The following is a 144,179-nucleotide window of genomic DNA, read 5'->3' as shown; positions in this document are numbered from 1 at the left end:
TTAGCCATTCTGACAGGAGTGAGATGGTATCTCAGAGTTGCTTTGATTTGCATTTCCCGGATGGCTAAGGATGTTGAGCACTTTCTCAAGTGCCTCTCAGCCATTTTAGACTCCTCTATTGAAAACTCTCTATTTAGTTCTGCAGCCCACTTCTTAATTGGGTCCTTTGCTGTTTTGGAGACTTGCTTCTTGAGTTCTTTGTAAATTTTGGAGATCAACCCTCTGTCAGATGTGGGATTAGTGAATATTTTTTCCCATTCTGTGGGCTGCCTTTTTGTCTTGCTGACTGTGTCCTTTGCCTTACAGAAGCTTCTCAGTTTCAGTAGGTCCCATTTATTAATTGTTGATCTCACTGTCTGTGCTACTGGTGTTATGTTCAGGAAGCTGTCTCCTGTACCAATTCTTTCAAGGGTACCACCCACTTTCTCTTCTAAGAGGTTCAGTGTGGCTGGATTTATGTTGAGGTCTTTGATCCATTTGGACTTAAGTTTTGTGCATGGCGATAAACATGGATCGATCCGCATTTTTCTACATGCCAGTCTCCAATTATGCCAGCACCATTTGTTGAAGATGCTTTCTTTATTCCATTGTATATTTTTAGCTTCTTTGTCAAAGATCAGATGTTCGTACGTGTGTGGGTTAATACCCGGATTTTCAATTCGATTCCATTGGTCTGCCTGTCTATTTTTGTGCCAATACCAAGCTGTTTTCAGGACTATAGCTCTATAATAGAGCTTGAGGTCAGGGATAGTGATGCCTCCGGACGTTGCCTTGTTGAACAGGGTTGTTTTGGCTATCCTGGGTCTTTTGTTTTTCCATACAAAATTGATTATTGTTCTTTCAAGGTCTGTGAAGAATTGTGCTGGGATTTTAATGGGGATAGCATTGAATCTGTAGATTGCTTTTGGCAGGATTGCCATTTTTACTACATTGATCCTACCTATCCAAGAGCATGGGAGATCTTTCCATTTTCTGAGGGCTTCTTTAATTTCTTTCTTTAAAGATTCAAAGTTCTTACGATACAGGTCTTTCACTTGTTTGGTTAGCGTTACCCCAAGGTATTTTATATTGTTTGTGGCAATTGTAAAGGGTGATGTTTCTCTGATTTCTCTTTCAGCCCTTTTATCATCTGTATATAGTAGGGCTACTGACTTTCTTGAGTTGATCTTGTAACCTGCCACTTTGCTGAAGGTGTTAATCAGCTGTAAGAGTTCCCTGGTAGAGTTCTTTGGGTCATTGATGTAAACTATCATATCGTCTGCAAACAGTGAAAGTTTGACTTCTTCCTTCCCAATTTGTATCCCCTTGATCCCCCTTTGTTGTCGTATGGCTATAGCTAGAACTTCAAGTACCATGTTGAAAAGGTATGGAGAGAGTGGACAGCCTTGTTTTGTTCCTGATTTTAGAGGAATTGCGTCCCCAGACCAGGAAGGGGCTCTTTCTGCACCCACTAAAGGAAGAGATGGGAAAGAGACAATACAAAAACACAGTCAGCAACAGAAAAACAAATATGACACCGCCAGATTCTAGAGACTCCACACCAGCAAGACCCCAATATTCCAACGCGAAGGAAGCAGAAGAGAACGATCTTAAAAGCACTTTCATGAAAATGATAGAGGCCCTAAAAGAGGATATTGGAAAATCCCTCAAAGAAATGGAAGAAAAAACAAACCAAAAAATGCAAGAAATGGAAGAAAAAACAAACCAAAAAATGCAAGAATTGGAAGAAAAAACAAACCAAAAACGGCACGAAATGGAAGAAGAAATGAAGCAAAAAATGCAAGAAATGGAAGAAAAAGCAAAGCAAAAAATGCAAGAATTAGAAGAAGAAACATACCAAATAAGGCAGGAAATGGAAGAAGAAACAAAGCAAAAAATGCAAGAAATGGTAGAAAAAACAAAGCAAAAAATGAAAAAAATGGAGGAAGAAACAAACCAAAAAAGGCAGGAAATGGAAGAAGAAACAAAGCACAAAATCCAAGAAATGGAACAAAAAGCAAACCAAAAAATGCAAGAAATGGAAGAAAGAACAAACCAAAAAATTCATAAAAGGCAACAAACGGACGAACAGATAAACAGAAAATTGCAAGAAGCAATGCAAACGCTGCAAGGGTTGAAAACTGAAATAGAGACACTAAAAAAAACACAATCTGAAGAAAGGCAGAAAATAGAAAAGCTGGACAAACAGTCAGGCACTACCAATACAAGCATTACCAACAGAATAGAAGAGATGGAAGAGAGAATCTCAAGTGTTGAAGATACATTAGGAGAAATGGATTTATCAACCAAAGAAAACCTTAAATCCAACAAATCCTTAACACAAAACATCCAGGAATTATGGGACACCATGAAAAGACCAAACGTAAGAATAATAGGTATAGAAGAAGGAGAAGAAATCCACCTCAAAGGGGCAGAAGGCATATTCAACAAAATCATAGAAGAAAACTTTCCCAACCTTAAGAAAGACATGCCAATGAAGGTACAAGAAGCCTACAGAACACCAAATAGAGTGGACCACAAAAAAAATCCCCTCGCCACATAATAATCAAGACCCCAAACATACAGAATAAAGAAAGAATATTAAGAGCAGCTAAGGAAAAAGGTCAAGTAACATATAAAGGCAGACCTATCAGAATTACATCTGATTTCTCCATGGAAACTCTGAAAGCCAGAAGGTCCTGGATAGATATTCTACCTACACTAAGAGACCATGGATGCCAGCCCAGACTACTATACCCGGCAAAGCTCTCAATCACTATAGACGGAGAAAACAAGATATTCCATGACAAAACTAGATTCAACCAATATGTGTCCACTAACCCAGCCCTACAGAAAATTTTGGAAGGAAAACTCCAACCCAAGGAAGCTAACTACAACCAGAAAAACATAAGCATTAGAGAATCCCTCTCTACCAACAGCCAAAAGAACAAAGGGGCGAAATTCCACCCATAATTCCACCAACAACAACCATCACAAATCGAAGAAGGATGAGCAATCAATGGTCATTAATATCCCTCAATATTAACGGCCTTAACTCACCCATAAAAAGACACAGACTAGCAGAATGGATTCGAAGACAGAACCCTTCCTTCTGCTGCATACAAGAAACACACCTCACCCTCAAAGACAGACATTACTTGAGAGTTAAAGGTTGGGAAAAAATTTTTCAATCAAATGGACCCAAGAAACAAGCAGGGGTAGCAATCCTAATATCTAACAAACTAGACTTTAAAATAAAATCAATCAAAAGAGATGAAGGAGGTCATTACATACTCATCACAGGTGAAACCCACCAAGACGAAGTGTCTATCCTGAACATCTATGCCCCCAATACAAAGGCATCTACATTCGTTAAAGAAACATTATTAGAACTTAAATCTCATCTAAAGCCCCACACAGTTATAGTGGGAGATTTCAACACACCACTCTCACCACTAGACAAGAATACCAGACAGGAACTCAACAAAGAAGCAAAGGGTCTAATAGAAGTAATGACCCAACTGGGATTAACAGATATCTATAGAACATTTCATCCACATAAAAAAGAATATACCTTCTTCTCACCACCACATGGAACCTTCTCAAAAATCGACCACATACTTGGCAACATATCAAACCTCAGCAGCTACAAAAAAATTGGAATAACTCCATGCATCTTATCAGACCACCATGCCTTAAAATTAGAATTCAACAACAACACAAATTGCAGAAAACCTACAAACTCATGGAAATTGAATAATGCTCAACTGCACCATCCCTGGGTCAAAGAGGAAATAAAAAAGAAATTAAAGACTTCCTCGAATTCAATGAGAATGAAGACACAACATACCCAAACCTATGGGACACTTTGAAAGCAGTGCTACGGGGAAGTTCATAGCACTAAGTGCTCACATGAAGAAACAGGAAAACAGTTATACCAGAGAATTAACATCACAGCTAAAAGCTCTAGAACACAAAGAAGCAAACTCCCCCAGGAGGAGTAGACGCCAGGAAATAATCAAATTGAGGCTGAAATCAACAAAGTAGAAACCAGGAAAACAATACAAAGAATCAATGCAACGAAGAGTTGGTTCTTTGAGAAAATCAACAAGATAGACAAACCTTTGTCCAAACTTACCAAACAGCAGAGAGTGAACACGCAAATTAACAAAATCAGAAATGAAAAGGGGGACATAACAACAGACTCTGAGGAAATCCAGAGAATCATTAGGTCATACTTTGAAAACCTGTACTCCACAAAATTCGAAAATTTAAAGGAAATGGATGACTTCCTGGACAGCTATCATTTGCCAAAACTAAATCAAGAACAGATAAGCAATTTAAATAGACCTATAACCCCTATGGAAATAGAAGCTGTCATCAAAAGTCTCCCAACCAAAAAAAGTCCAGGTCCAGATGGCCTCAGTGCAGAATTCTACCACAAATTCAAAGAACAGCTTATACCAATTCTTCTCAAAGTGTTCCACACAATAGAAGCAGAAGGGTCTTTGCCAAACTCTTTCTATGAGGCTTCAATAACCTTGATCCCCAAGCCACACAAAGATACAACCAAGAAAGAGAACTTCAGACCAATATCCCTCATGAACATTGATGCAAAAATACTCAATAAAATACTGGCAAATCGGATCCAAGAACACATCAAAACAATCATTCACCACGATCAAGTAGGTTTCATCCCAGGGATGCAGGGATGGTTCAACATACGAAAATCCATCAACGTAATCCACCATATAAACAAGCTGAAAAACAAAAATCACATGATCATCTCACTAGATGCTGAAAAAGCCTTTGACAAAATCCAACACCCCTTCATGATAAAGGTCTTGGAGAGATCTGGGATAACAGGGACATACTTAAACATAATAAAAGCCATATACAGTAAACCAACAGCCAACATTGCACCAGATTTCTATCTGATCATGAAATACCCCCTTTTACATTTTGTTTTGTTTATTTATTTATTTATTTATTTTTAGAGACAGGGTTTTTCTGTGTGACAGACCTGGCTGTCCTGGAACTCTCTGTGTAGATCAGGCTGTCCTCAAACTCACAAAAATCCACCTGTGTCTACCTCAAGCTTTAATACCTGCTGGAATTAAATGTGTGTCCAACTAGTCAGTTCTTAAAAGGGAGTATATTTTCACATCGTTTCTCTCCATGTTCCCGCCAAACCATTGGCACAGCTGAATACTAATGATTGGCATCTTTGTGACCAGCATTACAAATGAGAATTTTAGCTTCTCTAGTAACGCATTTTGAAATTAGAAGGCAATTACATTCATGAAACAGGGTGAAACACTGAATTTCTTTAAATGAGATATTTCAAAGTATAATATTCAAGTCAAAATGTTCTATCACTTTCACAGAAGTTGATAGGGAACTCTGTTGTCAGGTGTCCTTTCATGTGGTATGGGGGTGGGAGGTTAATTTTCTGACTGAGATTTTTTTTCTGTGCTCTATATATTGTGTTCAACAGTAATTCTGTTTCCTCTATCACTTTATTTCCCAAGTGTATCCAGAATTTCTAGCAGAATATGTACCTTACTATAGCTGGAAAATATTGATAATAGATTCAAAGATTCATTGTTGTTTCAATGAAAAATGAAAGAAAGAGTGAAGGAGAATATATATTATAGATATTTGTATACCTACACACACACACACACACACACACACACACACACACACACACACACACACGGGGGAGTTGAACACCATTACAAGGGAAGTCACAACTATGTGTGCTGCTTTTCATGGTTGATTAATACAGATTAAGATGAGCTAAGTGAATGATTTTTAATATATAAGAATTCTGTTTGCTCTTGCACTTTGAACTCTTGATCAGCTGCTCTGTAGCTCCTACTAAGCTTCACTAGAGACAAAGATGTCACTAGTGTGAACATTATCTCCCTGCTACACTAACTGGCATATTCATTTTTATACTTAATCATATTATGTAGTAATAGATATTAAGGATTTAACCAAATAGTTAATTTATAATATTGAAGAAGTAAAGGAACTAAAATGATTATTGAAAAACTGCAACACTATATAGAATGGGCATCATTTACGTCGATTAATTAGTATGATTAAATTCCTCATCTATATTTCCTGAGCATCTTTCTGTCTAGCACATGGATAGGAATAGTTCTGTTTGGATCTTCCCATGCCTCTAATCATCTCATGGATAATAACCACCTGAGCTCCTTGAGAGCCCTGAATCCATCTTGCTGCTCCAATAAAACCTCATTCTAATTGTGAGGATATTCAACTTTGTAACAAGAAAAGTTAATATTCTTCTAACAATGGCAAGAAAGTTCATTTGATCAAAAAATATTTAATGAATTCCTTCAAGAAGTGGGATATTAGGGCAAAAAGGAAAAAGAAAGCAAAGAGAGATAAAAAGAAAAGGATAGGCTTTTTTCTTGTGGAAAAAAGGAAGCTTGTGAACAAATACAAGCAATAATTCTAAATGATAAGCAAAACAGATATATTGCAAAAGGTTGATAGAAGTTGGGAGCCCATTCCACATGGAGAGATGCTGTCTCAGCCTGGACACAACAGGGAGGGCCTAGGCCTTGGGCTGGGATTGACATGTCAAGCAAGCTTGTTTCTAATTTAAAATAAAAAAAAATGGAAAAAAGAAAAGACAAACACAATGAAAATGAGAGAGAACATATAAAGTATGATAAATTCCATATATTACAATCAATGAATCTTAAATATTTGCGAAAGGCCCTCAGAGTCAGGACAGAACATACACTGCATTCCCAGCACAAGGAAAATTATATTACCCAGATGGGGAGGAGGGGGTCTGAATCAGGCAAAAGCAGCTGCAGGTATTTCTGCAGGACTTATTTAAATGGGGAAGTCTGTTCTAGGATGGGTTGGCAAGTCCTGGTGAGACATACTAGTCAGTATAACCAAATAAGAGTTTTGATTGTTGAACCTTGGTGTTTTGTCTTAGCAATGAATTAGGTTTGAGCAAGTCGTCAAGCAAGGCCATCTTTAGCAATTTAATATAATGATTTAGCAAGAGGAAACTAGGAAAGAGAGAGGAGGACAGGGCAAGATCTGCCACAGCCATGTTTATCATGATTAGCCTAGCAGAGCCCTCAGTTTAAATAAGGAGTAACGAGATGACTCAGCAATGAAAGGCACTTACCTACAGAACAGATGAACTTAGTCTATTCCCTAGGTTCATAAACCAACTCCCTCAAATTTTCCATTCATGCTTGCCAGACTGTTCACTCTCATATGCAGGTAAAATAAATGTAATGATATTTGAGCATAGCATTGAGAAAAATGACAGACAAAACAGGGTGAATATTTGGATATAAGCCTATACATTTCAGAGGGCTTGAATTGTGAGTGTGAATGCATAATTCAAAGAATTTTGAGGATTCCATTCTTGTTGCAATAAAAGGCACCTTTATGAATACATCTAGGAAATAAATTCAGAAAAAAATGCTAGTGGTAAAATATTTTCCGACCTTCTAGAGAATATTAAGTACATTGAAGTCCAGTGTAAGTAGGTGACCATTTGAAAAATATTATTTAAAGGATAGCAATGACTGTGAAAAGTGGAATAATAAAATTTCTCATTAGAGAGAGAGCTAATAATTTAGGGAGGAATATTTGTTTATTTGTTTGTTTATTGGTTTTAGTATGTTCTGCTTTTACCACAGTTTATTTCACCAATGGCTTTGCATTCCTTCTTTTGCCCCATGAAATCTCTTACTGTTTTCAACTGATATTTCCCACCAACACAGCAAGATGTAGAAACTTAACCAGAAGAGTATGTTGTTTTCAAAATTAATTTTTCATTATTACACAGTCTTTCACCTGGCTTCCAAGCTTTCCATCACTCTACTTTCTCTTTCCAGAGAAAATTTTCCAATTATTTTAAACTTAAGTTTTCATTTGGAGATAGGAAGTTTATAAGATAATTCATAGTCAGTGGCGTTGATATTTTCTCCACTTGTGCATTAATACCTCATCCATTTTCCTAGCAAACATTCCTTTCTCATAGTTTAACATTATATTAGACTTATGTCTCCTTATTCTTAGTATTCCTTTAAAGTCAAAGAAGTAAATGAACTAAAGTGATTACCAAAAGACTGCAATACTTTGCTCAAAACTTTCATTTGGAGACTGTCAAAAATATTAATGGTCAAAGTTTTAATTAAGCTTTATTGATTCCATTGATCACAATCTACACTATACAAAGAGAAAATTGATGTGGGAATACATCCTACCACATCTATGCCTTCTTTCCTAGGTCTAAATTACAGAGTAGAAGTGGCTGAATGATTTTTTTCTGTTTATCTTTCAAAATATCATCACCTGTCAAAATATTTATTCAATAATAAAATGCTAAAATAACATTCCCTGAAATTGTGAGAGACAGGGTTTCATGAATAAATAGCAGCTGGCATATTTACCTTGTCTGGAAGAGATGTAACAGAAGCTCTTTGTGTCAATCAATATGAAAATGTAATTTAATACAATGAGACAAAAATCAATTTTCTCTTTTTGAAGTTTCAAAGTAGTTAAATATCACCTATTCTCCTTAATTAGTTTTTGATATTTGTATAAACTCACCTTTAAACTTCATAACAATACAGCCTTTTGTTTGAACTTCAGATTCCCAATCTCTGTTCTAATTGAATTCTGTTTCAACTCTTAAAGAGAGGAAGTTGAAATCTTTTCTAAGAGAAAAGCCATGTTGTTTTAATGATGGTGAATCAGACAGATACACTCCAATGGTCAGAACAGCCTTTGCTTTTACTCAACTTCTGAGGTCAGATGGAGAACTGTGTCTTTACTATTTACTGCAAAGCCAATGTGTGTTTTAAGGAACATTAAGGCTAAATAGAATGATTTTTATATGGATGTTTGTAAAAGCAAGTAGGAAATAGACTAATTATGCAACTGGCAATAATTAAGAAATGTAAGACTTAAAAAGTATTATGAAATGTCCTCATATGACACATACATGTTCTGTTTCTGGATCCTTCAGTTATAATAACATATAATAACTAATATGAATCAGCAAAACATAAGGAGATAAACTTATATATTATTATGTACAGCATAAAGTATAAATATATATAATATAACAATCACAAAACTGTACATATGATGTTTTACAGTATGATATATACATATGACTTTGGTATAAAATACACTATGGTTTATAAAACCTAAAAATATAGCTTGAAATTGTACTACAGTTAGTTTTTAATTTCATCTGTGATCTGCAATCTAGAATTCCCTTTAAGTTAGAATGTACTGGCCTAGCTGATATTCTGGTGTCTGATGACAACCTTTAGATTGCTCAAGCTACATCCCTATCGAATAGGCTTTTTGTATGACTAAAGAAGAATGGCAAAGTGGTAACTGTGGAAGGGAGGTCAACTAGCCATTCCTACATATCACAGAACTATCTCCAGTCTTCTAAGACATGCTTAAGGCTGCTTTTCTAGCCTTTCTAACACCCTTTCTTTTTTATACACAGATGCTGGTTAAATGGTTTTTCCAAATAAATATCTGAATACTAAACATGACACCCACCTCCCAGAATCTCTCCTTTGGCACCACTCTGCGCCAGGACCACAAGGCAGGCCACTAGGAATCACTGGTTCTTGGAAGCCATCCATACTGCTTTTAACATGAAACTTTGTTACACAGTCAATAAGACTTAACTGTCTTGAAGATAAGCTTCTAGATATATTCTTATTCTTCTTAATTGCAAATGCTTTCTAATTTATAACTGATATGAAGATATGAAGTCTATTGCAGAGCTGTTGTTAAATTTCATTATTTATTAAATCAGTTTTGGGTGTTAATAGAGAAACAAAGCATGGATACTATGAAAATGAGGTTTCATCTAAATTTGATTTTGTGCAAGAAATGGTTTTGTCTTTTGATAATGAGTCCTTGATAAGTTGTTAACCTGGGTATACTGCTGATAAAATAGTGATACAAGGAAATAAGAAAATGATTATTCTATAAATGGTTATTAATTAACAAAGTTTATATATTTTATGACTCCTAAAAAATCCCCAGTATATACTATATATAATTTCTGATAAAAGGAGATAGCCTAAAATAAAAATCTATTAGTATTCATCCCATTTGGTTACAAACAGGAGTTTTATCATTTAGAACACATGTATCTACCTGAATATAAAATAATAAATATCAGCTCTGTTTGAAGAAAGAAACAAAGATTAAGGACACTTAAATCTTCTGCCTGAGTTTTAAAAACTCCAAATTGGTATTTTAAAGATTCTTTAAAGTGACTGAGACTTGTAAGCATGTGTGTGTGTGTGTGTGTGTGTGTGTGTGAGTGTGTGTATGTTATATAGGTATTTTACTTACTTCTAAAGGTTTACTTATGTCGCTATTAATCAGTGCTGTAATTTCAAAATTATCATCAGTAGAGTGATCTAATTTTAGAGAAATCCATTGATTTTTTATGGCATGGGACAGGCTTAGTGTATTTATTGGAGAACAAAGTTCTAGGACCTCAGTTAGGCATGCTGTGTGTGGGGGGGCTTCATTTAAACAATATGGGTATTACTTTCTGTAGGGACTGTAGGTAGTCAGTTTCTGTCTAGTCCGCTGTTTCAATAGGTGGTCTCTCTTAACATACATGTTCTGAATGTTCCTTGTTGGGCCCAAATTCTGAACCCTAAAATCACCAAGAGGCCCATTTCGATGCAAAAGCAAAGAGTCTTTTATTGTAGAAGTTTAACGAGCTAACCCCATTAGCTCGGGCCCTTCACTCCACCACCATGGAGAATAGCTGGAGAAAAACCCCAAGCAACCTCTAGGCAGGGATCTTAACAGGTAGCATAAGGGGAGTTTCTAGGGGTGATCCTTCCTGTGTTGATTGGTCAACTGTTTGTTATGGCCCATAGGCCATCCCAGGGTGGTTGCTATGTTCTGCATGTCACTGTTGTGCACTGTCTATAAAGCACAGCCCCGCCAGCTAAATTCTGATTGGTTCCTTGCAACAAGGAGGGCATCTGACTTTAGTGACCAGAACAGGAGCAGCAAGGTCATGCAATCACATGTTAGCCTGTAATGGCTGTTAAAATGGGGACTGGTCACTACATCCTGATATTTACTATAGCCTCCTGTGACTCAACCTGTCATTACTATGCTCTTTGGGCTGCCAGCCTCCAATAATGTTAGGCATATATGCCTCTTTACTCTACAACATTAGCTTGCCATGTGTATGTCTTGTTGTAATGAAAACTAGACCAATAAAAGCAGAAATTGGCAAGGGTGTCCTACTTGCTAATCTCAGCAAGAGCTGATGGCATAAAATTCGTGAAAAAAATAGGTATTGCAATTAATAGGTGTTGGGCCCCAGCCCCACAGGGTCTCTGTGAGTTGCTGGTCAGACTACAAGTGCAATTTGTTTCCCAGTCCAAGGGCTTCCTGTTTTCTAGTCCTGGCTTACTGCCCTGGCCTTGACCCTCTGACATCAACATCTAGTAGAGGAAAACAGGCTCTCTACTTCCTGGGTTTTTCCACTGTGCTATTAGCCTGTATATAAAGCTGCTCCCTCCTACAAGAGGGAGACCTCTTAGCACGTGCAATAAAGACACACACACTCTCTCTCTCTCTCTCTCTCTCTCTTCTCTCTCTCTCTCTCTCTCTCTCTCTCTCTCTCTCTCTCTCTCTCTCTCTCTCTCTCTCTCTCTCTCTCTCTCTCTCTCTCTCCTGGCAATAAAGGCAGCACATACCTTCTCTTAGTACAAGCAGCTAGACATCTTGTCTTTCTTTTCCTGGTAACTTGGACTTGCTTGTGGCACGTGTGGTGCAAATAGGTTTTTGTGCATTTAACGGGTGGTGCAAATAGGTATTTGTGCATTTAGTTGAGCATAGTGCTCTCCTGTCTCCCCCATAGCCTTTGATTTTTTTGAAACTTTTGTTCATAGTCTGGCTCCTACGTTCTCCTCTTCTGTGAGAGAGAATTTGGAATAAGTGTCCCATCTTATTCCAGACACTTTGTACAATGCTGATAATTCTCTGCATTACCCAGTGCTATCTGTCACTGTTGAGAGCAGTTGTAGCCTATGACTATAGGCATAATTTTTTAGAATATACCTTGACATTCTGACCATGTAGCAAAGTGGTATTATATGCACACTATGCAGTTTTTATCTTCATTCACCATTATATTAAGAGGGTATTTTTATCACAGATAAAGTTTCCCTAAAATACAAGTTGTATTAATTTTACAAACGTGATATATTGCAAATGAACACTAATCTCTATGCAACACTAAACGTTTAATCCATTTTATCACCTGTGGTGGTAATGAACTATACTAATACCTTACACTTTGAATATCAAAATGAAAAAATATTTGTCATATTGCTTTAGGTAGAAGGTGAAATCCTAAATTTGAACATCATTGCTAGGCCTGTGGTATGAAAGGCTTCATTATACAGCAATTTTGTTCAAAATTAACTCCTGAAGTTTGCTTTAGTGTATGAAAATAAGAAGTATGAGACATTGACAGATTATTGAAGATGTAAAATGCTTTAATGTGGAAAATGGTTGCCTTGGTCAAAAACCAATTGTAAAAAGGCTTATGGACCCTAATGCTAGATGGTCCTCTTGCTAAGGTGCATAAATGACTAGGTCTATTTCCTCAGACTGGAACTGCTCTCAGCATTGATAAGAGAAGCTTCTTATTTGCAGCAAATTGTGGTTAACACAGAGAATATTCAACACTGGGCACAGTGACTGAGGAGTTAGTCATATAGTAGATGGGGCAACTCTAACAACCTCTCTTGCTCCAAAACCTAGCAAGCATGAAAGAAAAAAAATGTAAGAGCCAGACTGTGAAGAAATATGTAAAAAACAAACCCTGTCTTCTGTATATGGCATCGTCATTGCACACATGAACACATAGAATCTGTCATTACCTGTATATGACCTAAGCAAGAACAAGCAATTTAAAAGTCCATCTTGAATGGATATCCTAGTACTTTTTTGTTTTGTAATTTCTTTACAAAATAATGATGACAGCAAAGGAAAAAAACCCAATTGATTAGCAATTTAAGCCTGTGATCCCCAAATTCTTTTAAATTTTTTAAAAGATTCAATAAATAATTCCTTATATGTAGCAGTTTTGCTTTTTATGTAGAAATGACCCATTTAATTTTACAATTATTGGGAGCCCATTCCAAATAGAGGGATGCTCTCTCAGCCTGGACACATGGGGAAGGGCCTAGATCCTGCCCTGAATGAAATGACATAATTTAAAGATTCCCCTAAGGAGGGCCTCACCCTCGCTGGGGAATGATGTGGGGATTGGGTGGGGGGCTGGTGGGCAGGTGGAGGGACAAGGGAGGAGGGGTGGGAGAGGGAACTGGAATTGATATGTGAAGCATTCATGTTTCTAATTTAAATAGAAACATAACAAAAATTTAATTATAGTTTTACTTAACTGATTAACAAATTGGTATCTGAAAGTATCAATACTAAAATTACTCCAAATGTGACACTAAATAATTGACATTACATCATGTTTCATTTTTGGTTATATTAATCATTAATAATAAACCCACACAGAAACCTGAAAATGTTCAGCATATAAAATGTAAAATATCAGAAAGACATTGGATATTATTTATTCATGAAATATTATTTAATATATAAAATATTAACATTATTTTGGAATGCTTTAGATATATCTGTATTTGCATATATAAATATTTCTATGTATCTGTTCAAATAGAGACTGGTAGGAAGAACACATAAAAATACACACAGGATGTATGTGTGTGTGTGTGTATTTATATTTATATAAATAATCCTTACAAATGTTTTAATTTATGCTAAGTTTTGGTTATAGCAGCTTATCATGAACTCAGCCTTTACTCTCATATTTCATTTTTAGCAGTATTGAGCAATTCTTTATTACATCTCAAGCTGGCTGTAGTCATATACATCTTATGTCACACACTGTTATGAATTGCACACAAGAAGGAGTTAGATCATCTGAAGCAGACTTTGTTCTCTGGATAACAGTCATGCCAGATACTTAGAAACAATTCAAGCTTACAATGAAGGTTACACTATGGAAACAATGGGAGTTATCACCCTATTTTATCCTACTTCTTATTTTGAAAAGTGTTGTGTAATTCCTGCCATCTTGGAGATTTCCTGCTGTAATGGAAGTTGAACCTTTGAATGACCCACTTTTAGCAGTAGCTAGGGTTTCTCTGTGTAGTCCTGGCTGTCCTGGAAAGTGCTTTGTACACCAGGCTCGCCTCAAAGGCATACAGATCTCCTTGCCTTTGACTTTTGAGTGCTGTTATTAAAGGCATGTTCCACCACACCTGGTTCTTGTGATGCTAGGTTATCTTCAAAATCTTTGTAGAAGATTCTATACTTAGCATGAGACTACTCCCCCCCCCAAAATATCTCTGTCCCTCCAATACTAAAAGTTCTTTTATGTTGTTAAAAGACTACTGAGAAATTAATTTAACAGCTTTGACCATAAGACCTACACTCTTCTAATGTCCCATGTTACTTAGCAACACATTTTCAATGAATTGAATATGTGCAGTGTTAATGCATTTAATAGGGCACTTAATAAAGAGGTTATATCTACAGAATGTATTGCATTGTTTTAGTCATTTATAGAGTTCTAGAGCTTGCAAAAATTGACTTAAGCCTCTAATCATCTCAGTTTTCATTTCTGAATAGCTATAACATGAAAATATTATTTAGATAGCTTAAAATAATTTGAATTCACTCTGTGATTATTATTTCCAAGCCAGGCATGGTTACCCATTCCCTTAATCCCAGGATTTGTGAGGCAGAGGCAGTCAGACCTCTACAAGTTTGAGACCAGCCTGGTCCACAAAGTGAGTTTCAGGGCATGTAGAGCTGTTACGCATAGAAACCAAAAAAAAAAAAAAGAAAGAAAAGAAAAGAGAGAGAGGGAGTTGTTATTACAATTTTTGGTAGAGCTACTATTACTGGCAGAAGATTAGTGTTTATTTTAAAGAATAAACCTATTCAAATTAAGATAATCCTTTAAAAGTTCCTAATATTTTCTATGAAAATATATTTCAAAAAATCTTCTAAGTAATTTATGTAAACTTGTAAACCTTGTTCATATAAGTTTCACAAGTCTAATGTTTTTATTTTGTATAAGAAATCTGTATCCAATAAATGGGAGGATTTAACTACATTTTACTGAAATAGGAAATTACTTTTATTGATGTATGAATATATATGCTTTTAAATCTGATGTACACAGAATTTCAAATTTCACATTGTTAATAAACTACTGAAATCATGAGCTTCGATCTATGACAATTGATTTAGGATTTTAATAATATCTTCTTATGAAGATATAATTAAAATCTAGTTTGGATTTCTACATTCTTTTTGCCAAGTTTCTGAGTCCTTTGTGTAACATATGTGAATCATATTGCAAGTGTTGTAGGAATTACTGTAACTGATTAAAATGGGTTTTCTGACTTTATTGGCCCTTATAGATAAGAGTCAAAATATGTCTTTTGGAGAGGTCAGAAGAGGATATCTTCACCATGATGGACCCAGAGTTCTGAGAAGTGAGCTGAGGGTCAGTGATGACAGCAAAGCCAGTTCAACAGAGGCCAGGGAAGAGGTGAAGAGGCAAAAATAGAATCAATTGAGGCCAGCAAGTACCCAACACGAGCCAAAAGTATTTCTGAGCTCATATGGTACCCTCTTTGAGAACTCTTTTAGTTATGCATTGGGTAATTATCCATGGTAATTAATCTTGAAATTCTCTATTGGTTTTTGCTCATGTTGTAATGCCACCAATCATAGTTATCCATGTATTGTAAAGAACTTCAGATGGTTTCCACAACAATATATTATTCAAACTTTATTCTATTCTGTTCACCCCAAATATCAGAACATAATTGTTTTTAATATGAAATAGAAAGGGTGGAGAGAAAGAACAAAAGGAAACTGTAAACAATAGACTTGGTAAACATTTATGAGGCAAGTACAGACCAATGTGGAACTTATGAATTTTCATTTCCTTAGTGACTTTCTAAGCTATCAGAAACATTACACACAATGAGTCCAAAGTTAATAATAAATATTCCTCTCATAACAGTTTTAAGCTACCAAAATGAAAAAAATAACTATATGCAATATTATAAATGCTATGTTTTATTTTTGAAGACATGAAAGATGATTGGTTATAGGACTTATGAATGATAAGATTATGACTATAAGGAGTAACACCGTTTAGAGTTTATTTTACAGATCATTTAGCGTATGAATAATTAACCATTATGTATAGCTTCTTGGATGCAATTATTTAAATTTATTCTTTGTACCAGAAAGAGGCATTTTTCTTCTTCCTCCCTGCAGTCAGTGATTACAATCACTACCTTACATGCTTATCCAAACATCGCTTAGGTACATTTTATCAAATAAATATTAGGGCAGGTGTATTTAACAAAATATCATTTTTATGTACCATGTACATAAAGTGTAGGTTAGCTAAAATAAAATGTACTTACACCTTGATTTATTATTTAAATCAAACTTCAAGAGTTTTGAGATTAATAAATAATTTCAGGATTAAACTAAAGGATTTAAATATAGATACTGTTTTTTGTGGGATGTTTGTTAATGCAGCCTCATGGTGTTGTTTTGTTTCCAAGATTTTTTATTTCTGGGTGTTTGTATTGAAGCATGCTGACTAAAAGGGGCTTGGAGATTTTAAGGGTCTGGAATGAAATAGTAGCTATTCATGAGTTCACCCTTGTTATTTTTCTGTGCTTCACCCATTTACTATGATTGTTGTTTTACCTATAACCTCTCTATGCTACCCAGGATCCCCTAGTTTTTCAAAAGTCTGAGTTAGGCATATAGCGTAATAAAGTGCAATATTCACCTCTAAGGACCCCTTTATTATCAGCATCAACAGTCCAGAAATAGATATGGTATCAGTGTGTGCCTAAGGTTTCTTACTTGTCTTTTAATTTCAGGATGCGTGCATTCTTCCTTGAACATTATCTGCAACACAAGATATGGTTTGTCCTCAGATAATGACAGAACAACCTCACAATAGGTGCTTTATCCCTTGCCACAACTGTATAACATATCCTTATGACAAAACCTACATTATATCCAGGCAAGCATTACAAGAGTTTTACCTGTATGAATTAAATCCTGGTGAATTAGAAATTAATATGAATCCACAAATATTTACATACATTAAAATTCAGTGATAACATATTCATTTATTTTCTGTAAATAACTCCAAATTTAATTATTTAATTTATTTCAAGTAAAAATATTGGAATATATTTACCTAGAGATACTTTAGAGCTGAAATATAAATTAATGATGCATAACACTGTAGTCAAATGTCAGATGTAAAAGTGCATGAAATTAACTTTTCTGTGATTACCTTGTTCCAGGACCAGTTCCAACATGTTTACATACAAATTTCATTAGTATTAAATGTGTAAATTGCCTTGGACTTGTGTGGAGATACGTTTTAAATTGATTCTTTGAGAAATAACATCTTCAGAAACAACTGGACTGACAAACACGGGCTAGTGAACACATACTGCAACAGCACACAAGATCTACACAAGTTAAAACCTTATAAAATCCCAGGACTGAGAAGGGAAGGTGGACCCAAAGTCCCTCCCCTACCCAAGAAGCTATTTGCAATTAATAGCTTCTTGGAAAGGCAAAATCAGCTTTCTTTAAGGGTGTGTCATTGGGTATGTCAACCAAGTCTGAGCCGGGTACCATGTCCGTGGCATTTGGACAACATAAAACTGACCTTATGATTTTTTGGGGAAAATTCTGTTTCATTTCTTTTCATCCTATTGTTTTATTATTGTTCATTTTTTTCTCTAATTTTTTTTCATTTTTTTTCTCTGAGAGATAGAACTTGAGGTTGGGTGGGTAAGGAAGTTAGGAGGACCTGGGAAAAGAGAAAGAAAAAGAAAAAAAGGAAGAAAAAGAGAATACTATTAGGTTGATTTCATAAGTTCTTTAAAGACAATAACTTTAATGACTCTAATACAAATGCCTTTTAATATTTGTTTGCTCTCTTTGAGCATGGAGAGAAGTGAGGAGACAGACTGTCAAAGTTGATCAGATTTGAAAAAAATAGATTAAATAACTAAAGATACAAATATATCAGTAATTTAAGCAATTATATTTTCATCTTACTACCAAATACTAAATTCCCAACAATTTACATTTTTCTTGTATATATATATATGAAAAGCTGAAAGAATTAGTTGTCTTTATTTTACCATTTTAAAGAATATGTTTTATAATCGGTGTACCTGTAGAAATATAGCAAATTACTAGAAAAAAAACATGAAGAGAAGTCCGTAGTTATAGAAACAAGTTTCAAAAACTAAAAATAAGTATTTATCATTTCACTCTAAGTGGAAACTTTAGTCTTTAAATGATAATTAGAGTATGTGGGAGGAAAATGTTCCTGCTAGGTTGTAATAATGGCAATTTTTAAGAGAAGCAAAATAATTTGCATTTATTCAAGCTTTGCAAGAAAATCACAAACCAGTGATATAACGACACTGCCAAATTAAGAAAGAAATAAGGACAGAGTTCAGTAGTGCTCAAATAAACACAAAGCATAGAGAAGACTCATTCTTCAGTCTTTCTTTGTATATAGGGAAGGCAAGAATCCAATTTCCCTCAGTGTTGTCTTCCAATTTTACTTCTCTCTCTCTCATATTTTTTTAAATCCTTGATTTCCTTCTTGTACAGAAGTGTAAAGAATTCCCAGTCATTCCCATCCCTCCATGGCACCATTGTTCATATTTCCCTTGGAAGTACTAAATATGCAAATAAAGACGTTTCCCTGTTCTAGGGCTTCCAGAAAGACACAGTAATCACTGTTTTGGGTGTAATGATATGTTGCCCTCACATTTATATGAGTTGAAAATGTATTGCCTTGGCAAGGGATTCTCAGACAATGAAGGTGTCTTGTTAAGGGCAGTTGACCATTATCATGGCAATCACATCTTCCACAACCTTTTGAAGAAGTGTGTATTGTAACACTTGGAAAGGGATGGTGGGATTACAAGGGGAAAACTCATAAATCTGGTCTTCAGGAGCTTGGCTTATCTTTCATGATACACAAGCAGCAGCAAGTGGTATGTATCCAATAGTTGTATACTGTTCAGACATAAGTGTTATCACTCTTAAGCGTAACTAGTGCTACAGTCCTCATATGGGCCTTGTATATCCTGACACTTAGCCACAGCCTGTGTCACAGTCATTTACCTGTGTTCTCAGCCCTTCAACCCTGAAGATCTGACCACTCTCCTTAAGACATTGGTGGATAGGAACTTCATGTTCTCTTACCTAAGTCTGAACACTTTCATGGTTCTCAGTAATTCATTCTCCTCTTCTATTCCATTTCGTTCTGTCTTGGCTGCTGTTGGTCTGTTCATCTCTTGCTTCAACTGTTAAACATCATACACAACTTGTTTTCAGGGATCGCTGGACTTTTTTCCCTATCTCAGCTTCAGTGAGGGCATCAAAAAGTATATAATCTCAGTATCCAAAGATAGATGTGGCCATAACCATTACTGCTGGCATGTTCACTCAGGCACAGTACTACCAGTACTGCCAAACCTGCTGCTTCTGATCCACTCTAGCTGTCAAGCTGCTTTTGCACATTTCTCATTGTCTTACTCAGGTTTTGTATTGCTGTGAAGAGACGCCATGACATAACAACCTTTATAAAGGAAAACTTTTAATCGTGGTGGCTTGCTCATAGTTCAGAGGTTCAGTCCATTATCATCATGGCCAAACATGTGGGCAGACATGGTACTGGAGAGGTAGCTGAGGGTTATGCAACTTGCTTAGGAAACAGGACTTAGTCCTCCTTTCATTAAGGCTTACACATTTCATTACTTCACAGACTTGCATTTTAGGAAAAACTTTTATTTGGGTCCTGGAGAGATGGCTGCAATGTTAAGTGCAGAGGAGTCTTATTTGTTTCCCAGCATCCACATCATTCCTCAGCACCTTTTAAACCTCCAGCTTGATACCCAAACATACATGCAAAGAAAACACACATACAGATACCAGAATTAAAACATTTAAAAAGGAAGAAATAAATTCTTATTTATTCATGAGTGACATTACAGGTGACCAGAAAATGGAGGTCAGAAGACAACTTTGGAAGCCACTTCCCATCTTCTATCCTGATTTCCAATAACTAAACTCAAGTCCTCATCAGTCTTGCTCTATAGGTGCTTTTTTTTCACTGTACTATCTCAGGGTCATACTGCCTTGTTTTTTTAACACGGGGTACAGCAGTTCCTCTGCTTTACTATCAAGGGAAATGCTTCCCTCTGGCTATGAAGGAATGACTGAGGGACTGAGAGTCAGAAGGCAGAAGTCAGCGATAAGCTGGTTGAGGCTGTGTCTTTAAGAGCCAGGACAATCAGTTGAAATCTTTGTTCTGTGGTCTCAAAGTATCCAGAGTTTTCAAAATGATAGTGATAGCTTATGTGCAGTCATGCTAGTCCTTAGATTTATAACCCTGTTTCCTAGGGCAGCAAGGGAAAATACAACCACTAATTAGGAAGTCAGATTGTTCATCTGCAGCATCTGCTTATTTATAGGAAAATGAACTTCACACAGAAAGCTTCCAATATAATCCTAAAGATCTTAACATCAACATCCAAAGTAATTATAACAGTTCCTTAGTGTTGAACAGCCTACTCCCTCAAGAGGACGTGTCCCCTCATTTGTCTCGCTAACTCAAAGCCAAGACTACTTGCTAAAATGTGGTGGCCTGAATATAAACCTCATTAAAAGTGTGGTTTTTTTTTTTTTGGTTTTTCGAGACAGGGTTTCTCTGTATTGTTTTGGAAGCTGTCAGTCCAGCCTGGCCTCGAACTCACAGAGATCCTCCTGCCTCTGCTTCCCAAGTGCTGGGATTAAAGGCATGTGCCATACTGCCTGGCAAAAGTGTATTTTTAATACAAGTAAATTAAAGACGGGGTGATTGTTAGAAAAAGAGTATTTCACAATACCGGAAGTTTTCACCATGATAATCAATGAGAGATCCTGTTCAGTTTCTTAGTTTCACACTAACTACTCCAGTGAAAGTTGAACACAGACTCTACTTAGTGAACTTCTCTCTCCCTTAACATGATAAGGAATCCTAATAACATACTAGTGTCTTCACCGATGTCAAAAAAAATCTTTATATTTAACATATTTCCTATCATGACATGAGAATTCTGTCACAGTAGGCATTTCAAAATAGCCTAATCTGGCACTAAGGGAAGAACTTTGCTGTTAACACTTACAATTTTTTTCTTTCATTTCTCATACATTTTTTTTAGTTCTGGAGTACATTTTTTATGGTGCCACACTAAGTGTGATCAGTGACAACAACATCATTCTGAAGCAACACACATAATTTCAAGAATTACTAAACTATAGTATGAGATATCACTGGCCAAACAAGTGAAGGTCACTAGGATGTGAGGCAAGCAGATATTTTGCAGATTTCTTTTCAAAGTGATATGTAGCAGGTGAGATTTGTATTTCTATAAAGGTGTTCTTCTGTTTCAATTCCAACAGTCTTACCTTAGATCCTACAAACTGATATAGACTAGGCATAACAAATATTCCTAACCCCTACAAAGACCTTACCTGCAGATTCATATGAAGCCAAGTCTATATTACATTGAATGCAATTTATTTTCTCTGTTTCTCTGTATTTCTTAAACTCATTAGAGAAAACAGATTTCACCTTCAGGTGAAATTCATTTCTGTCTTAGGAGACAGCATATAATTGTCTTTCACTTTCCCTTCGATTGCCTCTTATTTTAGCATTTAATCCTTCACCCATTAAAATAACTACTTGGAGATGGCATTTCTTTGGGGAAAAGTTATAGATATGCTAAGTGGCGTGTGACAAATGAATTCTATAATTTGAAAATCTAGTAGCTATCAGGTGGTGAGCAATGGCTCTTGCCAATTTTATTGACTATTAAAGGGACATTTTACAGCCCATGCTGCTTCAGATATTTATTCTCAAGTTAAGCCTGATGTGCTCTATTCCACAGTGGAATTGCTGTGATCATCATACTAGAACTGTGCCTTATATATGTTGGTAAAGTATATTTAACCCCTGAAACTGTTGCTAAATTAGTTGAAAATAAATGCCGCATTTGAACATTTATGAGAAGTTGTGTTTGCTAGATTACTTTTGTAGTTCTGAAGAAAAATTAAACATGGGTTTAAAACTGTGGCTGTAACAATAACTTTTAATCTTTACTTACTATGAAAGAAATGTCATACCCTATATCCCACTCTTAGGTTCCTAGAGATGCATTAGTTACTTGAGATAATGTTTCCTTTCCCAGGTTATTCTGGTACTTGCTATGTAGTTCAGGTTGGCCTTGAACTCATTGTTCATCTGTTTATCCCTACCATTGACTGGAATTACAGGCATGAACCATTAAGGCAGGGTCTCATTAATTACTTCATTAACTATTATTTTAATATTGTTGATAAGTAGATGCATAAACTTGTAATCTCACAAAGACAGATACTGAAGCTGGGAGTTGACAGTTCCAGATGGTCTAGATGGTCTAAGATGAATAGTATGATCTAGTCCCAGGGTAACCAAACAACAGATGAATATACAAGGAATAAATGCTGTAAATGCTTAAAGGGATTCTGTTCAACCATATAGAAGAATGAAGTATATTTCTTGCAGGAAAGTGAGTAAACTAATTATTATTTTATTAAATAAAATAAGCCAACATGTAAAAGACACATGCTTTATTTTTTTCTTTCTGGTTCAGGATTATATTTATCCGAACATACGAACATTGTGTGTGTGTGTGTCACATAGAGAGATATAGGGAGACAGACAGAGAAAGAGAAAGAGAGGCATGTAAGGAGGAAATTATTATGCTATTTGTGAGATGAAAAATTTAAAGGGAGCAGTGACAGAAGAAGAATATTCTGGACATTGGCCATATTAACCATACCTTCTTCTGTCACTGCTCCCTTTAAATTTTTTTTAAGAAGGACTAGGAGGCGTGATCTTAATGGAGGAAGTGTGCCCCACTGAGCATGGGAATTTAAGATTCAAAAGATTCCTGTCCTTCCCAAAAGGCTTTCTAACCAATGCTTGGGGTGTGAATCATGAGCTCCCAGGTGTTCTGCATACCATGCTTTCATTCAGCATTAATGAACTCTATTCATCTGGAATTGTATGCCCAATTAAATAGTTTCTTCTATAAGCTGTCTTGGTCATCCTGTTTTGTCACAGCAATAGAAAACTGATTAATTCAGTTTCTCTCTACTTTACATTTTCATCTTTATCACCACCTGATAATTTAGTTTGCTAAGTGACCAAACTCTCAGATTAATTTCTAATTATTTATGTTTATAGCCATAGATCTGGACTGCTCTACATCTTGTTCAGATGAGTTTCTTTTTGCAGGTGATGGTCAACAGAGAGATAAGGGATTGCTCAAAATGCAGAGACTGAAGACAGAGTCCTGAGTTCTTAAGATGACATCATTATTAGCCCAGATGTGACCAATGGTTAGTCAACATCACAAAATCGGAGAAAGACACAGTAAGATGGACTGAAAATAGGGGGGAGTGCTGCCAAGTGCTGTCTTCCAGATAGCTATCACCATCATGGACTCACAGGTTTGCTTACCTGAAAAAGTTGAAGTCAGAGCAAATCTCATCACAGAGAGAGTAGATGAGCTCTGAGACCCACTAATCACTTAGGAGCTATTGGCAGGGGATAGTTGCTAGGGAGAGTGCTTTGTTCTTTTTTGATGATATGGCCATTAGTAGGTTTCTAATGATTCACTAGAACTCCATCCACCAAGCATATATGGACATATGAGTAGCACTAACTAGACTTACAAGGTTTTCAAAAAAACTACATGAAGTTTAAATGAGGTATTATAGAGAATATCAGTAAATTTAGAGGAGGACATATGCGTGTGTGAAAATATCTATATCTAGATTGTTGAGGACACTTATTTATATTCAAATAATTAAAATTTACACTAACATTAGAACTAATTATGCGTGCAAATATAAGAAGACATGTTCAATAACAGAAATAAATTAACATTATGTTATAAGAAATAAATAAGTATATTTTGGTAATATGTAGAAATGTATGGGTGAAAGCATGAATATTTGTTTCATTGTCTAAGTTAGTAAAATAATTCTGAAATAAAGAAATCTTATCTTATGTTTACTGTTTTTCAAATCTAGTAAGCTCAAATTAATGTATAAAAGTGAATATATAATTGCTGAAAATAGATTTCATTGATAATTCCTATTATAATAAATTTTTATTTTTATCTTTTTATTTCTTTATTTAGATTAGAAACAAGGTTGCTTCACATGTCAATTCCAGGTCCCCTCCTCCCGTTCCCTCCCACCAATCCCCCAATAGCCCCTCATTTCCCCAGGGAGGGTGAGGCCCTCCATGGGGGTGTCCATAGTCTGTCATTTCATCCAGGGCAGGGCCTAGACCCTCCCCCAAGAGTTCAGGATGAGAGTGCATCTCACATTGTTGGATGGGAGTCCAAAGTTCTATTATTTATAATTAAACAATAGCAAATTATTCTTTCTCCATCAAATTTTTGAGATTGGTATATGAATAGGAGTTTTCATAAAATATTTTCTTGTTGTTTTCTTTTCTTTTCTTTTCTTTTTGAGGCAGGGTTTCCCTGTGACTTTGGAGATTGTCCTGGAACTTGCTCTGAAGACCAGGATGCGCTCAAACTCAGTAAGATCCACCTGCCTCTGACTCCTGAGTGCTAGGATTAAAAGCATGCACCACCACTGCCCAGTGGACTTTTCATGAATTCCTAATTGCATTCCATGTTCTAATATGTGAAAATATAAAAATAAAGAGAAAATACTGTCACATTTCCTATTCAAGTAATAATTAAGAGTGTGAATAGAGGTAATTGAAATAATACACTTTAATATTAATGAATAAAAGAAAGACTTAAATATTGTTGCTTTAGAAGCATAGTTCAAATTCTCATTTAAACAATCAGAAAGTCATGAACAAAAATGAGATGTTTGTGGTTGAGAAAAATCTTTATGTGACTTTTAATCTATAAAATCAAAGTTTCCATTTATTAATTTTTTGTTATGAAAGATAGTTTGTTTAGAAATGTTTGTTAACAACCAAAGATAGAATACATAGTCTCTTCCTTACTTGGCATAATACCATGGCTTATGATGTTTTGTGTATGTACAATGAAAGCAAATTGTTTCTTATGAAGAAACATCTAAATACTGGACTACCTGATTTCTTGAACTTAGCAGGAAGAAACTTCTATTGCTAGTACTATGGACTGATACTTAGAATATGTAGTCTTGTAACTATCACAAGTACCAGCCCTAGGAATGAATGAGGATATTGCCAGACACAATACTTGCTCTGAAACAGATCATAGTCTCTTTAAAACCATTTTTCCCACTAAAGAAATATAAACTCCATAACAATTAATAATATCTGTAGGGTTCATGTCCCCACTCCAATATATCTTTCCTATCCTTCCCCCTATCTTCCTAAAACTATGTAACCAAAATGAGAAAACAAGTTATATCTATGATTGAAAAGTGATTTCTTTCCCATTCGTTTCTAATAAAAGTGCTCTACCTACTGTTTAATCAAGAATAAACCATATGCAAAATCACAAACAATTTATCAATGATTTAAAGCTATAGGGTTTGGTCAATTGGTTTTACATAAATGGTATGGCATTTTAAATTGGGGATTTGAGCATACATTTACACTTACACATACATACATACATACATACATGCATACATACATATATATGTGAAATACTACCCAAAAATGTGAAGTGACACGTACACCTTTTTCAAAGAATATTATATGATAAATACTTTCGATTGTAAAATACAAGTGTAGTTTTCTATATTTGTATATTCATAGTATTTTAAAAATAAGCACATGAAATGGAAATGTAACATTTAAACATTGTTTAAAATTTATACAGGTTATTTTTCAGTCTTAAACATTTGGATTTTTGAAATTTCATATCAAACAATAGACATTGGCTCTAATAATAAATGGGTAGATATATTAATTAACCAATCTGCCACAATCTTATGCTTGAAAGAAATCTTATAAAAGTACATAACTAGACATATTATATTTAAGAATAAATCTGTTTTATAAGGATTGAGCTTATGACGTACCTGTAACGTTAATTATCAAAGGTTATATATTTCCTGCTCCAGGAAATAGCAAACACATACATTACAGCATCTATATTAGAGCCTCTGTAAAAGAGAATACATAAATAAATACATGTGTGTATGTACATATATGTCTGTATGTATATTTATATCTATATTATACACACATTTATATATGTACATATATATATACATACTTTATGACTTGCTGTTAAGCTTTATTACACTATGGATTATACTACTTTAACTTTATTTTCTGTAAGTTGTAAAATCTGAAATGTTTGTCATACACTCTAGAAAAGTGCTAACTACATTTTGCTTCTGAAATAAAATCTGTTGCCAGCATTAGTTAAGCTTCTTTCATTTGCATGGTAATTGAAAAGAAAGCAGGGAAAATGTTAACAAGATGATAAAAGAATCCTATTTGTCCTACCCTACTTAGGTGTCATGCATTCATCCCTATAAGATAGGAAAATAACAACACTATCCAATTAATTATCCACATGGATTGCAATTCTGCAGCAATCTCCTGGACCCAAAAATGGGAAATCTATTAATCAATGAAAATGAAATGAATCATAACTCTTCTGGCTCCTGTACACAATTTTAATTTTTGGCAGATAAAGGCTGAGTTTTTCCGTATTGATTTCAAGGTGATGCAGCTATTTAGTTGGTCAGATATTCCCTAAATTTCTCAAGCTCATATTGATGCTATTTAATAAAACCACTGTGAATAAAAACTTGTTCAGTTTTCAAGGACACATGTTGATTATCACTGAAATATAACTAGTACTCAGAAATATGTTTTTAAAAAATTATGATACATTTGTTTTAGAATAATTGACAAAGTCTTATGACAAAAGCTGAGTGAGCCTTGTTACCTCACAATAAAAAGTTTAAAATCACATGAAAATATCTATCGGTGTTTGCACATTCAATAACGAAACTTATATAAGGATACAGTTCATAGGTTTTTTTTTAAAGTAAAGCTACTTTCATATTTTCTTTTGTTAAGAGAAATATATTTAACTCTCATTGCCAGGCAATAGTCAACTACTTTTCTGCAAGGTACTTTTTGCCTTTTTATTTAACTTGATTAAATAGCTCTTGAACCCCAGACTGATGGCTAAGAGGCCAACAGGGGACTAATCTAAACTCTATGAATGTAGTGTCAGTAAGGAGACCTCAGAAATCTTTGGGGCATTGGGTAGTAGATTAGTGTTCACCATGGCATACAAATTAACTTTAGGAGCCCATTCCACATGAAGGGATGCTCTCTCAGCCTGGACACATGGGGGAGGGCCTAGTTCCTGCCCTGGATGAAATGGCAGACTCTGGAGATCCCCTCAAGGAGGGCCTCACCCTCCCTGAGGAAAGATGTGGGGATAGGCCTGGGGGAGGGGTGGTGGTGGTGGGGCTGGGATTGACATTTGAAGCATGCATGTTTCTAATTTAAATAACAGAGGAAAAAATCAAAAAGAATTTGATGAGTATATTATGGCTGATTCCACACACAATCCATTCAAAATTTAATTGACCCACAACCATACAGATACATGTTTGACTCAATTGATTATTGCTCAGGAAACTTGCTCTTCAAAGTGTGGTTAGATAGTAAAGTACCAGATATTTTGTGCTCAGTTTATAACTTTTTAATTCTCTAATCACCAGGACTTGTATTCTACATAATACTACACTGTCCATAATCCTAGTAAAGGGGAACCTACCCCCATTAATTTTATTTTCCCACAATTGCTCTTTCTTTGTGTCTTCTTCCTATACTACCCAGTTTCTGTGTCCTGACCACAAAGGAATAATTCCCTATTGTCTCAATGAAACACAGACAACTTCATCTCAACTATGTGGAACTCTTAACCACCATGGATAACTTTTAGACTGCATACTGATCAGCTCCTTATTGTCTCAGTGAAGTACAGATGATCCTGATTATTTGGTTCATAGTCCCATACTTACAGGATTTCAAATCACCTTAAAGTTGGTTAAGATCGTTCTCTTTCTTCTAAACGAATATGTTTACTCATCTATATAAACTATTGCTATAACCCTTGATTACCTACCAACGTTGAAAAGAATATTTTACTGATAAAGACTCTGTGTACACTGGACATAAGACTTGGTGCTGGGTATGACCTGAAACCCTTACTCTGATTATTAATATTTATAGTAAACAAAGGTGATATGCAAGCAAATAATGGAGTAGAGGAATTGATGTCTCTAAACAACAATGGTATGTCTAAAGTTGAAATAGTGGCACTTATACCTTGATGGTAAGTAATAGTTGATTGGACTCCAACCCTATTAAACAAGAAAAGGTTCAAGCCTGGTACTGAAAATGTAGCCAAATACAGGTGGCTACTGCAGCCATGGATCTTAGAGGAGAACCAGCTACTTGACACTTTGTTTTATCAATATAATTCTGTGCTGTATTCTAAATCCTTGTCCTCGACCTCAGAGAAGTGTAGCTCTCAGCTCTCATTACAGAACTTTCTTTTTGCAGCTGCAGCAGGCCATTACAGAAAGCAACAACTTGTTAGAATGAGAAGAACATCTAGCTGATCATAGGATGCCCGACACACATGATACATCACTGTGCAACTCCTGCACCTAAGGCTCAGGAAATACTAAAAAAGTGAGGAGTGAAAAGACTGCAAGAGGCAGAAGAGCCAAAGGTCCATGGAAAGAAAGTGTATTCCATGACAGGAAATCTGCATCTATAGGATCCAGACAAGCTGGCAAAGATAAAATCTCCTTATAATTCACTGTCACAATAAGGAGTGCTTTCAACTACTAGGAGAGATCAAGGGTTTGATTTAGAAGCTATCATCCCTTGTATAAAGCTTGCAGATGGTCAAGACTAGAGAAAAATTGAGTTAATATTCATTTGTAAAGAATGATAGCTCTTAACAGTGAATTTTAAATATTCATGCAGAAAAATAAATGAGTTTCAAATCTAAGAGTAACAGTATTAGCAAAGAAAGCTAGAGAAAATCAAGTGGTCTTGAATATTTTTATGAGGGAATTCTACTGAGAATTTAATAGATTTGTGGGAATGAAATGGGTTTGAGTAGAAGTGTTGACTGTGACAGATTTCACAGAGAATGCTTTTAGACATTGATAGTGTCGAGTACAGCTGAATAATTATACCTTCAAGTCTTTGCAGAGGAAAGATATTTTTCCAAGATTTAACTGGCACATTGTATTATTTTGCTCTCTGACAAATGCTTTCCATGGTTTGGTTCACTGAGCATTCCTACAGAAATTATTTTAATTACCTAATGTAAACCTCTGAAACTGATCTATATACTTATTACATACGAAAAATGATGATAAATAGAACTGAAAGCATCATGATACTGGCATTATATTGTCTCATGGTAATCAATCATTTATTGCTTATCCTTACGACTTAGCTTTCTGTAATTTTCCCAGCACACCAGCAGGTTGCAAACCATTCTTAGTAGGTGTCTTGGTCTGCTGAAACTTCTTCCAAGCAGCTGATCGGCTCTGAGAGACTTTGATGCATATTGGTTTCATTTCGTCTGAGAGAGACTGTCAACTTTTACTACTTACTCTGACAGGGAGAGGTCTAGGGAATTGGATAAGTTTCAGCTACTTCTTGGAACTGTTTTGAATTGTTTACTTTCTTGATTAAGGGCTTCCTTATGATATGGAACATTTCAGTCTCAAAGAAAACTGTTGCACAACAATGGCAAATGGACAAGAGACAGATTGTACTGGTTGGTTTTAACTTTGCAGAACCTAAAACCACATAGAAAAAGAGCTCAATTGAATTATCTTGTCCACATTGACTTACTGGTACATCTGTAGGGATTTTCAGTATTAACTAGCACAGGAAGATTCACCTTTAACACGGGCAACGTCTTCTACTGGACTGGACCCTAAATTATGTAAGAGTGAAGAAACCTAGCTGGCTGCATAAACAAGAAAGTGACAAAGGTGTATTTCTTTTATCTGCTATTGACCATAGATGTGAAATAACTATCTGATTGAGTTCCCTTTTTGACTCCCCCAAAATGCTAGAGAGTAACTTCAAATCTTAACCTCTTTAAAGCCTGACTTTCTTGATTGGGGTGTTTCATTATAGTAATTGCAATGAAGTGAGGATACTGTGATTTTTTGTTGTTTTATTTTGTTGTTGTTGTTTTGTTTTCACAGAATTGTTAAATAAATGAGGTATTTTTTCTTTTGATATTTCCATTCACTTCTCTGACTCAAAATTGTAAAATCGTAATTCAATTGACTTAACGTTTAATTATAAACAAAGACGTTTCTGATTCTACTAGACACTGGGAATAATTGCTAATGATTCTTTACAGTTTGGGACATTATTTTAAATTTAAGTGTGTTCTTTTATAGTGTAGAGTTACTTCTAATCTATAGCATTCAATTAAATACTTTCACTATTCTCTCAGAAAAAGATTCAGATAGAAGTTTAAAAATAATTTCACATAACCAAAATGAGGATTCTGGTAGTGCATACTGATTCCCTATTGAATCAACTCTGACAAATAGCATTGCTGGTCACTCCAGTTCAGATAATTAAGCAGAAATTGAGATATGAGGAAATTCACACAGAAATTTTGAAGTGATAATAACACATACAGAGTGAATTTCTGTTGAAACATGCAACAAGATTTCTCTTTCTGAGGGAAAGATGTGTTCTCCTATTCTGAATCCTCCATTAAACGAGTAACAACTTTATTGAAAGTGATGCATAGCTATTTCTTCTCTTTGAATCATTTTTTTCTGTTTTATGATTTGATTTCTGATATACAATTACTCACTATTAAAATATTGGTACATATAATGTGCACATAGGTTGCTTTTTCCATATGATTAATTCCCTCAAGAACCCTTGCAAGCTGAAGAATTTGGGGAATATACGGAATTGATTTTTTATTAGTTTAAATATACAGCTTATATGAGAGGGTTCAATTTGAAGCAAAGCTGTTTTTAGAAATATGTAAATTTTTAGTATAGTACCTATTTGAAGTTACATTGCTTTGATACAGAATTTTTAAGAAATAAGATATCTAGTGTCATAAATAGGAATTTAAAGCAAGAATTTTGCTCACTATATACTAAACTTTGAGAAAAATTTTGGTAGTTGAATGTTTATTGCAGGAATACTTATTTGTGGTAGCCCAGAACACACATCATATATTTATCAAAAAACTCTAAATGTAGGCTATATATAAAGTAGGTTTTATATATAATGCTAAACATATGTATGGGTCATATATACATATGCTATATAAAATATTATTGAATCATGAAAAGGATAATTTAATTTAATTATGAGGAAATAAAATAACTAAGCATACTTTGCTTTTTTATCTGGGTTGAGTGATACTATATTTTGGACATAGTGGCATATGCATATTCTACCACTGGATAATCTGAACCCCAACAATAAATTTTTAGTTACCTTAAAATCCATTTTATTGTATATTTCCTCTGTTTCCATCTTTTTTCGGGTATACCTCTCATTGACTTATTTCTGACCCAACATGTAACCAGTTACATTTTCCTTTAATGGAATGATGACCACTTACTACAGGCCTGGAGAGGGCATGAGTAAAAATTATTTTAGGAATTGAATTAAAGAAAAGTTAAACTTTATGGGAAATAAAACATTTGGATGGTTCTCAAGCAGCCACATAAGCAACTGAGACTGAATAAACTCTAACCTCTTGAAATTCAGTAAAATTAAAAACAAATCATGCATAGATGGTTGCATTTTAGGGAAACTAATTATTTTCTGTATTATAAAATTTAATAGAAAAACTTAACCATGATAGATTTATACTATTATTAAATATCTTTAAATGGGCTGATTTAAAAATGGACAGTATATTATAAAGTTTTGTTTGTAATTAATTTCTGAAACATAATGCTTGTGGCATAATGATATATAGTCAACTCGATTCTTGTGTCTTATTGAGAGTGTAAATTACTATGGATAGTAGTTTAGTGATTATTATTTTTTATATTTTAGAATTTAAATGTATATTATAAAGCCATTTATCAAATCGATTTTGAATATTTTATTTAGAGACAATTTTATTTTATATATCAATCCCTGTTCCCTCTCCTTCCTATTTTCCCATGCCTCCCAACGACCCCTACCATGCAACCCCATCTACTCCCCAGAGAGGGTGAAGCCTTCCATGGGGAAATAAAATCAAGTTGCTAAACTATTGTTATAGAAAATAGACATTTAATTTTAAACTAGTCTAATTTTTATATAAATTTACTAATCATATATCCTGAAATAGACCATAAAATATTTGTATATAATTAAATAATATAATTGATACTTATGAATTTGCATGCTAGACTATTTAAATTAATTAACCAAAATATTCTAAAATGTACCTAAATTACAATTTTATAAGAAACACTTGTTACTTTTAAATAATGCTATTCTTATAAGTGAATACATGAAAGTAAAAATGACTAACATCAGTAATTGGATGAAAACAATTTTTATACTCTGTAACTCAGAGGGTAACAGTATGACCTTAAAATGAAGTTCACATTAAACATGAAATTATTTTCTACAGAACTACTAACAAACTGACTGAAGGCTTAAAGGGCAAAGGCAAAACAAGAGGACTAGAGACATTGGTATATTAGGGAAGAGAAGGGAAAACAAATTGGGGAGGGGCAGTTAGATTTCTTTGAAGAAAAGAAGAGTGGAGCATTGATGCTGCATTAATGCCACAAAGAAGCAGTAGCAATCAAGTGCTGTCATGTTCACGTATCTGTACAGTGACTGCACACTCGATGGAATTCTCTTTTAAAAAGGGCATGATGATATAACTGTAGATCTACAATAGCATCCAAACTCAGTGCTGGCAGAGAACTCACACAGAAAATGTACTAATAAATTAGCAGTTAATAAACATATGTTATAAAGACAAAACTAATGGTTGTGGGATCTGTAGTACTAATGATTACTTGTAGACACTGAGTGATAATAACATCAACATCTGGGAAAATGTTGTGTCTTGGGATTTAGTAACTGTGGGAGAATGTGAGGATGCACTAAGACAGGGGTTGGAACCAAGGAAGATATGGAGATTTGATATGGCACAGAAGAAAAATAAACTTTCTTTAACATTAGCTTATTTATATATTCATTTATATTAAATTTCTCCCTTTATATTAACTTGTTTGCTTTATGTTCAAGCCCAGCAAGTGTGACTATGAATCTCCTTCAAGGATAAGCACATTTCCAGGAAAGCTACAGAAAAGACTAACCACTGTGGAGCAGAGCAATACTAGATACTTATCTCCAGGACTCAACTGGAATATCAGCACTGACTTTGATTGACCAAAGATATCCATAATGTCTTACTGCCAATGCCAGCCACCATAGTGCTGGAAGACACCATGAGAAATGAGAGACTGTCTAAATGCATATTGTCCTAGAGGATCTCAGTCTCTGTATATCCTTACACCTGGGATTCTATAGACACATAACCATATTTAGCACTAGTAGCTGTAGACTTAGGAACCCAACCTGACCAGCAAAGAGGCCATTACCACAAAACCCAGGCAGCCATGATGAATGATATTGCTGAAAACAAGAAATTTCAAACAATGCAGATTTCAATGTGTAGCAATACAGCTTAAGATTTTAACTGAAGGTAGCTGGTGAAGTAGAATTTCTTGAAATTTCAACTTGCTTCTTTAATTTTCATTTGTTCTGTTGAAAAGAGTAAATAATTATAAAACATAAAAGTATATTTCTAAAAGAAAGAGAAATAGAATAAATATACAACTAAGTATAATGGCTGTGATTTTTAAACTTGTCTGTCTCCTTGACAAAATGTACACTCAATTAAGAGACATATTTTTAAGTGACTCTGTAGTGTACTTTCATAAATGACTGAAGAAAGAAGACCGTCTCACACAGTGGATGGTACCTTTAAACTGCTTGTCCACATAAAAATAGTGCATCATTTTTTGTAATTTTCATCATATGTAGCCCTCTATTTACCACTCAGCTCATACCATCCCTCCCAAATTCATGTCCCTTTTTGGATCTTTCTTATAAACAAACACACATACATATAAATACATCCTGCTTAATCTGTTTATTGTTGACCACATGTGCTACCATTACTGGTTTCAGGGGAAAGCCATATGGGTGGGTGTGCATATAAAATTTGGATGCTCCATAAGCAGAGACTAAAGAGGGAAATCTGAGGATTGTGTTACATTTTATTAATATCAAAATCCACATACAATGATTACAAGACAGCATGAGGAATCCAGGTAGCTTCTCCAGTTGTGCTGGTCCTTCTGGGGGACTTATTCTCCACACTGGCCTTAAGCTCATTCCTAAAGGGCGATTGGGAAGGACCAAAGTCATGGTTATGTCAGCTCCTACATGGGACAAGAGAGAGCACTCAACGCTTCCCCCCAGTCTTATTAGGTCACCTGTCTCCAGAGAAGACCACACTCAATGTGTCAAGTTGTCCCCAACAATTGGCTACTGGACAGAACTCTCACAACAAGAGGCCTGTCGTCTCCATGACATCACACAGTATAAAAACGTTATTCCCCCAAGAAAAAAAGACAAAAAAGTATTAACATACAGATTTCTGACCTTTGTGTGCTGTCAATAATTGTTTACACATTACTCTTTGCTACTTGTTTGTGTATTTCATGACTAGAGTATGGTTTTCATTCATTTCATTATTATCAACAATCATGGATTATTGAACTATTATATTCTGTAAGCATGTAAATATTTCACTAAATGGAACAGTGGGTTAATTAATGGGTTAATTAATGAAGTAACTTAGTGAAAAAGTAATAAAATTTCAAAAGAAAAAATAATCCTAACTTCTTGCCTGGCTTCAAGTGCATCACTGACTATTGCTGTTCCTGCTGCCCTGGTCTGAAGTTAAATTCAAGGTTTATCAGTTTCCCATTGTATTCTGAAGATCAACTACTCCTTAGGAATTCTTTAGTTTTTCAGCTCCAGATTAAAATAGCTGAATATGGCCAGAACAATGAAAACCTAGAGACAGATACTGGGGTTCAAGTTGAAGATCAGAAAAGCAAAGTGCCAGTCACTAGCTCTTACCTCTACCTCAGACTAGGAGGTGGTGATCCTGGATCCATGAAACTTCTGTGTGGCTGGACACTAAATTGCCTGAAACTAAATATTGAATGCCCTGCTTGTATATTATACACATCTCTAGTGCTGAGATTACAGGTGTGAGCTGTTTCTCTTTTCTACTGATTCACCCTCATGTAGACCAGCAATGCCTTGAATTCAAACATCTGCCTCTGTATCCCAAGTGCTGAGATTAAAGGTATGGCCATCACTGCCTGTAATGTATGGCTAACTAGTTGCTCTGTGTGTGTGTGTGTGTGTGGCCAGCTAGTGACTTAGTTCTGCATCTGCTCTTCAGACAAGCTTCATTAGTCATAAACACGATATCACCATAGCTGAAATGGAATCCAGGTTTGCTGATTTACTGGCTACCTGACTTTAATACTCTGCAGCATGTAGACAACTTTTGTAAACATGAGTTTTTTTGTCCGCATAGGTCCCGTGGTGCTTGAGCCCCAAAAGAGCACATGGATGCTATATTAGTTATAATACTGTTGGCTGGTACCTTGGGCTTCTTATTGGCTAGCTCTGTCTCAATTATTAACCAATAACTAATATATGTATTTATACAGGGTCTTTGCTTACTGGAGAACACCTTGTGTACCCTTTCTTCCTGGGCTCATATTATGACTCCTTTCTGCCTACACGTCCCAGAATTTTCCTCATCTCCTAGCCCCACCTAACTTCCTGCGTGGCCAATCAGTGTTTTATTCAACAACCAATAAGAGAAACATATAAAGAATCACATCTCACATCAGACAACACTTGTTAGACTTTGTAGTCCCTATTGTGTATATCATTCCTGCAAATCTTTTTCTAAAATTTATATATACATGAATATGCTATTATCTCTCACTAGAATATTATTCTCTTAGTTATGTTCCTCTAGAGAACTCCAATGAATACAATTTATGAACAATTTTATCTGAAGACAGATTTAGTCTTTCCTGTTTCTTAGTCAAAAGTTTTGATTCAGAAGAACAAACTTCTGTGATGATCCAGGTCACACCTGAATTCTCTTCACACACAGAAGGTATGTTATAATGAAGTGTAGTATTAATTGTAAGCAATTGTTGTCCTAAAGGAAGACGTGTATTTGAAAATTTAGATCTTATAAAGTAAATTTTAATTCTAAACCTTAGGAAGAAATATAACTCAAGAGAGAAAACTCCACATATCATTCTTCTGGATTCACTTTTGGCATTTTACATTTAAAATACAGTGTTATTAATATATTACAAACAATCACTTTCCGTGAAGGGAGATTCTTTGCCACCCAATATTATATATCATTCACTATGTTTACTTTCACTCTATATACATTTTACTCCCATGTGTATGTTCTATTCAGGATTTTTATGAGAACACGTGGAGGAATAAATCATGAGATTTGTCCATTTAATCAGCAACTTTGTGGTTGATATGGAATACTGAAGTTGACTGAGGTTGATTAAATTAGGAGACTGAGTGCTTAGATATTTGGGGAAAGTACTGCTGTGTAATTAGGATTTAGATTAGTGAAAAATAAGAGATGCTATGAAAGGAAGTACATTAAATACAATGTCCATAATTTTGTTAAACTAAATATGATTGCTGAAAGCTTTTATGAAAATTTAAAAATATATTTTTAAAATTTTCAATAGTTGCTGATTGCATTAACTATTAATTTGCTTCTGCTCTGTTTTAGAGACAGTCTCCTCATAAGGTAATACAAGCTAACCTGGATCTCAGAACAACAGAACACTCTTCATATGTCATTAACAGTGTTAGGAATATGATAGGGTCCACCATATCCTTCTATAATAATATTATGATGACAAGAAGAACAGGTATTGCATATACTTCTCTTCATCTTTAACTCAATGTACATGAGCAATGATTTCTCAATTACTATGGTGTGCTAAGTACTAACAAATAATAATAATTCATGGAATAGACTGCCATGTCCCACCTGGCTTGGCTTCCATAATCCTAGCTAGAAGCAACGAACAAATAAAGAACAGATAGTCATGTAGAAGCATCTAAAATGAGCTCATTCATGGTTCTTTAACCATGACAGCTCAGAACCTCAGCCCATTTATTAGGTAAAGCACATGGCAGGAATTAGCTAATCTCAATAAGAAGTCTCTGTAGCTTAGCAGTCTATAAACATCCAGAGGGAGAGTAGCTATAGTTGCTAGTCTCTTCACATTGTGATCAATCATCCATCAGAATTAACAATTCAACTCCCAGGGAAATCACTTTCATACCTTTTGAGATGGACCAGAATGGTATTGGTTTTACAAATTTACAACAGCCTATTGATCTCAGAGTGGTTGACAGGTCTTGTGTCAAAATACACATTCACAGACAAAGGACCTCATTAACTCTGTTTTTCCTAATTTCCCTACAGAGGACAAATCCCATATGCATGGGGTTGTGGTCTAAATTGTTTATATGAAAATATAAACTTGTCATACTTACTGTGTCACATGATGGTCTTTCTTAAGATATAATAAGAACAGGAACATAAATTTGTAGACATGTACTGGTAAATTGGGATGGTAAGTATATTTTATTTTATATGATTTATTTAAACAAATTAACATTAGATAAGCATATAAGAAATATAACAAACCAATTGCCACCACCAAATCAAATTGCTAAAGAGTAGACACTACTCTGAAGGTCACAGTCCTTGGAAATGATTACACTCCGTTATGACTGACCCTAAAAAAATGTGACATGAAGGCCATTTGCGGTGAATCAGGAAAGACTATATGTGCAGCAAATGTAATTATGACAGAATGATGGAGTAGGCAAAGAGAGAAAATAGTTAAGACACAAAAGAAGGAAGAGGAGGGGGGAGAAGGGAGTAGAGAAGGAGGTAGAATATGAGAGCATGGGGGAGGAGCAAGAGATAGTAGTAGTTGGGGGATTAAAATCATATGAGACTATGGGGAGAAGGACAAGGGAAAGGAACAGGAGATGGTAGCAGGATTTAAAATCATACTCAAATGAGAGACACTGATGTCTTTGGCTGAATAGGTTCTGGAGAGAATTTAGCACTAGGATGTTATAAACAGCTGTAAAGAGCGAAGCTAATGTATTCAGACATGATTGACTGTTCTACAACAAAAGAGGCAAGTAGACTGAATATGGTGGAAACCGTGATGTGAGAGAATGTAGGAAGGAATGATAAGAGTATAGGAAAAATAATGGAGGAACAATTAAACAGAGAAAACCTGAAACCCAGGCCCTTCTGTGAAAAGCAGAAAAAAGAGAAATTCTTTTAAGAACTGACATTTTATCTAGTATCTCATAGTTTTAGACCATTACTCTATCTACAATTTGGCATATGTAAGTACTTTGATGATGCATTTATGTATATTCTCTTTTAATTAGTATTCATATTTAAATAGTTTAAATTTAATTTTAGATATAATTGTTTATAAACAGCTTGACTATTTAAAATAATACTTAAATGTATAGAAGTGTAATATTAAAATATTAAAATTAATAATGGGTTATAAGTAGGATAATTTTCATCAAATTTTATTTCTCCATAATCAAACTGAATATTTTTAAGTATTTAGAAAAAAGAAGAGTAAAGAAAAAAACAATTGTCATTTTTGCAATTTTAAGATTCTTATATATTCCAATTTATATGTATATATATGTATATATTATAACATTACAGTGAACAATAATTTTCACACCATCCTTTGTGTGTATATTATACAAATGACATTATCACATTTAAAGTTGTTACAATGACCTATTTAGTCACATATAGGGCCTTTCAGTTCTGATATTCATGGTATACACTTTTATTCATATCATTTAAATATATTATCCAAAATATAATTTATAATTTGCCATTTATTCAATAATTGTTATTGGTTGCCTTCTCCAGGCTGGGAGAGATGACTCAGTTTTAAAAGCAAATATTGTTCTGCCAAAGACTAAACTTCTTTTTCCAATTCCCATCTCCTTTAATTCTGGCTCATGTGGTTGGGCTTTTCTTCTGGCTTCTGGTCATTCTGCTTATGTGCACAAACCAATCCACACACAAATAGCTCTAATCATTTTTATAAATTACATTATTTTACACAGGTCAATGATTTTAAGAAGTGAACTAAGGAAGTGCTGGAGAGATGGACTATTCATTAAGAGACTCTCTGCTTTTGCATAGGACCTCTGTTTGGTTCTAAGCATTCACAGCAACTGACTTACACTTGCCTATAACTATTTGCAGAAGCGGCAAACCCTCTGCACTGATGCACAAGCAGACAAGCAGGCATGCATGCATAAACATAAATGAAAAATAAATTAATAAAAATAAAGTTTTGTGTAAATATGAAGACAATTGACTTTTATTATTGCTAAAGTAGAAAAGAAAAGAAAGATAAGTCCAGAAAAAAATACGTTATCTTTGAAAACCCATTTACAGTTTATTATAACTGTGTTTCATTACAATGAAGATTACAGTTCTTCATTGACACTTTTTAGCAGTTTTCAGGATGATTATAAATTTTGTTAATTTTCTGGTGTCAGGTATGTAATGAGTCATGGTTAATTGAATTATCAATGTTATAAATCCAATAGGAAAAATGAGGCACTTTGCATTCAAGACTACTTCAGTTTTATGCAATAAAAAGATTAGCTGAAAATTTTATTTGTTTTTCAATTTCTCATATGTTAAATTTAAGCAATCATCACAGTTTACATATAATTTTAAAAGATTCATAATTCAAGCTATGACATTCTCTATCATGTTTCCTTCTTTGCTCTTTTTTGTTATTATTGGTATTATATTTCTGCGTGGGTTGTGATATCATATCATACATTTTGGAGTCATTTTTACACTCACTTTGAGAAGAGCATACTTAGCTTCTTCTAGTCTTTAAATTACAGTGTGTGGGGCTGGAGAGATGGCTCAGTGGTTAAGAGCACTTGTGCTCTTCAAGAGGACCTGATAATCTGAGTTCATTTCCCAGCAACCACACGGTGGATTACAACTATCGAAAATAGGATCTAATGCCATCTTCTAGAATGCAGACATACATGCAGAGTATTCACACACAAGATATAAATAAATAAATAAATTTAAAAACTAAATTATGGTGCTTGTGTATGTGTGAGTGTGCATATGGTGTTGGAATACACACGTAGGTCAGAGGGCAATTTGCAAACTGAGTTTTCTCTTTCCACCATGTGAATTCTGTGACTCCAATTCAGGTTCCCAAGCTTGGTTGTAGTTCCTTTACTCACAGAGTCATCTCTCTGGCTCAAATATACAATCAATATTTTTGGACAATTTATGCAGTTTCTTGTAATTTCAGTTCGTTTACAAACTACTAATTCTCACTGGTAATTGTATTAGTAATAGTAACTATATTGTGTCTAAGTCATCACTTTTCCAATTACAAGTTTGAGTGTTTGTTTTGGTCCAAATAATTCAGAGCAAACACAGAATTTATTTTCTTTTCATATCTGTCATATATAACAGTCTTTCCATTTATCACATTTTGTACAAACACAAACATATACACACAAACATATAAATATATGTATATTGTTATATTTGTATTTATATATGAGTATATTATGTATGTGTATAGATATAAAATTTTTATATTTACAAAATATTGTTCAAACGTCTCTCAGTTCATCTTTAATGTGGTCACATGATTAAAACACATGCTGCTTGCCAGTTTTGTCTCAATGAATGTTCAGTGTTTCCTGTTCTTGGCTTCTGTTCATAAGTCTGTCACAAAATGAAACTCACCCTACAACTGTCTTCATACATATGCAAAGACCTTAGCTCTAGTCAAAATTATAATTTTATATAATACTTTGAAATTTTTAATAAATCCTATAAGGTGTCGCCTTGTCAAACTATAATGTATATGAATGTGAACCAGTATGTAATAGGTTTGAAGATTACTGTATTCAGAACTGTAGATAATGAAAACACTCTGTTCTTTTTTTGCTGTGGAATTTCAGATAAGAGTCCTCATAAGGAGCAGAGATAAAAGGAGAAAGCAAGAAATAATTCAAATGCAGAAAGCAATGCACTTCTCTGCTGCAGTTCTCAATAGTGTTATATATAGAAATAAGATCAGTCATTGTTTTTGAGCTTGCTAAATAAAACTGGACTGCTGGAATGGCATGCCACTTGACCTCTCGGGGCCACCGCAGCAGTATTTAACTGCTGCAAAGGGAGCACTCTTGCAAGTGTCTCCTGTTTACATGCCAGATTCCCCTGCTAGTTCACACAATGTTCAAAAGGCACAAGTCCCAGGAACGCAAGAGGGAATTATTTCAGGGACTTCCACAGTCCACACTGAAGAATAGTATGAGAAATTTCCACTCTTTGTCACAACTTGTCCTCTCAGCAGGCCCGCTAAGAACAACTCGAGCAGTCAAACTTTCAAAAACAACTCACTTTGAGATTGAAATACTGGATGCTCATACAAGAAAACAGATATGTATTTTGGATAAGGTAAGCTTTATGTATCTTTTAAAATGTTTCGTATTAGGCACAAAATTACTGAATTCTTATTTACCTGACAGAACTTTGCTAAATGCGTTTCTAATTTTTAACTTATTTTTTGAGTGAACAAGGAGATGTCTTACCTACTGTTACAGCAGGAAACATTTGCTGCATTTTCATATGTATTTAAAAAATAAACCTTTTAATTAATATTTTACTTCGTTTCTTGTTGTGTTGCCTCATAATTCAGAAGTAAAACATTCAGAATGAAACACAGATTGTGTAAAAAGTATCCTCTTCTTGATTTTATAGCAATAAAATGTACATCATTTCACAGTGTTTATTTAAAAAAGGAAGTAAAAAAATCCCAAAAGTTAAAAAGTATTTATCATGTATCTAAACTATAGGCCTTTTATTATATTGTTTTGAGTTGTTTATGTTTCTAAAAATTTCACCTTTTTAAAGCATAGTCTTGAAGTTCTCAGGGAGTAGAGCTGATTTAACGAACCATCTTTCTGTATCTGCACACATAGATGTTTAAAAATGAATAATGAAACCTGAATGTGCTAGATTAGAAAATTGTGGTATGAACATTAGAGATGTCAGCACATGAATCACATGTCAATATTCTTCTTTTAACTTAAGTCAATAATTTTAATTTATTTTGTTCTATAGAAACCCAAATGTGTGTTGTTTGTCTAAACAAATATCCAAACAATTACTCCACTGAAACATGTTGTAAGTGCTAGATAAACACTGGTGCTCTTGATAGCTTTCTAAAACAACATATAGTTTCAAACTTAGTAACTGTAATATTATCGGTAACTTACTAGTTGAACAAAATGATTTACTTTTAGGTACAAAATAAATGTTAAGATGTTACATTTTAACTCAGGTCACAAGTAACACTGAGGAGATTCCAATAATCTATTTGTGTATAATTGCAAATAATATGCATGTATATTTCTGTAACTGATGAATATATTTTATAAAAATGAATATATTAATATATTTGTTTGCTTTTTGAAAAATGCTGTCAAGAATAGAAACCTGTTAAAACTTTGAGCCTTTCAGAGACAGCCGATGTTTGCAATATTTTACTATAAAAATGTCATGCATAAAAAGTGCAGAAGAGAGAACAGAGCAACGAACAAGAGGAAAGGGGATAAATTACGGATTTATACCTTAAAATAATAAGAAATTAAATACTCGCTAATTATTGCTTTCATGCATAATATTTTCTTTGAGGGAATGAGAATAGATTTCACTTGCATAATGTTAAATTTAAAAATAACCAGAATGCCACTTTCTTATCATTTTCACACTTCAACTGTAAAACTCCTGGAGTTGCCTCTGTAGTAGTAAGATTTAATAGAAACAACTGTACTAATAAGGGGTTGACTTTGCATTCCTCACTGTGCTGATTTTATTTTCTGCCCTCTACACCCATTGTCCACCGTTCTCTTCCTTCCCTATGGAAGATGCAGCCTAGATAACAGTGCCTGCTATGTCAGCCACCTACTACAAGCTGCCACACCCCCTCATGTTGCACAATTTTGACATACTAAATTAAATCGCTGGCTTTACATTGAGGAATTTCATTTTGTTTGTTATGTTTGGTTTGTTTTACTCAATAATTTGGTGAATATTCCTTAATGATGGAGGTGCACAAGAGAAAAGGAAGGGGATGGATGTGCATTTTTGATTCTTCTTTAAAAATTTCCAGTAGTTTGAAATTTTAATCATAATAAAGACTTATTTTTGTGTGTTAGTTTTGTTTACACTTATTGAATTTCTCCTGAAAATTATGGGGTAAATATGAAGTGTCCCATTTCTCTTACTACTTTCATCAAGTGTTCATAATGTCATGCTCAATGCTCCTCTTATTTGATACAAGATATTTCATCCGGGTCTTTATCTTCTTCACTTCTCAGAATTGGAACTTGCTGAATCACCAATGCCACAGTGGCAAAGACTACAGTATCCCAAACCCCACTGCTATAGTGTCACAGTGGATTTGCAGCATGTCCCGTTATTAATCACTTAGAAACTTCCTCAAGATGCTTGTGTTGAATTACAAAACCCACACATCCCTATAATATCTTTGGCTATTTCTTTTGATCTCTGATAATTCATCATCATCTGACTTATTAGGTATTTATGATAAAACCCATCATCTGTTTGTCTGTTTCTCATAATTGTCATCTCCATCATCTTCTATCTGTGTCTTTTATAGTATAACTGAAGCTGAAAATGTATGTGACTTTTTGAATAGTTCCTTAAACATAATATGGACTAAATTCTTTTTAATTATACTCATGATTTAGAAAGACAAAGTTTATGCATATAAATTCAAAAATAGGCTAATGGTTTCAATTTTATTGCTGTTTATGATTTGGCATTACTTTGGATACCTTTAGTTTAAAATTAGTATTTTCAAATACCACAAGAGGACTCTATGTTATCTCCCACTAATTAGCTTCCATAGAGATCACCAAGTTTGTAAATGGAAACTATCCTTCAAATAACTCTCCAGATACTCATGGAAGTCATGACTCATCTCCTAATCTTATGCTCCACACACAATCCATCTTCTTGACAATACCTTCAAGTATACCCAGGCACTGACAAATCCCTGCCACTTCTACTCTGAGCATGCTTACATATTCACCCTGGGTTGTCATTATCACCTACAGTGTTTTCCCTACATGGCAACCAGAGCCTAGCTGTTAAATTGTGTCAGATAATGCACTCCACCTGGCATCTAGGCCATGCCTTCCTTTGGTTTTTAAAGGTCGCATTTTCCAACAGGCTGTTACTGACTGTTGAATCTTCAATGCATGCCAACACAATTTTTTCTTTCCTGTTTTCTAAATCTGTTACTATACAACACTGCTTTTATTTTCTTGTGTTATTTGGTTTGACTGTGATATGTCAGATTCACAAACCCAGAGGTTTTATTGTTTTTTTTTTCAATTCAACATCTTCTGCATTTAAATCAACGTTTGGCACAATTTTAGTCAATATGTGTTTGGTAAATGACACCTGTTCAAAATGAAAGCCTGGATATTTCTATCCTATTCTGATGTTTAAAGTGATAGTTTAAAATCAGAGTGGCATAACCAAAAGATAAACACTTTCCATTGTCTAAATCAAGCTCTAAGTAAATGTAAATCTACTCCCACACAAAGACATTGCTTTCATCATTCCATTAAATGAAGGATTTTTTCTTATTTTTCCCATAAATGCTTTTACATATAATTTATATTTAAATTACACTATAATTAATCAATAGACAACTTTATTTTGATGGAGAAGGCTATATTAATTTTAATGAATGCCCCTACATATTTTTATTTAGCTAAGGAACTTTATGAATGACCAAAATAATAGAACAAATTGATAATGATACAATGAAATATTTTATAATAAACTGTTATTTCTAAGAGATTATTGGGATATCAAAATACAAAAGCTGACATGAAAATATATTTCAAGGAAATAGTGAATTATTAACATTTAGCTCCTACCATTGTCTCCTGTATTTACAAATATCAAAAGCTTATCTGATGGTAAGTCACATATTCAAGAGGAAAGCAAGACCCAAAAAACTGCAAGTGATAAATATTCCTGTATTATCCCATTCTATTTTATTTTATCTTTTTTCAAAAGAAAATGAGGTCCCAATCTCTTATTCTTTTGTTTATTTTTTGTCCCAACAGAACCTTTCTAAAGAGTTCATAGAAAGAAAGCTCTAAGCTCCCACCCCACAAGCACACACCACAACAATAGTTCATATATGAGCTACTGTTACAGAACAGCAGAGATAATCATTGAATTAGATCATCTTAAAAGTGTCTGTAAATCATACTAAGAAATTCTGAAAATTCTGAACTGTGGATAGCATCACCTCAAATACTTCATGCAAATTATAACCAGCATGTTGGTTTCTGAAGTTACTATGCTCTAAATTGGATATGACATTTCCCTACTTTGATACTGACTTTGTGTGTGTGTGTGTGTGTGTGTGTGTGTGTGTGTGTATGTGTGTACTTCACATTACTGCCACTAAAATATTGTTGTTTCTTTTCATCCATCTTTATCAGTATCCCCAGGCTCCTCCCTGTTTCTTCCACACTTCATCACTTCTACACTGAGAGAGTGTTTTTTAACATAATATTGTCCATCATTTCTTATTCCCATACAAAAAAATCACCATTTACCACTTATAGTATAAGAAACACTCAAATATGGGCTTCCCTTCCTATTTTTACATATGAGAAATAAGGAACCATCAATTAAAATGTAAACATGAATAAAGCACAGACCTTAAATCAGTTAACAATAAATTCAGGCTTAACATTCCTTCAAGTTTTTAACGGAAAATATATTCTTCTCTTACACAACACATTCCAACCATATTTTCCCTCCCTCCATGCCTCTCTCTCTGTTCTCCCCCACCTCCCCTTGCCCCCTTTCCACTCTCTCTTTCCATTTTCCTTCAGAAAACAGCAGGCCTCCAAGGAAAACAAACAAAGACAAAGGGACAAGATACAATAAGATAAGGCAAAAGTCCTAATACTGAGAGTGGACAAGGCAACTCAATGGTAGGAAAATGATTGAAAAGTATTTCCACCTTAAATTCCCCTTGTAATTTTATTGGAAAGATAATGCTAGTGTACATTCATGGGCACAATGGGCTGTTTTGATACGTATACAGACTGTGGAATTGTAGTGGATAATCGACTAATTAGTATATCTATTGCTACAAATGCTTATCATATTTTTATGTGGAGAAAATTTTAAAATCCTCTTTTAACTACTAGTTATTATTGAATATAGTCAGTTTTTTGTTTTTTGTTTTTGTTGTTTTTTCAAGACAGGGTTTCTCTGTATTGTTTTGGAGGCTGTCGGTCCAGCCTGGCCTCGAACTCACAGAGATCTGCCTGCCTCTGCCTCCCGAGTGCTGGGATTAAAGGCGTGCGCCACCACCGCCCGGCCCTATTGAATATAGTCAGTTTTATCTGTCAAAAAGTCTCCAGATTTTGTAATTCTGAACAACTATTTAAATTCAATTTTAAACCTATTGACCAATCCATTTCCTCCTTTATCCATCAACCCATTCCCTGCAGAGAACATCTTCGTAAGTTTATTTTATCTCAGCTATTATTTTGCATATTTAAAAATTCTAACTTAATCAGTATAGATCCACAGATTACAATTACAGACTGATAATTATACCAAACACATTAAAACTCCTTGGGTTATCACACTGAATGTAAGTATATGAAGTTAATTTTATAGTATTAGAAACACAGGAAATATTGAATTTTGAATTTATATATTATATTTTGCTTGAACTTGTGTAATGAAATCACAGAAGTTCCTCACAATTCTAAATTCTCCATAATTATAAAACTTTACCTTTAGCCATGATACTTGGACTTACTGAGTAACTTTGTAAGAATTAAACATTTTCTAGTTAAAATATTATCTAAAGGTGTACTCATTATGTTTGTTGAGTTGGCCATTGTTATGTATCTTCAAAATCTTTTACAGTTTGATAACCCTAAAAGCTGCCATTCCCTTTATATCTTCTCCTTCCCTCGGTTCCTTTTTCCCTTCTTACCTGTTAGTGTACACTTTCTTCAACTGGTATTCATCTATTTTAATGGGTTCTGTATTGTGTACTTAATCACCCATAGATTAAGAATTAAAAAATGAACCTCTGTAGAGTACATTTATTGTATATATGCAGAATCTTTATTCTTATTATTAGTTTCTAAAAGCTAAACCATACCAATTATTTACATACCATTTGTCGTGCATTAGATATTTAAAGCGACTGAATGATGGATCATAGGAAATGAGAGGAATTGTGTGGGATCTTTGCGAACATCATACCCATTTGATATAAAGCCTGAACATCAATGCATATGGATATGTGAGGGAATTCCTGAAGCCAAGTTAAGGAGAGGCTTCATACACAGTATCTTCTAGAAGTGAGCCAGTCTCTCAGACTTTAGCTTGAAAATCCCACCAAATCAAAGACATTTAATACTCTTCACATATTCCCATTATTATAAATGATGATAATATACAAATAGGTTGACACAAGTAAACATAACAGAAGTTTTATTTTAAGAATTATGGAAAAGGAACTGGGTGATTTCAGCTAGAGTGCTTTTTTTCTTTTCGGGTTGGGTGGGGCTGAGGATAAAACCCAGGACCTATAGTTTGATAGGCAAATGTTCTACCACTGAGATAATTCGCCAAACCCTCAACCCTTAGAGTGTCCATTTTACAGAAGAAATTCAGAATAGGTATAGAAATCTCTTCCACTTAATATATCCAAGTCTGCAGCAAATGGAAGGATTATTGGGAAGAATATCTGAAAATAGTAGTAATTTCTAAAGCAACAGCTATATCTTCTAGTGCCCTACATCGTTGCACTTTTAGGCATTGACAGAAGCCATAATGCCACAGAAAAGCAAAGTAGGTGTTCTTTCCCACTGAAGATTTCCACTTGCAAACCTCTCAGGCTCCAGACCGCAAGGATATCATGTTGCATTGGTGGATTTTCAAAATGAAGGTCATTAAATAATCCCTGTTGATCTTCTTGGATTTAAGGAGGTTATCTGATCCCATCTGTCTATTGTAGCATTATGCCTATGAATGTTACATGCTGTCTTCTCGAGAGATTCATTTTGAACAGCTTGTGCATCTGGTATTTTTCTTTTAAGCAAATTTAAAATCATTTCTTGTTTGAAGGTTTCTAACATTGTGATTGTCAATTATTTTATTTTGAAACTCATATTCTAACCTAATTAGTAATTTCTTCTAGCAAAGTATTTGATAAAGTGCTGTCTTAATAAGTTCTCTATTTGTCTACACAAGTCTGTCCATTACTGAAAACAGACTTATTATCTCCTGGTCATTTATATGTCATCATCACCAAATGAAAACTAGTTGCAATCTGAACTTAATTTAATCAGAGTTTGAACTCAAGTCAATAACAATGTGATATTAATTCTACTCTGAACATTAGAAAACTTTAAAACTCAAAAATTATTTTAATTTCTTTAATATTATTCTATTCTGTTTTTTGTTTTAATCTGTACTTCTAGTGAAATTTTCACATAATCTACTGGTACTATTATGGTATTTTTATAATCATATTTATTCAAATGTATGTAATTTCAAATTTCTAGAATATATTTTTTTTTGTTTTTTTGTTTTTTGTTTTTCGAGACAGGGTTTCTCTGTATTGTCTTGGAAGCTGTCCTGGAACTCGCTTTGTAGACCAGGCTGGCCTTGAACTCACAGAGATCCACCTGCCTCTGCCTCCCGAGTGCTGGGATTAAAAGCATGTGCCACCAACACCCGGCTAGAATATATTTTTTAAAAGAAATTTACATACAGTGTTAGTGTTCAACTTTTTTAACTGTATGGCGTATTTAGTAACCATAGAAGGATTATTATAACATATAAATGGTTTATGATGGAAGAAACACATACTTGCATGTGAATATATATGTAAGCATATATATATGTATATATATGTGTTAGAGAATTTCTTCTTAACAGCTAATTTTTACATTGTTTATAAAGAAATATATTTAATCAACTATAAATTTCCTGCAACCTCACACTTGAGGTTTACATTATGCCGAGGATAAAAAATTTCTATGCCTCCTAAGCAAGCCTATGAGCTGATCTACATCCCTAGCCATAGAGAAATGGTTATGTTCTAACAAGGTAAGAATTTAGATGAGAGCAGGGCATTGGTGATGCATGCCTTTAATCCCAGCACTCGGGAGGAAGAGGGAGGAGGATCTCTGTGAGACTGAGGCCAGCCTGGTCTACAGAGTAATTTCCAGGACAACCCCCGAAGCAGTAAAGAGAACACCTGTTTCAAAAAGCCAAAAAAAAAAGGAATTTAGATGATTGAATTCAGTATCTAGACTGCTAACCATTACACTATGGATTGATTCACTATTTCTTGGATAGATAAAATTTAATTAATTTAAAATCTTATATAAAATAGTGTTTTTAATATACACACAATTTTTGTCAGTATTATTCAAACTGAAAATCCTTCTTTCTTTATAAAATACTGATGAAGTCCTATAGTTATGAAACTTAGTTTACAAATATTTTATCTATTTTTAACGATCTTAAATATTGTTTAGTAGTAAAATATTACTTGCTTACTGAAGTAATTCTTGTATAGTCTAAAGCACATTTTCAACTGAGTACATTTTTTCTAAACTATAAACTTGTAATAGAAAGTTACAGATGTAGCTGTTCCACTTTTCTGAGTTAATTCTGGGTTTTCTACTCTTGACCTGTGCTCTGTTTTCTGTTCTGAAACCAGCAAGACACAGTTCTCATCAGTCAACAATCTCTGTATTGAGTGTTTGTATATGTGGGTTTCCAGATTCATGGGAGTGCTTTCACACTTTGCTATTTCATCATTTATGCTTAACTTATCTTTATTATGTTTCCTTCCATATTTATGGGAACCATTTCTCAAATGTTTGCTGGTGATTTCTGGTTCAAAACTGAAATTTTCTTTTATTTTTAAATTAATCATATATTTTTTAATTTTCAAATTGCATTCTAACATAGTTCTCTTTCCCACCTTTCCTCCGGCTTCCCCTCACCACGCCCAGCTCACCATACATCTATTCCTCCCACCGGGTAAGGGGGTGGATAAACCCTGTCCCATTAAGTTGGGGCAGGACCAAGCCCTTTCCTGCTGCATTAAGACTGAGTAGGTTGAAATAGCTGTGTTTTTTTTCTAACCATTTGATTTTAGTTTTCAAAAAGCCACTGTTGACAGTACTTCAGAGATACATGTTCAGTTTAAAAAAGCCCCAGATCAACGACAAAAGTATATTTTTACAAATAGTGATAGTATGAACAGTTTTCTAGAAACAGTCCACAGATGGTAAATGCAGTCACACAATTTTGATTTCTTGCATATGAAAACTTTGTTTTTATCAACTTAAATGTTGGCAAACCAAAACTGTGACAAGCTTCAGTTACAATCTGCTAAATTGTAGATGCTCATTTTTGGTTCAGTTAGAAAAACATTTACATTCCTTATGAATGATTTTGATTGCTTTCTTATAAGGAATATTAATGAAGAGAATTTTAGAGTTTCCAATGAGGTATTTTTTCTTTGTATATTTGAATGACCAATTACAATGACAAAGTTAGTGTGATATTCAGTCAACCTTCAGAAAATTCTGAAAAGCTATCTGAAAGTTAAAAGTTATTAGCAAGCCTTCAAGGAGTGTAATGTTGTATTTATTTAACAGTCAAAAGTCTTCCATGCTGTTTTTGGATTGTGTAATCCATTTCCCCTATCTTCTCTTCAAGGCCTGAAATTATCTTCCCAATTATTATTATCATTAGTATAATATTTATTTACTAAATAAATACTAAATTATTATTATTATTATTATCATCATTATCATTCAATCTGTTGGAAATAATTCCACTGAGATTTTTGTTTTAATTTTGAGGTTTTTTATTTCAACTAGTCTTCAGTGTTTCAATTCTTATGAAATCATATTTTCATATCCATACCTTGAATTGTTTCCCTTATTTCAGTCAACTCTTTTACAGTCTTCTTTGAAGTATTTATTTATACACAAACTCTTTAAAGTCCATGGACCTTATGCAAAGTTTCTATTTTCAAGTTCTTACCTTATGCAACAGTTAAATTTGATTTCCAAAGAATATGAAAATAAACGACCAAGGTTCTGGAGAAATCATATTTTCTTGCTTATTCATTTTTATGTTTTTGTACTTTTATCTTTGTATTTCGAGTTAAAACTTGTATGCTATCTCTTGGTGTTATATTGGTGTTCAGTTCCTTGGTTACTAATACTCAGTCTGAAAGGTTGTATATTTTTAGAATGGTGCTCAGTTTTCTTGTGGTCACTCTTGAATTTTAGTGTTCAGGTTTCCAACTGGTCACAGATTTGAAGTGCTGGTTGGAATTTGGAATTCGTATTCCAAGCGTTTCCAGATCAGTTAAGCGTGTAGTGCTCATTTAATCTATTCATTAGTGAAATGGGACTGATTCTTGGGGTTTCTTAAGCACTGTTAGCGATCCAGTTTTGTGCCGCATGGTGAGGTATGAACAAGGCTTATTATAGATGGCAGTGAATCTCAAGGGAATAGGGCGATCTTGGAGAATGAATTGAAGTGGGCGCCAGAAACATGATTATTGTTCCCTGGGACCAGAACAGAGGAAGAAGGGAAGGAGGGCATAGGGAGCTTGAACTGGTCTCCAACAATGTAACTGGCAGGACCCTAGTAGTAGGTGGTAGTCACAAAGGAATGGATAGAATGGCTGAGGAAACTAGCAGATGACGAACTGAGGGAACTCTGTTCCAGGAGTGGCAGATGAGTACCTTGGGGATGGGAATAAGTTTGGAGGATGAAGCAAGGAATTGAGAGTGGGGAGTATAAGAATAATGGGGGAGATGAGAATGGAGTAGTGGAAAGAGAGTACAAGTAGCCTACTTGGGTCGTCAGTAAGGGTGGTTACCTGTCTCTAATGAAGACTCTTAACATTACTAAAATATTGACCATAGTTTCATTAAGTAGGGAAGATAAGATAAAGTAGGTATATCTGTTTATCTGTAGCTTAAATATAGTACAGTGCAAACCACTGGAGAATTATTTTGTGCATGACTTCTCATGCATATTTTATTTAACTGTTTAAAATATCCATATTTAGAAATTAAAGAAACAAAATAAACATGTTTAATTATAATATTATATATTTCACCAATCTTCTATGTATACTACAGAACTAAACATGTTGTAATAAATGATCATTACCAAGCGTTTTGAAGGACTATTCACAAGTAAGTGTAAAATGAGTGGTGAAAAGGATTTTGAGCTCAGAAGTTGGATATGAACAGAAAGTCCAGAAGTACTCTGATGACTGATGATGTGTTAGGATGAAACTGGTAGCTTCAATACATAATAAAATAAATAAATGTAAACAAATTGCATTCATTTTTTAAAGTGAATTATTTTCAGTAATTAGAGCTAAAATGTGGTCAACACATTATCTAATACACCTTGAATATGTTTTAGTGCACTTTTAGTGTATTCAGTTGAGAGTTTGAAAGAAAAATTTTAGCATAAAGTCATTAATGAGACTGTGTGACTTGTCTCATGAAAGTCCAAGGTATTATAAATTTTCTATTTTACCTTCTTCAGAACCGGACTCTCAATAAGTCCTTTTACTTTTGAGAATGGTCATGTTTTTACTTAATATTCTCTTGAGAGTTGAAGGTTAAAACTAAATATTTTGAATAGATGAAATTTTTAAGAATGTACTTTGCATATACTCATTGGAATTAAACTGCTATTGTTTTATATAAATAGATATTTTTAATTACATTACTATTATTATAGTTGTTTAAAGTAGAATTTAAAAGTTATTCAAAACACAAATTTATAGCTATTTTACCAATGTTAACATGTTTTCTTAAATACTTGTGTAGCAGAAATTATTATTTTTCTTATAAATGTATTTTCCTCTTTCAGGTAACTCAAACATCAACTATTCATGATGTCAAACAAAAGTTTCACAAAGCATGTGAGTTTTATTTATCTATTAAAATTTACATGAATTTATTTTTAAATTGGCTCAAATTTGTCTTGAACAACAAGTGTTTTCTATAGAACAAACACATGGAAGGTATGTTTTGAAACAGATCTCATCAATTATTTTGTACTTAGTAATTCTTGAATGTAATCCTTGCTTTAATGTTCAGCACTTATCATCAGTACTGGGAGTGGATGAATCTTAATGCCTTATATTCAGCAGCTAAATACTTAGCCACTGAGTTTTATCCCAAGAACAATCCAACTTGAAGTTTAATATATGCCATTATGTTTCCATCCTTGTATTCATGTTTAAGATGCATCCTAATCAGTTTTTTCAGGAGAACTAAGTGTTTTGAGAAAATATTTGAATTAATAAATTAGTATGTTGAGCTATTGGAAAAAACTTGAAGGTAAAAGCCAAAACAATATTTACATTATTTCTTTTTATATAAATAGGAAATATTTATTAATATATAGACTTATATATAATTATTCCACAATATGCCTAGTTCAGTGACAATGTAGGCAGTAACATCATTCATAGAAAATGACCTATATAGATCATTCAAAATACATTTTAAGCAACAAAAAATCTAACAAGAATTTCCAATTAGTTTAGCTAAAATTTGCAAACATTTCATAGGAATTTCCATATAACATGTTATTGAGAAATATATACAATAAAGAATATAATTACTGGAAAACCGATTGCCATTTAAGTTGCATTGGGGAGGCAATTCTGATACTTTGCCTCATATACATGTGTGTATGGTTTGGATATGTTAAAAGGAGTAAACAGGGCATTACACCAAGATCAAAGAATAAAGAAGGCATAGCTTTCCTATATTCATTTATTCTGGCACTATCCTAGGAGTGAAATTCTCTGTCATCGTGTGCCATTGCTTTATAAAATATGGAATTTCTTAAGCATTAACTTTTTAAACCACACAATTCTTTTTCAAACATCAGGTGTGATAGTATATGCCTTTAAAACCAGCCTGCAAGGTTATGCGATGTGTGACTGTTAAGTTCCAAGACTGAACTAAATAGTGAGAAGATAGAGAAAAATTAATTTTTATCTAATTACGCAATCTCTGTAAGTAATTACTCTGGTTATTCACACAGTTTTCCCTATATATTTCTAATCTATGTACATTTAGAGGTAGTACGATCTTTGCAGAAGGCACATATTACATTCAATCAGTAATAGGAATGCTAAACTTTGTCAGAAGTTCAGACTGAGGGAAGTATAGTAATAAAGGCAGAAGACATTTGAAAGTGGCTTAAAAATTAAGAATAGTTTGTACAAAATTTGAGAAATACCCAACAGGCAAAAGTGTTATCAGATTTAATAGCTATAGTAAGACTAGAGATTTATTAACCACTGTGAATTAATTCTTCAGTCATAGTTCTAATATTTAGCAGGCTTATAAAACAATAAAAACACTTTCTTTAAGCAGTGCTTCTTTCATTTAAAGATAGAAATTATTTTCTGGGATTTAATATGTTGTGCTATATTATAAAATTTTGATTGTTTTCAGTTTTTAAAAATTGTTTTATATTAGAAAATATTAAGGGATCATTTCAATTCCAAGTTTTATATGCTTATAAAAATTGAAATACATTACAATGTTACTAACATGGGACATATGTGATGATTTAGGAAATGTTAAGAAAATAAAGTCACATATTGATAGGTTTATGATTTTACAATCATAATATATTTTAAAAGAGATAATATACATGCTATCCTATTTGAATATATAATAGAAAATACTTATATGCATGCAAATCCACAAGCTTCAGGGCTTGCAGACTTTATTTTGTGACACTAAATTAACTTCTCATCATGTCTTCAGGGCTTGGAGTTTAAAATTCAAATTATTAATGTAATAAGTAATTAAATGAATAAGTAAACTAGTCCTCATAGGAGACTGTGTTTCTTACAGAAAAAATATTTAATTTAATACATTAACATGTTTACTGTATAACAGCATTTCATTATGATATCTCCATATTCTCATACAATGTATTTTAGCAATAATCATTTTTCTATTAGCATTTATTTCACTCCTTCTTCTCTCATCTCTAACAGTGTCTTGTTGTGGGATATTTGTTTACACTGTGTGAAAATATGTCACAGTGATGGGTTTAATAAAAAGCTGAACATGCAATAGCTAAACAGGAGAGATTATGGGAGACTTTGGTGTAGAGAGAACTCAGAAGTAAGAATGGAGATACAAGAGAGACACAGAGACAGTTGAGCATATAGATTGTAAGAGAGATAAATAGCCATGTGGCATAATATGTATTAGTGGAAACAGGTTAAGTCATAAGGGGTAGTTTGGAGCAAGACTAAGCTAAAGGCTAGAATTACTTAACTTATATTGAGTATCCATGTCATTATTCGGGAGCTAACAGTCCCAAAGAAAGTCCAATTACAGTCCCTCTTTTAGTTTCTTCCCTCTCTCTCTCTTTCTGTCACACACAGAGACACACACAAACTCTCTGTCTCTCTCTCTCTCTCTCTCTCTCTCTCTCTCACACACAGAGAGACGCACACACACACACACACACACACACACACACCTTATGAGACACAGGAGCACATATCAGAGGGCACACTTGACATTTGTATATGTGGGATTGGTTTATTTCATGAATATTTCAATCCTTAATTCCATTAATTTTCTATATTTTCAAATGTTATACTATATTTTGTGAGGTAAAATTTCAATGTGTACATACCACATTTTCTTCACCAGTGTAATGGTCAATAGAAACTGTTATCAATTCCATTACTTGGTTCTGGTGAATAACATCACAATAAAGGTATAGAGGTGTCTCTTTACTCTTTGGACAAAGTACCTGCAAGTGGTGTAGCTGGGTGCTATGAACGTTGTTCTCTCTCTTTATGTATATCATATGTATTATACAAATCATGCTGAATTTCAGAGTGCCTATACCATGTCATAATGCAGCCAATAGACTATAAAAAAGGACATAAAGTTTCTTTTTTTTCTTATTTTTATAACTTTTATTATTTTTTTATTACACTTGCTTCACATGTCAGTCACAGCTCCCTCTCCCTCTCCTCCTCCCGTACCATCCCACCAGACCCCCCACCCCCGGTCTCCCACCCTATCCCCACTCCCTTCCCCATAGTGGATATCCAGAATCTATCATTTCTTTCAGGGCAGGGCCTAGGCCATCTCCCAGGAGTCCCTCTTTGTGGTATAGACACTCAAAAGTTCATTTATATGCCAGGGATAAATACTGACCTACTGCTCAGGGCCCCATAGATTGTACAGGCCTCTTCACTGGTACCAGCATTCAGGGCATCTGGATCAGTCCCATGCTGGCTTCCCAGCTGTCAGTCTGGGGTCCAAGATCTCCCCCCTCGTTCAGGCCAGTTACTTTTGTGGATTCACCAGCCCATTCTTTACCCCTTTGCTCATTACTCCTCCCTCTCTGTCACTGGTTTCCAGGGGTTCATCTCAGTGATTAGCTGTGGGTGTTTGCCTCTGCTTCTATCAGTCACTTGATGAAAGTTCTAGGATGGCATATAAGGTAGTTGTCAAACTCATTATCAGGGATGGACATTTAAGGTAGTCTCTCCGCTATTGCTTAGTTTGCCAGTTGGTGGCTTCCTTGTAGATCGCTAGAGATCACACTGATGCCATATCTCTCCTCAAACCTATAATGACCTCCTCTATTATGGTATTTCTCATCCTGTTCTCCCCTATTTTCCCCCAACTTTTGTTTTCTTGGTGAACTTAGGGTGAGAATGAACCTCGATGAAATTTTGGTTTGTGTTTCTTTCATGCAGATTCATGATGCTTACAGAATTGACGAACTCTACCTGCCTAATTTTAAGATGTAATGCTTTCTTTCTATCTTCGGGATTTTATTATATCATTATTTATTTTTGTCTCTGTGGACTCCCTTCCAGTTTAAGGATATAAAACTTACTATGAATCTAAATAAATAAAACATTAAATAACTGTTCTTGAAATTTTCTGGTATATATTAAGTTTCCATCTTGTTATCATATGTAATGCTAGTATATTGGAGCAAGTTTAATTTTAAGCTTACTGTTAATCTTTCATTTAATTTTTACTCAATTAGGAATTAAATTCACCTGGTAACTCTTCATATTGAGAATCAAAACAATTATCTTTAATATTCAAATTCACAGGGTATTTACTAATTTTGAGTCTTTTGCTTGCCCTCATTCTTCTCACTGCTTCCCATCTGGCAATTATAATTCCCAATGTTATAACAGATAGGTGTATTTTCTCACTTCCATATCTATTCTTACATACTTTTCATTCCCTTTTTCTTTTCAGCACCATTGTCATTTTTTTCTTTTGTGTGTGTGTGTGTGTGTGCATGTGTGTGTGTGTGTGTATGTGTGGTACAGATGGACCAGTGCTGTTCTCATACTCTGTGCTAGTTTTCCTTTCCCTTACTTTTATGGTAGTAGTGTAGTAGTCAGTACTCTCCAAATGTTCTCTACATTACCGGGTTATCATGTCTTCATATATAGACGTTCCTCACAAATAGATTTCAGCTTCTGAAAAAGAAAAATCCTGCATGGATACATCCTTATTCTTCCCATGCTTAGGCCTGGTTATTCAAAAACACCAGTTCAAGCTATAAAAACTTGGGCTTTACAAACACAATTGCTGAAACAAATTATACTTTTGGAGATCATGCTGGTCAATTTTCCTTCACATAAGCAATACAGAAAACTGAAGCTTTCTGCTCTGACACTAGAGTCTGTGGATAAATACATAGGTGGGCTTGGTGCTGGGCTTGTGCTTATGAGAAAACTGACACATGTGAGCACATCTAAGATAATAAAATACACTTTATGAAACTGTATTTCATAATTGCTTTTCATACAGAGTCAATTGCTTTTAGATTTTCATTCTTAAAGACTTCACATATCTTTTTAATGCTCAAAGACAAAAATGGTGTGGGGATGTCTTTCTAAAATTAAAAGGCAAACACTGGAATATTTGTTTTGTGTTTCTCTTCATCAACTAGACAGACATTTGCTTTCCTATAGCAGAAATATTGTGAGGCTAGCATTATATTTCTCAGCCGTTTGTGGCATTCCATAACCATATAATGAATAATCACATCTTTCTGCAGTCAGCTAGTAAGCAAGCCCCAGTAAATATCTTTTAAGTATTTTATAGCTTATTAATGGGCTGACTATTACAAATGTACTAGAAAATTTTCTATTTTTCCTCTGCTTTATTTTTGCTTATAATGTAATGGTAGATAGAAATGCATTTTAAGAAAATCTTTTCATTGCCAGAAAGAATACTCTGATAGATTTAATATGCTAAATGTTCAGGAATACATTTTCCTAATCTTTCTCTAAATTCTTGATTACACCATTATTAGGGGTGGTTTGTTTTGTTTGTTTGTTGGTTTTGCAAGACAATGTTTCTCTGTGCAGCTCTGTCTGTCCTGGAATTACCTGTGTAGACTAGGCTGGCCTTGAACTCAGAAATTCATCTGCCTCTGACTCCTGAGTACTGGTATTCAGTACCACCACCACTTGACCTTCTTTTAGACAATTCATGATGTTCAGCCCAGATCCTATTCATGCTTGTTCTGAATGGACTTTTGAATCATATTTATGTACTTGTTTATTTTGTGTGTATGTGTATATATATTTGTATGTGCACATGTGTGCCGTGGTGTAACAGAGGAGGTCAGAGAGCAAGTTTTGTGAGTTGGCTTTCTTTTTGCAGTATATGAGTCCTGGGAATAGAACCAGGTTGCCATCAGGCTTAGCTGCAAGTTGCAAGTACCTTTACCTGGTGAGCCTTCATGCTGGCCACTGAATGGATATTTCATGCAAAACTATCTAAGCTTTGGAAAATTTACATACTCTTCTATATAAGTGGCTGCCGATTTATAATACCTCGAATAGCTTAGTTTTACTTTTAATGTTTATTGCTTTTATTTGCACATAAGAACAAGTTTGACAACTTCTGATTTGGAAATAAATACATATGATTTGAAAGTAAGAAATGTTAGAATATTTTCTTTTACTGGATTAAGAATAAGGGTGCTCACTATTTTTTTCTTGAGTACAAATTTTCCTGCACCAAATTTAATTCAAATTGTTGGTTTCCCTTTATCATTTTTCCCCCTTAACTGAAAAAGAACACTTAAAAGGCCATCAAAAATTCTTACTCATATTACTGTTTCTAAGTTGCCAAGGGGAAAGAAGGAGAAAAAGCAAATTTTATAAAGTGATCTGGAGCAGTTACCATAAAGTCACTGATATACATAGAAGAAGGGAAGAGGGTTAATGTTTTCTTGTATCAGTAGTAGTAGACTTCTTAAAGTTGAATTCTACTCAGAAGTGATTTTCCTACCAAATTCTTGTGTTATATACATTTTGTTCTGTAATTCTGTATATAGTCTCAAAAATAATGCATGCATCAAAATACATGAGGGAGGCAATCCCCATTAATTCATCCATTGTAATTACATGTCCAGAAATAATTTGAAAACGGTGATACTCTCTAAATTGGATAGCTTATAAAATATTAAAGAACTGGTTCTGAACACTTATCTATACAAAACGCTGATGTTTTACCACCTTTTTCTGTGCAAAAATTTATTTTTTGGAATTTCATTCAAGATAGAGTTAGTAATAACTTTGAAAATTAGTAAAATATATGCCATTTTTACAAAAGAAACACCTTTGGATATTTGTTCCTAACTGGACGTATGTAAAATTTCATATTCTAAAGGTAATATGTGAAGAAAAGTCATATGCTGCCAATATCCTAAGGTGAAAGTAGTTTTCTTTACAATAATATCAGCATTTAAAATATAATATGTTTAATGTATTTAAAGTAACTTTTGACATAGCACCTTTTAAATATATTTTTCTATAGGAATTCTTAGCTTGTGAATTTTAGTTGATTTCTTTCTGGGGCATTTAATTGCTATGTAAGTATTTGCTGTAACTATTAGAGTTGATAGATTTGGATGACTATAAACAGGATGTGATCAGAAATATGGAGAGGCCTGAATATTGGCAGTTGCAGATCCTCAGAGAAGCTGACTGTAACAGACAGACAACCTGGTATTTTGATATTTCTATTGCTGGGAAAGCAGAATGCATCAGCAAAAAATTATAGTAGGAATAAAAGAATCGTTACCTTTATAATTGTTTAAGTTTTGAATTACATTTTCATATTAATGAGAATAATCTTAAAGATTTATTTATTTTATACTTTGGAGCCTTCGTGTCTATGGCTCTTATATTACTTCCATATAAAAGTATAATGTGGCTTCACGACCCCTTCTCTCTCATGTCTTGGAGACCTTTCTTTGCTTCTTTGTCTCTAACTCAAAAAGAAAATTGAAATAACCCAGTGTATTTCTTTTTCTGGGGGCTGTAAGGAATAATCCTGTTAAGTCCTATTCCATGACTCAGGATCCATGCTCAGCAATTGCCTCTTTTGCTTGGCATTTCTCAAACTCACACCATACTACCACATCCAGTCTTTTCTATACATTGAATTAGACAAGCAACACGTGAATGATTATGCAAAAACACGGTTTCATTGCATCTGAAAGTCACTTTTAAAAATTTTTTATTTTAGAAACAATATTTTCACATATCAATCCTCCCATTACTTTGCCCGCTCATCCTCCCAAATCCCCTACCAACCCCCCAACCCATCCCCCAACCACTCCCCAAGGATAGTGATGTCCTCCAAGGGGGATCATCAAAGTCTGTCACATCATTTGTGGGAGGGTCTAGGTTTTATTCTGCACTCTACTATATACAATTACTTTATGATTAGAAATAGATCCCTGAATCTCTATTATTTTGTGGCCTCAATATCATTTAAATGATAAAATATTCAGTTAGCACCACTAATATATCTCTAGGTGTTTTATAGATTGGACTTTTCTAGATTGGAAAATAATATGACGGGTTCATTGTTTCTCCTATGAATAAATACCACCTACTACTGTTGATTATTATTTTTTCTAAGTCAAGTCCTTTAGTTTTGTACTGGATTATGTTACTATTTATATTATTTCTCAATATGGGTTTTTTTGTATGTGTTTCCTGGGAGTTTCATGTTTTGTTCTACACATACTCAGCCATCATCCCCACCTCTATTTCCCCAGTGAACTGTTCTTACACAGTATTCTTGATTTCTCCCTAGTCACACAAGCCTGCCACACAGACCTGTGTTTTTGTTTGTTTGTTTGTTTGTTTTTTCACAACTGGATATAGCCATTTAACTGTTATAAACTAGTAATCACATATAAGAGAGGACATAGGTATTTTTCTTCTTTTTTAAAACAAACTTATTTTACATACCAATCCCAGTTCCCTCTCCCTCCTGTCCTCCTATTCTCCCCATCTTCTCCCTGCTCCACCCCCACCCACTCCTCAGTTGAGGTCTTGGGGGAGGAGAACATGAGGGATGAGAAAGGTAGAGTTCAGGGAAGTAGAGAGAAGGAGAGCAGGGAAAGAGATACCTTGATAAAGGGAGCCATTATGTGGTTTATAAGAAACCTGACATAGGAGGAATTCTCAGAAATCCAAAATGATGACCTCAGTTAAGAGTCAAAGCAACAATGGTGAGGGTGCCTTAACTGCCCTTCCCTGTAATCAGATTGGTGACTACCTTAATTGTGTTTTTGTTTGTTTGTTTGTTTGTTTGTTCTTTTTTGGTTTTTCTGGTTACTGTAATGGTTTAAATGGGAAATGTCCTCCTCATGCTCAGACATTTTAACACTTGGTCTTAAGTTGGTGACACGTTTTTCTACCTCTTGTGTACTATATGAAAACCACTCCTGGCTGTGCTATCACATTTTTTTCATAAATTATTAATTGTCGTTCTTTTCTGACAGCTGCCTATTTTCTCATTGGTTCTTTTGTTGGTCGGCAGCTTTGTTGTTGTATGACTAATATATCTAGTTCTTCAAATAACACAGATATTTCCTCTTTGAAGGCAGTGATTTCTGTCCATTCTATGGCCTGTCAGCTTATGCTGTTGATGATTTATTTTCCATAAAGAAATTTTTCTTTCATGTATTCTACTTTACTGAATTTTTAAATCATATTCTTTGATGTTGTGATTCTCTTCATATTTGGTTTTTGTCTACAATTAGGTCTCAAAGTGTTACTTCTATGGTTTGTTTTAGTGGTTGTATCAATTCTGACTGTAAATTAAGTTCTCCTGTCCAGTTTGAAATAATATTTTGTGCACAATGAAAGAAATGGACTTAATTTCAACCTTTGAATATATATGTTTTGTTGCCAGCACAACTACCTGAAAAGCTTTTAAGTTTTCAAATGCATACTTTGATACCGTGTCAAAGCTTAGGTTTCTATAGCTGAATGAATTCATCTCTGAGCCTTCTATTATATTTAACTGATTTTAAAATCTGTTTTATGTCAGAACCATGATATTCTGATCACTGTAGTTCTGTGGTGTATTTTCAATTCAGGAAATAAGTTGTCCTTGGTTATTTCATTCTTCCAAAAACTGTTGGCATAAACACATAGTTTTCTCTCTCCCTCTATTCTCTCTCTCTCTCTCTCTCTCTCTCTCTCTCTCTCTCTCTCTCTCTCTCTCTCTCTCTGTGTGTGTGTGTGTGTGCATGTGTGTCTGTCTCTCATTGTGTGAGAGTGTGGTGTGTGTGTGTGGGACTACTTTTGTATTTCTGTGAACGATGTCACTGGAATTTTATGAAGATTGCATTGACTCTATAGCTGTAAACTTTAGAAGTATGTTTTTATAACATTCACTGTGATAATCCAGGATTATGAGAAGTTTTCCTATTATATAATATCTTTAGTGTTTTTTAGATCTAAAATTTTCATTTTTAGAACTTTAACCTCCCTGGTTAGTTTTATTACTGGGTACTGCTTAACAATAAACACAGAAAAGTGTTCTCATAGATGACTTATGAATAATTATTTTGAAGGAGGAAGGCAGTGGTGAAACTACATGGATAGAGAGACTGATACCACAGTGTGTGTTAACCCAAAAGTGTAACCCTAAAGGGAAGATATATGGCCAGATTCAGGGCAGAGCATATGACAAAGATAAAAAAGTGTTGTTGCAATTGTGTGTGAAATGTGCCAAAACACATTCTAACTTTAGTTTTCTATGTGTCAAAAGAATGGAGGTAGATAAATCACAAGAAAGTGAATTTTATGGACTTGCTCTGGCATTGTTCTGCAATGCTCCTGAATATCAGCATTATGTAAGTATCTGGACATACTTTGTAGCTTATGTACTCTAGGAAAGGCTCAGTGGCCTTCAAAGATATCAACAAGTGCTATTTGCAGATATGTGAGTGATTTGATAAGCATGACAGTTTCCTGTTCTATTCCAGGACTCTGCAGAAATCTGTTCTGTCCTCTCTGTTGAAATGAGTGAAAGAATGGCAGTAACATCTTTCTGAACAAGAGGTTTTAGTATATTTTCACAGGCACATTTGCCAAGACTTATGCATGAACCTATAGGCCTTTACTCCTGGTGAACGTGGAAGATATTTTACACCTGACTGAATATCAAAGAATATACTTCAGGCACAAACTAAGCAGGAATGGGTGGGTAGAGGTCAATTCAAGTCCAGTTAAGTTTCCCAAGCACAAGAATCTGTTCATAATAGATAGCTCCCAAAAAGAACATAGAGGGAGGGTAGATTGTGAATAATTAGCTGTTAATCTGCCTGGAGATTGATTTGGGTAAAAGAAGCAAGTGTTGTTATACAAGGACACTTAATATATGGAAAACCTTTGAGGAGCATCTGTCTGTGGAGACCCATTACATTGGGCTATATTGAAAGTGCAGTGAAAATAGACAATAAGTTGTAAAAGCTCAATTGTAGCAACTCACGGTATCCACACTGAATAGTTATGAGTGGAGATAGCATGGGAAGCACTTCTACCTCTTCTTTAGTTACTTAGAGTACTGGCCATTTCGTGTCAGCCAAGGAATTGTGGGTTATAAATGTGTTGTCTTCTCAATCAGTGGTTCTTATTACAGAACAATATTCAATTTGAGAAGAAGTAAATGAATGGAAGCTGAAGTTTATCTACCTAAGCAATATTCCTAATTAATATAAGCTTCATCAGACCCTTCCAGAAGCTTTGATAATATGTCCAAGACTTGCATGCATTTCCCTGCTACTAGAGCCAGATGAGTCACATAACATATATATATATATGTATATATATATATATACATATATATATATATACATATATATATATGTTAGCATTACTTTTCCATATAGCCAGTGGTACATAGAGATATCAATATAAGTGTTAGTAAAGATCAAGAGAGACAGACTGACAAGGAATGGGATTGATCTCAAGGGATTTGTTCAGGTGATTATGCAATTTGAAAATTTTCATCATCTGTCACCTTCCCTCTGCAAACATTAGATTGGAAAGGCTAAAGGCAAAGAACTGAGAACATCAATGACAATGACTGTATTCCTACATGACTCCTTCAAAGATCAAGAACAAGAATACACAGCTTGAGGACCAAAATTGTTCTGCTAGCTAGAGCAGAGAGTAAAGTTGCCTCTCCTCTGCCCTTTTGTCCCATGTAGGCCCTCTGCAGCTGTGAATTGTGCCAACTTACACAGGCCTGAGAGGTACTTTCTTTTTTCAACTTGCAAAGCTCTCATCTGGGATTTACTGGTTACTTAGAGAATCATCATAGGCTTCATTAGTGTCACTTAATGTTTCCTGGGTTCAGCCAACCTTCAACTCACCCAATTAAATATTGCCTGTTGCACATTGATTTCATGTAGGAAATATCAACAGCTAATTTTCAAAACAATGAAAACATGAAGCTGAATCCCTTTGTGGGTATTTTAGAGTTGCAATGTTCCTGCCTTTTGATTTCTCATGCCTCTCAGAATAATTGCTATTTGCTCAGAGCTGTTTGTATTAGTGTTTTATATCTTTATTCAAACCTCAAAGTCATCAGGTTTAAAGTAACAGATGTGACAAAAATAAATTTGAAATTGTAAGCACCCTTTTCACTGTAATCGACAGATAAGGAAATATGCAGTCATGTATATTAGGCTTTTACCCAATCAGAAGTCTGTTCCTGCTTTTCTCCTTGAGAGAGATAGAAAAAAGAGCGAGAGCAGAGAGAGAGAGAGAGAGAGAGAGAGAGAGAGAGAGAGAGAGAGAGAGAGAGAGAGAGAGAAGAGAGAGTATATTTGTTTGCTTGATGTAGGTTTTCCTTATACCAAGTTGGACTTCAACTGTCTATGTGGATGAAGGTGATTTTGAACTCCTGATCCTCCTGAGTACCTCTTAAGGTATTAGATTGTAAATATGTCTCACCATGACTGAATTTTGTGGGGTGTGGGAACTCTAATTAATTCAAAATATTATACATTGAATTAGTTTGTGAACACAGAGTTTCTCACATTGAACAAATAGTTATTTCAGTTTTCAAATTCTTATGTGATAATTAGAACAAACATCATCTGTAAAATCATACATACATATATATATATATCTTAATTGAAATCTCTATTACAAAACAACTCTAGCCAATCCTTGACTTAAAACAAAAGGTTGAAGAAGTTCTGTGTGCCCCTCATCATCTGTTCATTTGAGAAGTTCTGAGCTACACTCAGGGGCTACTGCTGTACCTACTCATTGTAATTTTGTAGATGTAGGGTGGAGAGGTCAGGATTTTGGCCAAAAGTTTTTAAAGATGCCTCACAAAATTGACCTTAAATTTGTATTAATAACCAACTCTGTACAAATGAAAACAAACACTTATAAACAATATTTGGAAACATGGGTGTTGTTTTTCCTAAACTACTTTTTGCTGTTAAGGGGTGCTGAAATACCATGGGGATCATTACAAAAGAACAGAAACCTGTTGAAGTCCTTGTTTTTGTGATCTGTCAGGCTGTATCATCTTAGCTGTTGGATTATCTGAGCCACTGCTTTAGGTGGTCTCATTTTATCTAACCATACTAGTCTGGAAAGAACCCACAGCTTTTTATTTTCTGTAGAAACAAAAGTAGAAATTCTTTTCCCAAGTAACCTGTCCTTATATTTAAATTTAGAAGTCACAGCATTTTCAAAATATGTATGTTGGGTTATTTTAGTAGTATTGATAATCAAATGACTTTTAGCAATTTTTGTTTCTTTTTTTAGTAATGAAACAATTTAAAGACAACACACAGTATCCAGACTCTCCATGTATTTTCCATTTTATATACTTTTACCTTTTTTTTTAACTTAATACCAGCACCTCGTTTACTAACTGTTACCCATTTTTAATTTACACATTTTCAACCATTCCTTTAACCAAAGATGATCCCTCAGGCAAAAACGTGAAGATTTACTCAACCCACCATCCAACTCAGGGTGATCTCTCAGGCTTCCCTTCTTTCCCAAACTTGGTGTGAGGTGAAGGGCTGGAGATTTAATCTGGTACCCCTAACTTGGAACCCCTTTCCAATACACCCTCACAGCTTTACTTGTTGGCTAGTCTTTGAGGGCAATCTCTCAGTTCCCCTTTACTTTCCTGACTTTAGTGGATCAGGCATAAGGCTGGAGATTAATTCAATGCATCTTCTCCTTAGAAGGTGATCTCTCAGGCAAAAGCCAGGAGATCTGACCATTTAATTTACTATTACCTGTTTTTAAATCTTTTATTTCTTGAGTCTCTCTTCTGAGTCTTCTTTCTGGCCAATCTTTCCCAGTCTTTTCAAGTCTCTCTTGATCTTGGTGGGACCTCCAATTGTGATGCCCACACCACAAGCAAGTCCAAGTTATCAGGAAAAGAAAGACAAGCTTTTTTTACTAAGAGAATTCATGTGCTGTCTTTATGTCAGTAGAATGTGTGTGCGTGTGTGTGTGTGTGTGTGTTTATTATAAGTGCTAAGAGATCTCTCTCTTGTAGGAGGGAACAGACTTATATACAGGCTTACAGGACAGTGGAAAAACCCCAGGATGTAGAGAGCATGTTTTCCTCCTGTTAGATGTTGGTGTCAGTGAGTTAAGGCCGGAGCAATAATCCAGGACTAGAAAACAGAATGCACTTGGACTGGAAAACAGGTTGTACTTGTAGGCTGACCAACAACTCATAGAGAACCCATGGGGCTGGGTCCCAACAGATTTGCATTTAATTTATCCATACAAAGGACAAATGCATATTTATAGGACACTATGCGCAGATATGGGGTATTACCTCTCTCAAATGAGAGTCAAAGGATAGTATAATTTTGTTCTCCTGCGTTTTTACCCCTAAATTGGAGAAATGAATCTCTGCAACACTTTAAAGTGTAAGTATAACAACTTGTCTTAAGTCATGCAGTTTGTTCACTATTCTTTCTTCTATAAACCTATGAATATTACAGTTATTGAAAATCTCTTTTTTATCTTTTTTATTCTATTATTTTAATTTTAAATAGCTTGCTTCACAAGCCAATCCCAGTTCCCTCTCCGTCCCTTACTCCCACCCCCCCCCCACCATCACCCCAGTCTCCCACCCTATTGCCACTTCCTTCCACATAGGGGATATCTAGAGTCTGTCATTTCACTCAGGGCAGGGTCCAGGCACTCCTCTAAGAGTCCAGACTGAGAGAGCATCTCTCTTTTTGTTATGGACACATGAATTCCAATTGTATGCCAGGGACAAACACTGATCTACTGCCAAGAATCCCATAGGTTTCCCAGGTCTCCTCACTGACTCTCACACTCAGGGGGTCTGGATCAGTCCAATGCTAGCCTCCCAGTGTCATTCTGGGGACCAAAAGCTCTGCCTTGTTCAGATCAGCTGTCTCTTCTGGTTTTGCCAGGTCATTCTTTGCCAATTTGCTCATCGCTCCTATCTCTATGTCACTGGGTTGCATGGGTCCAGTTCAGTGTTGAACTGTGGGTGTTTGCCTCTGCTTCCATCAGTCACTGGATGAAGGCTCCAGGATGGTTATAGATATCAAGTTCATTATCAGGAATGGGCATTTAAGGTGTTCTCTCCACTATTGCTTAGCTTGCCAGTTGTTGTCATCCCTTTACATCACTAGAGGTCTCACTGGTTTCAGATCTGTTTTGCAACCGATGATTCCCCCTTCCTCCTATTCTACCCCCCACTCAACCTTCCTGTTCCTCCATAACCTACTTTCTCTTCCTCTTCTCCCTCTCTTTCCCCCCCACCCCTTGCCATGTTCCCAATCTGTTCAGAAGCTCTTGCCTCATTCCTCTTCTCTGGGGTACCATGCATATCTCTTAGGTTCTTTCCTGTTTCCCAGACTCTGTCCTTGGAAGTGCAGACTGGCACTATCCTGATCCATGCCTAAAATCCATATATGAGTGAGTACATATCATGTTTGTATTTTTGTGACTGGGTTACCTCACTCAGGATGATTGCTTCTAGTGCCATCCATTTACCTGTGAATTTCAAGATTCCATTGTTTTTTTCTGCTGAGTAATACTGCATTGTATAAATGTAACATATATTCTCTATCCACTCTTCAGTTGAGGGGCATCTAGGTTGCTTCCAGGTTCTGGCTATTACAAATAATGCTGCTATGAACATAGTGGAGCAGATGCCCTTGTATGAATTTGCCTCTTTTGGATATATGCCTAAGAGTGGAATTGCTGAGCCTTGTGGTAGATTGCTTCCCATTTTCCTGAGGAATCTCCATACTGATTTCCAAAGTGGGTGTATGAGTTGGCACTCCCACCAGCAATGGAAGAGTGTTCCCCTCTCTCCACATCCTCTCCAGCATAAATTGCCATTATAACAGGAGTAAGATGGTATCTCAAAGTTGTTTTGATTTGCATTTCCCTGATGGCTAAGGATAATGAGCACTTTCTTAAGTGTCTCTTGGCCATTTTAGCCTCTATTGAGAATTCTCTATTTAGTTGTATACCTCATCTTTTCAGTGGATCCTTTGGTGTTTTGGAGACTTGCTTCTTGAGTTCTTTGTGAATTTTGGAGATCAGCCCTCTGTTAGATGTGGGGTTAGTGAATATCTTTTCCCATTCTGTGGGCTTCATTTTTGTCTTGCTGGCTGTATCCTTTGCCTTACAGAAGCTTCTAAGTTTCAGAAAGTCCCATTTGTTAATTGTCGATCTCAGTGTTTGTGCCACTGGTGTTATGTTTAGCAAGTGGTCTCCTGTACCAACTCGTTGAAGAGTATCTCCCGCTTTCTCTTCTAAAATTTTCAGTGTGGCTGGATTTATGTTGAGATCTTTGATCCATTCAGACTTAAGTTTTGTACAAGGCGATAAATATGGATTTATCTGCAGTCTTCTGCATACCAGTACCCAGTTATGCCAGCACCATTTGTTGAAGATGCTTTCTTTTTTCCATTGTGTAGTTTTAGCTTCTTTGTCAAAAATCAAGTGTTCATAGGTGTGTGGGTTAAAATCAGGGTTTTCAGTTTGGTTCCATTTGTCTACCTGTCTATTTTTGTGCCAACACCCAGCTGTTTTCAGGAGCTTGAAGTCAGGTATGGTGATGCCTCCTGAAGTTCCTTTATTGTATAGGGTTGTTTTGGCTATCCTGGGCCTTTTGCTTTTCCATATAAAGTTAATTAATGTTCTTTTCTGTTCCTTGAAGAATTGTGATGGAATTTTGATAAGAATTGCATTGAATTTGTAGACTACTTTTGGCAAGATTGCCATTTTTATTATGTTGATCCTACCAATCCAAGAGCAGGGGGGTCTTTCCATTTTCTAGTATCCTCTTTTATTTCTTTCTTTAAAGACTCAAAGTTCTTGATATACAAGTATCTCACTTCCTTAGTTAACATTATCCCCAGATATTTGATGCTGCTTATGGCTATTGTAAAGGGTGATGTTTCTCTGATTTCTTTCTCAGTCACTTCATCATCTGTATATAATACGGCCACTGATTTTTTTGAGTTTACCTTGTACCCTGCCAAATTGCTGAAGGTGTTTATCAGCTCTAGGAGTTCCCTGCGGAGTTTTTCGGGTCACTTATGTAAACTATCATATCATCTGCAAATAATGAAAGCTTGACTTCTTCTTTTCCTATTTGTATCCCCTTGATCTCCTTTTGTTGTATTATTGCTCCAGCTAGATCTTCAAGTATAATATTGAAGAGATATGGAGAGAGTGGACAGCCTTGTCTTGTTCCTGATTTTAGAGGAATTGGGTTGTGTTTCTCCCCATTTAATTTGATGTTAGCTGTTCATTTACGGTATATTGCTTTTATTATGTTCAGGTATGTTCCTGTTATCCCTGTCTCTTTAGGACCTTTATCATGAAGGGGTGCTGGATTTTGTCAAAGGATTTTTCAGCATCTAGTGAGATGATCATGTGGTTTTTCTTTCACAGTTTGTTTATATGGTGGATTACATCGATAGATTTTCTAATGTTGAACCATCCCTTCATTCCTGGGATGAAACCTACTTGATCATGGTGGATAATTTTTCTGATTTTTCTGATGTGTTCTTGAATCTGGTTTGCTAGTATTTTTTTATCATTTTTTATTTTAATTTTAAATAGCTTGTTTTACATGTCAATCCCAGTTCCCTTTCCCTCCCCTCCTCCCACACTCCCCTTCCCCCCTCCCTCCCACCCTATTGCCAAATCCTTCCACATAGGGGATATCTAGAGTCTGTCATTTTACTCTTGGTAGGGTCAAGGCACTCCCCTAAGAGTCCAGGCTGAGAGAGCATCTCTCTTTGTGCTATAGGCACCTGAAGACAGTTTGTATACCAGGGATAGACACTGATCCACAGCTCAGGGCCCCATATGTTGCCCAGGCCTTCTCACTGACACTCACATTTGGGGGGGTCCAGATCAGTCCCATGTTGGCCTCCCGACTGTCGGTCTGGGGTCCAAGAGCACTCCCCTGTTCAGATCAGGTGTCTCTGCTGGTTTTGCCAGCCCATTCTTTGCCAATTTGCTCATCACTCCTCTCTCTCCGTCACTGGGTTCCTTGGGTTCAGTTCAGTGCTTAGTTGTGTGTTTGCCTCTGCTTCCATCAGTCACAGGATGAAGGCTCCTGGATGGTTATAGACATCAAGTTCATTATCAGGAATGGGCATTCGAGGTGGTCCCTCCACTATTGCTTAGCTTGCCAATTGATGTTATACCTTTAGATCACTCGAGGTCACTCTGGTGCCTGATCTGTCTTCGATCCTATGATTCCCTCTTCCCCCTATTCTACCCCCACCCCCTCAACTTCCTGTTCCCCCATGACCAACTCCCTTCCTCTTTACCCCCTCTATTCTTCCCAGGTCCCACTCCCCCCCACCCCTCGCCGTGTTCCCCATCCATTCAAGGGATCTTGTCTCCATCCTCTTCTCTTGGGTACTATGCATACATGCATATCTTTTAGGTTCTTTCCTGTTTCCCAGACTCTCTATCAGTGGAAGTGCAGACTGGCACTATCCTGATCCATATCTAGAATCCATATATGAGTGAGTACATACCATGTATGTCTTTTTGCGACTGGGTTACCTCACTCAGGATGGTTTCTTCCAGTGCTATCCATTTCCCTGCGAATTTCAAGATTCCATTGTTTTTTTTCTGCTGAGTAATACTCTATTGTGTAAATGTACCACATTTTCTCTATCCACTCTTCAGTTGAGGGGCATCTAGGTTGCTTCCAGGTTCTGGCTATTACAAACAATGCTGCTATGAACATAGTGGAGCAGATGCCCATTGTTGTGTGAACCTGCCTCATTTGGATAAATGCCTAAGAGTGGAATTGCTGGGTCTAGTGGTAGATTAATTCCCATTTTCCTGAGGAATCTCCATACTGATTTCCAAAGAGGCTGTATGAGTCGGCACTCCCACCAGCAGTGGAGGAGTGTTCCTCTCTCTCCACATCCTCTCTGGCATAAATTGTCTTTGGTGTTTTTGATTCTAGCCATTCTGACAGGAGTAAGATGGTATCTCAGAGTTGTTTTGATTTGCATTTCCCTGATGGATAAGGATGTTGAGCACTTTCTTAAGTGTCTCTTGGCCATTTTAGCCTCCTCTACTGAGAATTCTCTATTTAGCTCTGTACCCCACCTTTTAATTGGATCCTTTGGTGTTTTGGAGACTTGTTTCTTGAGTTCTTTGTAAATTTTGGAGATTAGCCCTCTGTCAGATGTAGGGTTAGTGAATATCTTTTCCCATTCTGTGGCCTGCCTTTTTGTCTTTTTGACTGTGTCCTTTGCCTTACAGAAGCTTTTTAGTTTCAGAAGGTCCCATTTGTTAATTGTCGATCTCAGTGCCTGTGCCACTGGTGTTATGTTTAGGAAGTGGTCTCCTGTACCAACTCGTTGAAGAGTATCTCCCACTTTCTCTTCTAAAAGTTTCAGTGTGGTTGGATGTATGTTGAGATCTTTGATCCATTTGGACTTAAGTTTTGTACAAGGCGATAAACATGGATCTATCTGCAGTCTTCTGCATACCCGTACCCAGTTATGCCAGCACCATTTGTTGAAGATGCTTTCTTTTTTCCACTGTACAGTTTTAGCGTCTTTGTCAAAAATCAGGTGTTCATAGGTGTGTGGGTTAAAATTAGGGCTTTCGATTCGGTTCCATTGGTCTACCTGCCTATTTTTGTGCCAATACCAAGCTGTTTTCAGGACTATAGCTCTATAATAGAGCTTGAAGTCAGGTATGGTGATGCCTCCTGAAGTTCCTTTATTATATAGGGATGTTTTGGCTATCCTGGGCCTTTTGTTTTTCCATATAAAGTTGATTAATGTTCTTTCCAGGTCCTTGAAGAATTGTGATGGAATTTTGATAGGGATTGCATTGAATCTATAGACTGCTTTTGGCAAGATTGCCATTTTTATTATTTTGATCCTACCAATCCAAGAGCATGGGAGATCTTTCCATTTTCTGGTATCTTCTTTGATTTCTTTCTTCAAAGACACAAAGTTCTTGATAATACAGTTCTTTCACTTCCTTGGTTAACATTATCCCCAGATATTTGATGCTGTTTTTGGCTAATTTAAAAGGTGATGTTTCTCTGATTTCTTTCTCAGTCATTTCATCATCTGTATATACTAGGGCCACTAATTTTTTTGAGTTTACCTTGTATCCTGCCACATTGCTGAAGGTGTTTATCAGCTCTAAGAGTAACCTTGCGGAGTTTTTTTGGATCACTTATGTAAACTATCATATCATCTGCAAATAATGAAAGTTTGACTTCTTCTTTTCCTATTTGTATCCCCTTTATCTCCTTTTGTTTTCTTATTGCTGTAGCTAGAACTTCAAGTACAATATTGAAGAGATATGGAGAGAGTGGACAGCCTTGTCTTGTTCCTGATTTTAGAGGAATTGCTTTGAGTTTCTCTCCATTTAGTTTGATGTTAGCTGTTGGTTTACTGTATATTGCTTTTATTATATTCAGGTACGTTCCTGTTATCCCTGATCTCTCTAGGACCTTTATCATGAAGGGGTGCTGGATTTTGTCAAAGGCTTTTTCAGCATCTAGTGAGATGATCATGTGGTTTTTCTTTCGCAGATTGTTAATATGGTGGATTACATTGATAGATTTTCTAATGTTGAACCATCCCTGCATTCCTGGAATGAAGCCTACTTGATCATGGTGGATGATTTCTGATGTGTTCTTGAATCCGGTTTGCAAGTATTTTATTGAGTATTTTTGCATCAATGTTCATGAGGGAAATTGGTCTATAGTTCTCTTTCTTAGTTGTGTCTTTGTGTGGCATGGGTGTCAATGTAATTGTAGCCTCGTAATAAGAGTTCGGCAGTTAGCTTCCTGCTTCTGTTGTGTGGAATACTTTGATGAGTATTGGATTTAGCTCTTCTTTGAATTTCTGGTAGAATTCTGCAGTGAAGCCATCTGGGCCTGGGCTATTTTTTGGTTCAGAGACTTTATATGACTGCTTCTATTTCATTAAGGGTTATAGGTTAGTTCAGATTATTTATCTGTTCTTGATTTAGTTTTAGCAAGTGATATCTATCCAGGAAATTGTCCATTTCCTTTATATTTTCAAATTTTGTGGAGTACAGATTTTCAAAGTATGCCCTGTTGATTCTCTGGATTTCCTTAGTGTCTATTGTTATATCCCCCTTTACGTTACTGATATTATTAATTAGCATGCTTTCTGTCTGTCTTTTAGTTAGTTTGGACAGAGTTTTGTGTATTTTATTGATTTTCTAAAAAAAGCAACTCTTTGATTCATTGATTCTTCTCAATGTTTTCCTGGTTTCTACTTGATTGATTTCAGCCCTCAATTTGATTATTTCCTGGTGTCTGCTCCTCCTGGGTGACTTTGCTTCTTTTTGTTCTAGAGCATTCAGCTGTGCTATTAATTCTCTATTGTGACTGTTCTACAGTTTCTTCATATGGGCACTTAGTGCAATGAACTTTCCTCTCAGCCCTGCTTTCAGAATGTCCCATAAGTTTGTGAATGTTGTGTCTTCATTCACATTGAATTCCAGGAAGTCTTTTTTTTTTTTTTTTGGTTTTTACGAGACAGGGTTTCTCTGTTTTGGAGGCTGTCGGTCCAGCCTGGCCTCGAACTCACAGAGATCCGCCTGCCTCTGCCTCCCGAGTGCTGGGATTAAAGGCGTGTGCCACCAACGCCCGGCTCCAGGAAGTCTTTAATTTCTTTTTTTTTAATTTGTTCCTTTACCCAGGGATGGTGCAATTGTGCATTGTTCAATTTCCATGAGTTTGTAGGGTTTCTGGGATTTTTGTTATTGTTGAAATCTAATTTTAATGCATGGTGGTCTGATAAGATACAGGGGGTTATTCCATTTTTTTTTATCTGTGGAGGTTTCCTATGTTTACCACTATGTGGCCAATTTTAGAGAATGTTCCATGTGGCACCGAGAAGAAAGTATATCGCTTTGTGTTTGGGTGGAATGTTCTATAGATGTCTGTTAAACCCAGTTGGGTCATAACTTCTATTAGTTCTTTTGTTTCTTTGTTAAGTTTCTTTCTGAAGGTCCTGTCTAGTGGTGAGAATGGAGTGTTGCAGTCTCCTACTACTATTGTGTGATATTTCATGTGCGATTTGAGCTTTACTATTGTTTCTTTCATGAATGTGGGTGCCTTTGTATTTGGGGCATAGATGTTTAAAATTGAGACTTCATCTTGATGGACGTTTACTTTGACAAATATGAAATGTCCTTCTTCATTTCTTTTGATTGATTTTAATTTGAAGTCTAGTTTGTTAGATATTAGGATTGCTACACCTGCATTCTTCTTGCGTCCATTTGATTGGAAAATCTTTTCCCAAACCTTTACTCTGAAGTAACATCTATCTTTGACATTGAAATGTGTTTCTTGTATGCAGCAGAAGGATGGGTTCTGTCTTCGCAACCATTCTGCTAGTCTGTGTCTTTTTATAGGCAAGTTGAGACCATTGACATTGAGGGATATTAATGACCATTGATTGAGGTTTCTTGTTTGTGCTTGATTCATTGGCAATGGAGTTATTGTGTGTAGGTTCTATTCCCTTTTTCTTTTGGTGTTTGGTAAAGTGGGATTATGAGTGTAGTTATCTTCCTTAGGTCTAGGTTTTCCTTTCAGCACTTTCTGTAGAGCTCGATTCATTGATATATATTGTTTAAAACTGGCTTCGTCATGGAATATTTTGTTTTCTCCATCTATGGTAATTGAAAGCTTTCCTGGATATAGTAGTCTGGACTGGCATCCTTGTTCACTTAGCAATTGTAGGACATCTGCCCAGGATCTTTTGACTTTCATAGTTTCCTTTGAGAAGTCAAGTGTAAATCAGATAGGTCTGCCTTTATATGTTACTTGGCCTTTTTCTTTAGCTGCTCTTAATATTTTCTCTTTATTCTGTATGTTTGATTATTATATGGTGAGGTGACTTCTTTTTCTGGTCCAGCCTATTTGGTGTTCTGTAAGATTCTTGTATTTTCATAGTCATATCCTTCTTTGGGTTAGGGAAGTTTTCTTCTATGATTTTGTTGAATATGTTTTCTGTACTTTTGAGCTGTATTTCTTCCCCTTCTTCTATATCTATTATTCTAAGTTTTGGCTTCTTCATGGTGTCCCATATTTCCTGGATATTTTGGGTTAAGGATTTGTTGGTTTTGAGATTTTCTTTGGTTGACAACTGTATATCCTCTAATGAGTCTTCAACACCTGAGATTCTCTCTTCTATCTCTTGTATTTAATTGGAGATACTTGCATCTGTAGTTCCTGATCATTTACCCAGCTTTGCTATTTCCAGAATCCACTCTTTCTGTGTTTTCTTTATTGTTTCTATTTCAGCTTTCAATCCTTCAACTGTTTGAGTTGTTTCCTTCATTTGTTTGGTTGTTTTTTCTCTGTACTCTTTAGATTCTTTGAGAGATTTATTTCTTGAATTTTTTGGTTCGCCTTTTCCCCCACTTCATGGATTTTTTGTTGTTTTTTTCTTCTATTTACTTAAGGGATTCCCTCATTACCTCTTTGTGGGTCTCTATCATCTTCATAAAATAATTTTTAAGGTATGTCTCTTCTGCTTCATCTATGTAGTGCTTTTCAGATCTTGCTGATGTTGGGTCTCTAGACTCTGGTGGAGTCATGTTGGTCTTTCTATTGCTGAGTGAGCTCTTATTCTGTCTTCTTCCCATCTCTTCTTCCAGTAGGTGTAGATGGGGTCTTTCTGTCTCCGCTGGTCTCCTTCTTTCCTGAAGCTAAAGCTGGGGATGCTGAAACTGAAGTTGGGGTCACCGGAGGTTGAAGTCTGGAAGGACTTATGTCTTTCCAGTGTGGGTTGGTCCTGATGCCAGGAGCTGAAGCTGGTGTCACTGAAGGTTGGGGCCTGGAAGGGCTGATGCCTTTCCTGAGGCTAGGGTCACCAGAGGTTGGGGCCTGAAGCTGGGGTTGCTGGAGATTGGGGCCTGGAAGGGCTCATGCCTTTCCTGTGTGGGCAGGTCTTCTGGATGTCAGGAGTGGGGGAAAAGGGGTCCCTGGAAGATTGAGGGAATGGGTGTTGGGTGGGGGATGGGTAGTGGCCACAGGAAGACCCAAGCTCACTTGAAAATCTCATGACAATCTGTTTTTATTAGCAATCACCAAAGGAAATTCTGTAAGCCAAGAATATTGTTAGAACTCAAAGCATAATTATGGAATTGTTTGTGTAAAGGATATGTATTTCCATTGGCATATAAAGCACATAAAAAATCTTTGTTGTTGAACATTTGATTTCCTGAAAACTTAACTGAATCATATGTGTGTGTTTGTGTATATGTGTGTGTGTGCATGTGTTCATGTGTGTGTGTGTGTGTGTGTGTGTGCATGTGTTCGTGTGTGTGTGTGTGTGTGAACTTGTAATTACTTATTGTACATATAATCGGGATTAAGTCATAATGAAAACTTTTTCTCATAGAGTTTGAATGTATTACAGTAGTAAAGAGAAATGGACATTAAGCATTTTCATAGGCAAGTAAAGCAGCTTCAGATAGGAAAACAAAGCAAGATGAAAGTAAAAATAACTGCACTCTGGAAGCTCTGGCTTTATTCCTCAACACCATTTACACACATTTGTTGCCAAACTCCCTGAATTGCAGTCTTTGGAAGGCAGAGGCAGATACATGTCTGTGAGTCTGAAAACAAACTAGGCTACTTAACTAGCTAGTTCTCTTGTGGTGGTCCAAATTAGGGTGTCTATTGCTAGGGAAAAAAAGTCAACTTGAGTATAATAGGAAAGGTTTATTTCTCCAGATGACAGTTCATTTTCTAGGCACATGACATAATAACTCAAGGGAGGAACCTGAACGAACTGATTTAGAGGCCACTAAAGAGCATTGCTTGCTTGCTTTTTCCTCATGGGTACTCATGGACCAGTCAGCTTTGTTACAGTACCCAAGTCAATCAAGCCACTCTACAGTTATCTTGTAAGTCAGAGAAAAGACTAGCTGAGAAATACGGATTAAGAATATTAATTAGTGGGATGATATAAAGTAGAATAGTAATCATGAGGAAAAAGGCTTGTTCATGAAAATTTGATGTCAGAAAAATTTTATACGGTACAAAATTTTCAAAAGAGGTATCTATCATAGTGAAAATTGGAGCATCATTTCTGAAAATCCTCGAAAGGCATTTGAGTTGTTTTATTTTTTTCATTTTAAAAGACATCCTATTTTATAATTCAGAACTTTTGTTTATAATATTATACTGTTTTTATTTTTTGTCCTTACTTAAGCCATGTACTCATTTTCCTTCATAAACATTGCTCTGCAATATTGATTATGTGGTTCTATGCTAGTCTCCTTCTGATTGAGCACTGTAATAGCAACATTTCACAGCCATTGTACTTTTTATCTTATTCAGCAAAATTCTTCCTCTTTTGTTGATACTGATTTGCATGAAATGATTTTAGTTGTTGTTGGGAGAGAATAAATGTTTTCCTTCTTAAAAATTCATAAAAAATATACCTCATCTCCTACTAAAACTCTGAATGTCTCCCTCGAATCATGAATTCCATTTTGGCTTGATTACTTCACTATGTCTGTAGTATTTTCAAGACCTTAAGAAGTGATTTGACATGAGTACACAGTGTGTGTAGTTATCATAAAAGAGTGCAATAAATGAATCATTCCAAACAAATGTAACAATTAACTCAGCAAAATGAACACAAGAACTAGGCTTGTAGCACATTAAGAAGAAATTTCAGGTAATGTATTGTGGTAGTTTTGATGGGAAAATGCCAAAATAGATGTCCTTTTGGTGCTGGTTCACAAAATATTATGATAACTGCATTAATGCAATATACAAAATACATTCTCACCACTGTTCTTTCTTTATAGCCTTGTTATCTCTGTGTAGCAATTTTATTGTGTGACAATAAAAACTTTGTGTTGGAATGGGGTTTTTGGCTGTAGAAAAGCAGGCTTGTTTGTCATTATAAATACCAAAATAAGAAAACAAAACTTGGTAAAACTATCAAGTTTTCTAATAAAATATTTTAAATATAAGCTCAACCAATATTTCAATGCTCTTAATAAATAAGTCATGGAATTAATAGTTAAAGAGAAAGAGTACATTCCCACATTGTGTACTGCTGTTAAAAATCCATTTGTTTTTTACAGTGATCATAACTCATATTAATAGCATTTTCCATTATCAAATTACATTGCTATTTTGTAAATTTATGGAATTACCCATGTACAGCACCTTACCTGCTCAAATTGTTTTGTTGATGTTATTCTTTTCTTTGATGTCTTAGTTCACTTGTTGAACATAAAGAAAATAGTTTTTAAAATCAAAGATGAGATAAAGGTCATTTAATGACTTTGCAAAGTAGTGAGCTATAAATTGGAAGAATATGTGCAGATAAAATAAACCAGGGAAATGCAAAGAACAGTGAAAGACTTAGTTATGAATATGATACACTGTGGTTTCTCTTCCTTGCTCCCCTGTATTCATCCCCTGACACAACCTTCCCACTCCCTCAAGTCCTCCTCTCCCCTCTTCTTCTCCCTTCTCTTTCTCCTAGCACCCTATGCTCCACACCCTGGCCCCTTTCCACTTCCATCTTACTTTAGGCATGGGGGAAATTTTTGTAACCTGTTTCTTCTATCTTCAACTTCTGGGGACAATGTATGTCTCTCTTAGGGTCCTCCTTGTTTCCTAGTATCTCTGGAGGTGTGGATTGTAGGCTAGTATTCCTTTTCTTCTGTGTCTATGTTTCATAACTATAGGACTTCTTCAGTATTATAAAAAGAAGGAAGGATTTTCAGTTTGAATACTACTGACAAAATAGGGGATATCTTAAAACCATCAGTTTATATAAGATTTTGAATTAATTAAATTTAAACCTATTAATTAAGAAATAGTGAACCAATCCATAGTGTAATCATTAGCACTCTAGATACTGAATTCAATCTATATTCTTTTTTTTTTTTTTTTGGTTTTTCGAGACAGGAGTTCTCTGTATTGTTTTGGGGGCTGTCCTGGAACTCACTCTGTAGACCAGGCTGGCCTTGAACTCACAGAGATCCTCCTGCCTCTGCCTCCCAAGTGCTGGGATTAAAGACATGCATCACCTATGCACGGCTCTCATCTAAATCTTACTTTGGTGGAACATAACCATTTCTCTGTGGGGAGAGATGTAGATCAGCTCATAGACTTGCTTAGGAGGCATAGAAAACTATCTTTGATTCCCTAGCATAATATAAACCTGGTATACTGGGCTAACAAGCACTCCTATAATTCTAGCACTGAAGAGGTGAATGCAAAGGGTTCAAACATCCATGATCAGATTCAGAAACATTGCAAGTTATATGTGACTGTGAATTAAATGAAATTTTCTCAATGAGGAGGTTGCAGGAAATTTGTAGTTTATTAAATATATTTCTTTTTTAACTTTGTGTTTATTTTCATTTTATTTATTTTGAGGTAATATTTACATACAATTGGTGTAAAAGTTTAAATGTATACATGAAAATTGATACATTCACATATTTCAGTAATTTACTTTCTATTAAGATTAGAGCCATTTTCATGGCCACAAAAATCCCTTTTAATTCTGTTTTAGAGATTATGGTTTTCTAGAGGAACTCTCCATATTTCTTTTTACTATATTCATTAAATTATTTATTTATTTTACTGATTCTTTCTTTTTTCACTTTTTTTTTAGTACAAAACTATTTTTTATTTAAGTTACAATCTTGTTTCACATGTCAATCCCAACTCCCTCTCCTGCTCCTCCCCTGCACTCCACACCAGGCCCCCACCCAATCTCCACTCTGATCCCGAGGGATAGTGAAGCCCTCCATGGTGGATCTCCAGTAACTGTCATTTCATCCAAGGCAGGGCCTAAGCCCTCCCCAATAGGGCTAGGCTGAGAGAGCATCCCTCATTGTGAGATGGGCACTCAAAGTCTATTTTTATACCAGGGATAAATACTACCCTAGGCCCCATAGATTATCTAGGCCTCCTAACTCACACCCGCATTCAGCAGTTCTGAGTTAGTCCCATGCTTTCCACACAGCCATCAATCTGGGGACCAAGAGTTCCCCCTTGTTCAGTGCAACTATTTCTGTGGGTTAAACCAACCCAGTCTTAACTCCTTTGCTTGTCATTTCTCCCTTTCTGTCACTGGATTTCAGGAGTTCAGTTCAGTGTTTAGCTGTGGGTGTCTGCCTCTGCTTCCTTCAGTCACTGGATGGAAGTTTTATTTTCCAGACTCTCTGACAGTGGGGTTGTATGCTGGCACTCCCCTTATTCATCTCTAAAATCCATATATGAATCAGTACATATAATGTTTTTTGTTTTATGACTGGGTTACCTCACGTGGGATGGTTTCTACTTGTGCCATCCATTTGCCTGCAAATTTCAAGATTCCATTGTTATTTTCCTCTGAATAGTACTCCATTGTTTAAATGTACCACAATTTCTCTATCCACTCTTCAGTTGAGGGTCATCTAGGTTGCTTTCAGGTTCTGGCTATTACAAATAATGCTGCTATGAACATAGTAGAACAGACATCCTTGTTGTATGAATGTGTATTTTTTGGGTATATGCCTAAGATTGGAATTGCTGATTCCCATTTTCCTGAGGAATTTCCATACTGATTTCCAAAGTGGCTGTAAAATTCGGCACTCCCACCAGCAGTGATGGAGTGTTCCCCTTTCTCCACATCCTCTGCAGCATAAACTGTCATTGGAGTTTTTGATTTTAGCCATTCTGACAGGAGTAAAATGGTATTTCAGAGTTGTTTTGATTTGGATTTCCCAGATGGCTAAGGAGGTTGAATACATTTTCTTTTTTGGTTTTACGAGACAAGGTTTCTCTGTATTGTTTTGGAGGCTGTCGGTCCAGCCTGGCCTCGAACTCACAGAGATCTGCCTGCCTCTGCCTCCCGAGTGCTGGGATTAAAGGCGTGCGCCACCTCCACCAGGCTACATTTTCAAGTGTGTCTCAGACATTTTAAACTCCTCTACTGAAAAATCTCTGTTTAGTTCTGCACCTCCTTTTTCTTTGGAACCTTTGGAATTTTGCACACTTGCTTCTTGAGTTCTTTTTAAATTTTGGAGATCAGTCCTCTGTCAGATGTAGGGTTAGTGAATATCTTTTCCCAATCTCTGTGTTGCCCTTTTGTCTTGATGACTGTGTCCTTTGCCTTACAGAAGCTTCTCAGTTTCAGGAGGTAACATTTATTAAATTTTTATCTCAGTGTCTGTGTTCCTGCTGTTATGTTCAGGAAACTCTCTCCTGTATCATTTCCTTCAAGGGTATCTCCCATATTTTCTTCTAAGAGTGTGCCTTGGTTTATATTGAGGTATTTGATCCATTTGCATTTAAGATTTGTGCATCGCAATAGATATGGATCTATCTGCAGTCTTTTCACACCAGCATCCAGTTGTGCCAGCACCATTTGTTGAAGATGCTTCCTTCTTTCCATTGTATAATCTTTGCTTCTTTGTCAAAATCAGGTGTTTGTAGATGTGTGGGTTAATATCAGTGTTTTCAATATCAGTGTTTCCTTTTGTCTGCATGTCTATTTTTTGTGCCAATACCATGCTGTTTTCATGACTATAGCTCTTTAATAGATATTGAAGCCAGGGATGATGATGCCTCAAGAATTTTCAATAATGTACAGGGTTGTTTTGGCTATCCTGTGTCTTTTGTATTTCCATATAAAGTTGAATATTGCTCTTTCAGGGTCTGGGAAGTGTTGTGCTAGTAGTTTGGTAGGGATTGCATTAAATCTGTAGATTGCCATTTTTAATATGTTGATCCCAACTCACTCAGAGCATGGGAGATCTTTCCATTTTCTGGTAACTTCCTTAATTTCTTTCTATAAAGACTCAAAATTCTTGCTATTCACGTCTTTCACTTGTTTAGTTAGCATTACCCCAAGATGTCTTATATTGTTTGTGGCTATTGCAAAGGGTGACTTTTCTCTGATTTAATTCTCAGTATATTTATCATCTGTGTATAGTAGGGCAATTAACTTTTTTGAGTTAATCTTATACTCTTCACTTTGATGAAGGTATTTATCAGCTGTAAGAGTTTCCTGGTAAAATTTTTCAGGTTACTTATGTAAACTATGATATTGTCAGCAAATAGTGAAATTTTAAATTTTTTCCTTTCCAATTTGTATGCCCTTGCTCCTTTTGTCGTCTAGCTAGAATTTCAAGTACAATATTGAAGAGATATGGAGAGAGTGCACAGCTGTGTCTTTTTCCTGACTTTGGAGAAATCACATTGAGTTTCTCTCCATTCAGTTTGATGTTTGCTGTATATTTCATTATATTTTGGTATGTTCCTGTTATCCCTGATCTCTCTAGGACCTTTATCATGAAGGGGTGTTGGATTTTCTCAAAGGCTTTTTCAGCATCTATTGAGATCATGTGTTTTTTTTCTTTTTCAGTTTCTTCATATGGTGGACTACATCGATAGTTTTTCATATACAGAACCATCCTTGCATCCCTGGAATTAAGAAATCATGGGGAATGATTTCTCTGATGGGTTCTTGGACTTGATTTGCTAGTGTTTTATTTAGTATTTTTACATCAATGTTCATGAGAGATATTGGTCTCTAGTTCTCTTTCTTAGTTGTGTCTTGGGTGACTTAGGTACAAAGGTATTCTAGCCTCATAATAAGAGTTTCACAATGAACTTTCTGCTTCTATTTTGTGGAATTCTTTGAGATGTATTGGTATTAGCTCTTTGAATTTTTGGTAGACTTCTGCACTGAAACTATGTGGCCCTAGGTGTTTTTTGGTTGGGATACTTTTGATAACTGCTTCTATTTCATTAGGGTTATATGTCTGTTTATATTTCTTATCTGTTCTTGTTTAATTTTTGTAAGTGATATCCATCCAGAAAATTGTCCGTTTTCTTTAAATTTTAGACTTTTGTGGAGCACAGATTTTCAAAATATGACCTCAATGTTCTCTGAATTTCATTGTTATGTTCCCCTTTTCATTTCTGATTTTGTTAGTTTACATGTTCCCTCTCTGCCTTTTAGTTAATATGGTTAAAGATTTATCTATCTTGTTGATTTTCTAGAACAACCAACTCTTCATTACATTGATGCTTTGTTATTGTTTTCCTTGTTTCTACTTTATTGTTTTCAACCTTCAATTTGATTGTTTCCTGGAATCTACTCTCCAAGAGTAAGGTTGGTTCTTTTTTTCCTATAGTTTTCATTTGTGTTGTTAATTCTCTGGTGTGACTATTTTCCAGTTTCTATATGTGGGCATTTAGTGCTATGAACTTTCCTCTTATTATTGCTTTCGAAACGTCGCATGAGTTTGGGTATGTTGTCTCTTCATTCTTATTGAATTTTGGAAAGTCTTTAACTTATTTCTTTATTTCATCATTGACCCATGGAATGGGGCAATTATGTATAGTTCTATTTCCATGACTTTGTAGGGTTTCTGCAATTTGTGTTGTTGAATTTTAACTTTAAATCATGGTGGGCTGTATTCCAACTATTTTTTTCTTTTTCTTTCTTTTTTTTGCATCTCTTGTGTTTTGCTTTGTTGCTGGGTATTTGTGTTTGGATGAGATGTTCTATGAATGTGTGTTAAGCCTAATTGGGTGATAACTTCTGTTAGTTCTTTTGTTTTTTGTTATGTTTCTGGCTGGTGGTTTTGTCTAGTGGTGAGAATTGGGTGTTGAAGTCTCCCACTATAAGTGTGTGAGGTTTTATATGTGATTTGAGTTTTAGTGATGTTTCTTTTACAAACATGGGTGCTCTTGTATTTGGGCCATAGATGTTCAGAATTGACTCCTCATCTTGATGAACTTTTCCTGTTAAGAATATAAAATGACCTTCTTCATCTCTTTTGATTAATTTTAGTTTGAAGTCTAATTTTTTAGATATTAAGATTGCAACACCAGCTTGTGTGTTGGGTCCATTTGATTGCAAAATCTTTTCCCAACCCATTACTCTGAGTAATGTCTGCCTTTGAAGTTGAGGTGTGTTTCTCATATGAAGCAGATGGATGGATTCTGCCTTCTTGCCCATTCTACTAGCCTGTGTCTTTTTATAAGTAGGTTAATACCATTAATACTGAGGGAGATTCAGGACCATTGATTGTTAATTCTTGTTTGTTTTAGATTTGTTGTTTTTGGTGATATTGTGTGTTGATTTAGCCAGCTTTTTATTTTCCTTCTTGGTAAAGTGCCATTATCTATTGCCTATGGTGTTTTTAGTGTAGTTAACTTCCTTACTTTGGAGTTTTCCTTCCAGTATTTTCTGTAGGGCTGTATTAGTAGATATGTATTATTTAAATATGTTTTTTTCATGGAATATATAGTGTTCTCCATCTATAGTGATTGAAATCTTTGCTTGGTATAGTAGTCTGGTGTAGCATTCATGGTCTCTTATTTTTGTATAATATCTATCCAGGACCTTCTGGCTTCCAGAGTTTCCCATGGAGAAGTCATGTATAATCTGATAGGTTTGACTTTATATATTACTTGGCATTTTTCCTTATCTGCTATTAATAGTCTTTCTTTATTCTGTATATTTGGTGCTATGATTATTATGTGGTGAGGGGACTTTTTGTGGTCCACTCTATTTGTTGTTCTGTAAGCTTATTGTACTATCATTGGCTTGTATTTCTTCTAGGTTGGGAAAGTTTTCTTCTATGATTTTCTTGAATGTGTTTTCTGCACCTTGCATTGGGTTTCTTCACCAACTTCTTTACTAATTATTGTTAGGTTTGGCCTTTCCACAGTGTCCCATATTTCCTGGACATTTTGTGTTAGGGATTTGTTAGACTTAAGATACTCTTTGGTCGATGAATTTATCTCTCATAATGTATATTCCATGCCCATGATTCTCTCTTCCATATATTGTATTCTGTTGGTTATGCTTACATCTGTAGTTCTTGATTGTTTACCCGGCTTTTCTAATTCCAGCATTCACTCGGACTGTGTTTTTCTTTTCATTGTCTCTATTTTAGCTTTCAAGCCTTGCATTGTTTTAATTGTTTCTTACAATTTTGGGTTTTTCTTTTCATCCATTTCTTGATTTTTTTGTTTTTTTTCTTCCATTTCTTTAAAAGGTTTAATTTTTCCTCTTTTATGGTGTCTGTCATCTTCATGAAGTTGTTTTTAAGGTCATTCTCTTCTGCTTCATTGGTGTTGGGATGTGCAGGTTTTGCTGGTATAGAGTCCCTAGACTCCAGTTGTATAATACTGGTTTTTTTTCTGTTGTTGAATGTGTTCTTATATTGCCATTTTCAGATCCCTTCTTCCAGTGAGTACAGTTGGGGTCCCTTCCTCTCTTGATGGGTACAATTCAACGGTTCTCTTCTGGGGAGTGCAAGCAGCTGCAATATTCCATCAGGTCTCATAATGGGCATAGGCATGTCTGTGACACTTCTTCTCCCTGTTTGGTGGAGGCAGGACTAGCATCATGATGTCAGCAGACTCTGTATTGTTTTATCTGCCTGGGTTCACTTGACCTTCCCACAGTCCCTAGATGAGGAAATCCTAAAGAGGGTAAGCAGAGATCGGGACTGAGACAGGGGTGGATGCTCAACTCTTCCCCTGAGTGGGGAGCGGACTAGTATTGTTATGTCTACAGACTCTGGATGGTTTGATTTACCTGGGGTGAGTAAATCTGTCCACATTCCCCAGTCCAGGAGATCCAAAAGAGCAAACATTCTACTCTTTTCATAACCCAAAGTACAAAAGTCAATATTCTTACATACAAACACATGATCCAACCTATCACAACAATAGTCAACTCCTGGCACAAAGTTTTGCCTTATGATTTTCTTGCTACAACAACTCTTATAAGGAAAATATTTAATTGAGGTGACATGCTTATAGTTCAGATGTTAAGTACATTGTCCTCATAGCAAGGAGCATGGTGGCACGCAGACAGACATGGTGTTAGAGTTATGAGTGCAGCATCCTACTGGCAACAGGAAGCTGACTGAGGCAATTTGTAGTATCCTGAGCATAGGATACCTCAAAACCCATACACACGGTGACACATTTCCTCAAACAAGTCCAGACACTCTCCAACAAAGCCATAGCTCCTAATAGTGCCACTCTCTGTGAGATTCTTGGGGCCAATTACATTCAAACTACCACATCCTATGAACAACCTACTCCTTTTTATCTTTGTACTTTATTAATACTTTTTCAAAATTAAAGGTGAATCATCCCACCTCACAAGATACAATTAAAGGTGATTCTCCTAATTTTAAGTTTTAAATCAATAAAAATTCCTCACAGGTGTACACAGGCAATTGGATTGCAATTAATTCTTGATGTAACTGACAACCCAGAATAGTTATCATATACATAAATGAAACACATATACACTTTTATTTATTATGAATATTATATGTCTATTACCATGTATATTTAGAAAAACTTCTTTCTTTAATTCTTCTGAGATTTTGCTACCATGATTGCTTTATGTTCTCAGTTTACTTAGTTGTTTTAGAAAGATTGTCTTGAATACAATGTCATTTGAAACACACCTGGAAACTGTCAATCTCATGATGGGTTTTCAATCACATTTCCAATTATTTTGGTTTAATCTAGAGTGTAACTGTACATTAAACACAAGCACACACATACACACACACAGAGAGAGAGAGAGGCATATGATACACATCAATGATAAAAACCTAATTGCTACCATTTTCAATTGGAAGACATGCTTGCTATGTGCAAAAAAACCAAACCAAAAAAATGAAAAAAAAACAAACAAAAAGTCTTTATTCCAATTAACCTACTAGCTATTCTCTTAAATAACCCTGGCAGGTTTATTTAAAGATTTGGGGTTTTGTTAGGCATGGTGTTGATTTCTAAACATTTCTCTTTCAGATTATTATATGCTCCATTTCAGGAACAGCCTATGAAACAAACTCTAATTACCAGGACTCAGGTTTTCTATGAATTGTCTCATTTTTATCCTTCTGTAAATTCCAAGCTCCCAAGCAGGTGCAGGGCTCATGCATACTTTCATTTAATATGAGTACAATATGTCTATCATAACGTGTTTTCAGGAAAATTTCCCTACTTTAGCCTGATAAGGTTTTGCTCATGCTTGCATTATGCTCTCAGTTTACTTAGTTGTCTTAGAAAGGTTATGTTGAATATGATGTCATGTGAAACACACCTGGATACTAGCAAGATCATGATGGGTTTTCAATTATTTTTTTTAATTTGGAAAGTCACTGTATATTAAGTCAATTTTGTTCCATAAGCTGAAAAGCTTTGCAATAAATATTTCCATTGGGTCTTAATAATATCCTAGCCTTATTTATTTTTAACATTTGTATCATTAATTGTAGTTCTTTCTGCAGTATGAAAGACACAAAATAATTATGCTTCACTGTTTTGCTCAAATGTTTCCAATCAAATAACACTTAAGTATTGCTGGTGTCCTCCTGCCTTTTCTCATTTTCTTGTGATGAATCGTGAATTATTCTGCTTTATTGGACACATGGTGTATTAGGGTATATTATTTCTGACACAATTCTAGAATAAATTGGGTACTTTATATTACTATTTTTCTATCCATTTTAATTTTCCACATGCATTGCCTTTCTAAAATATGTTATATGTATATTTATAACATTCTGTCCTTTTCAAGTGAATCATTGATGAAAAGAAGTTTAGTAAACTATAATTTACTTGTGGATAGGTATCATTTATTCACAGTGTTGTTGAATAGTGTTAGGAAAGAACTCTAAGCTGTGGTCAGTGCACAATAACTCTAGCGTAAAGTGAGTTTACATTTGCAACTGATAAGGTGTCATCTTCTTTGGGGTGACTCCTACAGTAACAATTTAACCATATCACTTGGATGTTTGTTGTGCATTCTTAATACCTTTAAGCTCCTAAAACCTAAGAACAATTATACATGTGAAGATCATAAGGAAAGGCTAAATGTTTATAATAATACTTATAATATCTATTTTTGCCTTGCCTTTCCACCCAAGGTGGCATTATAAGTTGCTATGGAAAGTGATGTCTTCATTGGATATTATTTAAATGGACAGAACCTGGGTGATTATATATATATATATATATATATATATATATATATATAAATACCCCAGGTATTAACTTGATATCTGCCAAATATAAGTGGATTCTCAAATGACTTGTATATGGTTCAATATCATGTGTCCTCACAAGGTCAATTAAAACTATTGAGTGTTCTATAGCATTTAGTTGCATCACATTTTATTTGTCTGTATATCCCACAGTAGCAAAAACTATATTTAAATATTTTTCACTAAACAATGCTAGCATACAATACAAAACTGTAAATGGATATAAAAGCAGCAAGCATGCGAATTAATACATAAGCTGAAATAAAATATGATGCCTTTACCTGAAGACTATCTAAAGTTTAAGTGTGTCACAGTATTTATGTATAATTTTAGCACTGCTGTCCCAAAATTTTGCTTATGAATAAGATTCGGTAGACTTAATGAATGAATATAAATTATATCTTAGGAATTTTCCGCATGGAAATGGGTATTTAGAAATGTCAGATTACAAAATGGGAGAGATATATAAGCCATATGGTGAAACAAAGATTAATAGAAGTATGTCAATTTAATCTATATGAGCTAGTTGGGAACAAGCCTGAGCTAAGGTCAAGCTTTCATAATTAATATTTGGTTTGGCCTGTGGCTGAAAAGAATGCTTGACTACAGTTGGCTCAGTTCTTTTTGTTAGTGATAATTAAAATGTATTATTTGGGAAAATTATGATGGTAGAATTTTTTTGAAAATGTGAATACCATTAATTTATTAGGCCATGTTGCATAGAATTGTTTGGCATTTACTCCAATAGACATTTTAGATAATTGGACATGGTTAATATTGTATTTTTGAAATAATAATTTCAATACTGAAATACCATGTAAAAATCCTCAGGATTTCTTATAAAGAAAACATTTTTCTATCAATTTATATTACTTGCCTGAAAAGAACATATAAACTGATATCCCTGCCATAATTATTACATTGACAACAGTCTAAGTCAGTCATACATATCATTTGGATGGAGCACATATTTTCTGTAGATGTGATTCTGATGGAGAGCCTACTATTGTGTGAATTATTCTAATAGAGCACATTACTCCTAAAGAAACAGAACATTTTCAGGTGCTAAATTTAGAGGGATTTCCAACAAAAATCAAAAGTCATTATTTTACACAAGTAAATACATTTTTATTGAGAAGTAATTAAACATATGTTTCCTGTCTGGGATCATAAGAATTGGTACATGCTCACGATCTTAGCATACCTGCGTTTCACAGTTTCACACAGGCACCACTCACCACTGATATTCACACCATGTCAGTAGGAACTACTCTGTCTGTGTTTGATAGTGAATGAATTATTTATTCCCTTTCCAGTAGGGATCCTGTCTTCCCATCAGAATCTATACATCTTAAAGGTAATTTTCTAAATTTGCTAATGATTAGATGTTCTTTTTCACTGTACAGGTCCAAAGTGGCACCCTTCCCGAGTTGGCCTTCAACTAGAATATGGTAAGCTCAATTTATTTAATTTACAATTTGCCATCTGACCTCAATAAGTCACATTTATTACTTAAGTCTATAATAGTAGACACCATCTCATTTGAGTATAACACTCCATCAATACCAGGGCTCCTGAGTGGAAGGAGTGGTTAATACTGGGAAGATGGGCCAAAGAGTAAAGAGTTAGTTATGCACATTTTTATTCTCAGCACTGATGTTAGAGGCAGACTGAGGGCATGTGTCTGTAATTCAGTCACTGTGTTAGGGTGTTAATGTTGAGAGACTCCTGGGAGCTTGCAGGCAAGCCAGGATCAAAAAGAGAGCTGGAATATGAATGAACGAAAGCTACTGAGGCCAACTCTGCCTTCTGCCCACCCATGCACAGGAGGATGCACACACATACAAATCTCCCCTATACACACAAGCACACAGAGATTGGTAGGATTTATGATGTATCCTGTTTGTTCTTTGCAAAATTTGATATTGATAGAATGCATTAAATCACAAGAAATTCCAGTGTTATGTTATTTGAAGTTTTCAAAGATAATACCATAATATAAATTGATTGCCCTATTAGAGAATCTAATAGGTGTCTGTCAGATAGGTTTGCAGTGTACTTTCAAAGACATAAAAATTATCCAAATTTTTGTTTTGCATTCTATGATCTTATGCATTATTATCTCTGTACAACCATTTTGATGGAGGATTGTCTTCCATGTAATATTCATTTTCTGTTGTTAGTTAATAAGCTAGCAAAAATGACATTTAAAAGCAACTTCCATTTACAATCACACACACACACACACACACACACACACACACGCGCGCGCGCGCGCGTGCGCACACTGCCTACATTATCTGTTTAGGATACATGAATGCTGGAACCCAATGCTGGTTGAATTGACTTTTCATGGGAAATTTCTCCAGTCTTCTCCCTTCCATCTCTTCATAAAAGCTGAAGACAGTCTACATATTTCACTGTGTATGAGGAAAGTTGGTGCATAAATTACTCAAATGGAATGATTCATGTCTTATAATTATCACATTTATTATATAATGACTGCATAATTCTTATCCTAAGCAGTCACCAGTTTCATACTAAGAAACTCTTTGACACTGTGCCATGAAATGTTATTTAAATACTATTTTTTCATTGCTTTGTTTTAGGTGGCCACTTTTTGAAGGACTACATCACTATTCAAAGTGTTGCAGCTTCCTCAATTGTCACACTCTATTTTACAGACTTAGGTCGACAAGTCAGTTGGACCACAGTAAGTGTCAGTTCCAGTTTAGTTCATATGCCCCATTTTATAAATTTCATCTTTATATTTAAGACTTTTTTCTGCAGTTATAAGAATTCTACTATAGTTAGAGTAAAATCCGCGACCAAAGTTCTGTTGAAGCTCTAGATGTTTGTGGTTAACAAAAGTAAGCAAATATGTTTTTTTCATGTATTTTTAACTTAAAAAGAGGGTCCATCTGTTTACTTTATGCCTTGTCTACTGAGTGATATTGCTTCATCCTTTCTTTTTCCAGAAGCCTATTTCAAGCATATTTTTTCACATTGGAATTAGAGGGTGTAGATAGTATTGTTTGTGTAAAAGAGGTTCTAATACATAAATAAAACTTTTTTGGACTCTGGTACATTCCTCAGGCTTCTTTTTTCCCCTTTGAGAATAATTGCAGTTCTCAAAATTGCCACATCTGAATTTAATGATATACAAACAGGAAGGGTACAACAAAGGAAATGAAGGGGGGAATTATTGAAACTACTTGAAGATATTGAGCTATTCATGACTGATGCAATCAAATAATAGAGAAGCTTCAGCAACAAGAGTTAACTCTATAGGTCTTTTAGTGAAAATAAAATATAATGCAATAAATAATTCTTGCAGTGATCTACAGAGAATGGGACATTCTTCGTCTTTATTTCCTTACCTTGTTAGGGATCTTTTGTCTTCTGTGTCCACTTTTCAAAACTGAATATTGGTGTTTTGAATTATAATATGACCTGTACTCACAATGTGTTTATTTCAGTATTTTTCATTCAAATGAATTTTGTTTTGCTGTCACCAAAAGCAAGTTTTATCATTCGTAATGTTTTTGAGTACGTTCTTTTTATAATTAATTCAAAAATTACTAGATATAGGGGCTGGAAAGATTGCTCAACATTTATGCCAAGACACCAGGTTCAATTTTCAGCACCCACCTCACTTCTTACAATTCTCAACCAGTGACCTCTCCTGGCTTCCACACGCACTTCATAGCCATATTGAATAGACATACACATAGACAAAATATGTGTACACATTAAATAAAAATATTTTTAGAATAATCAATATGCATGATAAGTTATATATTAAAAACTTTCTCTGACACAGAAATGCAGCTTTAAGTGTATTAATAAAATGCTGCCATATTTGTTACCCTTCCAACTAAATTTTACAATATATTTTCCTTCCATATTTTGTAATGAGTTCTTCTGTAGTGGGGTTATTTGTTGATATTAAAAAGTTTGTTTAAGTTTAATAACACTGTAAGCCTTTGAGGACTGAATTATTAGGCTAAAATTAAATTATAAAATAATACTAATTCTTGTGAAACATAGGAATGTTAAGGAAATAGTGTTGGTACATGTGCTTTGCAAAAAAGCATTTAATACTTAATATGAAGCTTAAGTGCACTGCGTTAAAGATATTTCAGACATGTGGATCTGATCTAAAAAGATTTAAATATTCTAAAATCTTTTGAGCAATCATGATGGAAAGAAACTTTTGTGCATGGGGATTGTGTCAAGGTGATAGGCATTAGCCCTGAGTTCATTAGAAACTTGTGGCTGCATTAACGGAATAAGCAATGAAGAGAAGCACTACAGTAGAATTCTTTGCTACCTGTACTAGAAAATTATACCTTATATGAGAGGAAAGCATTTAAGTGAAAAACGAATCTATGGAAATAGCATAAGCTTTCTAAAATCAGTCCTACGGTTCAATAGTTATTTTGCTCTAAATGGGTCAGTTTTATCAAGTGTTGAAAATGTAAATTTAATTCACCCATTTTGTATCCACTAAGTAGTACAATGAAAATATTTTGCAACACATAACCCTTAAGTATAATTAGAAGCCATTAAAAGGTATATTTGAAATACAGTATTATTTAAAGTCAATAGAAACTCTTTCATCAAACAATGGTTTCACTAGCATCTTTTATGAAGTATTCATCGTCAACAAATAATGAAGTATATCTTTCTTACTAAATGACTTATACAAATCATATGTATCACCACACAAACACTGTTATCTAATTATAGTCGCACTAAATATTTGGAATTCATCTGTGTGTGCCTGTATCCATAGCACTAAGCTACTTAGCTCTAGCACTTATTCATGCATGTGTCACAGAATTCAACATACAAAATTATTTAAACACCACGATTCTCTGTCATATTATTTCTGTGTGATCAGGTATTTCCATTTTATAACATAGCTCATATTTTCTTCTGCTACTAATCTCCTGTATCTAAAGAATTATTTATTATTAGGAAAATAGGATTGGAGAAAACATTTTTTGTCTTGTTCCTGCAGGACTGATTTTTGATATTTCATTATGAATAATGTCTTTCATACAATTTTATTAGTTTATTTCATTTAATTGTTATGAATTATGCCATTTAATTTTACATATCTGTAATGGAGTTCATTTGAAGTAGAGTTCAATGGTCTTCAATTAATTGCTATTATGTACCATTATCTGTGTATATAATTATTTTATTATCTGGGGCACTATTACATTTTTAGTGCTGTTTATAAAATTTTCACACAATTCCTTCCTAAGTAAATGACTTGAAGTATTTTTTTTCATCTTTGGATTGCCCTTCATCATGCAAAATGTTTTCCGTTTGGGTGAAGTGTGATTTAATAAAATTTTCTGAATGATGTTTGCAGTATTGTATTTTCACTCCTTCATTTAGCCCATATACATAGGGTTTTCCATTGTTTACTTTTAGTACTTTGCTTTGTGGTGTATATTGCATATTTTGTTTTTTTCTCAATGTATATTTTTATTTAAATTAGAAACATGCTTGCTTCACATGCCAATCTCAGTTCCCACCCCCACCTCTCCTCCCCTGTCCCTTCACCAGCCCCCTTAGCCCCAAACCCTATGCCCACATCATTCACCAGGGAAGGTGAGGCCCTCATTGGGGGGAACTCCAGAGTCTGTCATTTCATCCAGGGCAGGACCTAGGCCCTTCCTCATGTATCCAGGCTGAGAGAGCATCCCTCCACGTGGAATGGGCTCCCAAAGTTCATTCATACCCAAAGCTCCAGAGATTTCTGAAGCCTACTCGCTAACACTACATTCCTGGAGTCTGGATCAGTCCCCTGTTGGCCTCGCAACCATCAGCCTGGGGTTCAAGAGCTCCAGCTTGTTAGGTCAGCTGTCTTTGTGGGTTTCACCATCATGGTCTTGACCCCTTTGCTCATCACTCCTCCATCTCTTTCACTCGGTTCCAGGAGTTTAGTTCAGTGTTTAGCTGTGGGTATCTGTCTCTGCTTCCATCAGTCACTGAATGAAGGTTCTAGAATGGCATATAGGGTACTCATCTACCTTATCATCAAAGAGGGGTTATTAATGTAGTCTCTCCACTATTGCTTAGTTTGCCTGTTGGTGTTATCCATGTAAATCTCTGGAGATCTCACTAGTGTCAGCTCTCTCCTCAAACCTATAATGACTCCATTATAGTATCTCTCATCCTGCTCTCCTACATTATTACCCTGACTCAACCTTCCTGCTCCCGCATGTCTTCTTCTCCCCTCCTCTTATTCCCCTCTCTTTTTCCTGGTTACTCTTTCCTCCTCTTATACTCCCAATCTTCTCAGGAGATCTTGCCTCATTCCACTTCTCTGGGGTATAATGCATATCTCTTGGGATCCTCTCTGTTTCCCAGACTCACTGGCACTGGGTTTGTAGGCTGACACTTACTTGATCCGTGTATAAAATCCATATATGAGTGAGTACATACCATGTTTGTCTTTCTGTGACTGGGTTACCTCCCTCAGAATGGTTTCTTCTAGTGCCATCCATTTGCTTGCAAATTTCAAGATTCCATTGTTATTTTCCTCTAAATAGTACTTCATTGTTTAAATGTACCACATTTTCTCTATCCACTCTTCAGTTGTGGGGCATTGAGAATTCTATACTTAGATTAGTCCCCCACTTTTTAATTGGATCCTTTGATGTTTTGGAGACTTGCTTCTTGAGTTCTTTTTAAATTTTGTAGATCAGCCCTCTGTCAGATGTGGGATTAGTTAATATCTTTTCTCAATCTCTGGGTTGCCTTTTTGTCTTGCTGACTGTGTCCTTTGCCTTACAGAAGCTTCTCAGTTTCAGGAGGTCCCATTTATTAATTGTCATTCTCAGTGTTTGTACTACAGGTGTTATGTTCAGGAAGTGGTCTCCTGTACCAATTCATTAAAGGGTACCTCCAACTTTCTTTTCTAATAGGCTCAGTGTGGCTGGTTAATGTTGAGGTCTTTGATTCATTTGGACTTAAGTTTTGTGCATGGCGATACACATGGTTCTATCTGTAGTCTTCTATATGCCAATATCCAGTTATGCCAGCACCATTTGTTGATGATGCTATCTTTTTTCTATTTTGTAATTTTAGCTTCTTTGTTGAAAATCAGGTGTTCACACGTTTGTGCATTATTACTTATGACTTTTTATCATCCTAATTACTGCAGCCTTTAAATATTTTTTCAATTTTATAAACTTCTTTTTTGTTGTTATTATTTTTGAATTGTCTAAATTTGGATTGACATTTTTTCTATTAGTTCAATATTATATTGGCACATCTATTTTACTTTGCCTAATGAATTCTAGCAAGCAGAAATGCATAAAGTATACCTTTCAAATGTTGTAGAGTAATGTATGTTGTTTAATGTTACTTATGTAAGGTTACCTTAAAATAATGTAGTATCTGATAAGTTACTTCATTTTTACTTGTCATCTGTTTTCTTAACAGTCTAAATATTTTAAATCATAATGTGCTGCTATACTATTATATAAACAAAATTTATTCTGATAAACCTATTTGCCATATAGTTGAATTCTTTTAGTGTAGAGATTACATTAACCCACAGAAAGAAGAGGTACACTGTTTCATTTAATCTGATACTTTGAATTATTACAATTCTTAACATCTTAAATGGAGTTTGTTAGCTTTCATCCCTAAAGAATATGACATAGAACATAAACATACAATTTTCTTCTTTAAATTCTGTATATTCATTTCTGACTTGATTGTTTCTGTAAAATATCAGATGTTTTGTGTTAGTAGTAATGGGTCATATCTTCAAATTGTTTTAAAACATGGTTTTATTTTGACATACATCTTGGACAGATACAAATCTGATTTCTTTGTTTTCCAAAATATATATGACTTGAGGATTTATACACCATGTAGATTGTGTCACCCAACATAAATAGCCCAGCTGTTATTTGCAGTGTACAGAAGGTGTGCAATTTTCAGCAGATGCTATGCTATTTTAAGTAAGGAAGTTAGCTATGTAACTTTCTACAGATACCAAAGGAAAACAAAAACAAAGATTCATAAGGACTCCATTTTCTAGTTAAAATAATGTATTTTTTAAAAATAAAGCTCTACATATGTGTAATGTGGAGAAAATTGAAGTTAAACACACATTAACATAGTATAAATAAATGATTAGAACTTAAATGTAGTTCCCGAATTTAAAATAAAAGCTATTTATAATGGAGTTTCCAGACTTTGCAAGTCTTTATCACTTGGTTTGCTTGTGTATGCATATGCCTCTCTCTGGGCTCTATTTTATTTTGTTCATCAGAACAGCAATTCCATTTTGTAAGCTCCCACAGTAATACATCTTGGAAGACTTTCCTTTTTATCATAGAACAGTTTTTGATAACCTTTTCAGTTTAATTAGGTATCTTTCATCTTTTCTTTTATTTGCACTCAAATGAATGTTTTGAAAGAGATATTGTCCAAAAGTTAGTGTCATTCTTTAGTGTATTCAAAATTTATAATTTACATCTAGTTCCCATTTGAACTGCTATATTTCAGCATGCACAATATTTGTGATAAAATGTTGGTTTTAAATTGAATTCATGACTGTTAGCATACAATGCTGAATTTTATTTAAGGAATGAAAGAAAGAAGAACATAGTTTAATTTCCTCTGACTCTGAAGAACTTCATACATAATATCTGATAAATTTTATAAGCTTAAATTATAGTGGCTTTCATCAAATTTCACTATTATTCACATTTTTTCATACTGATTATATCGTACAGAATTTGCTAAAAATATGACTTTGTTAAATCATATGCCATTGAAATAAATATTTTTAAAAGTTTCACGTAAAGGAAACAGCCTTCTCATCATCACAAAATAATCTAAGTCAAAAGATCATGAGTTTAAAGCTAGTCCAAGTAACATATAACTTAGATTACTATTGCACACAGTTGGCTCAGCCTGTCCAGATCAATTTATTCAAATAAGACAATCCTCTACAGGTGTACCCACAGAACAATATAATGTAGAAAATCTCTCATTAAGATCCTCTTCCCAAGTAATTTCAGATTATGTCTAGTTGACACTTAAAGCTGCGTATCACAATGTATATCATTTACAATAGACAAGATTTAATCTAATTTTAATGATTGTCAAGATGATTGATTTAATGAAGGAAATATTTTGGCAAAAAAAGAATAAAAAGAGAAAAAATAGACACTTTCACTGATGTTCTTTTCAGTGAGTGGGACACTTAATATAGAATATAGAATTGGTGGAGCAAATATTAAAAGTATAAAATGATTTACTGAATCAGATAAAATGGTTTTGGACTATTTCTATTAAAGTCTGTTAGTTCAAAATCAAAGGATATAAAGTTAATTTTTATTTAATTACAAATATATCACTTTTAGTGGGATTTTTTGTGATTGTTAAGTACCTACAAGTATAGAAGTAGTGAAAATGTGAACCCTTAAGTGAAACTCACTGGCTCATTAAAACTATTATAATGAGAAAGAAGTTCATTGTCATTTATAGAGTTTTGTACTTGGCAAATGATTGTGTGAGTAGCTATATTAATTTAACTGTGGGTTGTAACAGTTGTCCTCAACTGATCAGAAAATAAAAGTCTGGAGTCAGATATAGAGGGAAGTGCTAAGAGATCAGAGAGCAGGAGGAAGTCACAGCATACCTTACCTCCTAAGCATCTCCACAGAGAGAAGAGGGAGAAGAGAACAATTTTCTGCTTGTCCCTGTTCATATACTGATTCTGTCCTTCTATGTCACTTCCTGCCTGCTTCCTGGTGGCTTCTCTTTACTACATTTCCCAGAATCCTCTTTGACTCCTAGTCCCACCTATATTGCTTCCCTGTTGACCAACAGTGCTTTATTCATCAACCAATAAGACAAACATACACAGAAGAATATTTCCCATCAGTGGATGCTTTCATTTGTAAATTCATTACAATAAAGTAGTTGTTTAAAATCATTTAAAATTATCTGTACATTACCTATTCCATTAACTCTAAATGGATTCTTCAGATAAAGAATCATTTGCAGCAGTATCTAGTTTATTTTTAAGACATTACATAGTTCTCAGCTCATGTATTTAATGAATACTTACAAATATGGGAAATTCTTAAAATATTTATGAAACTTTATAAAAATTCTAAATCTACTTTCTATTTATAGGTCTTTTTGACTGAATACACAGGACCTCTACTAATATACCTTCTTTTCTACTTGAGGAGCTCATACATATATGATGTGAAAGAATGTTCTCAACATCCTCGACACCCTGTTGTACAGTAAGTGACACACATGAATACAAAGGGTGACAGATACACCCTTAATTATGATGGGGCCACTTCTCCACAATTACATTGTCAAATAAAAGCACCAGAAGTTAAAGTTAATCTAACTATTACATAAGTAGATTCTAGAACTTACTACAGTATAAGGAATCAGCTATTCACCTGCTAAGCATGGCTGAGTCACAACTGCCCTTAGCATCAGGAAAGAATGCTGAACTTTATAAGCAAAGCACAGAAAAAATATAAAAATTCAAAGGTTCATAGTATAATTATTACAAATTCATAGAACATTTATATAATAAAGTCAAAGGACCTGGCATTGGGAGGCACACCTTTAATTCCAGCATGCTGGGGGAGACAGAGGAAGAATTCTTTCTGTTAATTTGAGGACAACCTGGCTTATATAATAGTATCAGCACAGTCAGGGCTAAACAAAAAGACTATCTCAAAAACAATCTTTTTGGGAAAACAACCAATTTGGATAATATTGGTGCAGCAGCAGGGTCCAAAGGACCAAAGGCCAAGGTTTATTAGGTTTCTGTGCCTTCCTTGGGGGATTCTGCAGCTGTATTAGGGACCGAGGTCAAGGCTACTGGACTCTTGTAGGTAAAGACAAAGACAACTTATTCAGTGCTGTCCCCAAGCTGGGCTGCGTGTTCAAGGATATGAAGATCATGTCCCTGGAAGGAACTTACCTGTTCTCCCTGCTCATTAAGGAATCTGAGATTATTGGCATTTTCCTGAAAGAATCTTGAAAAGATGTACTATCTATAGATCAGGGATGCATCTGGAATTCATGCTAATGTCTGTGGTTCATGCTGAAACCATGTGAAAGTCCATGATCCGTGCTGCTCCTGGCTGTTATGAGCAAAGAAGCTTCTTGTGTAATGGTTTCAATGACTGTGGACTCATAACTGAGAATGAAATACATTGAAGACATCTGTGACAATGCCTCCCCAAAGAAAAAATAACAGTCCAGACAGGACTTGATAAACATGTTGAAGTGTAGGTCTTTATAGTTGATGATTTCTGTGACAAAGGGCTTGAGACGAGGGAGCAACCAGTTATCTTTAAGGGACTTGCCACTGGGAGTTTGACCATGCTCCAGTGAATAGATGGAAAACACAAATTGGACTTGTATTTTTTTATGTGGGGAGGCATGCACAAAGGTCAGAGGTTGAATCTGGGAGGAAGGGGAAGAAGGTGTAATAGGGGTTCATTGTATGAAATTTTCAGATAATAAAAATATTAACTGGGAGAAAATAATATGTAAGTTGAAATTCTATATTTTAAAAGAGCGACAGATAATGTAGTGTAGCAGCATACTACAGATGGCAAGCGAACAAGGCTCAAAGTGTTTCCACTATTGGAGACTATAATAGTTATGTTGGTTTTAGAGCTAAGTGGTCCAAGAAGATAGCTACTGCCATTCGAAGGGCCACTATTTTACCAAAGATTTCTTCCATCACTGTTAAGAGAGGCTACTGTGGGAAGAAGAAAGGAAAATCCTTCTCTATTCCATGCAGGATGACAAGCCACAGTGTCTCTGTACGGGGCCCTATCCACAGGGGCTCTGTCATCATATCTGTTCCTGTGTCCAAGAAGCTGTTGCTGATATCTGGTATTGATGACATCAGCCAGGGGTTGCACTGTTACCTTGGGCAATTTTGCCAAGGCCACTTTTCAGGTCTCCAAGACCACCAGCTATTTCACCACAGATCTCTGGAAAGAGACCAAATATACCAAATCTCCTTATCATGAATTCACTGACCAACTGTGAAAATCAATCTCAGAGTCTCTGTTCAGAGGTGTTAAGTTCCAGCTGTGACTACCACATAGGGCTTCTATACAGAAAAATTAAAATGAATTACGTCTGTCAAAATATAATAAACTTGAACAATATTAAGTCATAATTTATTAAACACATAAATTTCCTCAGCAAGTGAGTACCATCCTAGTAAATATTGGCTGAAACTCACACTGAAAAAAAATTAATTGTAGAGCAATGGAATTTAGTTAATGATAAAAGACGAAGGAGTTTGCATTTTTAATGTCACCAACAGTAAAGTGTAGTTCACTTAGGGGTAGCAAGCAATAACAAATAACAATCAATATTTGTCTGGCAATTCAACAAAAGAAAACCACGCTTGAAACTATAAAGTTGAGAGTGACATAAACAATTCACAGTGCTGCAAAGGGAGATAAGAAAGACATAACTCTGGAAAAAGTTTTACAGGAAATTTTAGTAAGTCTAAACCACGAGTGAAGTAATACTTAAATGTAATTGATTTTTTTTTGTTTGTAGTAGAACAGGTATCAAAATATGCTATGTAACTGTGGTAGTTAGCCTTGTATGAAAACAGTGAATCCTTTATTCTTCCTCCAGGTCTATCTTCATGCCTCTCAGAAAACATGCATATTAAAAAGAGGAATATAATTATTCAAAATTCTGAATTATATTTTTAAAAGGAAAAAAAGAAAACTGAACTTCTAAGTCCATGAATTAAAAATATCCCAATGAATTAAGAAATAATACTGGGATCCTGTTGATACTTTAGTAAAAATTAAAAATTTCACCCTGACCTTTCATCTCAGAATAGATGCTGAGCTGTAGTCACACTGAGTGAAGACTTCTTGTCCTGATTCTCCACTGCACTTCTTCATACAACTTGTTCTACCATATTATTCTGAATTCTCATTCCCTGTCTCTTCTCAGTTATCGGTATTCCAAGCATTGTGTCAAATTTTTCTTACTCAGAACAATCATTCCAATGATTTCTTATCTTATTAACTTGACTTGCTTTTAAACAATTTCTTATTTTAAACTGTTACTGTGATCATTTTGATTACTTTTTTCTTCAATTGGTTTTAAATTCCACAATAGATGCAGTAAATTGTTGACATGGCATGACCTATAAGGCTCATTGAATACATATGGCTCATTGAAATAATTTGAATGGTTTGATAGATGAAACTATTATATACATGCTTCTTTCACCTTGCATAATTAATGGGTCAGATTTCAACTAGTTTAATCTGTCAACTCTTCATATGAAAGTGATGTGTGATATTAAGTAGTTTATTTAATACATTGCAGAAACAGAAGGATGACTAATGTAGCCACTCACAGAGGAGCAACAAGAAATTGGTTCTCTTAGTGACAGGCTTGTCAAGAAAGCTTTGAAGTAAAAAGCTCTTCATTTTTCTTAAATTAAGTAGAATGTCTAATTAATTTAGAGAGTAAGTTGAGGACCTTGGAAGGAGAAAGTAATGGCAGTTCTATTTTCAGCTTGCATTCTAGCTTATACTGAATATGCAACACAGCTTAAAAGATGAATGACAGCGATTACTATTCTTAAACACAAACAACATGTTTGATAACTCTTGGTAACAAATACATCTGTATCGCATATTTTCCAAAGCATAAAAAAAGTTTAAGTTTCTACAAATGATTTCATTGTAATTACACGGGTTTGAGCAATTATCAGAGATTAATGAAACATTTTGGATGATTCAAAGGCATGTCATCTGGAAATGACACCATTTAAGAATAAGAACATGTTTCTGTTAAAGTGTTAACCAGAAGTATCAAAGACATTACGAAATTAATATAAACTGGTATGTTTGTCCTTGGATGCCTCAAACATCTTAAATTCAAGCCCATATTTCTTACTACAGCACAGACTTTGAACATAGCACTTGGATAAACCAGGTGGAACTGCCCTGAAAATCTACTCCCTGAAGACCAGTTATCATTGTAATGCAAGGAAGTGAGTCAGAAGCGCAGGGAGAAGAGCCATCAATAGTCAAACCCAGCTTCAAAACTTACAAACCACTGTCATGACCAGCTTGGCAAAATACACTCAAGGACATGTTAGTGGCAATTATGCCTTGGGGATAACCAATACCAATTACTGAAGGCCCAGAAAATAGGAGGGAATTTTGCCAGGTATTGTAAACCTATACTTATTAGTTTGTAATGATTACTTTGTTTTATTTTCATTACTGTCACCACTAATTACTGAAAAAAAGCTCTTACTCTGAAAAATGAAATAAATGTTTTATATTAAATAGAATGATTTCTTAAAATGCTTACTCAACCCAATTGCTTAAAGTATATTGTCTTTGATTCTCTTTATTTTGAAGATTTTTTAAGAACAATAAATTTTTAAACATTTTTGCCTTTTACCTTACTATAAGTTAGTTAAATATATTAGTGTAGAATAAATCATTTTAATTATGTCCAGGGACACTCACCACAATAAAAAGCATTTGATATCTACTTTCAAAGTATAAATTATATAAAATTGCAGGAGGAGCCTTAAACTACAAGGGAAATAAGCTTATGAAGAGACAAATGTGGCAATATGTCAGGTAGATAAAATCAGTCCAATAAAGGATGCTTCATGATAGCTTAGAAAACACAATTCAAATCTTCTCAATTTCATAGTAATTGCTAAAGGACAACCAAACAATTAAAAAGTAATTTTGAATATTTAAAAATGTCAACTGCACTCAACACAGGCATTGGTTATTTTTATAGTTGTTCATTAACTGCTTCAATCTCCAGGCAGTTTCATATGAATACATTGTCAAATATTATTTTTATTCCTCCTCCTAGGGCATATGGGTGTAAAATACTCATGACTGGCACATTTTTAGTATCATCAGAAGTGAATATTGCACTGATTTACTTTAGTTACTAAGTAAAATTTGAAATTGTTTTCGAAAAAGCAAACAGCTAAGGTTAATTACCATTAAGTAAGATTTCTTAAGTGAGGCATTGTGATATACCTCAAAAATTAAAATATTTGCTACAACTATGAAGATATGTAAAAGTTCAGCGATGTACATGACATGAAAGCAGAAGCAACACTGCTGGCACGAGTATTTACTATGCTAGAGAAGGGCAAGAAAATTGGTGGGGTGGGTGTGGTAAGGTATTGCTCAGCATAACTTTTCCTTGTCAGGAAACTTAAAACATAAGTAACATTTTAGAAGTCTCTATAATACGGTGTAAGCAGTTGTGCTTACTTATGGGGCCAAGGTCACATGGTATGGGATCAAGGAATTAAATCACAGTGCTTGGAGGGGCTGCAACACAACTGAAGCTGAGACAATTATATTGAGAGTAATCACACTTTTTATGTCTTCATCTGAAACAAAATATCATGGCAATTACCAGCATCAGTACACTTGCTGTTGCCCGGATACAGTGAAGTTTGGAATTCATGCATGGTACACAAGATTGATGCCTAAGACCAATTGTCCTTCAAGATTCTATGCTTCCTTGACAACTAAGGGATCATTCAGAGAAACAGAAAGTGGCCTGAACCTTTCACTTCTTGATGGAATGAATGCATTGGTCTTTCAGGAATTGGAAGGCATTGACTCTAACCTGAGAATCCTTTGAGACATCCCTCTCAAGGCACCTAGGTCAAACCAATGCCATGGCTCCTTACAATATGACAAGGAGGCTTCTGGAAAGGGATTTACTTGTTAATTTCTTCATTTTTCAGCTTGGCTTGCTTCTGCCATTGTATCCACTACATCAGACATCTTCTGGAAACTTTATTTGTCCATAAAGTTTCTACAGGACACAGTCCTACAAAAAACTTGATAAAGGTGAGAATTAAGATGTATTTTAGTTTTTATTTTCACTGGGAAAAATAATACATAATAATACATTGCATCATTGTGTTAGTGTTACAATTCCTGTGGGTTGGAGAGAATCCACTATGACCCAAAGCAACTTGGGGAGCAAAGAGTTTGTTTCACCTTCTCTTTATAAGTGCATCTCTCAGGGAAGGCCTGGAGACAGGAACTGGAGCAGCAGAAGCAATGGAGAAATGGTGCTCACTGATTTGCTGTTTCTGGTTTGTGCAGCCCTCTTTCTTATGCAGGAAGGACCACTTGTACAGGAAAGCCATCATCAGTAATGGTCTGGGTTCCCACATCAGTCGCTCACTAAGGACTGTCACTCATATTTTCCTGCATTCAAACCTTATAGAGGCATCTTAACAATTTGGGTTCCCTATACCCAGATAATTCTAGGTTTTGTCAAGTTGAAAACAAACAAAGAACAATAAACAGAACTATCTTCTAAACGATAGTCACCTTTTCCTTAAAATTGGGATCCCCTTCCTTAGTTGTGTTTGCACATATCAGAGATTTTCTATGGGTATTATTTGAATCTTAATCTTAGTTAATCTATTTGGAAAGGTTCTCTGGGATCATAAGTTATAATAGATCATGCATGGGGAGGTGTTCATTACGAACATTGAATCAGATTCCTTAAATCATTTATGAAATAGAAGAAACCCACATAGGATCATGTGCTTATTATAGTTGCCAGAGTGATGTTAGCATCTGACATGTGAAAAACATGAAAATCAATAGGTGTCAAGAAACTATCAAGAAATGGGAAAGCTTTCAAACAGTACATTTAAAACTGGCATTAGGAAACAAAATTTCGAGTTTTATTTAAAATTAAATTGTACCTTATCTTTCTACTGAACGTTTAGTTTTAAAATGGTATGCTCTTACAAAAAACTTCTCCTTTCATGGAATATCTACAACACAGTTGTTTTATTAGTCTATTGTTTTAATAACAGTGAATTCTAAAATGGCTAGATAGTCTCCTCTGTGAGCTATCAATTTGTAACAGTGTAGGAAGTGAGGTTTAAACTCTTTGACCAAATCTGGCACTTTCTTTTATAATCAATCAATATACATTAGTATTAAAATTATGCTGAATATTGTTTTATTTCATGTGAATACTTTGCTATAGATTATTTCTCTAGTTCATTAATATCGTGGTGAAAATGAATCATTCTCAATAAATAACTGTAAAATGTAATCCTATATTTGAATGTTGTGTCAAATACTCATTAGTGTGAAAAACAAAAACATGGAACCAAGTATGTTTATTCAGTGTTGTTAAAAGGTAGATTTAAATGCTGCCCTTTGCAGAGAAGAGACATTCCATGTATTCAGTTTAGGCACTTTATAAAAATATGCTGCAAAAGCTGGTAGTTCTGTGGGAGAGACAAAGTTCTGTGAGCCCATAACTGATCTGTGGGGCTCAGGAGTGTTTTAAATTCATTGTAGGCAGTCCATGATCTGTGAGAACTTTCCTGCATTGTCTGTACCATGAGCACAAAACAGCATCACACAAATTCCTACCTTCTGGTTCTTCCATTCTCAAAGCCCACAATTCAGGGATAGTCTGAGGCTTAGAGGGTGTGCTATAAATGTGTCATTGAGAAATAAGCCAATCATGTCCCTGTCTCTAGCATTCATCTCAAAGTGTAGATTTTCTGAGTAAGAGCATAGCGTTTGTCTAAAGGTAGAAACATATGTGTTCAGAAATCAGCATTTCCCCATGACAATTTAGCAGAAACCTGTAACAAATTCACCTAGAGGTATACAGTATCAGGAATGAATTCCTGTGACTGTTGATTGATTCTGGAGTAAGGCAGTCATTGTCTTCAGTTTTGTATCCACAGAGTGGTCCATCATTGTGACACTGATTAATCTCAGTGACTTTCCAAAAAGAAACAAACAAACAAAAATAAAAAAAGATATAGATATGGGAAGGGAAAGAGACTGGCATGCAAAACAGCATGTAAAGACTGTGGCAGAGAGATTACAAGGATAAGGGGATAAAGTAGCTGCTGTACTTCATGCAGGTAAGAAATTTTCAAAGAACTAAGTCAATGAAAATCATTTTGAAATACTAAATTGTGCATTTAAATGTACGGATATGTTAAAATAGTGTATTTTATATTGTATAATTTCCATAACTACTATTTTATCTTGCTTTATTTGTAGGGGTGTGCATTTTACTGGGGATTCACTTCTTGGATTGCTTATTATATTAATCACCCAAGATATACACCACCATGTATGTACAATTTCTTCTTAACTAACCCCTGCTAAATTATCAATATCCATGTTCTACTATTTGTTGGGGGGAGGCAGGGTTTCAAGACAGAGTTGCTCTGTGTGGCTTTGGAGCCTCTCCTGGAATTTACTCTGTATACCAGGCTGGCCTCGAACTCACAGAAGATCTGTCTGCCTCTGCTTCTGGAGTTCTTGGATCCAGGTCACCTGGATCCATGGCCAACTCTTAGTTGCATAAAAATTGAATCTCTTCGACTTAAAAAATTAATGAAAATATCAAATTTCAATTTCTTCCATACCATAATTTCTTAAAATTTCATATAGATGTGAAAAACTAACTTTGGAAAATATGGATATTTTCTCTCTCTCTAGGAACTCTTTATTGCTTTATATATAAATATAGTGAAGTGAAAAAACAAATGTTACAAAGAAAGTATAGCCACTGAATTATTATGGTTGCTAAGAAAAGAAGAATCAGTTTTCCCCTGGAGTGAATTAATACCCGGATAGTCTCTATGTTGTCAACCATAAACACATGTGCATACAAGCAGCATTAAATGTACCCTAGGCTATGTGTTATGTGAACATTTTAAACATATACACACATACATATATATTAATTGCTATATAATGTATACAACATATATTGTATATAGTATATAGTATGTGCATGTATATTGTCTTAGTCAGGCTTTCTATTGCTGTGAAGAGCACTATAAGAACAGCAATTCTTATACATGACAACATTTAGTTGCGTGGCTTACAGTTCAGAAGTTTGTTCACTATCATCATGATGCAGCAGGCCACATGAAAGCAGATATGGTGCTGGAGATGTAGCTGATAGTTCTTGCATAGACACGAGGAAGTGATCTGAGACACTGTGTGTAGCTTGATCACAAATGAAACCTCAAAGCACACTTCCACAGTGACATACTTCCTCCAACAAGGCCATACCTTCTGATAGTGCCATTCCTCTGGGAGACGATATTGTTTAAAACCAGCACATTTCACTCCCTGGCTTCCAAAGGCTTTTAGCCATACATTCAGTTAAACATCAAAATCCCCATAGTCGATCACAGTTCCAACAATGTTTGAAAGTCCAAAGTACTAATTCTGTTCTTAAATTCAAGCAATTTCTTACTTCTGTAAGAATCTAAATCAAAAGCAGATGACATACTTGCAACATATAATGGCACAATGTAGGGAAGGGAGCACAGTGAGCAAATATGGGATCAAAGCAAGACACAAAACCAGCTGGGCAAATTCCAAACTCTGCATGTGTGATGTCAAAGTGCACCTCAGATCCTCTATTCTTTTCACTTTGTTGACTGCAGGACAATTCTTTCTCTTGGGCTGGTCCCATTTCCTGTTAGCAGCTTTTTTGGCAGGTATCCCATGATGATGGTGTCTAGAACACCTTGGAGTCTCCCAGGCAATTCAGGTTTCTCCATGCAATGACCTTTTGTTGTCCCTATTCATGGATAGCCCTAATATTTGCCTGGACTCAGCTGTTTTTCTTAGTCTAAGAGAAACATTCTATAACCCCTTTTCTCTATCCTTAAAGCCAGCACCATGGGGCTAAAGCTGCCAAGTTCTGTTGCTTGCTGGGGCTGGAACATGCCTTCCTCATTTAATTGTGTCTTTACCAACTTTCTCTTTTCCATGAATTTTTTTTCAATTCCTAAGCTTAGCTGTCTTTGAACTTTCTCTGTGGACCTCCAACTCAGAGATTTTCCAGCATCTGCCTTTGGAGTGCTGGGTTTAAAGTGTGCATAATCACACCTGGCTCCAAGTTTTTCTTTGATTCTGTACTCAAGTTGAAAACTTAGGTGGGTAGGATTTTGTGCTGAGGTCACCCCTCCCTTTATTCTGTTTCTCAATCTGTTTATCTCCTTGAACACAGAACGTAGCATGATTCTATTGCCCACTGTTCCTTTTCTCCTCAAATTTTACATTTTCAATTTCCCATATCATCTTCCTCTTTTTCATTATAAATCTTCAATATAGTTTCCACTAGTAACAACCCTACAGAGTCTCTAATAGACTTGTTTTGAGATTTCCTCTGCCAACTGACTGAACTAATCCACATACTTCATTTTAGCCTCAGGCAGACTCTTCAGCCAAGGGCAAAGGCAGCCACTTTCTGCACCAAAATATCAGAGGAATGATCTGTAGGCAACATAATGAAATATTTCTCCTCTGAAACCCCTCAAGACAGTAAACCACAGTTCAATTTTTTCTCAGCAGTATTGCCTTCCAAGGCCCTATTAGAGTGGCCCATTAAGCAGTGCTTAAAGCATTCCATGACTTTCCTAAACCAAAGTACCAAAGTTCCCACTCCTCCAAACAGAAACATGGTTAGGCCTATCACAACAATACATATGTCCCTGGTACCAACTTGGGCCTTATTCGGGGTTTCTATTGCTTCAAAAAGACACGATCAACATGGAAACTCTTATAAAGGCCTACATTTAATTGGATGCTTTACATTTCAGAGGTACAGTCAATTATCATATTGATGGTACATGGTGGCATGCAGGTAAACATGATTCTGGAGAGGTGGCTGACAGTTCTATATCTTTCACAAGCAACAGGAAGCAGACACAAATGATACCTCAAAACACACTTCCACAGTGACACACTTCCTCCAAAACTCCCTCACCTCTGAATAGTACCACTAGGGCCATGTCCTTTGACATCCTTTTTCTTTCAAATCACCATGTGTGCATACATGCACAACATAGTATGAGTAAGTATATACCACACTCCAAATAAATATAATTAAAAAACAATAAAAAATTAAAAGAGACTTGTCTCTTGCACTGGTATTTATGATAAATATGAAGCATTTACAACAATACTGACTACAAAGCATACTCAAATTTGTGCAATTAAAAAATAAGTATGAGAGGTACATGGTAAGAGAGATTGATTTCATTATATTGTTAAACAACAAAAATAATATTTCAAGGTGTTACCATTTGCTGGGTCATAATATATATATATATGTGTGTGTATATGTATATATATATATATGTTGAAAATGAGAACTTAGCAAGATGCAATCTTCTTTTGAAGTACATATTAACACATACTAATTATGTTTCATTCACTTTCTAAATACTATTAGAGTACAAGAAGAAAGTACACAAGCAAACAAAAGTAATTTAAATATTTTAGAGTTCAAATATATAATATTAAAATTAAAATGCATGTGGAAATGTTTATAATTAGAGGACTGTTGGATCCTGAAATAATGTCTGTACAATGTCTTCACTATAATGATCTAATAAAGAGGGCATTCTCATATCTCATTTGCTTTTTCTTCTTCACAGCTTTTGGAAACAGACAAATAACAGTATCTGCTATCAGTTTTTTGGTATGTGTTGCATAGTATTTGTTATTGATGTCCTAAATGTTATAAGAAATAACAAAATGAAAATGTCTCATTGAGAATTTATGCATAGAAAATATGTGTATCTATATTGAAAATATCTATTTCATAGTGCATATATTTTGCATAAATACATATAAATTAGAATAAACATAAACAACTTTGTTTAATTTACTCATTAACTGTTGAGCATTCCTATCAAATTTCTGCAGTCAGACAACAAAAATGATTTGAAATATAGTAATCAACAAAAAAACAGGATTCCTGATTCTTATCATCTAAACATTTACAAATTTACAAATATCTTAAACATTTTCATAAGTCTAATAGATTAATATCAAAATATTAAGTTTCTGATTTGCTAATTTAGTGTTGAATGTCATGAGACTAATAGCAGGTGGCAACTAGTGTTCAGATGTCAACCCACCAGAGAAATGACTCTCTGATGGAGGTTAACCCTGTCCAGGCAAAGCCTACAGGACAAATGACTCCGGAAACTGTTGGTCACTTTTGCTGAAGCAGCTTGGTTTGTCCCCAATACCTGCATTGCAGTGTATAATTTCATGTGATGTGTATATGCAATCTCAAGATTCCTTCTCAATCTTATGGGCGCACATATCTGTGGATGGTTTGGAAAATCACCTCTAATTTTACTGTATAATTTTAGTATATAGAATATATACTAGGACTTGCTTCATAAGTAGATCTATTGTCCCGTGAAGGATTGTAGAGATTTAAAAAGGCTGCTTTGTTCCTTGGGTTTAGAATAACTAACAGCACACAATTCACCACTTTTACCTCAGAGCAAGTTCAAACTGGATTAAAGACTTTTTGTAAATAAATCATAAGTTTAAAAATTTACAAATATGCACAAGGTCAGAGTCGCAGGTATGTAACTAGCATACTAAATAAAGCACTTTAAGAAAAGCATGCCAACTCTTTGCCTTCCAAGTCTAGTTGATAAAAATCCTATGCTCCAAAGTTTATCTCCCTGGATACTGTGCCCCCCTTATGATCATAGTCTCACTTTTGAAACCTTGAAACCCTAGTTTTACCATGGTAAATATTTTGGTTCCTTATTGTTCATACCAGGAATAGACTTTTGACAAAGTAATTTTTTCATTGCCTCAACCTCCTGTAAGAAGACTATTTATAGACTAGAGGAGAGAAAGCTAGCAAGAATTAGAATTAGGAGAGGAGAATTAGAATAGACGCAGAAGAATAGAGAGAGAGATTTATTTTTTGTTTGTTTTTATTTTAAATAGCTTGTGTTACATGTAAATCCCAGTTCCCTCTCCCTCCCCTCCTCCTGCACCCCTCCACCATCCCCCCTAGCCTCCCACCCTATCACCATTTCCTTCCATATAGGGGATATCTAGAGTCTGTCATTTCACTCAGGGCAGGGTCCAGGCACTCCCCTAATAGTTCAGGCTGAGAGAGCATCCCTCTTTGTGTTATGGACACAAGATGTCTCTTTGTATGCCAGGGATAAACACTGATCCACTACCCAGGGCCCCATAGGTTGCCCAGGCCTCCTCACTGACTCTCACATTCAGGGGGTCTGAATCATTCCCATACTGGCCTCCCAGATGTCTGTCTGGGGTCCAACAGCTCTCCCCTGTTCAGATAAGCTCTCTCTGCTGGTTTTGCCAGCCCATTCTTTGCCAAATTGCTCATCGTTTCTCTCTCTCTCTCTCACTGGGTTCCTTGGGTTCAGTTCAGTGTTAAACTGTGGGTGTTTGTCTCTGCTTCCATTAGTCACTGGATGAAGGCTCCCGGATGGTTATAGACATCAAGTTCATTATCAGGAATGGGCATTTGAGGTAGTCTCTCCACTATTGCTTAGCTTGCCAGTTGGTGTCATCCCTTTAGATCACTAGAGGTCACACTGGTGCCTGATCTGTCTTCTAACCTATGATTCCCTCTTCCCCCTATTCTACCCCCCACTCAACCTTCCTGTTCCCCCATGTCCTACTCTCTCTTCCTCTTCTCCCCCTCTCTTCTTCCCAGCTTCCACTTCCCCCACCCCTCACCATGTTCCCCATCTGTTCAGAAGATCTTGCCTCATTCCTCTTCTCTGGGGTACCATGCATATCTCTTAGGTTCTTTCCTGTTTCCCAGACTCTCTGTCAGTAGAAGTGCTGACTGGCACTATCCTGATCCATGTGTAAAATCCATAAATGAGTGAGTACATACCATGTTTGTCTTTTTGTGCCTGGGTTACCTCACTCAGGATAGTTTCTTCTAGTGCCATCCATTTACCTGTGAATTTCAAGATTCTGTTGTTTTTTTTTCTGCTGAGTAATACTCCATTGTGTAAATATACCACATTTTCTCTATCCACTCTTCAGTTGAGGGGCATCTAAGTTGCTTTCAGGTTCTGGTTATTACAAATAGAGCTGCTATGAACATAGTGGAGCAGATGGCCTTGTATGAATTTGCCTCTTTTGGATATATCCCTAAGAGTGGACTTGCTGGGTCTTGTGGTAGATTTAATCCCATTTTCCTGAGTAATCTCCATAGTGATTTCCAAAGTGGCTGTACTGTTGTGCCCAAATTCTGAACCCCAAAATGATCAAGAGGCCCATTTCGATGCAAAAGCAAAGAGCCTTTTATTGTAGATGTTTAATGATCTAACCCCATTAGCTTGGGCCCTTCACCCCGCCATCATGGCAAATGGCTGGAGAAAGACCCCAAGCAACCTCAAGGCAGGCATCTTAAAGGGCAGCATAAGTGGAGTATCTAGGGGTATGAAACAGTCTCAGGATTGGTGTGCTTCCAAGTTTGGGTGACTTGCCCTGTGTTGATTGGTCAACTGGTTGTTATGGTCCATAGGCCCTCCCAGGGCAGTTGCTATGCTCTGCAGGTCACTGTTTTGTACTGTCCTTAAAGCACACCCAGAGCCATAAAGCACAGCCCTGCCAGCTAACTTCTGATTGGTTCCTTGCCACGAGGAGGGCATCTGACCTTAGTGACCAGGACAGGAGAGGCAAGGTCATGCAAGCACATGTTAGCCTGTAATGGCTGATAAAATGTGGGACTGGTCACTACAATATCAAGTGTTATATCCTGTAATGTTATATGTTACCTAAAATGGATCTGAGTAACAAATGCTTGCAAAATTTAAATCTGCATGACAAACATGGGTCATTTTTAAGAATCCCCTGAGTCCCCACTGCCAGACAGTCTGGGAAACAGAATCTTCATCCAGTGACTGATGGCAGCAGGCAGATACAGCTAAACACTGAACTGAATGAACTCCTGGAACCCAGTGATAGAGAGGGTGGATTGATGAGCAAAGAGGTCAAGACTGGGCTGGTTTAACCCACAGAAACATCTGACCTGAACAAGTGGGAGCTCTTGGACCCCAGATTGATGTCTGGGAGACCAGCATGGGACTGATCCAGACTCCCTGAATATGGTTGTCAGTGCGGAGGCCTAGGCAATCTGTGGGGTCTTGGGTCAGTATTTATCCCAGGCATACAAATGAACTTTGGGTGCCCATCCCACAATGAGTGATGTTCTTTCAGCATAGATTCTTGGGGGAGGGCCTACGTCCTGATGTGGATGAAATGACAGACTCTGGAGAACCCCATGGAGGGTCTCACCCTCCCTGGAGAAGGGAGTGGATATTAGATGGGGAGGGTGGGAGTGGAGAAGGGGAAGAGGGGAGCGAGAGAGAGCTGGGATTGACATGTGAAGCAATCTTGTTTAAATTTAAATTTAAAAATCTTAAAAGAGAAAAAAAATAAAAGATTCCCCTGGGTCATCAATTAATTTTTTTACTTTCCCCATACATATAACCTTCAAGAGGTTAGTGAAGACTTATGTCTATATTTATTTTTTACTTTTAAGAAAGATTATAAAATATCTCCAACATTATCTTTGTTTAAAACCAAAGGCATACTTTTCTGTGCAAAATCCACCTTAATTCAAGTCTTTAAACCTAAAAGTCTCAATACTCACAAGGTCGTTGAATCATTATACAATTGAAATAGAAAATAGTTGTCACATGCTCAGAAATGTGAAAATACAGTCACAATGTTTCTCTCTACCACATTTGTACTAGATTCTATTACTGTTACAAGCATTGCATGAATGTGCTTCCTGGACTTTCCTAATTTTTCCCAGGATTGTATGTCAGATAGCATTGATAAATGGATATACATCATGAATAATCAGCAGATTAATGAATACAAAACAAATCAGTTTCATGTTTCAAATTATTAGGATTTTGCTTGTGTTTTATTATGTATTGGCTATAAGATTGTTGCGATATAACTTTTTAGGAAAGCTCTATGCAACTTTAAAAATTAATTTTTGTTTGTGCCTTTCATAATTGGTTAATGGGGAAAATTAATACATTTTTACAGCACATTGGAACAATGGAATGAATTACAGACAGTAGATGATGGGAGTAGCATAAATGAGATTGTGAACATGAAGCAAACAGCAAAGAAGTACAGTGCAAGGAAGGAGAAAAATCAGAGCAATTACTAGAAGTGAACAACAGAAACAACAACAGAACCCAAAGTTAACTAAGAGTTGAAATATATGTTTATTTTTTCATGAACAAATTATTTCCTCTGCCAAAATTTTCTAAGTGGTTCATAGTCATAAAGGATTATAAAAAATGAAGCTACAAATTTATTATACCTGGACCATGAAAGTGCTCAACATCCTTAGCCATCAGGGAAATGCAAATTAAAAACACCGAAGACAATTTAGGCTGGAGAGGATGTGGAGAGAGGGGAACACTCCTCCACTGCTAGTGGAAGTACCAATTCATACAGCCACTTTGGAAATCAGTATGGAAATTCCTCAGGAAAATATAGTGACCAGTCCCCCATTTTAGCAGCCATTACAGGCTAACATGTGCTTGCATGACCTTGCCTCTCCTGTCCTGGTCACTAAGGTCAGATGCCCTCCTCATGGCAAGGAACCAATCAGAAGTTAACTGGCAGGGCTGTGCTTTATGGCTCTGGGAGCATTTTATGGACAAGTGCACAACAGTGATGTGCAGAACATAGCAACCACCCTGGGAGGGCCTATGGGCCATAACAAACAGTTGACCAATCAACACAGGGCAAGTCACCCAAACTTGGAAAAACACCAATCCTGAGACTGTTTCATACCCCTAGACACTCCCCTTATGCTGCCCTTTAAGATCCTTGCCTCGAGGTTGCTTGGGGTCTTTCTCCAGCCATTTGCCATGGTGGCGGGGTGAAGGGCCCAAGCTAATAGGGTTAGCTTGTTAAACATCTACAATAAAATGCTCTTTGCTTTTGCATCGAAATGGGCCTCTTGGTGATTTTGGGGTTCAGAATTTGGGCACAACAATGTAACACTGATCAAGCTTGAATTTATCGTCTAAATCCAGAATACCTACCTAACTGAACATGTCTAAGTTGGTTTACTATTCATAGAATTTAATAAACCTGTGTGAGATTATTTTTTATATAAATTGTTTATTTTTCACTTGTGAAGAAATTACAACTCATTTTAAGTCCAGATAATTATAAATTATATTCCATTAAACTAACAAAAGTTAGTGCAGTAAGTTATAGCGAAGGATGATCAAAGGAAAATAATAGTAAGTATTCAATAATATGTATTTCAATCATATATATATATTCCTCTATTGCAGATGCCAATTTTTTCTCATAAAGTTTTGTTTGCAAACCTTTATATTTCTTTATTACTTTAAGTACTGGTGAGTCTAAAATATCAAACTTTGTTTTAAGTTGATCTTTGCTTCTGTTGTGACATAGAATAGACCATTACCTGGTAAAGACAATATTCAAAGCATGTTTTAAGGTATCACAGTTGCTTCTTGATTACTCAGGGAAGGATTGCCCATTACTTTACTATCTGCTATAATTTGTTCTTTTGCTCCCTATCACTTCTTTCTACTGAAATTTTGGCACTTAGTACCTTAAGAAAAATATCATAAGTTACAAAAAATATTCACAAAATATATTTGATATTCAGACCAAAGACTTCTGATGAGATACTTATTTAGATTTCACTATATGGATATTGTAGTCTGTGAATTCTTATTACTTTCTTTTCCAAACTTTAAATACAAATTTTATCTTTAAATGTGTACAAGAATCACACTTGAAGGTGGGGAATGGAAGTTATGACTCACAAAAACAATATATAGATATCAGAATTGCTCTTCTTTCAAAGCTGACATCTACTTCTATCTGCTCTAAATATTTGAAAATACCACCTATTGATCTTTTCATATTTCCACTGTTCTTCATTTTCTAAAACTATAAATAAAAGGAAAGAATCAAAATTACAAAATACACTGCTTTGCATTAATAATAATACACTTTTAAGTCCCCATTCAATTCCACCTTAGCCTTCATTTTGTGAAGGCAGCCATGGTTTGCCAGCCTTTTGAACAAGCAACATTTCATTAACAAAGAATTTTCCCCTTATATTCTTAGTTTCTTCAGTGATTAACAAACTAGAAAGGAAACAAGACTTCAGGCTGGTTTTCTGAGTCTTCAAATAGCTCGTTATTCTAGTGTTGCTCTTTCTCTAACATCAGCATTCCTTACCTCTTCAGTTGAATTTTCTCACCTTGTTATCGTAAAATGTAAATTTTCTTGGAAAAGAAAGCTCTTTGTAGTATATTTTCCTGTAAAATCACAGAAAAGCCTCAAGCATAAAAAAGGTATGATTTGATTAAGCAAGAGGTTGTGTAAATTCACATATCACAACTTGTAATATAAGCAGAGAGCTGCAGCTTGACGGGATAAGCCAGAAAGACCAGAAATTGGCTTTTGGAAATTTGATACATACTGATGTAGCAAAATCTAAGAACAAGCCTGTGCCTTCATCTACAGGTTATGTTATGATTTTTACCATTTTCCTTGCTGAACTCTAATTTAAAGTTTAAGTATCAGTCACTTTTTGAAAATTCCTTTTGAAATGTCCTGAAACAACTTTTATTTCTAAATTGCATATGGCTCTGTGCATATAGTCCATACAAATCAATGATTACAATTGGATCTAGTCTTTCTTTGTGAAAAATTTAAATAAACCAAATAAATGTAGATTATCTTTATGTCTTTAAATTTATTGAAATTACTGTTTTGTAAAAACTCACTAATAGAGAAAGTCATCATTTAAATCAGTCATTCTCAACCCTCCTAATACTGTAACATTTTAATATAGTTCCTCATGCTGCACTGATGCCCAACCATAAAATTATCTTATTGCTACTTCTTAACTGTAATCTTGCTAATGTTAGGAATCATAATGCAAAATAGAAGGGATCATGATCCACGGATTGGGAACAACCAATTTAAATTAACCACTATGTGAACATAAAACTTGGAATTTTTAAGATACATACCATGGAAGTCATTGAAGATGAAAGTCTTACAAGGAATTTTGGTCCACCACTTCTTCTACAGTCAATGCATGTTATCTCTCATCTGCCTTCTCAAAACTCAATATATGGTATTAAAAACTGAAAATAATAATTTATGAAAATTCTATGGATTTACAGTTAAAATATTATACAACTCTAGTATTGAGGTAGATTATAGAAGCAAAAATTGGGGCTAGAAAGATGGCTCAGTCATTAAAGGCTAGGCTCACAATAAAAAATATAAGGAGCAAAATGAAAATTTTAAATCATTTCAATAAGTTCCAAAATTAAACACCATCTAATAACTTAATGACCCAAACTTTATCTTCAGTGGTCAAACCAGATAAAACAAATTCATGTAAGCAGTTTAATAATGTTTAATTTATATCATGTAATTGAAATTCTAAATGAAATTCATTTAAAATCATTTTGAAATAGTCATTTTCCAGAGTAAAAATTTCATTGGCCAATTATTTTTTATAAAAAAAAACCAACTACTTTTTAAAGAAAATTTTATTGAAGCATTGTATATTAATGGATTATCTACAAAATAAACTATGTAATAACAGGTTTGAAAAATACAAGTACACAAACAAAGAATTGTAAAAATAGAATTTTAATAGCATATCAATCTAAATTATCAGAAATATCATCTATGAATACTGAAAAAGTGTAAAACTGAACTTAGCCATCAAAAGCATTTTATTTACAAAGGACCATACATACAATTCCAAGTAAAGTTGAAGCCAAATCTTTCAAATCAGCATAATTAACAAATTTCAAACAGGAAATGTCCAAGTAATTTGAATCTGAGGGTAAAAAGAAATAAATTAACCTACAATTATTTTGCAATCCTTATTAATTTTATGAAGAAAATACTTAAAAATCTGAACAAATCAGTGAATATTGAAAGTCATTACCAAATTACCAGATTTTATATTTCAATTTAGTTAATACAATTGATTCCATTCCTATTTCTCAGTGTCAACATTAGACATAATATATTTTACTTGGCATTAATTATTCATCATATTAAGCAATAGCAAGCCAAAAAAAGGCCAGTTCAAATTACAAGGCAGAATGTTGTGTTTCCTCCAATTTTCTTGAGATTACACTGGAAAATTAAGTGTTTTATGTGAAAGATGGAATAATTTTTACTATAGAAGATTGAAAGAATTAACTCTTATTGACTCCAATTCTTGTCTGAAGAGTTTTTGAATTTTAGTTTTTACAGATAAAATTATCTTCAGAAAGGAAAGAAATTACTCATGTAATTTTATCTGTAAAAACTAAAATTCAAAAACTAAGAAAGAACATTCATTATATCATCTAAAAATGAGTTATTGGTAGTCATTTTCATCTTAATTTGTTTGGATTTTGTTGATTGCTATTTCCCATTGTTTTCTTCTAAGTCCCTTCTTTAACAATGTCTATGTTTTAGTGACAAAGGCATAATGCTAATCAGCAAACAAAGAATGTCTCCATTATTACAATTCTGTAGTGTATGCTATTCATTTCCTATTTCCTATTCATTTATACAGTAACTGAATAAAACAATAGGGTGTATAGATAACATTCTAATATATTAAGTCGAATAATGAGCCTAGCACTAAGTTACAAAGGGCTAAAATACCTAAAGACGATTCAACAACTCACAAAATAGTAATTTTTAAATTTACTTTAAAATCAATTCAAATGTAAAACTCATTAAAATTTACACTTGTTATCCATAACAGATACACCTACTTCATTTGGAGACTATAACATGTTTTATTATCCAAGATTATTTAAATTTTAATGACGTAAAATCACACCCAATGATGGTCCTCAAGACGGTCCCCCCCATGACAATGTGAAAAGAACTGGTTTCCCTTTGATGATGCTACTCACTTTATCAACTACATCTTTATGCCTTCTTTTAGCCCTTCTTCATCTTTAGCTACATTATCTGCTGCAGGCCTAGCCAAATTGATCAATATTTATTTGGTTCTGCTTCATTTGCTGTTTTTGATATTTTGTAAACATGACTAATGAAAATGAGTCATTATCATGCAATGGCCTGGACACTGTGCTGTATTGTAAATAAGTCACAAACTGAGCTAATGCCCACTGAGCATTGAACTGAGATCCTTGCACTAAAAGCATTGCTCTTGTGTTAATGAACTGAGAGTGCATACTCTTATGAAGTTTGTCTTTAACAACATATAGGATAACTTCATGATGAAATAAAAACAACCCGGATATCATGATGAAAGCACATAGCACTGACAAATTAATACAGACATCTGAACCTGGTTATTAACATAGTAAATCTATCTTCAAAATTTCTATTTATCTGTAAGTAATTACTGGTGGATAAACATAGGATCAGAATATAAGCTTCTAATTTTGGAAAATTCTCTCTCTCTTTTTGGGGGGGTTCAAGGCAGGGTTTCTCTGTGACTTTAGAGGCTGTTCTTGAACTAGCTCTTGTAGACCAAACTGGTCTCAAACTCACAGAGATCCCCCTGCCTCTACCTCCCAAATGCTGGGATTAATGGCATACACCACCACCACCAGGCAGAAAATTCTCGCTTGCTAATTGAAAAACTGTGATATATTTTACAGATTTGTGAAGCTGGAAATCATTTCATCAATACTGTGTTGGCTCATCCCAATCACACAGGTAGTCTCTTTTATATTCCTGCATCTCTTCCAAATGTTTTGATACTTATATATTTACACAAATTGCAGACCTAGAAATATGTCAGATAGGCTGCAAACTGCTGTAACCATTGCTACCGACAAAGGTTAGGAGGGAAGATGAGGGTAATCTTTCAAAAATTATTTTAATCTTTTGAGGTCTTTATACTTGTAGACCATGTAACTTTTTAATATCATTGTCCATTCCCACATTCTGAATACTCCCAGGACCTTACATCACATCTCCCTCACAACTTATTTTTCTCCTTTTACAATTTTTATTCTGTTTATCTCTTCTAGGGTAGTGGCCTGTAGATTGAAGTATAGAAGGAGGATTCTGAAGTTTAGTAAGGATTATTGTGCTACTTCTGAAGTTTCATAGTTTCAATGAAATCTAGTTAATACAGAATGTTTAGCCATTGCTTTGGCATGACTGTCCCTGTTTGCACTCGAGAAGTTCGGTCTTAGAGCTTTACTGCTCTTTTTCATATACATTGCTGACCCAAGTTTGGGTTTTAACTGCCTTCTCATGGCAGGTGATCAGCACTTTTTACACATTCTAATGTCACATTTTCTAGAAGACATGATAGAGCTTCATTCATCCCAGATATGGCATCATGACAGACCAAAGAAATCTTTTCACCCAACTCTGTCTTTGGAACACAATGAATTTATTGGGGTAACAAGCAGATACATGAGTCCTTACAGGGGTTCTTACAGGACCATTTGTAACTCAAAGCAGAAGTATCAGTGAAAGCCCACTCCAGCATATATGAACTCAAAAACTTTCAGTCCTGGGTATCCCTGCACACCTTGAAGAGTCTTCTCTCCCCAGAAACTGTTCACTGTTTCTGCTATCTTCTGAAGGAGCCTTGGAAGACTGAATACTTCTTTAGTCTTATGGACATCCTTCTGTCTCTAACAAGGACAATTTCAGGTCAGAGGAAATAGCTAAACTATACATGAAAACAAGGCGGTGTTAGTCACATGTGTATTTTACTTTTACTTTGCATTTATTACTTGCAGTTTTAACTATTTAAATTATATTAAGTATATTTACTAAAATTCCACTTAGATATGTTCTTTATATTGAACATGCCAAAGTGCCCTGCCCATTGTTATTGAATACCAGCATATTACTAGTGAATAGTTACACATTCATACTTCCTCCTCATACCAACAGCAGTGTATTCTGTGTTATCTCAGTACAATACAGTGTTTATTGCAGGCTTCTCAGAAAGTTTGTCAACTCTAAAGAACCATTATAATATGCAGTTCACTAGAAATTCTTGGTGAGAAAATTTTTACGGTGTGTGTACTGCAATGCAGATTTGAGAAGAGGAAGGATGCTCACTTTTCCCCTATGGAGAGATTTTATTCAAATGGAAAAAAATTACATGGAAATTAAGTTTAATAAATATCTAAATAAATGTCTCCAATGACCATATGTAGCATTGTAAATCTGGGATGAACAGTAAATATTGTCCTGAAAAATAGTAAATTTAAAATGCTAATCAAAGACTATGTTGAGACTAATAAAAACTAGATATAACCTTGTTCTAGGTCTGCCTTTGAATAAAAAGATTCTAAGAAGGCACACTTAGAGTTGACTCTTCTGACTAGCATAACAGTGAGTGAAGTCTTCAGACCAATCTACATAGTGCAATAATGCAGCATTTCCTATTAAACGCATTTTAATATTCATGGAATGGATAAATGCCCAGTCAGTAAGGTGCTTGCTGAATAAGAATGATAAATGAGTTTTGATTAATGGCACATATATTAAAAGTCAGAAGTGGTGATTCACGCCTGTAAACTCAATCCTAGGGAGACTGGGACAGAAGGATTCTTAGTATTTCTGGCCATAGAATCTTTTCAGATTGGCAAACTCCAAGGATAGGAAGAGAATCCATCTCAAGAAATGACATTGAGAGTGACAGACAGAAGAAGAAATTTGGAATCACACACACACACACACACACACACACACACACACACACACTCCCTATATTCTTTAATAGAATATCAATGATAATAAGTGTAAATTGGGAAAGCAATTATAGAGAATGTATAAAATTAGTACTACCCACACTTGTATATCATTATAAACAACAGCAACTATATACATTTGAACTTCATTGGCAAGTATAATTATGTTTTGTTTACAAGACATGGTCATCATTTAATCTTCAAATAGTAAAAACAAATTTGGGTTTATGAATACTTGATTAAGGTTTAAAGCCTAGGGGCTAAATATTCATTAACTAGAGGTTTATCTTAGATTATCTCATGTGTATCTCTTACCTGTCTTGGCAAATTAGTTTAGTAGTAGTCCAAAAACCCTTCTTTTGACTACTCTAAGGGCCTTTCAAAATGCGTTTGCATAAATGTTCTAAGAAAGAGATTTTCAACTTTCCTAATACTGAAACACCTTTAATACAGTTCTCCATGTTATGGTAACTCCCAAGCATAAAATTATTTTCATTGCTACCTCATAACTGCAATTTTGCTACTATTATGAATAATAGTACAAACATTTGTGCTTTCTGACAGTTTTCAGTGACCCCTGTGATGGGGTCATTCAGCCCCCAAAGGGCTCACCCACATGTTGAGAGCTACTATTCTAAGAGAACCAGCAATATGTGATCATCTTTGTAACAAAGAGCAATAATGAGATCTACATGTTATTTCATATATTTTTAACTTGTTATTTCAACGACAGTTATATTTTTGGACATAGCACATTGACATTTTATTATGACTTTACAGTTGTAACTAAATGAGATTAGTTGATTTGTTCTCTGATTAAATTTTGCTATGGAGAATAAAACAGCAATTTTGTAATTCATATTTTCTTTTATAAGTGTCACAGCTCAAAGTTCAACATGAAATCATTACAAATTTATTTTCCAAAATGTTCCCTGAAAAAATTTACTTGGATAAAATTAATGAAAATCAAGTGATGTTATACTAAATATAATGAAAGCTGTAAATACCATTTTTGATTGCTTAGTCAAATAATTTGTGTGGTATTTCTGAATATTAACTGTACTGATTCAGGATAACTCTCAAGATACTTTCAGACTCATTTGGTGTAAATGGCATCCTTATACATTTCCCATTTGATTTTCACTAATTTGGTAGTGAGTTATGAAGTATTTATAATATCAAACAATTATTCTTTGTCACTAAAAGAAAATGTAAAACCATGGAATTAGCAAGATATATTTAAAATTTATGAACAGGACATTGATGCAGATAATGTGTTATGCAGAGTAAATATTATATATTATTCAATTTTTAAATAATTGTTTAGACTTTTATGTCCCACAATTTTACAGCAACATAGACATAGAAATATTTAAAAAGTAACAAATATTCCTTCTGAGTCAAAATGTATAGCATTTGAAACTATGGCTTTTTGGGGATACTTATGAAATAATTTGCTATGAATAGATGACATTTCATGTGTTAGATGATTGTACTCAGGAACCTGCTAATGCTTAATAAGTGTATTACATAATTTGCAAGTTATATCATAATTGACATATTTTTTCCTCTTTCTTTAAAGGGAGTAATGCCTGTTTCCCAAGTCCAAATTATAATCCCTTTACATGGCTGTTTTTCCTGGTTTCCTGTCCTAACTACACCTATGAGGTATGGTGTCTACATGAGCAAATTACTGAACTGTATTCTTCATATAATGAATGTACAACTTTATGTTTTAAATATATTTTGTGCAATCTGCAGATAGATTTTTCTAAAGATATTAACAGGTATATTAATTTTACATAGATATATGTATGCTTAAAGAATTTGTATACTCTGTATAACATAGCATGGATATATTAAAATTTTGAGAATAGCATAGATTCTAAAACAATGCTCTTCTCTACCATGTAGCTAATAGTTGTGACCCTTTATGGCTTTCATATGTAAAAGGTATGGTAATTTCTTTCTAGTCAGATATTTTATAATGTTTTGAGCTTTCAAGTTGCTTACTTAGGAACATAAGTGATTAAATATCTAGGCACAGGTGTCTGTTAACATTGGGGTTTTATATTAACAGATTGGATCCTGGATTAGTTTCACAGTCATGACACAAACACTTCCAGGTAATCTTAATATTTTTGACAGTTAATCAACATAAGAATATCTTTAGGAGAAATAATGTCTGAGAATTAATTACTCTCCCAATAATGTACAACTACTTGCAACAATATATTACAGATACATTTCCATTTTGATAGTGATTTTTATTATTAAAGTACTGAAACACTATCTCCTACAGTTATATATATATATATATAATGTATATATATAAATTTAATTCAAGTTTGGCAATACAATGAAAATATAATATTGATTGTATACTTCCCTTAAAGCTACCTCTTCTATGTGTATACATCTGTATACAACTGTAAAAGGTGGGCAGGGGAATGCTGATTGCAAATATTTGAAAAGTTGACATTTTAATGTAAAAAGAAAAGTTGGATTACCTGAGTGTTACATTTAAAGAAACATATGTAATACTAATGTCATTGATTGTTCCATTCATCAATTATGAGTTAACATTAAGTTAGTATATATACATACATACAATGTGTGTAAATATGTATATAGAGAGAATTTTATTGATAATTAGATTTCTTTTGGAAATTTATTGAGAAGGAAATATATAAGGAGTTTTATAGACGTTTTTTTAAAATTTATCCTTGAAGTATTTTTTGTGAATGCATTATTCTAAAGAACAAATGGAAGGATCTTATTAGGGAACTATGTAGCAGCCAGGAAATACTTTCTCTTATAAATTATTTTTATTTTTTAAATATAATTGATTGCTTCCATTACAAAAATATAGACATATGATTTTTTTCTTTCAGTTGGCATTTTTACAATTTTAATGAGTATCCAGATGTCTTTGTGGGCACGGAAGAAGCATAAGATATATCAGAAGAAATTCAACTCCTACGTGAATAGGAAATCAGCAATAATTCCATTCATATTATAAGAAAATATAGCTATTCTCATCTGAGCAAGAACAGCATAAAATCTCACTAATAAAGGCTTAGGAAAAGATGACTAACTATTACAACAATTAACAAGCAACAATAATTTTAATAAAAGAAAATAATGATGGAACTTAGCTAAAGTTCCTTTATTAGCTAGGGGTAATAAAATACAGGAGATAAAATAGCCATGATGAGTCATGCTGAATAACAGCACACTAAAACTTGAATCAGAATGTCTGCCCTGAGTGTGAATCCATACTAGGCTATGATGGAGAACCCATCTTACAGTAAAAAATGAGAGGCTAAAAACTGAAGTTATTAGTATAAATACTAAAAAATAGCTCTGAGTAACTGATATGAGCTTGATCTTAAAATAAATTGTCGCATAGCATGAATATTTTATAGTACTTTCATAAGGTGATTGAATTATCTGCTTTCTGGTCTGGTGAGCTTTTTTTTTCTTTTCTCCTGAGAAGTTTCCATATTGTATTTGAGCCTTAGAGATGTCTTTTACTATTCCCTTGAACTTTGCAACATTTTGGGGGGATTGGAATTTTTCTAGTTTTACATTGCTATAAGCTTAAACATTTTTAATGGGTGGATACAATTGGCGCTTAAGAAATGTCATCTTTCATTTTTTATAAAGCTACACTAAAGCTTGATAGATGCATCTTGGTTTTAATAATGAAAAAATAGTATAGGCCATTTAAATACAAAGAATTTAAAGTTACTAATGAAAACCAATTAAATGAATGTACTGAAAACAAAACTAAGTGCCGTGTCTGCTGTGCAGCCTGTGTCCGAGAATGTGAGGAGGGTGTCAGGATTGATGACACAGAGACCAGTCAGTGGTGCAAAGAAAACTTCAAGAAGGCTTTTCAGTAGGCTCCTCAAGAAGGCTTTGCTTTATTCTTACCCTGGCTGGTTATATATGCCCTGACACCAGAGGTCGTTAGTCTTTAGAAAAGGTCAAGGTCAGGGTGTTCCCGTGGGCGAGCCCTTATCAGAAACTTACTGCTCCGATTGGAAAAGGTCGAGGTCAGGGTGTTCCCTGGGCGAGCCCTTATCAGAAGCTCCAGTGCTTATTGTTTTTAGTAAACATTGTCTTACAGCTGCCTGCTCCCAGGCTGATGGGAAAGTGGGCCTCTGGCCAAGGTCTGTTGTTCCCACAACTAAGATTCTTCCTTTCATCATGGTTTTATTCCTTTGGCTACATAGAACATAATGGAAAAAATATGTAGTACAAAGCTCACCAGAAAGTATTTAAAAGTATGTTGAATTTGACTCCTGCTGTTACAGGCACTCTTTCCCACCAGCCTGGTCCCATAGCCGCATCAGTCCCAAATGAACACACAAATGCTATATTAATTATAATACTGTTTGCCATTGGCTTGCACCTCTTATTGGCTAGCTCTGTCTTAATTACTATTTCTATTAATCTATGTATTTCCATGTGGTCTTATCTTATTGGATGAAGGTCCAAGGACCTCTTCTTACTCTCTGGCATCCTATATCTCTACTCCCTCTGACTACGTTTCCCAGAATCCTCCTCATCTCCTAGTCCCACCTATCTTCTTGCTGGACAACAGTGTTTTATTCATCAACCAATAAGATAAACACTTATAGAAGGACAACCCCATTATACTACAGTGGATCTTCTTTAGAGCTACCTCTCTAATATTCAAGAATGTATTTCCTTTTCATCTGTAGCATTTTATGACAGTGTTCCTTATTTGAAGAATTAAAAATTCTAAAATTTAAAAAACATGACTAGTTGAAGAAATTATTTATGCCCATGGCACTTTCACAGATTCAGTTATTCACTAATCTGGTGCTCTGTAGTTGTTCTCCATATGTTCAAAGAAGAGTGAATTTAGTGTATTTTGTGAAGAAAACAAATACTCTTTGAGACTGAACCACGTTGGTCTCACTATCATGGCAATATTTACTATTTCTTCATTTTTGTCAAAGTTTATTCAAAGAAAAAATCAGTCATAATTTCAAGTAGGAATGGAAAAAAATTGACTATGCCTCAGATTCCATATTTATACTATTTAAAGCAATGAGTATTATGGCTCTAGAAAACCAGTAGCTTTTCACTTATTGTTTGAAGTTAGTTGAAAATGGATTTTTCCATTTTTTTGAACCAGATACTCTATGGGATAGATACCAAAACTTTGACATTTAAGAATATAGGGCTTCCTGAACACATAGGGGAGGGCCTAGTCCCTGCCCAGGATGATATGACAGACTTTGAAGATTCCCCATGGAAGGCCTCACCCTCCCTGGGGAGTAGAGGGGGGATGGGGTAGGGGATTAGGGGAGGAGGAGAGGGAGAGGGTGCTGGGATTGACATGTGAAGCAAGCTTGTTTCTAATTTAAATAAAAAAATAAAAATAAATAAAGAATATTGGGCTTCATAAAATAGGAACATTTTTCTAATACTAAAAATAATTACATTTTGAAGAAACAGTATAGTTCATCTTATCTATGAGTTCTTATGCATATATGCTCAGAATAAGACTTTGTCCCTAAACAATTTCCAAAAAAAATTAATGGTTTTAACATACCACAATTTATGTCAAATATAATTTAGGAAAAGTATCTAAAATTATAAACATAGACACCATAGCCCTGAAGCATCAACAAGCTACTCCTATTACCACAGTATAGTGATTCTCAACTTCACCCAGTATCATTTAATATATGAATTCTTAAACTAGTCATATATTTGGTTTTGTTTCATAGATTGTGTTTTTTATTGACAAACAAATTTATACAGTATATTCTGATAATGATTTTCCTTCCCAAACCCCTCTCAGATCTTCCCTCCTTCCCAGTTCTCTGTACCTACAACTCTATGCTGTTCTTTTCTCTCTTCTCCGTGTCAGTGCTGTGACCCTATCTGTCTTGGATATGTTGGTCTTGTGTGTGCTGTCACAGTCTTTGTGAGTTCATATGTCACTAGTCCTGATGAGTTCTGAAGACCCTGTTTCTTTGGGGTATTCCATCTCTTCTGGATTTTACAATCTTTCCACTTCCTCATCAGCATGTATCCCTGAGTCTTCAGGAGAGGCTCTTGCTTAAAACGTATATCTGTATTAAAATGCTGTATTCAAAATATAAACCAAGTGATAAAATTCCTGAATGTGTTTGTATATTGAAATTCTGCTTGTAATGCATCAAATTTTCAAGAGATTCCAGCTCAAATTCAAGTTACTGGTCTCAATGCAGACCTAAGTAGGCTATTGATTTATGTCAATTATAACAGTTCCAATCCTAAAATAAAAATTTCATTGAATTAATAATCTCTTCTATTTATATTTTTGCTAAACCAAATGCAAAGGAAAATTCTTTCCTTGTTTCAAGATATTCACTGATTATAACAAGTGTTGCTTTATAAGTTCAATTAAAGTTATTTATGCCATCTGTCCATAATGATAATAATTAAAAATCAAGCCTGCATAAAGCAAATTTTTACCCAGATGTGTATTAAAGCCTACAATTAGCTTTCCTTTCAAGTAGCTTTGGTGCAGAAAGATACAGAAACATTTCCCAAGGTAGCAGGTTCCTGAAAATAGGGAATGCTCTATTTAAATTAGTTTGGTTTTGATGCTTAAAAACTGAGCTAAACAATGTTTCAAAGCTTGGGAGTATTTCTAAAATGAATGCACAAATCATCTTTGACCTACTAGCTGGAGGACAATGAATGTATCTATATGAATTATCAAGAAACAAAGTCCTGTAATATTTTGTCAGAATAATTTCTGTTTGATGCTGCAATTACATCTCTACCAGTTTGGAAGGCTATGTGGTTTCTCAGATGAACTGTGAAATGTCAATTACGTACTAGAATTAATCTTCTAGTCTGTATAACATCCTCATATGGTATTATTTCCCCAATAATCTATGATATGACTAAAGGTTTAGTTAGGGGTGACTTTGGTATCACCACAAGCATCTATAAAGTAGAAGAGAGGGACACCATAAGAAACTTCTAATAACAAAGACTTGTCCATATACAATGAGGAGCTCCCAGGGTCATGCTGATTAAAAGGAGGAGGGATTGTACCATCCTCTGGAGGGGTAGGGAGCGTGGGGAGGTGGGGAGGGTTGAGGGGTGGGGAGGGTAGGGGGGTGGGAAGGAATCATCACTGAAACATGCAGAGACAGCTAGCTGACCTGAGCTCCTGGGAGCTCATGGATTCTAGACCTACAGTTAGGGAGCCTGCACGGGGCCCACCTAAGCATGTGGGTGACAGCTGTAAAATAAATAAATAAAAAAGGAAAAAAATCCAAAACAAAACAAACAAACAGAAAAAAAAGAACAAAACAAAACGATGAGGAGCTATCCACTTGAGTAGATTCACAGTGCCAGAATCTTGGCTGATTAAGATTTCTTACATTCCCACAGCCACATATGTGATACTGTGATCACAGGAAGAGACTTTTTCCAACAAATAAAAAATAGACAGTAGTGGTTCATAGAGAAACACAATGTTGATTCCTTTAAAAAGATAAAAAAAAAATCTGTCTTACCATTTGGAGAGGTCCTAGCTGAGAGAGTGTCCCTCTATGTGAAGTGGGCTCCCAAAGTCCATTCCTATACTAGGGATAATTACTGATCCACTCACCAGAGGCGCCATAGATTAACCAGACCTCCAAACTGACAGCCACATTCAGGGGATCTGCCAAAGTCCTATGCTGATTTCCCAGGTATCAGTCTGTGTCCCATGAGCTAGCTCTCCCTGGGGAGCAGAAAGGGAATGTGATGGGGGGGGCATTGGGTGACAGGGAAGAGGGGAGGGAGAGGGAACTGAGATTGACATGTAAAACAAGCTTGTTTCTAATTTAAATTTAAAAAGGAGAAAAATCCAAACAAACAAACAAACAAAAAAACCTCCTGATTCTTCTCTCCCACAATACATCCTGAAGACAGTTTCCCTTCAATCATCCTAGCTCCTCTCCACCTCCCCTCTCTCCCATATCTACTCACAGTCTGTTTCCTCTTCAGCAAAGAGCAGGCCTCTAAGAGACAACACCCAAACAGGACAAAATATGATATAATAAAACAAAGCAGAAGAACTGGCCCTGGCCCCTGCCAACTGCAGCACTTGGGAGAGCAGGCCTACACCTCACTGGGGGAGCACACTAGCTAACCCTGGTGGCATGGCATGGGCATAGCAGGAGAACTGGTCCTGCGGCTCCACTGTGTATGTAGTATTGTAGAGCTAGCCAGGAAGGTGGGAGAGTGGATGAGCTGGCTCTGTATGTCACCTGAGCAAAGCAGAGAGCAGACCCTGGTGGTGCAAGAGCGGTAAAGCAAGAGAGCTGAACAAACCCAGCACCATGCAGTCCCAGATCAGGTAAGAACTGTTGGAGTGCCTGAAGACACTTGTCCTACAGACTCAAAGCTGCACCATCTGAAGGACACACGGAAGTCCAGGTGCAGATCCAGTATTGATAATGTAGCAGAAGCCGAAGGTCCGGAAGCACACCAATGACTCATTTGAAATGAACATTTTCAAGTAAAGCTGTTTGGGTAAAAGACTGGGGTGACTCACAGCGGAGCACACAACGTCCCCTATAAGATCTTTTTTTCTTTAATTTGCATTTTTATTTTTAATTTTTTTATTATGTTTTGTTTGCCTGTTTTATTTTCGAGGAGGTTGCAAGGACAAAGGGCAGATGTAGTGGATATATTGTTTATGATCTAGTAATGCCACTGAAGATCAGAATGCAAAGTTATCCACAACTACAACGTCTGGGCAGTGGGGACACACACCTTTAATCCCAGCACTCAGGAGACAGAGGCACAAGGATCTCTGTGAGTTCGAGTCCACCCAGTGCTACATGACAGTGAAATAGTATAAAAGAGACTGGGTGTTGGTGTCACATGCCTTTAATCCCAGCAATCGGGTGGCAGAGGCAGGCTGATTTCTCTGAGTTTGAGGCCAGTCTGGTCTACAGAGTGAGTTCCAGAACAGCCTCCAAAACAATACAGAGAAACCCTGTCTCAAAAAAAACAAATGAAAAAACAAATAATAAAAATAAATAAAATTAAAAAAAACAAAAAGAGTCCTAAAGAGAAACAGATCCTAGGCTTTTAATCTCAGCACCAGAGAAGTGTGTAAAATAGGAGCAGGCCATTCAGTATTCTGTCTTGGGAAATTAGTCTTCAGCTACATTGAGGACCAGAATCGCCCCAGCCCTGGTAGATGTTAGAGGTCTCTGTTTGCTTGGCTGCTTTGCTTGAACCCCAATGTCTGTCTCTGGATTTTTATTATTAGTGGTACTGGAAGAGAGAGAAGGACAGGGAATTGATTGGGATTGGAGTGCATGATGTGAAATTCACAGAGAATCAAAAAGTAAAAATAAATAAATAAATAATTTCTATAATGGTCAACTCCATGGTTTTTAATTCAGTCTTCCTTGTCTTTTGGAATGTTATTTGAAATAAGTTTTATTATATCTCTCTTGAAATAAATATCTCCCTTCTGGGATGTTTTAAACTTAAATTTATTGTGTTACTTCAGTGGTTTAATTATTGCCCTAGTTATTTTGCCATTTTTGTGATGGTGATGGAAAACTCTAGCAAAAATCAACCTTAAGACAAAAGGTTTCTTTAAGTGACAACACCACTGAAATTTGGAAGGTGACTGATCACATTTCATCACTGCATAGGAAGTAGACAGTGAGCACTGGAAATGGGGCCAGCTATAAATCTTCAAAGTGACATTCTTTCTGCATCAAGGCTTGTTCTCCTAAAGGTTTTATAATTGTTCCAAACAGCACAGCATTTAGGAAACCATAGTTCAGGCACATGGCCCTATGGAGGACATTTCACATTGAATCCACAACAGCTGTGGGTTGATAGCTGCCTCTGCCAGTTTATGATAGGAATAAGTTTAAAGATGAAAGTCCTGGTGTGAAGGAAATCAGTGCTTGGGAAATACTGGTCTCTTTAAGTCAGTTCCTATGACAATAAGATGCTAGAAAAGAGAAATTTTGTCCTCCTCATGTTCTGAAGCCTTCAGTTATTACATTTCTTCTCCAGCTAATATTACTGAACCCAGTGTGATACAGATAAGCTTCGTAAAGTTACACAAATAATATCTGAAACTGTGAGGCCTTATCCACAAATAAAAATATTTGGTGATCAGTTCTACTTACTGTAACATTTCTCATAAGATATATTTTTATAGACTTCAGGAAATAAAACCATTTGCTTCACTCAATATTTTCTCAATGCCTGTCATTACTTGTTCAGATTGAGTTTCTGGTATGAATAGAATTCAGGCAGATGGAAGGGATCATGTTACCAAGTTCCTATTAAAAGACAGTCCTATTTTAAATATTCTAAGGCAGTAGTTGCCAGAAAAAAAGTATTTATCTGCTTATATGTGGTGGTAGATACCTATAATCCTATCTCTAAGAAGGAGGAGTCAGGGCTAGCTACAGCTATATAGAAAATTTGAAGCTAGCCCAATCTGTATAGTGAGATATTTTAAATATTAATAATAATAACCATTATGAATTATATTGTTATGCATTTGAAGTTGATATCACACTGCCATTGGTAAATCCCACATTCCCAATACAAGAAACTTAAATGAAGAACATATGAAAACTTGATTCTCATAAGTATGGTTTCTGTAGGTAGAAACCATATATGTTCTGCAATCATGGCTCTCTATTACACACACAACACACACACACACACACGATTAAGCTTAAAGTCTACCTTTAAGAAATGCCTTGGTTATAAAATCTAGTCAAGTAGAAACTTAAAAAATCATATGGAAGACTATAAGATTATGAATTACTATAAAGTAGAATATATGCATGAGACTAAAATATGTGTTTGTAATGCTAGAAAAAAAGCTAAAAACTACCACACAAGAAGTGTAAAAGAAAAGAATGTTAGGTGAAGATTCATAGGGAAATCAAAAATTGTCAATTAAAACCCAGATATGTCACTATTAAGTATATACCCAAAGCACTCTCCATCCTATCACAAGGACTTTAGCTCAGTTATGTTTATTGCAGCTTTATTCATAATAGTTAGAAACTGGTAACAACCTAGATGTCCATCAACTGAAGATGACTTTTTAAAATGTGGCACATATACACAATAAAGCATTACTCAGTTGTTTCAGAAAATGGTGTCATGAAATTTACAGACAAGTGGATGCAAGGAGAGAGAGAGAGAGAGAGAGAGAGAGAGAGAGAGAGAGAGAGAGAGAGAGAGAGAGAGAGAGAGAGAGAGAGAAATTATCTTGCATGATGGCACTCAGAACCAGAGACACCACATGGTGTGTATTTACCTATAAGTGAATATTGGCTGTAGAATAAATGACAATCAATCTACAATCCACAGAGACAAAGAGGTTAAGAAAAGAGGAGGGCTCTAGTGGTAATGCGTGCATCTCCTTGGAAAGAGGAAATAGAATAGATTTTGCAGGTAGACTTGGGTTGGGTAGGTATGGTAGTAAGACAGATCATGTGGGCAAAGAAGGGATGGAGGGAGAAACAGTTTGAATTGGGGGCCACTAGGGAAGTAGAGTGGATACCTAGTGCCATGGAAATCCCTGGGAATCTAAGAGGGTGACCCCAGTGAGGCCCCCTGTAATGGAGGATGCAGAGTCTCAACTGGACATCTTTTGTACCCAGGAAAGGCTTTCAATGGTGAGATTCGGTTATATTTGGTTGAGTTGCTAACAAAGGGGTCACATGGTGATCCCTAAAAAATCCAGGCATATGCTAGAATAGAGGGTCTGTCTCTGAAAGCTGACATTGGTGCCTCATTGGCAAGGACAACATCCACTCAGCTCATTTTACATAGAAAGGAAGAGCTGGTGCCAGCATGGAACATCATTCCTCCATGTTTTACTTTCTTTGGTACAAGAAGGTACTCTGAAGATTAAAGAAAGACAAAACCAGGCACCAACCCAGTCACAAAACCTCAATCTACAATATCTGGTGCCAGTAAAATATACTGGGGCAATGATGCCATAGAAATTGTGACTGTGGCCAAGCAATGTCTGTATTTACCTGAGATCCATGCCAGGAGAGAGATCTCATGTCCTACACTGCCTCAATGGGTAGGAACACGAGACTTTATGTTTCAGAAACCTAGGGTACAACCAAACACAAGTGGCAAAACAAACACAAAAGCAAAAATCCATGAAATGATTTCTACTGATATTCTGCTGTATTATAGACTTCTGCTTTGTACAGTAGTTATCAGAGAAGCTTCCTCCTCTGGCAGAAGATGGGACCCGATGCAAAGACCCACAGTCAACCATTATGCAATGACAGTACAAATTGGAGGTCTCTATCTGACACCTTCTTGGGGTTTGAACACTGCATAAGAGGGAGAGGAAAGATTGTAGGAGTCAGAAGGAAAAGAGGTTACCATGGCAATATAACTAACTGAATCAGTTAGCAAGACTCACATGGGCTTACAGAGACTAGGGCTGCATGGGTGTGCTTCAGGTCCTCTGTGTATCTGTTATGGTTGTTATTTTGGTGTTTTTGTCAGGGCTCCCAACTATGGCAGAAGGTGTGTCTCTGACCCTTTTGTATGTTCTTGAGAATCTTTTCCTTCTTGGTTTGCTTGTCTAGTCTCAAAATGAAACCATTTGGCTTGTTGTATTTTATATTTTTCTTTTTCTTTTTTAGTTCATGTTTAGTTGTCTCTTGGGGACATGTTTATTTCTGTTGAAATAAAAAATGGAGAGAATCTGAGAGAGAGGGAACATGAGATAGGAGTTGGGAGAAGTAGAAGTAGGGTAAACTGTGGTCAGGATGAATTGTATTCTCTCAAACATCTATTTCCATTAAAAAATAAAAAATGTATTTTCTGAGATTATAATGCAATTATATCTTTACCTTGTTGTCTTTATCCTGTGTAAATCCATTCATATACCCTTGCTCTATTTACAATTCATGGCTTCCCTTTTTGCTAGTTGTTGTTACATATTAATAAATATATCAATATATATTATTTATTGCTTTTATTTTTATTAATTCTCTCACTGTATTCTATTCTTGTCATCTCAGGACTTCTTTATATTAATGATTTGTGTTTAATTTCAAATATACTTTTATGCATTACAATATTATAATGATGTTCTTAGAATTAGCTTAAATAATGTAAATAGTTGCTACCCATTGTATACACAAACACACACACACACACACATATATATGTACATATAGATATATATAAATTATATAGTTGTTTATTCATTTCAATGAAAGTGAGTCACTTCTATTCTGAATTGTGTGAGCAAATGAACCTTCAATTGTAGACATTCCACATATTTTGATATTAAATATGAACAATACTTTACTATAGTTCTTTCACAGCATATTTTATTGGTATTCAAGTGTCTGTTTTTCACCCGAAAAATTCATGACTCTGACATAATTTATTGCGTTTTATTTTTGTCTTGCTTTATGTCAGCAAACACATTGTTCTTTCAACTTATTTAACAAAACTGTTGCAGGAAAAATTCAAAATAGCAACTATAAAAGTTTGCCTATGTGCCTCGTTAGAATAAAGCATCATATCTAAAGAGTTCATTGTTTAGCCTCATTGATTATAGCACAGGGTCTGTGTTTCTGTTCAAAGCATTTAACCAGTGGCTATAGTGCAAAATTAAACAAAGAAGATAGCTGAAATTGACCTTCAGTGTTTAGTAGTGTGGCTCTTCGCTAGTCCTTTTTCATCTCCCTCGTTTCACTGTCCTGATGGCTGCAGTATTGCTTTATTGTTGTTGTTGTTGCTTGCTTTTGTTATTGTTTTTAAAGTGTTATTGTCTTTAAAGTTCACAGTTCATAGTTTCCTTGCAAGGAACATAAGTCAATCTCTATCTGTTTATATTTGATTCAGTACATTTCTGCCATGGATATAGAAAAAGTGTAGGTATTAGAGAGACTTACAATGTATAAACAATGTCTTTAGAAGCTAATGTTTTAATTTTACTAGTGTTAAAATTATTCATAACCTTATGTCTTTATTGTGCTATGTAAGAAAATCTGAGTTAGTATTTTAACCTAGAATCACAATTAGTAATCCTATGTTAATATTCATTTAGGATTGCTGTTTAATATATTAGTAAATATTCTTCATGAATCTTACTCTCAACTTTTCAAGGAATTTGAGTGTGTCTCAATGCATCACAGTGAACATTAGATTTCTAAAAGCCCAGATTAAACTAAAAGTTGAAAGGTCAACCTTCTGAAACAGCTCCCATTCACTTTTATCTGTCAGTTTTATGCTTAGTGTATCCGACATGCAGCTACTGAGGCACATAATACTTCACAATTTTTCAAGCTGTCAGTTCATATGAAGAAAAAGATGATTCTCTGTATCCCATTGCTGTTCAAATTCAAACTTAGAAAATTAAATGCTCGAGAGTATTTTCGCTCTTGAATTAATAAAAGTGGGGTTTGTAACTGCAAATGTGACTGTCCTTTTAGAGGACTGTATCATATTATTCAAAACTCACATTAGTGTGTAGATTTAAGTCAAATCCTGATGTACTTGAAGCAGTTTGGATTTAGCATTGGAAGCAACCGCTGGTTGTTAGTGGTGTCCACTGTGACTTTAATAGACAAGGACAGCTACAGAATGCCAATCCTAAATAAAGTGAAGCTCTAAGTCTGCCTGGGGATTGCATTTCAAATGTTCTGGGAATGCCTGTGCTATTTGTTTTCCTCTAATAGTATCAGATTCTATTACACAAAAGAGGGGATGTCCACAAGATGCAAATGTTAACCATTAGTTTCCTCTGTTCTTTCTAGTTGTCAATCCTCCAGTATTATTTTAATAAAATGCAGCATGCTCTCAGATTGGTTTGACAAATTAAATGACTGTAATATGGCACAATCAATACACACACACACACACACACACACACACACCACACTATGGTAAAAAGAATTTACTTGGTATGGGAATACAACACTGTGTTAAAGTGGGAAATAGAATCTTGAGGCCTGAGGGTCAATTGCAGGACTACAAAAGAGTGGAGGTAGTGCTTAGTCACTATTCTATTGCTGTAAAAGCACACCAGGATCATGGAAACTTTTAAAAGAAAGCAGTTCAGGTACTTGCTTACAATTTCAAAAGCTTATTCCAGTATCATAGTGGTAAAGAACATGGCAGATGGCATGGCAAGCATGGTGCTGGAGAAGTAGTTGAAATCTACATCCTAATGCACAGGCAAAGAGAGAAATAGAAATTATCTATTGGTTTCAGTTTTTGAAGTCTCAAAGTCCACCCACAGTGACATACTTCCTCCAACAAAGGCAGACCACTGAATCCTTCTAATCCTATAAAACATTTTCACTCTTTGGTGACTAAGCATTTGAACATGTGAACCAAGGTCCTGTTTCAGGCCTATCTTCTGCTACCCTATTCAGGGCCTCCTGAGGTCTGGGTACTGTGAACTGGGAAACCCATTCAAGCAGTTCATCTCACCCAGAGACTGCTAAGTCCCTGGTGCTACTCCCATCTCCACCTGCGGGAAGAGGAGAGTCGTCAGAATATTGAACCTATTTACACCCACCAGAAAGGAACCTTGGAACCATATACACAGGACAGGAAGAGACTTCTCCTGCACCCACTGGAACAAGAGATAGATAGGAAGAAGACAATGTAAAAACACATTAAACAACAGAAAAAACAATATGACACCACCAGAGTCTAGAGACTCCACACCAGCAAGACCGGACCATCCCAATACAGATGAAGCAGAAGAGAGTAACCTTAAAAACAAGTTCATGAAAATGATAGAGTCCTTCATAGAGGATATGAGAAAATCCATTAAAGGAATGGAAGAAAAAACAAACCAAAAAAAAATACAAGAAATCAACAAATCTCTTAAAGAAAGTCAAGAAAAAACAAACTGATGAAGAAAGCAGTTCAAGACCTGAAAACTGAAATAGAGACAATAAAGAAAACACAAATTGAGGGAATGCCAGAAACAGAGAAGCTAGTTAAACAATTAAGAACTTCAGAGGCCAGCATAACCAGCAGAATACAAGAGATGGGAGAGAGAATTGCAAGTGTTGAATATACAATAGGAGAAATAGATTCATCAACCAAAGAAAATCTTTTTTTTTTGGTTTTTATGAGACAGGGTTTCTCTGTATTGTTTCGGGGGCTATCAGTCCAGCCCGGCCTCGAACTCAAAGAGATCTGCCTGCCTCTGCCTCCCGAGTGCTGGGATTAAAGGCGTGCACCACCACCGCCCGGCCAAAGAAAATCTTAAGTCCAACAAATACCTAACACAAAATATCCATGAAATATGGGATACCATGAAAAGACGAAACCTAAGAATAATACGTATAGAAGAAGGTGAAGAAACACACCTCAAAGGTGCACAAAACATATTCAACAAAATCATAGAAGAAAATTTTCCCAACATAAAGAAAGAAAAGCCAATTAAAATACAAGAAGCTTACAGAACACCAAATAGAGTGGACCACAAAAAGCAGTACCCTCTCCACATAAAAATCAAACATCCAAACACTCAGAATAAAGAAAAAATATATTAAGAGCAGCTAAGGAAAAAGATCAAGTAACATATAAAGGGAAAACTATCAGAATTATAACTGACTTCTCCCCAGAAACTCTGAAAGCAAGAAAGTCCTGAATACATATTCTATCAACAGTAAGAGATCATGGATACCAGCCCAGACTACTATACCCAGAAAATCTTTCAGTCACTATAATGGGAAAAACAAGATATTCCATGACAAAACAAGATTTAAAAATACATATTCACTAACCCAGCCCTACAGAAAGTTCTGGAAGTAAAACTCCAGCAGGAAGAAGTTAACTACACCCAGAAAAACATGGGCAATAGATAATCTGACTTTACCAAGGGCCAAAAGAAAAAAAGGGTGGAAATCCACACACAATATCACTACCAACAACAAATTGTAAACAAACAAGAATGAACAATCAGTGGTCAGTAATATCCCTCAATATTAATGGTCTTAGCTAGCCTATGAAAAGACACAGGCTAACAGAATAGATACAAAGACAGAATCCATCCTGATGCTGCATATAAGAAACACACCTGCTAAATAGTACTCCATTGTGTAAATGTACCACATTTTCTCTATCCATTCTTCATTTGAGGGATATCTAGGTTGCTTCCAAGTTCTGGCTATTACAAATAATGCTGCTATGAACATTTACACAATAGAGTACTATTCAGCAGAAAAAAACAATGGAATCCTGAAATTTGCAGGCAAATGGATAGCACTAGAAGAAACCATCCTGAGTGAGGTAACCCAGTCACAAAAGGAGAAACATGATATGCACTCTCTCATTTATGGATTTTAGACATAGATCTGGGGAGTGCCAGTCTACAATCTTACTGCCAGAGAGTCTGGGAAACAAATCCTTCATTCAATGGCTGATGGAAGCAGAGGCAGACTCCTACAGCTAAACACTGAACTGAACTCAAGGAACCCAGTGACAGAGAGGGAGGACTGATGAGCAAAGAGGTTAAGACTGGGCTGGCTTAATACCCAGAAACAGCTGACCTGACAAGGGTTACCTCTTAAATCCCAGACTGATGGCTGGAAATCTAGCATGGGACTGATCAAGACCCCCTGAATGTGGGCATCAGTGAGGAGGCCGAGGCAATCTATTGGGCCTCGGGTAATAGATCAGTATTTATCCCTTACATACAAATGGACTTTGGTGTCCATCCCACAATGAGAGATGCATTCTCATCCTGGACTCTTGAGGGAGGGTCTAGGCCGTGCCCTGGGTGAAACAACAGAATATGGACACCCCAGGGAGGGCCTCACCCTCACTCAGAAATGAAGGGGTACTGGGGAGGTTGGTGGGAGGGCATGGGAGAGGGACCTGGGATTGACATGTGAAGCAACCTTGTTTCTAATTTAAATTTAAATTTAAAAATAAAAATAAAAAAGGAACACACCTGAACTTCAAAAACAGACAGTATCTCAGCATTAAGGGTGGGAAAAAGACTTCCCGGTCAAATTGACCGAAGAAACAAGTGTGTGTAGAAATCATAATAGCTAACAATTTTGACTTTAAAATCAATCAAAAAAGATGAAGAACTGTTATTTAATATTCATCACAGGAGAAATATATCAAGATGTCTCAAATCTGAACATCCATGCCCCAAATACAAAGACACCCACAAAGCTCAAATCACACATAAAGCCTCACAAACTTTTAGTGGGAGACTTCAACACCCCACCCTCACCACTAGACAGAACTGCCAGACAGAAACTTATCAAAGAAACAAAGGAACTAATAGAAGTTGTGACCTAATTGAGTTTAACAGACATCTATACAACATTCCATCTAAACAAAAAAAGAATATACTTTTCAGTGCCACATGGAACCTTCTCTAAAATCGACCACATTCTCAGCAACATAGCAAACCTCAACAGTTGCAAAAAAATTGGAATAACCCCCTGTATCTTATCAGACTACCATGCATTAAATTTAGAATTCAACAACAACACAAATTGCAGAAACCCTACAAACTCATGGAAATTGAAAAATGCACAATAGCACCATTCCTGTGAAAAAGTAATAAGTAAGAAAAAGAAATTAAAGACTCCCTAGAATTCAATAAGAAAGAAGACACAACATACCCAAACTTATGGGACATTTTGAAAACAATTCTAAAAGGAAAGTTCATAGCACTAAGTGCCCACATGAAGAAAATGGAGAATAGTCACACTAGAGAATTAACAGTACAATTGAATGCCCTAGAACAAAAAGAAGCAGACTTACCCCAGAGTATTAGAAGCTAGGAAAGAATCAAATTGAGGTCAGAAATCAATAAGGTAGAGACTAGGAAACATACAAAGAATCAGTAAAGCAAAGTGTTGGTTATTCAAGAGAATCAGCAAGATAGACAAACTCTTATCCAAACTTACCAAAAGGCAGAGAGTAAACATGCAAATTAACAAAATCAGAAATGAAAAGAGAGAGATAACAATGGACCATGAGGAATTTCAGAGAAGCATGAGGTCATACTTTGAAAACCTGTACTCCTCAAAATTCAAAAATCTAAAGGAAATGGACAATTGTCTGCATAGATCTCACTTACCAAAATTAAGTCAAGAATAGCTGAGCAATTTCAATAGACCTATAATCACTAATGATATAGAAGCAGTCATCAAAAGTCTGCCAACTAAAAAAAAAGCCCAGGGCCAGATGTCATCAGGGCAGAATTCTACCAGAAATTAAAAGAAAACACAATATCAATTCTCCTCAAAGTATTCCACACAATAGAAGCAGAAGGGTCATTGCCAAACTCTTTTTAGGAGGCTACAATTACCTTGGTACCCAAACCACACAAAGACACAACTAGGAAAGAGAACTACAGATCAATATCCCTCATGAAGTTTGATGTGAAAATATTCAATAAAGTACTGGCAAATTCAATCCAAGAACAGATTAGTCAGGGGAGAGAGAGGGAACTGGGATGGACATGTAAAACAAGCTTGTATTGGCACAAGGGGTATTGGCACAAAAATAGGCAGGTAGACCAGTAGAATCAAATTGAAAGCCCTGATACGAACACACACATTTATGAACACCTGTTTTTTGACAAAGAAGCTAAAATTATACATTGGAAAAAGGAAAGCATCTTCAACAAATCCTGCTGGCATAACAAGATGTTGGCATGTAGTGGATTGCAGATAGATCTATATCTATCATTATGCAAACTGTAAATCCAAATGGATCAAAGAACTCAAAATAAATCCAGTCACACTAAAACTCTTAGAAGAGAAAGTACGAGGTATCTTTGAACAAATTGGCACAGGAGACCACTTTCTGAACTTAACACCAGTAGTACAGACACTGAGATCAACAATTAATAAATGGGACATCCTGAAACTGAGAAGCTTCTGTAAGGCAAAGGACACAGTCAATAAGACAAAACAGCAGCCCACAGAATGGGAAAAGATATTCACTAAACCCACATCTGACAGAGAGATAATCTCCAAAATATACAAAGAACTCAAGAAACTAGTCTGCTAAACACAAAATAACCCAATGAAAAAGAGGGGTACAGAACTAAATACAGAATTCGCAATAGAGGAGCCACTATATGTTTGAGGACTGATCTGAAACTAGTGAGATTTCCAGAGACCTACAAGGATGACACCAACTGGCAATCAAACCAATAGTGGAGAGGCTACCTTAGATGCCCTTCCCTAATAATGTGTCTGATGACTACCTTGTGTGCCTTCCTAGAGCCTCCATCCACTGCCAAATGGAAGCAGAGGCAGACACCCACAATTAAACAATGAACTGAACTCCTGGAAATGAGTTGCAGAGATGGAGTTGCAATGAGTAAAGTGGTCAAGACCAGGCTGGTGAAACCCACAGAAACAACTGACCTGAGCAAGGAGGAACTCATGGATTCCCAGACTGATAGCTGAGAGGCCAGAATGGGACTCATCCAGATCCCCTGAACATGGGTGTCAGTGAGGTCTTGACATATTTTGGGGCTTCTGGGAATAGATTAGTATTTATACCTGGCATTCAAATGGATTTTGGGAACTCATACCAGAAGGAGGGATGCTCTCTCTGCCTGGACAGATGAGGAAGGGACCAGATCCTGCCCTGGGATGATATGACAGACTTTGGAGATACTCCATGAAGGGTCTCATGCTCCCTGGAGAGTAGAGATGGGATTGGGTGGGTGGTTGGGGGGGCAGAGGAAGGGAGGGAGAGGGAGCTGGGATTGACAGGTGAAGCAAGCTTGTTTCTAATTTAAATTTTAAAAAATTAAAAATGTATTCAAAATCCATGAATTGAAATTAATAAAAGATGGCAT

The 144,179-nt window shown here is 35.3% G+C and overlaps 1 protein-coding gene across 2 annotated transcripts; it reads left to right on the top strand.

Moving 5' to 3' along the window:
* Positions 1 to 41,663: 41,663 nt before the first annotated feature.
* On the top strand, positions 41,664 to 127,183 carry Tecrl (trans-2,3-enoyl-CoA reductase like). Of its 2 annotated transcripts, XM_040747283.1 has the most exons (12): positions 41,673 to 41,966; positions 53,538 to 53,589; positions 91,032 to 91,076; positions 92,235 to 92,338; positions 99,811 to 99,926; positions 105,452 to 105,557; positions 107,766 to 107,838; positions 111,173 to 111,216; positions 121,229 to 121,286; positions 124,875 to 124,960; positions 125,373 to 125,418; positions 126,187 to 127,183. In XM_040747283.1, the coding sequence occupies exons 1-12, from the start codon at positions 41,742 to 41,744 to the stop codon at positions 126,312 to 126,314; spliced, it is 1,083 nt and encodes a 360-aa protein (XP_040603217.1). In that variant the 5' UTR covers positions 41,673 to 41,741; the 3' UTR covers positions 126,315 to 127,183. The 2 variants fall into 2 exon arrangements, with proteins under 2 accessions (XP_040603218.1, XP_040603217.1); XM_040747284.1 differs by lacking the exons at positions 125,373 to 125,418; positions 126,187 to 127,183 and adding an exon at positions 125,207 to 125,257 and having other exon boundaries at positions 41,664 to 41,966.
* The last annotated feature ends 16,996 nt before the right edge of the window (positions 127,184 to 144,179 follow it).

This window comes from Mesocricetus auratus, unplaced genomic scaffold (assembly GCF_017639785.1).
Source record: "Mesocricetus auratus isolate SY011 unplaced genomic scaffold, BCM_Maur_2.0 Super-Scaffold_100006, whole genome shotgun sequence".
NCBI classification, from domain to species: domain Eukaryota; kingdom Metazoa; phylum Chordata; class Mammalia; order Rodentia; family Cricetidae; genus Mesocricetus; species Mesocricetus auratus.
The sequence above is the reverse complement of the archived record's forward strand: the minus strand, read 5'-3'. Positions and strand labels throughout refer to the sequence as shown.

Excerpts from the sequence above, each read along its gene's own strand:
- Tecrl (XM_040747283.1), top strand. The coding sequence starts at position 41,742 with ATGTTCAAAAGGCACAAGTCCCAGGAACGCAAGAGGGAATTATTTCAG. Across the intron at positions 53,590-91,031 it reads ACAAAAGTTTCACAAAGCAT|GTCCAAAGTGGCACCCTTCC; the intron begins GTGAGTTTTATT and ends TTCACTGTACAG. Across the intron at positions 91,077-92,234 it reads TGGCCTTCAACTAGAATATG|GTGGCCACTTTTTGAAGGAC; the intron begins GTAAGCTCAATT and ends GCTTTGTTTTAG.